At 47.7% G+C, this 144,179-nt stretch overlaps 2 protein-coding genes across 2 annotated transcripts; one reads left to right on the forward strand and one right to left on the reverse strand.

The window, feature by feature from the left end:
• The first annotated feature begins 47,507 nt into the window (after positions 1 to 47,507).
• LOC309523372 (tigger transposable element-derived protein 1-like) lies at positions 47,508 to 50,152 on the forward strand. Its single transcript, XM_082207151.1, has 2 exons — positions 47,508 to 48,116; positions 48,577 to 50,152. The coding sequence occupies exon 2, from the start codon at positions 48,979 to 48,981 to the stop codon at positions 50,026 to 50,028; it is 1,050 nt and encodes a 349-aa protein (XP_082063277.1). The 5' UTR covers positions 47,508 to 48,116; positions 48,577 to 48,978; the 3' UTR covers positions 50,029 to 50,152.
• Positions 50,153 to 55,152: 5,000 nt separating this feature from the next.
• On the reverse strand, positions 55,153 to 107,511 carry LOC309523275 (inositol polyphosphate 5-phosphatase OCRL-like; the record flags this gene model as incomplete). The annotated part of the gene is made up of 11 exons (XM_082207060.1): positions 55,153 to 55,384; positions 55,862 to 56,047; positions 58,778 to 58,931; positions 60,498 to 60,663; positions 63,476 to 63,586; positions 64,087 to 64,222; positions 96,403 to 96,512; positions 104,039 to 104,092; positions 105,905 to 105,994; positions 106,704 to 106,811; positions 107,479 to 107,511. The coding sequence occupies 11 exons, from the start codon at positions 107,509 to 107,511 to the stop codon at positions 55,153 to 55,155; spliced, it is 1,380 nt and encodes a 459-aa protein (XP_082063186.1).
• Positions 107,512 to 144,179: the final 36,668 nt, after the last annotated feature.

Raw genomic sequence — 144,179 nt, forward strand, 5'->3', positions numbered from 1 at the left:
CCAAACACTCCACCAGTTGTAACCCCAAGGCAAGAAAGTGGAATGAATAATGGGGCTGGAGTCACAGAACTTGATTCCTTGATAGATTATGATAAATATCTTCAGGAGGCATTGGAGGCCTATAATAAAGCCCAAGCAGAAGTGGTTATTCCACCTGTGAGTCCCAGTAGAACTCCATCTACAGTCTCTTTTAGTGGAATAACTGATTGCCTACCCCAAACTCCTGTACATCCAAGTCCTAGAGAATTATTACAGAAGTTACAGGGAGACCTTAATCGGTCAGCAAGCAATACAGCCAGGCGTATAAGGCTGCTAAAAGAACGCCTTGGGACAAATACCATCCCCTATGATTTGAGGCCCCTAGAGCAAAGCGAAGAGAAAGATCACGTGCTAGCCCCTCTCAGAAGAGTATTTGATGCACTTGAGGAGCCTGTGCTGGTTAACGGGCAACCCGGACCACGGCCACCTCGAACTTCGACCCTCCAGTACATTCCATTCACAACTACGGATCTGATGAACTGGAAAACACACACCCCATCTTTTGCAGAAAAACCTCAGGCTATGATGGACTTGGTGACTTCAATAATAAACACTCATAGTCCTACTTGGACAGATTGCCGCCAGCTCCTGAATAGTCTGTTCACCACTGAGGAAAGGAGAGACATAATTGAAAAGGCACAGATATATTTGCGTGAGCAGGCCAGAGTGGGAAATATTTATAATATTGACCGTCATCTCCAAGACCACTTTCCCTTGGAAGATCCTAATTGGGATCCAAACAATGCAATTCATCTGGCCAGGCTTACCACCTACCGCCAGACGCTTGTGCAAGGTATCCGCAGGGCATGCCAGAAGCCCACTAATATGTCTAAAGTCTCAGAAGTAGAACAGAAATCAAATGAGAGTCCAGGAGACTTTTTAGAGAGGCTGCAAGAAGCCTATCGTATATGGACTCCTTTTGACCCTGAAGCCCCTGAAAACAGTAGAATGATTACTGCTACATTTGTGGCCCAGTGCGCTTCCGACATTCGTAAGAAAATTCAGAAATCAGAAGGATGGGAAGGGATGCTGATGAGCCAAATTATGGCCATTGCACGCCGAGTTTATCGGAATAGGGATGAGGCTGAGAAGCAAGAGAAGAAGAAGTGGCAGAAGGAAAAGATGGTAATGCTGGCCACAGCAGTGAAGCAAGACTACCGCCCCTTAAATGGAGGAAGAGGGCGGGGAAGGAATCCACCACTGGGAAGGAATCAATGTGCGAATTGCAAGAAGGAGGGTCATTGGAAGCGGGAATGTCCTGAACCTCTGAGGTTGGAAGAAGTACACCCAGGCCCAGGCCCAGGCCCAGGCTCCGGCCCAAGAAACCAGGGACGGGGACGGGGAATGATCCGAAATGGAAGATATCAGAGACCTGGACAAGGACAGAGTAGAGACAATTTCATTGGACTGGCAGAGGAGGATTTTACCCAAGACTAGGAAAGACCGGACTCCATAAAGTTAGGCTTCCAGGAGCCCACGGTCACGATTCAATTAGGAAGCCATTTAATAGACTTTATGATTGATACTGGGGCTGAATACTCAGTACTCCCAGAACTATTGCAGAAAAAGGCATCCAAAAGTGTAGTCATTAAAAGTGCCACTGGTCAGTCAGCTAAGAGGTCTTTCCTCCAACCTTTGGAATGCCAGATTGGGGGACATCGTTTAACCCATCAGTTTTTGTATATACCTGAGTGTCCAATACCTCTCTTAGGTAGAGATATGCTGTCCAAATTGCAGGCCCAAATCACCTTCACTCCTCGAGGTCCAGAAATGAAACTGCCATCAAAGGCAGCAGGAATAATTTCCCTCTTAGTACCTAAGGAACAATCATGGCGCCTAATGTCAGCCCTGCAAGTCCAACCCACATTGGATACAGAGTTAAACAAGCTCCTCCGAACCCTACAGGTGCCACCAGGAGTATGGGCCGAAAATAGCCCACCAGGAATGGCCAAGAATATAGCTCCAATTGTAGTAACCTTAAAACCTATGGCTACCCCTGTATCTGTAAAGCAATATCCTTTACCCCGGCGAGCAGCAGAGGGCATCCAGAAACATTTGGACCGCCTATTAAAATATGGTCTGCTTAAGCCCTGCCAATCAGAATGGAACACACCCCTTTTGCCTGTTCGAAAACCTGGGACAGATGAATACAGGCCAGTGCAGGACTTGAGGCTCGTAAACCAGGCTATCGAGACCTTGCACCCAAATGTACCAAACCCATATACCTTGCTGAGTTTGATCCCACCAGAAGCAACATTTTTTACTGTATTGGACTTGAAAGATGCATTCTTCTGTTGCCGGCTGGCACCACAGAGCCAACCTATATTTGCCTTCCAGTGGGAAGACCCTTTGACAGGAACAAAAGGCCAGCTAACCTGGACAAGATTGCCCCAGGGATTCAAAAATTCCCCAACTTTATTTGGCACTGCCTTGGCGAAGGATCTAACAAGTTACCCCTCAATACCTGGAGAAAAGGTGGTTCTGCAATATGTAGATGACCTTATACTAGCAGCAAAGGATTTTGATACCTGTAAAGAAGGTACAGAGGAACTGCTCCACTTGCTCTGGCAAGCTGGCTATCGAGTTTCCCAGAAAAAGGCACAGTTATGTTTAGAAAAGGTCAAATATTTGGGCTTTGACATCTCACACCAACAACGAGCATTGAGACCAGAGAGGAAAGAAGCTATTTGCCTTATCAAGGAACCTACCACAAGGAAACAACTCAGAGGATTCTTGGGAACAGCAGGGTTTTGTAGACTATGGATACCTGATTTCAGCAGTCTGGCCAAGCCCTTACATGAAAGCACTCGAGGTGCAGAAAAGGACCCATTCGTATGGGGACCTGAGCAGCAACAAGCCTTTTTAGTTATCAAACAACGACTTATGGAGGCCCCAGCCCTTGGACTGCCTAATTCAGAAAAACCCTTTCAGCTGTATGTACATGAACAGAATGGGATTGCAGCGGCAGTCCTGACCCAGAGATTAGGAAGTTGGAACCGTCCAGTAGCTTATTTGTCAAAACAATTGGACTCAGTAGCAAAAGGATGGCCTCCATGCCTAAGGGCAGTAGCGGCCACTGCAAGCCTTGTCAAAGAAGCTGATAAATTTACCTTCGGCCAGACGATGTACGTGAATGTACCTCATGCTGTTCTGACACTCATGGAATATAAGGGTAGTTATTGGCTAACGAACCCGAGGATGGCTAGGTACCAAGGCCTATTGTGTGAAAATCCCAGGATTCATCTACGAGTAGTGAATATGCTCAATCCAGCGACTTTGCTGCCCCTACCAGAGGTAGATGATGAAGAATCACATGATTGTCTCCAAATAATGGATGAAGTTTATTCCAGTAGACCTGATCTGAAAGATGAACCATTGAAAAATCCAGATGTTGTATATTATACTGATGGTAGCAGTTACCTGCATGAAGGTGCCAGACGAGCAGGATATGCTGTGGTCACCAATGAGGAAGTTGTGGAAGCTGAAGCTTTGCCTGCTGGCACCTCAGCACAAAAAGCTGAACTTATAGGTTTAACTAGAGCTCTGCAATTGGCAGCCGGATGTAAGGCAAACATCTATACTGATTCTAAATATGCCTTCTTAACCCTGCATGCACATGGTGCTCTATGGAAAGAAAGAGGTCTAATAGGAGCCCACGGGAAGGCCTTGAAATATGGACCTGAAGTAGAAATCCTGTTAGAAGCAGTATGGGCTCCAGAACAGATTGCTGTAATGCACTGCAAAGGTCATGGACGAGGAAGGGATCCAATAACCAGAGGAAATCATGCTGCTGACAAAGCAGCCCGAGAGGCAGCCCAAAAGCCTGTGGGAGGATTTATAGCAGCCCTCATACCAGAGGTAGTTCCAGAAGAAGTTAAACCTCACTATACCCCAGAAGAGAGGAAGTGGGCTGAACAGGAAGGAGCGGTTGTGAAGGACGGTTGGATGATCCTGCCAGACAATAGGATTTATGTACCTCATCATCTAGCAGGCACAATTGTAAGAAATTATCATGAATCTACTCACCTTGGCGGTACTGCAACCAGAGAGAGTCTCAGTCGGAAGTTGTATATTATTAATCTATCACAATTAGCAACTTGCATTTCACAGAAATGTGTTCTTTGTGCTAAAAACAATCCCAGGCAGGGACCGGTACAACCTCCTGGAATCCAACATGTGGGATATGTCCCCATGGAAAGCCTAATTGTGGACTTCACAGAGCTGGTCCCTTCTAAGGGATTCAAGTATCTCCTTGTGTTTGTGGATACTCTTACCGGATGGGTTGAAGCTTTTCCCACCCGAACTGAAAAGGCACGAGAGGTAACTAAGAGACTCCTCACTGAATTGATCCCGAGATTTGGGTTACCTAGATGCATTGGAAGTGACAATGGGCCGGCGTTCATTGATCAAGTAGTACAAGAAGTATGTCGAGTCCTACAAGTGAAATGGAGACTGCATGCAGCCTATAGGCCTCAGAGTTCAGGGAAAACTGAAAGAATGAATCGGACTCTGAAAACCCAATTGGCAAAATTAACCCAGGAAACGGGATTGGGATGGGTAGATGTGTTACCCATAACACTGTTTCGTGTTCGGTGTGCACCCACAAAAAGACTTAAGTTGTCACCTTTTGAGCTCCTGTATGGGAGACCGCCCTCCTTTGTTCAGGATATTTCAGTTGACCTTAAACAAATAGGAGACCATGTGACACAGGGACAAGTGCAATCTCTCTCCCGTGTTTTTGTTTCTCTTAACAGGTGGGCCCTCGAGCGCACGCCGTGCAGCATTGCCGAGCCGATTCATCAGTTCCAGGCTGGCGATAGCGTATGGGTGAAAGAGTGGAAACGTGATCCACTTGCACCTAAGTGGCGTGGACCTTACACCGTCTTGCTCTCTACTCCAACAGCGGTGAAGGTAGCTGAGGTGACCCCCTGGATTCATCACTCCCGTTTGAAGAAGTCCGAAGGCAGTTGGACGTGCAAAGGTGACCCCTCTAATCCTCTTAAACTGACTCTCTCCAAAAACCCCTGTATCTAGCCCTACCGGGAACGGGCTAGGTCACGGGCAACATTAGACGACCGGCCTGCTGCAGCCACAACCTGGAAGCTGGCTGACCTGCGCACGCCTGAAGCTTGAGGAGCATCTGAACCAGCGATTGTGAAAGGAAAGATTCTCTTATACAATTAATTGACTGCCCCCCCTTGTGGAACAATTATCAGAGATATTACTCATTGGGGATCCTCGGGATATATGTTTTGGTCTTGGTGGTTCCCCATTTCTGTCACTGGGGGAATTATATTGGGACTAATATTTATCTGCTATCACAATAAGGTAATCTTTTGTGGAAGGAATGCATATGCTAGACATCAACATGATTTTATTATTAATCCTGATCCCTTGGAAAGGGGAAGGGTCCTTGAATCTGACCAAATTGACTAAATATGGATTCCGCCATGACCACAATATGTGGGTAGGTTTAGCTGAAATGGTAGCCAATGTTGCAAATAGGACCAATTGCCTTGTTTGCTCTCTTGGGCCAGATGATTCAGAGGGAGGTATGCCCTTATTACCGATACCATTAGATGCCATTGGTATGGTAAGCGAAATACCACACCAAACAGAAATACAGAATTTCCCCGGATGGAACTCAACTAAACCAATACGAGTTATACCTGTACAAGGGGAATTCTGTGTACATAAATCATCAGATGCAGCTGATTCTATCATGATAGGCTCTTCTCATTGTCGCTATACTTGGGATAATATTAAGAATACCTGGGCACACGGTACTACCTATCGAACTCGGAATGCCTTGCCCTGTGCACCTCCTTTTATTCATGCATGGAAAGTGGTATGGAACATAACTGTGACAGAAAAAGGCAATCTAACATACTGCACTGTGAACTCTCTACCTCTTTTGCTATTTCGCCTTCTGTACTCCACGTACCAAAAACCTCAGACCCGATGGTTGTGGTGGATATGTGGAGAATGGGCATACAAGAAACTCCCCTCCAAATGGAGTGGGACTTGTTTCCTGGGATGGGTATTACCACCAATGTGGATTATGCCCACTAATTTGGCCAAGCGTACACGAAGAAACGCTGATATTTCTCATATAGCAGGAGGAAGTACCCAAAGTTGGAGCGGTACTGATGATTGGCCACCAGAGCGCATTATAGCCTATTATGATCCTGCCTCCTGGAATCCTGGTGAGCTCATACAAGGGGCACGGGATCCTATTTATAATCTAAACAGAATAATTCGATTGCAAGCAGTAGTGGAACTTGTAACCAATGCAACGGCCCAGAGTTTGAGACTTATTGCACAACAGTTGGATGAAAGTAGAGCCGCCATTTTGCAGCTGAAAATGGGAATGGATTATGTACTTGCCAAGCAGGGAGGCCTATGTGGAGTCTTGAACTTGACAGGGAATGCCTGTTGCTTTAACATTTCAGATAATGGTGAGGCAATCCGTGTGTTGGCCACAAAGATGGAGAATATAGCACATGTCCCAGTACAAACATGGGAAGGATGGGATATGGGATGGCTCACCAATTGGTTACCTAATGTCACAGGACTCAAAGGGATACTATAGTCTTGCTTGTTTTTCTTGACAGTAGTGGTAATGGTTTTATGTATGATGCCATGTATCATTTCATGTTTTAGAAGTACAATTAGCAAGATGGTTTCAAATGAAACTCTACCTCATATCATGGCCCTATACAGAGCTTTACCTCAGGAACATGATGAAGGTCAAGCTATCAAGGACACTTGGGATGAAGGTCCTTGAGCTTGAAAGGGGGGAATGAGGCATCAGGCATAAGCCTGCATTTTATTAATGTTTGATCAGGACTTGTATATTAAAGAGAGAGCTTAGATTTTCAAAAGTTTCAAGCCAGCAGTTTACAACCTTGGTAATGTTTATTCTCCTAGACAAGGGCCCCTTTGATTGATAGCAGAAAACAATTCTCAAAGTCGTAAAAGCTGAAATTACAGACTGAATGAGGACACTGACCCTACATGTTACAGAAGATAAAAAAAGGCAGAAATAAATATAATTAGGAATGAGTAAATAGTAAAATAATGCCAATGTGCCTCCCAGTAAAATGAGCCAGATCTTCTTTCTAAGGTTAAAAGGCCAAGACCAAATGGGGAAGCATCTAGCTGGCAAGTCTTTTTTTCTAATGGGAAAAGCAGCTGGCTGAAGGAGGGGTTGTAAACTGGAGAGGCTTCTTTTGAAGCTGTTTTTTTACTGAGTTCCTTTTTACTTTACAAAGGCCTTATTCCTTTTAAAAGGCTACCTATGTTATGTATTAAATATATTGTCTTAAATGTAATTATGCAAAGGATTTAAGAAATGCTAGATTTCATATAGTTCTAAGAGTTGTATTTTGAAATTAAGTCAGCCACCAGCCTAGCCCTGCCAGACAAGAAGACGCCATCCGAGCAGTCCTGATTTATTAGTTGTCAAACATTTGTTTAGAAACCTTCAAATGAGGGAGATCTTTCAATGTTGATGTGAAACTCAAGATCCTTGACATATGTTTAAGATAAAAATTTAAGATTAACCATTTGTTTTAGAAGGCAATAGGGCAAGGAGGGCAAGAGGTGAGCTGGTAATTAAGATGCCTTGTTGAGACACATGTAAGATATATTACTACTTATTTGTCATTTATAGATGTAACAATATATAGCTCTTTGTGTTCCATATAAGGACAGGAGGATATGGGTGTATCTTCTAGGATTGGTTCTAGCAATCAGCCAATAGGAAATTCAACCAGGCTGATTGGACAGAGGTAGCCACAGGAGGAGCAAAGGGGGCTGGATTAAGGGAATATAAGTGCTGGCCATAATGGCAGGAGGCCAGGCCAGAGCTTGGTAACCATATACCACTGTGCCTCTCATTTATTTGTCTGACAAATAAATAATTATTTTAATTTCTCTATTGCTGCGTTGAATATTTCATTCCAGCTAAGCGTTAACCACAAGCAGGGTGCTACAAAAGGACATGGGGGCAGGTTAGTTCATTTCTACTTATTTTCCACAGTTGAGTATTAGAGTATTAAGGCCAGCCCTCCTTACACTCCAAAATGAAAAGGAAGCATTTGCTCACGTGGGCCCACAGCAACCCTGGACTTCTTGGGGACTTTGCGGGTCCCCTTCTTCTTGCGGGCTGCCATGTCCCTCAGTCGCCTGAACCTAGAAGAGAAGGAGAGGGGCAGACCTTGTTGTTGTTGTTATACCGCCCTATACCCACAGGTCTCAGTTACAACCAGTGCTTTTTTCTGGGGGGATGCAGGGGTACGCACACCCCAAAACATTTTGTGAATCTTTGCATTTTTGTCCATTTACTGTACTGCATTTATTTTCTCCGATTTGAACTATAAAATGGTGATTTTCTTGAGTCAAAATGAGAGTACCCCAAACATTTTTTTAATAGGAAAAAGCACTGGTTACAACATAAAAATCGCAATATAAAAACACAAAATGCATAATAAAGGTGAAAAACAACCCAGTAAAGCCCCCTCCCCAACACATTTCAAAACCTGAGACAGAAGCCTACAACCAAAATGGGGTGTGTGTGTGTAAGAGAAGGCAGGGAGTCTTTGCAGCATAGCCATAACACAAATACGGGTGGCCTAACAGTTGCAGGCAGACCCATATCATTTCACACACTACTTCGGCTGCGGGACATCGTATCAACAAGGAAAGGAGCATGTGGTGTTGTTGCATCTCCTCGGGTATTTGTTGATTTGTCGCCACGAGGGGTTGTAGTTGTGGAGGTATAGTTTGATGAGGTTTCTGGTTATTTGTACCCTAGGTGCCCACTCACACACAAAAACAAATCTCCCTGCAGCCAACCAAAGACCACCAACCACACCCTAGGTCACCCCCAACCTCTCTCACCACCAAGGAAATGCAACAAGGGAATAGTAAGTGAACCCACGCAAGTGATGCTGACACAAAACCCCACACATACAGGGGAAACTCGGGAAATTAGAATATCGTGGAAAAGTTCATTTATTTCAGTAATTCAACTTTAAAAAGGTGAAACTAATATATGAGATAGACTCATGACATGCAAAGCAAGATATGTCAAGCCTTTATTTGTTATAAACGTGATGAATATGGGGTACAGCTGATAAAAAACCCAAATTAACAATCCCATAAAATTAGAATATTGTGAAAAGGTGCAGTAGCTATTCAATCCATAACACCTGCAATGGGTTCAGTAGGAAGCACAATCATGGGGAAGGCTGCTGACCTGACAGTTGTGCAGAAAGCCATCATTGAGACCCTCCATAAGGAGGGAAAGCCTCAAAGGGTAATTGCAGAAGAAGTTGGATGTTCCCAAAGTGCTGTATCAAAGCACATTAATGGAAAGTTATGCGGAAGGGGAAAGTGTGGAAGAAAAAGGTGCACAAGCAGCAGGGATGACCACAGCCTGGACAGGATTGTCAGGAAAAGACCATTCAAACGTGTTGGGGACTGAGGCTGGAGTTAGTGCATCAAGAGCCACCACACACAGAAGGATCCTGGAGCTGGGCTTCAAATGTCATATTCCTCTTGTCAAGCTGCTCCTGAACAAGAAACAACGTCAGAAGCATCTTGCCTGGGCTAAAGGAAAAAAAAAAAAGAACTGGTCTGTTGCTCAGTGGTCCCAAGTCCTCTTTTCTGATGAGAGCAACTTTTGCATCTCATTTGGAAACCAAGGACCCAGAGTCTGGAGGAAGAATGGGGAGGCACACAATGCCAGATGCTGGAAGTTCAGTGTGAAGTGTTGATTTGGGGAGCCATGCCATCAGCTGCTGTTGGTCCACTGTGCTTCATTAAGTCCAGGGTCAACGCAGCAGTCTACCAGGAGATTTTGGAGCACTTCATGCTTCCTTCTGCAGACAAGCTTTATGGGGATGGATTGGATTGATCTTTATTACGGCCATTGGCCCGTTACACGACAGTTTCCCATACCGACTGTGATGGGATGATGAGCTGCTTGTGCGTAAAATCGTAGTCCCTCAGAGTTTGTGCAACTCCACAAACCTCTGTCTGTGACAGAGCTCCTCAGACATGTCTGCTCTAATCACTTGCAGATTCCGACAGTGGTTGTTTTCGGAAGCGCTTCCAGCATAAAAGCTCCTTAACGGAAACACGTCTTCGGGACTCGCGGCGTGACAGCTTCCTGCGAGGAATGGGTCTCCCTATGGGAGCTTCTGACACCTCCCCACTGTTCTCGCTGGACGTGTCCCTGAGCCCTCCCTCTTGCTCGCTTTCCCTCAGAGATCCTCCTCTCACCCTGCTAGTTTCTGCTTTAGCTGCTGCGTCTCTCTCAGCCTCCGTGAGACTTTCCTCCAGAGACCCATCTCTCCCCCTGCTGGTCCCTGCTTCAGTTGTTGAGTCCCTCCCAGCCTCCGTGAGCCCCCTCCCCACCTGTTCCTCCGATGGCAGTTCCCTGACATCCACCTCCCCTCCAGGGCCCCCTTCACCCCCTCCCGTTCCCTCTCCTCTGGGTGGTGAGGAGATAAAACCCCGAAAAGAATCCTCTTCATCTTCAGACGTCTCGAACATTTCCCTCCATCGGTCGCCGTTCCAGCTCGCTGAATCCTCCTCCTCCTCGGAATCTGTGAACCCCTCCAACTCCTCTTCTTCGTCGGTGGTGGCAAAGTATTCCCTCCGGAACCTCGCTACAGGCTGAGGTTTACGTGGGAACCTCTGATGAAAAGCTTCTATTAAAACCTCGTCATTGACATCCTCTGCCATGACCCAGGTGTTTTCCGACTCCGGTTCCCCTTCCCACATTACCAAATACTCTACTTGATCTCCCTTCCACCTGGAATCGAGGATCTCCGCTACATGGTAGCTGTGTTCCCTTTCCTCCATTGCTGGTCCCCGAGTGACCCTCCCTTCTCTGTCCCCTTTATACGGTGACAGCAATGACCTGTGGAAAACTGGGTGCAGCTTCATGTGGTTCGGTAACCGGAGTCTGAAAGCCACTGGGTTGACCTGTTGCGTGACTTCAAATGGGCCCAGTCTTTTGGGTCTTAACTTCTTACAACCCCCTTTGAATGGTAACCCTTGGGTTGACAGCCACACCTGGTCCCCCACCCTAATGGTTTCACCTTCTCTTCTGTTTTTGTCTGCCTGCCTCTTATATTCCTCCTTGGCCCTGTCTAAGTTAAGTTGGAGCTGGCGATGGATCGCTTCCATTTCTTCTACGAACTGTTCGGCAGCTGGAACGCTCCAGTTCTCCCCTTCCCCCCCTGGGAAAGCCCGGGGATGGCACCCGTAATTAGCCAAAAAGGGGCTCATCCTCGTGGACACGTTCTCCGCATTGTTGTAGGCAAATTCCGCCAACGCCAGCTTCTCCACCCAATCATTCTCTCTGTCATTGACATAACACCTCAAATATTGCTGGAGGATGCCATTGGCTCTTTCCGCCTGCCTGTTGGTTTCAGGATGCCGGGCAGTCGAAAAATTGACCTCTACATCCAGTAAGCTCATGAGCTTCCTCCAGAACCTGGAAGTAAATTGTTTCCCTCGGTCTGAAACCACCCTCAAGGGGGCGCCATGCAACCTAAACACATTTTCTACAAACAATTTAGCGGTTTCTTCTGCCGTGACAGCATGTGAGCAGGCTATAAAGTGGGCCATTTTGGTTAACAGGTCTACCACAACCATGATGGCTGTTTTCCCTCTGGACTTTGGCAGATCAGTCATGAAATCTATTGCCACTGCTTCCCATGGTCTTTCAGGTGTGGGTAGCGGTTCTAATAACCCTGCTGGTGCCCACCTCTCCCCCTTGGCTCGCTGGCGTTGGTCACACCCTCTCACATACTCCCGCACATCTTCCCTGACCTTGGGCCACCAAAATTCCCTGGTAACCAGCCACATGGTTTTGTGTTGCCCAAAATGCCCTGCTGTGGGGCTATCGTGCAGTTGCTTGAGTACCTTCTCCCTCAAATCACCTTCAGGTATATATAACGCTCCCTTGTAATACAACGCCCCGTTTCTCTCCTCAAAACCCCCGGGTTTATCTCCCTCCCTCCTGAGACCCCTGAGTTTGTCCTGGGCGTATTCATCATGCACCGTTCCCTCTACCAGTTCCCTTTGCCCCACCAATGCCGCCCCACACACCCAGCGGTCCTCTGGAATGACATGTCTTTCTTCGGGTGCTCCCTCCCCCTCCAAATATTCAGGTTTGCGTGAGAGAGCGTCCGCCCTAACGTTCTCTGGGCCTGGCACGTAACAAATCTCAAAGTTAAATTTGGAGAACTCCTGGGCCCATCTCAACTGCCGTTGGTTGAGCACTCGTGCCGTTCTCCAATACTCTAGGTTCTTGTGGTCAGTGCACACTTGCACCTTATGTTGTGCGCCAATTAGCAGGTGCCTCCATCTCCGGAAAGCCTCATGAATAGCAAGAAGTTCTCAGTCGTACACTGTGTAGTTCCTCTCGGATTTGTTCAGCTTTCGCGAAAAAAAGGCACACGGTCTCCACTCTGACTCCTCCTTCCCTGGCTGCAGAAGAAGCACCGCCCCTATGGCTCTGTCTGATGCGTCTGTTTTGACTCTCATCTTTTTTTGTAAATCCACATGCAGAAGTTGTCCTTCAGAGGCGAAGGCCCTTTTCAGTTCCTCAAAAGCTCGCTCCGCCTCCTCAGTCCAAACAAATTTCTTCTTACTGCTGAGACAGTCCGTAATGGGCGCCGTCAGGTGTGCAAAGTTTCGGATGAACTTACGATAAAAGTTCCCAAACCCTAGGAACCTCTGCACATCCTTCTTGGTTTTGGGTGTTTTCCATTCCAGCACTGCCTGGACCTTGCCGGGATCCATGGCCAATCCCTTGTCTGACAGGCGGTACCCCAGGAATTCCACCTCCTTGGTATGAAACTGACACTTCTCCAGTTTCACCCACAGCCTGTTGGCTTGCAGCCTGCTCAACACTTCTCTGACGTCTCTCACATGCTGCTCCTCATTCTCAGAATACACCAACACGTCATCTAGGAAGGCCACACAATTCTTGTAAAGCAAAGGCCCCAGTACGTGGTTCATAAACGATTGGAAGCACGCCGAGCCTGCTTGTAAGCCAAATGGCATAACGAGATATTCAAATGCCCCCAAAGGGGTGAACATGGTGGTTTTCCATTCATCCCCTTTCCTTATACGTATCAGGTTTGTAAAAATCTTTCCCTTCCGCACCCTGGTCAAAATGTCGTCAATCCTGGGCATAGGGAAAGCCAAGGGTTCTGACACTGCGTTTAAGGCCCTGAAGTCACACACAAGTCTCGGCTTGTCCGTGTTTTTTTTATCCACAAAAACCACTGGGCTACCCCCCACTGCTTTGGACTCTCTGATGAAGCCTCTCTTCAGGTTCTTGTCAATAAACTCTCTTAGCTCCTGCATTTCTCTGTCTGACATGGCATACAACTTGCCTACAGGAAGCTGTGCCCCAGGGAGTAAATTGATTTGACAGTCAAAGGGCCTATGCGGGGGTAGTTGGTCAGCTTCCTTCTCGCTGAACACGTCGCTGAGATCTGCGTATTGTGGTGGTACCTTCACTTTCTCCATTACTTCCGTCCCTGCTAGGGTGGCTTGGGCCCCTGCTGAACCCTTTTCCCCTTTGCAGTGTTCTAAGCAATGTGCTGAACCAAAGGAAACCACTCTCTGATGCCAGCCCACCAGCGGATCATGTAACGCTAGCCAGCTCATCCCCAAAATAATAGGAGCTCCTCCCAAGGTGGCCACATTAAACGCTATCAGTTCTGTGTGCCTTGCCACCTTCATTATCATTGGGACGGTCTGCAAGCTGACTTCTCCTCCCAACAACTCCCTGCCATCGATCGTGGTCACCTGCAGGGGGTTGCTTAAAGGGATAGTCTGTATCTGGTGTTCAGCTGCAAACTCTTTGCTCATGAAATTGCAGGAGCTGCCTGAGTCCAACAGCGCCTTTATCTTTAGGGGGTGTCCATTTTGCAGCTGTAGCGACACTTCTATCACTAGGGCAGGTTTAGGAGCTTCTGGCACAGGCACTTTCACTGCTCTTTGGCCTGGCTGCTGTGCCCCGACTGTGGCAACCAGGCGTTGGCTTTTACCTGCTCCGGTTTTCCCTCCTCTCTTCCCTCAACAGCTCCCACCATCCCTTGCCATTCCTTCCTCTGGGGGCAGACTCTGGCAAAGTGACCTGGCTGTTGGCAGAGATAGCATTTCCGGGCGCCTTTTCCCTCCTTCTTTCCCCCCTCACTGGGCTTTGAAACTGCGCGTGCGCGCGCTGTTCCGATTTCCATCGGCTCTGCCGGCGGGAAAGTTGTCTCTGGAATGTCAGGAATGCGGAACTCCTTCCAACGTTCCCCCTTCCCTTCCCGCCTCTCCAAAGCTCTCGCCTCCTGGCGCGCTCCTATGGTCAGCGCAGATTTAGTCAGCTGATCCATAGAATCCGCCCTAGGACCCCGGGAAAGTTCGTCTTTCACAGCCGAAGCAAGCCCTTCTTCAAATAGCATTTGAATGGGTGCCGCCGATAAGTCCCACCCCAATCTGTGAACCAGCATGGTGAACTCAGTCCAGTACTCACGGACAGATCGGCTTCCCTGCTTGCAAGCCATTAGCTGTCTGCACACCACTCCCTCCTCAATATCGCTGGAAAACATGAGATCCATTGCACGAAAGAACTTCATGGTGTTCTTTAGGACGTCATTATGCGTTGCCATCAGGGGTCTAACCCAGTCCCTCGCCCCTTTTTCAAGATGCCCAATCACAAAAGCCACTCGCGATTCCTCGTCAGGGAATTCATCAAACTGCACATTGAGGGCATATTGCATCTCTGTTCTAAAGGCATGGTAGTCCTTGGGGTCCCCCCCAAACTTCTGCACCAATCCTGGTACCTTTCTGGTGAACTGACTTTCCTCCAGAGACCCATCTCTCCCCCTGCTGGTCCCTGCTTCAGCTGTTGAGTCCCTCCCAGCCTCCGTGAGCCCCCTCCCCACCTGTTCCTCCGATGGCAGTTCCCTGACACCGACATATTATACTTAAACCTCCAAATTTAAAATCGCCAAAACTTACAAAAGACAAACAGTAACCGAAGCAAAACAAAAACAAAAACCACCATCATACAAACAGAAACCGCCATCATACATTACAATAATTTTGTAACCTATACATCGCCCTCTGCTCATAAATTAATCAGGGATATCAATGGTGATATCACCTAAAACATAGATCATGGTTTAAAACAATGGTGGTGATATCACCTAAAACACAGGTCATGGTTTAAAGGGGTTGTCCGAATCACACAGGAGACCGTTTCTCTTCTTTAGGGATAGGACGCTGATCAGGAATCTGGCAACCATGAGTGATTTTAGGGGGTCATCATCAATTAGTAAGTATCTCAGTTTGGCTTCAATCGTATCATCGGCAATTCCCTTAAGATATTGAGCAAGAAACTTGCTCCTGGCCGGTAAGTGAAAGGCACAGTCAAAAATTATGTGATGCAACGATTCGGGTGCCCCACTATTACAATCACATAAGAGTGATATCTGTCCATTGGAGAATCTATTTCTCAGCACGTTCGATGGGAAGGTGTTGAATCTTGCCTTTACAAAGGCATATCTATGAGCTGAGGAAGTTAAGGAATTCAAATAGTTTGGGAGCCTTAAGAGGGGTAATAAACCAAGATTTAGAGGTGAGCAGGTACCATTGCCCAAGATCATTTTCTGCTGTAAGTCCATCTCCTCTAGCTTACAGGTTACTGTTCTTTTAGCTGGGACTATATCCTGCTCTAGTAATTTGGATGGGAAGATTCCCATTGCCGTTATTTTCAGCTGTAATTTTTTTACCCATGGGCTCTGGAAATCATCTCTCCACATACATTGTATCAAGTACAAGTTTGGGAGATTGTGCCATAGAGATAACCAGTGACAAAGTATGTGCTTCCACAGAGCATTTTCCAGGGATACAATATTAAGTTCCATGCGTAACGCTGTATTACTTACACAGTTGGGCAGTTTCAGTATCCCTCTTAAAAACTGACTTTGAATGACCTCCAGGTGCGATAGGTTGACAAAGATCCCCCAGATTGAGATGGCATAAGCAATTGTCGGGATCACCTTGGCCTTGAAGACTTTCAACGCTGATGGGATATGAAGGGCCCCATCGGTGAAGAAGAATTGCAAGATCGCCAAGGAGCTAGCTTTGGCTCTATTTGTAACATAGGCTACATGGGCCTTCCATCTGAGGTTATGTTGTAACCAAACTCCCAAATATTGGAATCTATAGACTTGTTCAATGACTCTCCCATCAATTCTCCAATTATGGAGTTTCCGGCTCTTTGAGAAAATCAGGATCTTAGATTTTCCATAATTAATTGTAAGGGAATTTGTGTTACAGTATGATCCAAATTTTTTTAGGGCCCTCCTGAGACCTACTCTAGAAAAAGAAAGAATGACTGCGTCATCCACATATAATAACAAGGGGCAGCGATAAAGTGCTAGGCGGGGTGCATGAATCCTTTCTTGGGCCTCTATTAGGGAAGTCCTCATGTCACTTATAAACAGATTGAACAGGAGTGGAGCCAATATACAGCCCTGTCGGACACCTCCGTTAATGGGAATTGAATTCGTGGGATCACCCTCCGGGGTGAATCTCACTCTGGCCGCTGAGTTCTCGTGGAGTTTGATTATTAGCCAGAGAAGCCTTCTGTCAATGCCCCAACGGGTGAGTTTTTCCCAGAGGGTGCTCCTGGGGATACTATCGAATGCTGCCTTTAGGTCAATGAATGCCACACAGAGTTGGCCACCCTTTGGGGTGGAATATTTCCAGGCAAGGTGCTGTAAAATTAGAATATGATTAATTGTTGACTGTTTTGGGCGGAATCCAGCTTGTTCGGGCCCAATTAATTTTCTCTCTTCGGCCCATTGAATAAGTCTATTCAACAGGGAGCGGGCATACAGTTTACCCACTATTGAGAGCAGGCTGATGTTCCTGTAGTTCCCCGGATCATCTGGTGAGCCCTTTTTGTGGATTGGAACGATAACAGCGTCCTTCCATACTTCCGGAATCATTCCAGAGTTGTTAACTGCATCGAAGATGTTCGCCAGGACCTTGGCCCACCAGTCCGCGTGGTATTTTATAGCTTCTGCCGGGATCAGGTCTGGCCCAGGCGCTTTCCCTGTTTTGAGATTGACGATCAAGTCATGGATGTCTTCCAGATCGGTAGGGGGCCAGAGGGGAAGCTGATCTTGAAATTCGTCTCTTGTGTTAACGATACAGTCAGTTGTGGCAAAGTAATTTTTTTAATAGGATTCCCAAACCGGGACGGGAATAATAGTTAAAGGGTATCTTTTAGTTCTTTTATTTACCAGGAGCCAAAATTGTCTGGTGTTCCGTGATGATGAAGCTTCTATAATTGCCCACCATTGATTCACTTGCCATTCAAGTCTGGCACCCTTTTGAATTTGCTTGTAGGCCGATTTTGCTTGGAAATATTCTTTTGGCAAGACCGTTGCCCCAGAGGCTTTATACTCTTTGTAGATGTTACCAAGAAGTTGTCTAGCCTGTTTACAAGCACTGTTGAACCACAATGCACCTGTCTTCCTTTGTGCTCGATTTATTTTATGCGACGGGACAGAGAAAAAAGACGTTAGATCTTCCGACATATTCGAGAATAGTCTTAGGGTTTGGTCATAATCATGATAATCCTCAATTAAGCCTGAATATGCTTGTTTTAGTCCTAGTTGTAAATATGCTGAGAATTTTTGAGCCTGTAGTTCGGACCATTTTACACTTTTGACTTGCAGTACCGAGTTCGTACTCAAATGTGTTGGATGTCTGTCTCCATCTGGGGTCCAGTCTATAGTCATTGTGGCGACCAACGGTAGGTGGTCGCTCAGTTGAATATTTTCAACTTTAAAATGGGAAAATTTGGGGAATATATCATGAGATACCAGCATATAATCCAGGACACTGTTTGCAGAGGAGCTTATGTGTGTGAACTCACCCGGTATGTCAGGTGGGCAGTTCCCATTTAGAATCACTAGGTTTAGACGTAGTACCAGTTGGTAAAGAAGGGTTCCTGCTTCATTTACCCTTTTGTCTTTGGAGAGTCTTTGATTATGGAGGGAGAGGTCATTAATGAATTCAGGGGTTATCCACCATTTGGCTTTGATTAAGGACTCCCAGTTTGTTGCAATGCGAGCATTGAAATCCCCTGCTATAACATTGGGTATATTGGGGTGTTTGGAGTGACAAAGAATAAAATGTTCCTCCAATATTCCGCTTTATGGGGATGCTGATTTCATTTTCCAGCAGGACTTGGCACCTGCCCAGACTGCCAAAAGTACCAAAACCTGGTTCAATGCCCATGGGATTACTGTGCTTGATTGGCCAGAAGACTCGCCTGACCTGAACCCCATAGAGAATCATAGAATCATAGAGTTGGAATAGACCACAAGGGCCATCGAGTCCAACCCCCTGCCAAGCAGGAAACACCACCAGAGCACTCCTGACATATGGTTGTCAAGCCTATGGGGCATTGCCAAGAGAAAGATGAGACACATGAGACCGAGCAATGCAGAAGAGCTGAAGGCTGCTGTTGAAGCATCCTGGTCTTTCATAACACCTCAGCAGTGCCACAGGCTGATAGCATCCATGCCACGCCGCATTGAGGCAGTAATTGATGCAAAAAGGGCCCAAACCAAGTAGTGAGTACATATGCATGCTTCTACTTCTCAGAGGTCAAATATTGCTCTATTTGCAATCCTTGTTTTGCTGATGTCATTTCATATTCTAATTTTCTGAGATTGTTAATTTGGGGTTTTCATCAGCTGTATGCCATAATATCACAATCATAACAAATAAAGGCTTGACATATCTCGCTTTGCATGTCATGAGTCTATCTTGTATATTAGTTTCACCTTTTAAGTTGAATTACTTGAATAAATGAACTTTTCCACGATATTCTCATTTCCCGAGTTTCCCCTGTACACTAAGTAGAAGAGAAGCATTGCCACCCGACCCCACCCTCCCCCTCTTCCCCCCTCTGTTCTTCCTAACCCAACACTGCATGCAACACTAATGTCTCACAACAAATGAAACTGATCTGTAGAAAACACAACTACTGATATGGAAGGGGGGGCATGCCTTTCTTCACCCTTCCGCCGGTCACCAGAGGGTCCGAGGCGATGACCTCAAGGGTACCCAGCCCCAGGTGGACCCCTCAGCCCCCACACCGATGCACAAGCACCACACTCTACCCCAAGCCCCATAAGTAAAGTGCCATTTCCCCTTTCCTACACCGATCCGCTATTATGGGCGAAATAAGCCCAAAATCTTATGCCTTCCCTCCCGCTCTATCTTTACTATGGGTTGACCGTACGAAGCTGTATTCCCTATTCCTTTCAATGGCTGTGTTCTACCCAATCAGAACCATGCATTCGCTTTGCAGAGCTAGCTCAGCGAGCTCCTGCACGCCTCATTTAACCTCTTGACAAGCTGCTGACGGCTCCCGGCTGAGAGAACAATGGAACCGAAACTCATGAACCCATAAAAGTGTCAAATATTGCAACAATGTATCTATTTTGTTTCCGACCTCAATTATCAATATAAAATGGACTAAAATCTTTAAAAATTCGTATAAAATCAACCACAACTCCGATTTTCTTGCTTTTGGTGCCAATCGGCTCAGTCTCTCCAGGACTCCATGACACCTCCCCTGCCCTCCATGATCCCTCAAGCGAAGTGTCACGTACTCAGGAAGACCCTAATCCTGTCAAATCGCTCTGCCAAGCCTTTCCTCCGGGCAATGCCAGGTGGCAGACTATGAATACATGGACCATTGTCCCCCAAGGTGGTTGTCACCGATGGAGGCAAAGGCCCAGAAAAAGCTCAATATGGAGGCCAAGTGACCAAAATATTGGGAAATTTTGGAGCAGGAAGGAGATAATCTGAAATTGCAGAGTTTTGAGAAACTAAAAGATAAAGCGCGAGATTGGCTTCACTATTACCAAATAAGAGAGGCCTATAATTTAGACAAAAAAATTGGCTTCCAGGTGGAAAAATCAAAGTTGGAAACAGAATTGTTAGATCCTAAAACAAAGATACTTTCAAGAATGTATAACCTGCTGTTAAAATGGAACACTCAGGACGAGATGGTTAAATCTGCTATGATTAAATGGGCACAGGATGTTGGACATAATATTATGTTTGCTGACTGGGAACAGTTGTGGACCACAGGTATAAAATTTACGGCATGTAATGCCTTGAGAGAGAATATTATGAAAATGATTTACAGGTGGTACATGACCCCAGTCAAGCTTGCAAAAATCTATCATTTGCCCGATAATAAATGTTGGAAATGTAAAGAAACTGAAGGTACATTCTTTCACCTTTGGTGGACGTGCCCAAGGATTAAGGCTTTCTGGGAAATGATCTATAATGAAATGAAAAAGGTATTTAAATATACTTTCCTGAAGAAACCAGAGGCCTTTCTTCTAGGCATTGTCAGCCAATTGGTGCCAAAGAAGGATAGAACTTTTTTTATGTATGCCACAACAGCAGCAAGATTACTTATTGCAAAGTATTGGAAGACACAAGATTTACCCACTCTGGAAGAATGGCAAATGAAGATGATGGATTATATGGAATTGGCAGAAATGTCTGGCAGAATCCGAGACCAGGGAGAAGAAATGGTGGAAGAAGACTGGAAGAAATTTAAAGACTATCTGCAGAAATACTGTAAAATTAATGAATGTTAAAGTGATGTTGGACTGAAAATAAGTGGTTTTGGTATTAAGGCTTATAAGAATATGTAAATATAGATAGTTATTTGGATGAGAATTTATAGTTATAATAGGTTAAGAATATAGAGTAAAGATAAATGAAAGAGGGTAAGGATTTGCTGAAAGGACTTTGTAAACGGGAATACAAAAAGGGGAGGTGTGAGGAGGTCAAGGAAATAAGCAAAAGAACCTAAAGATATTGAAAAATGGATTATTATTATTTTTTAAGATATTTTTTCTTTTTTCTTCTTTTTCTACTTTTTTGAATGTCTTTTTTTTGTATTGTTTGTCACATTGTTTTTCTTTTGTGTAAAATCTCAATAAATATTTTATTTAAAAAAATACAAAGGAGGTGGAGTTGCGGGCGACTGAGGGAATCCCCGGCCGCGTCAGCCCCTGGACAGCCAATCGGCTGGCTCAGGGGGCGTGACCAGCCCTATTTATCGCTGGCGCGGCTGGTTTTTCGCCTACCTCGTAGCAAATCGTCACAACTTTCTGGGTATTGGCGGTTAGGCATTGGTATTGGTATTGTTCTGTAGATGGAAGAGGGGAGGAAGCGCCATCACCTGCCCCGCATATTGAAAGGTAGTCCGATAAAGGGTTCCGGGAGGCTTGGCCCTGTCCAAAGCCTATGGAGGTGAGCGTCTAAGGCACGCCCCTGAGCGGTGACCCCCGGGGGGGGGTGTTCCGAGTTGATGTGCATCAGCAGGACTCCCCCTACTGGTGGTTAACCCTTCCCGGACTTCAAGCGGACGGGCTGAAGCCGGATAGTCAGTTAGGACCAATGCCTAAGCCAATACCAATACCACTCATCACCTGTAACCAATAAAGTTGTGGCCATATTTAGCCCATTAACCTGAAATAATTGTGTCATGTGTCTTTATTTCCACTTGGGGGGTGGGGGCGGGAACTCGCCACGCAATAGGGCTCTTTTTGTTTTTTTATGCACCCACAGACCCCAAACTGCTCTCCACAGGAACACAGTGGTGCATCTCATGTATGGGGGGGGGATTCCAACACTCCCCCCACCCCCAGCAAAGCAAAGATAAGGAAAGCATAAATGCCACCTTGAACTGCTTGGATGAAAAGTGGGCTATGAATCGGGCCTGCAACCTTGGTGCTATCTGCAGCTCCCTCTAACCAGCTGAGCTGCAATGAGATTTGAGGGAGAATGGGAAGGCGGGTGGGAAGAGAAGTTAAGCTGTTCAGGAAGGGGTTGAATCCCATGGGGATGCTGGCCGTGTGGGGGACCCCAAGCTCTCGCCCCAGAAGATTACAAAAAAGAAGCAGACGAAATCCTACTTACAGATTCACGATGCTGGCCATCTCTTCAGGTGAAATCCGCTCCTGTTTAAACTCAACTGCTTTAAAATGCTCACACAACACTAACTCTGAACCTTGCCTCTAACCCTATTGCTACTCCTCTCTGTCTAAAATATACAGGAGAATATGTGCACAAAATATACAGATGAAAATGAAATGATAAAGTGAAAGCATTTGTTGAAATACAGTAGAGAACTCACGCCTCCCGAGTTGAGGGAGGCCTTGCTTTGCATGCAGGAGATCCCAGGTTCAGTCCAGGATCTCCACCAGACAGGGCTGGGACTGTCCCCTGTTTGAAAACCCTGCAGCGCTGCTGCCAGTCAGTGTAGGCAGTGCTAGGCTAGATTGACTCTGTCAAGTGCAACTTCCTATGAATGCTCCTCTTATACGATTTCTCGAAACACAAGCAAGCTACCTTATCAACGAGTTGTGAGAGTTCATTCATGACTTTTAACAAACAGCAGAAACCATTTTATTATTTCTATGAGAGTACAGAAATCCTGAATATGAAAGGAAGGGAACTTCCTGCCTCTGCACTAAAGGCAGCTGCACTGCTAGGTGAGCTGTCCCGATGCCTCACTGAAACAGACTCTCCAAAGATTCAAAGGTGAAAAGGGAATTTTGAGCATCTGAGCACAACTGGGCCGTCTTCTGCGTTAACGTGAAGTGCAGGAAGTGATTGCCTTGAGCAGGGGTAGGCAACCGAAGGCCCGGGGGCCGGATGCGGCCCAATCGTCTTCTCAATCCGGCCCACGGAGAGTCTGGGAATCAATGTGTTTTTCCATGAGCAGAATGTGTCCTTTCATTTAAAATGCACCTCTGGGTTCTTGGTGGGGCATAGGAATTCGTTAATTTTCTCTCTCCAAAATATAGTCCGGCCCCCCAAATGCTGTGAGGGACGGTGGACCAGCCCACGGCTGAAAAAGGTTGCTGACCCCTGGCCTTGAGCCTCCTCAGGACTGGCGCAGGGGCCGTGCATTGCAGGGTGCCAGCCAAGGCCCCTGCCCCAGTACTGATTGCTGATTCTACTGAGTCCATCAGTATATTGTTGTGAAGTGACCTGGCATTTTAAATGAAGTGCAATATAGGCTTGTCTTACATCTTTAACAACAACACAGTAAATTGCACAGAAGAATTCCATGTTGCCTGTGGGAGCGGCTGGGTAGACCTCTTTGCAGCTGCATGATTCATGCATTTGATCTATAAGCAACTGGTCAATCTTCATAATTGGCTCTGGCTTCGTGTAGGAGATTGAACGCATTCTTCTATTTCTCAGCCCTGTATTCCACCCCCACCCCCTCCTCCTATGCTCAGAGTGAAATGTTTATGAGTCCTGCAGATCTAGTCTCAGAAGTCAAACCTCTACCCCAAAGATGGGGGAGCCTGTGACCTTCTAGAGCATACATTTCTTTGGACTGCTATATGCTGAAGTGAACAAATGTTTTGTCTGAAACCCTTGAGAGCTTCTGTGAGCCGCCCTAGAGAACACTGGGCTAAAGGGATCATGGGGATGACTTGTTCCACAACAGCAGATGGCATGCAGAAATTTAAACTGTAGCAAAGGGATGTAAACTGTCTAGCTAGCTAGCTATGTCTTGCTGAAAGTGCATGCACTCCTCTTAGCCAAAGCCCCAATAATTGCAAGCGTGGAGCCACACAAACAGGCCTGATCTCGACACTGTCTTGGGGGAAACTCCCGATGCTGGAAAATTCATGTGTTCAATTTCTGCACATTGAGACAGGAGCCAAAGAAAGCACACGCAGAGTAGGGGGGCTCATAAAAAAGGTTTCTTTGGGAGGGGGTGGGTTGAGGTTTGCTCCGATGTGAAAGCTAAAGAGCAGCCTTTCACAGAGAAAGGAGCAGAGTAAGGCGGAAACTACTGGGACCCGTGCTTTCCAGGCACGCTGACGGGAGGGATGAGTCCAGCATTGCATTGTTGGGTCGTATTTTCAGTGACAACTATTTATGACAGAGGTTTACAGAAAATTGATCTAAAACCTCTGCTTGTAAGAGGCTATGGGCATTTGAAGAAGCCCATCATAATCTTTACATGAAATGTATCTTTAGAACACCGGTGGCGTCATGTCCCCATTTGTTGCCTTAGTTTCTCCATCAATGCACCACCCACAATTTGCCATCATATTGGCATCAGGTGTTTTCCAGGCCAGTGAATGTCAGCAACCCCTTCTTCTAAAGCTGCTTCCCCAGTTTCATCCCAAATAGAAAGAAATGCCATTTGGTAGCCCATTGAGAAGCTTTGGGAAGCAATGAAATACATTTCTGAAAGTTATTTATGGATGCACAAGGTCACCACAACTTTGCTTAAGGTGAATGGAAAGGAACATTTCCCCAGGCGGCACACCACTGTCCCTGAATCTCGTCCGCTGCTTGGTCATTTCAACAGATTGTGTGTCTTAGTAAGATTTTGTACATTTCAGAAAGCTTTCCCTTGCCTACAAATGAAGTGCATGATTTTTCAAAAACTTATTAATGCCCCGTGCTTTTACTTCTGGTGTGGTAAAAAATTGCAGACTCTGGCTATCATTTGAAGCAGTGTAAGACGCTGGTTTACGTTTCCCCTCACATTTGGTGACTAGGTAGGGATATGCAGTTTTGTGTTTTGTTTTTTGAAGAGTTCCTAAGGAGTCCTGCTGCTTCCGAGTTTTATTTTGGGGGTTGTTGTTGTTGTTGTTTACAAAAAGGTAATCCAGTTGTAACCTTTTTCTAGGTACAATTCTGTACATTCTGGTACTACCTGTTCACTCATGGTCCCTCCAAATCCCTTTGTTTCTTTTAGCAACGTGTCCTTGTGTATCTGCTACCTTTGCTTACAGAATTTCTCCTGAGGGGTGCTTTGAACATGTCCCGTAATACATGTGGATAAAAGGAATCGCCTTTGTTAATTTCAAAAGCCATTTTATTTCTTCCATGATTTTCCTCTGTTGCTAATTTATTTTGTAAAAGCAAGTGGGGTTTAGTCACCAGAGAGGTGGATTCTGTGGTTTTGCTCAATAGGTCATGGTCATTTCAAGAGCCATAGGGCCTGAGATGGTTCCAGCTCTAACTTACGTGTAAGATTAGGAGTCCAAGAATGTGGAATCAGTACTGCAGAAGGTCAGTTCTGACATACTTCCCCCCTAAATAGTGGGTGAAGTCCTTTTGGAAAGGACTCAAAGCTTTCAAAGTGTCAAGTTTTGCTGTACTGAAGGACTGTCCATATCTAATCTATTAGAACACTGAACCCTCCTCCCCACTCCAGGAATTTTGCTATCCAGTTGCTCATCTCATTTCCATGGAGGACATTCCAAGAAAGAAAAGAGGGTTTGTATTTGGATAATAAAAGTTTCCTGTCGAGTAGATTTATATATTTTAGAGAAGGTAAGCAACTTAAAATGACCACAGACCCAGTAAAACGCATTACAAAGAGAAGAGAAACAACATTTAAAAGCAGATACAAATAATGAGGCATTATTCTTTTCTCGAGAAGCCAGCAAAATTTCATTTTTCCTGTTTTGTTTTAAGCATGCTTTTTATTCAAGTTTTTAACAAACAACAAGGTGGTAAGCTGCTGAATATAGGCAGACCATCATTTCTCAAGGGCCATTCCAAATGTGTACAATTGATGGCCTCCAAGTAAGCTGCACCCTGTGAGTTCAGAGGTCCACTGGTGCCATTGTCCCTGTTAGCATTTTGAAAGAAAGGGCGCCAAGATTTCATCAAGCTGTCTGCCTTGATGAGACTTGCAGTGAGGATCCCTTTGATAAGCCATCCGCAATGCATAAAGGAGGGCAGGTGGCTTGGTGAGCAGGGAAAGTCTTTCAAAGATTTGGACCAGCGATGTGCCTTTGCTTCGGGCAAAGGGTGATGGTGGATGGATCCTCGCTACCTAACTCAGCACTGTCTGTACTGATTGGCAGTGGCTCTACAAGGTTCCAGGCAGGTGATGTTTTCAGTTTCACCTGGAGATGCTGGAGACTGTTCTGGGACCTGCATCACCAGCGAGCTCTGGTCCTCCCTTAAGGAGTTAGGCGGCTCAATGGGCTGACTCTGTGGAAGGCACCATGCTATTCCCACCATGCTATTCCCGATGTGCCTTTGCTTCGGGCAAAGGGTGATGGTGGATGGATCCTCGCTACCTAACTCAGCACTGTCTGTACTGATTGGCAGTGGCTCTACAAGGTTCCAGGCAGGTGATGTTTTCAGTTTCACCTGGAGATGCTGGAGACTGTTCTGGGACCTGCATCACCAGCGAGCTCTGGTCCTCCCTTAAGGAGTTAGGCGGCTCAATGGGCTGACTCTGTGGAAGGCACCATGCTATTCCCACCATGCTATTCCCGATGTGCCTTTGCTTCGGGCAAAGGGTGATGGTGGATGGATCCTCGCTACCTAACTCAGCACTGTCTGTACTGATTGGCAGTGGCTCTACAAGGTTCCAGGCAGGTGATGTTTTCAGTTTCACCTGGAGATGCTGGAGACTGTTCTGGGACCTGCATCACCAGCGAGCTCTGGTCCTCCCTTAAGGAGTTAGGCGGCTCAATGGGCTGACTCTGTGGAAGGCACCATGCTATTCCCACCATGCTATTCCCGATGTGCCTTTGCTTCGGGCAAAGGGTGATGGTGGATGGATCCTCGCTACCTAACTCAGCACTGTCTGTACTGATTGGCAGTGGCTCTACAAGGTTCCAGGCAGGTGATGTTTTCAGTTTCACCTGGAGATGCTGGAGACTGTTCTGGGACCTGCATCACCAGCGAGCTCTGGTCCTCCCTTAAGGAGTTAGGCGGCTCGATGGGCTGACTCTGTGGAAGGCACCATGCTATTCCCACCATGCTATTCCCGATGTGCCTTTGCTTCGGGCAAAGGGTGATGGTGGATGGATCCTCGCTACCTAACTCAGCACTGTCTGTACTGATTGGCAGTGGCTCTACAAGGTTCCAGGCAGGTGATGTTTTCAGTTTCACCTGGAGATGCTGGAGACTGTTCTGGGACCTGCATCACCAGCGAGCTCTGGTCCTCCCTTAAGGAGTTAGGCGGCTCGATGGGCTGACTCTGTGGAAGGCACCATGCTATTCCCCTTTAAATTAGCCATTTCGACAGAAAACACGAGAACTGGAATTTTGGGCTTGAATGGATTTTTGGATCGCCTGCATGCCAAGCACATACTTCTCCCACGGGCCAGCACCCTTCCTCAGTGACTGAGCTCTCATTGCACACAGCCATCCAGCAAGCAAAAAAATGTTCTTGTTAGAAGGGCAGAGTGGGGAGCAAGAGATTCAGGGGCCGGTTTTAGACCCACAGTGCTCGGGTTTATTCTGTTGCCTGCTTGACATTGTGCCTCCTTCCCCCCTACCTTTTATTCCTATGAAAGTTTCACAATGTCGCTGCTTGGGATTCTGGATAATCTATGGTGTTTTTCTTTTCAGATTTTTAAATTAATTTTCCAAAAAATATTTGAGACAAGCAAACAAACAAACATCCTAATTGTAATTAAACCAATCTTGATAACATTGTTAAGTGACTTCCTCAAATCCCCCTGGTTGAATTTCATTGTATTTCATTTTAACAGTTTTCCAAAATCAATCTTCTTAAAAAAAAAATAAAAAATTAACTTGATCACTTCACATCTTTCATTCTTTCTAATCTAGCTTGAAACATCTCAATTCCTATCCTTACATATTTAAATCCTAAGCCTATCTCATCTTTGCAAGCTTTTCCAGTTAGGTTATCTTGACATATTCAGCTAAAGAATCTTTGAATTTTGTCCATTCTTCCTGGTACTCCTCCTCCTTCTGGTCGCGGACTCTTCCCGTCAGGTGGGCTAGCCCCGGGATTCTGGAGAATCTATGTGACTAGATGCTTGTAATGTATGCCAGGCAATCTGGCACAAGTGGGCAGGGTTGGCTATTTGCAGTATGGTAGTGATGCATAGAGCGCGCTGGGGAGACCATGCATTAAAAAGGGACTCAAAAATAACTTAAACAAGGTTTTAATAAGAAAAACAAAAACTCCATTTACACTAAATACATCAACAAACAAACATGACCCAACCACCAACCCATCCCCCAGGGTAATGGGAGAGCTAGGTGCTGCTCCTTATATACTACACCCAATTGCTGACACAGACTCTGGGGTTTGTGCGCCCATCTCACATCTATTGGCCGGGGGCCAGCGCTGTCCGAAGACACTTCCGGGTCACGTGGCCAGCGTGACAACGCTGCTCTGGCGAGCCAGAGCCACACACGGAACGCCGTTTACCTTCCCGCTGGTAAGCGGTACCTATTTATCTACTTGCCCCCGGGGGTGCTTTCGAACTGCTAGGTTGGCAGGCGCTGGGACCGAGCAGCGGGAGCGCACCCCGCCGCGGGGATTCGAACCGCCGACCTTTCGATCGGCAAGCCCTAGGCGCTGAGGCTTTAGCCCACAGCGCCACCCGCGTCCCTTATAATTCTTAGCTATGCCTAATTCCACCACATCAAATTTCTTCTGTAACTGATACTACCTGTTCATATTCTTGTATAGTTTTGGTAGAAATTAACACGTCATCTACATACACACATATTTTTGTTACAGAGTTTGCCCTTTCCTTTATAAACACACAAATGTCTGCCTTTCCTTGCGAAAAACCAATATCCAGCAATTCTTTTGCTAAAGTTTGGTGCCAATTCCTTCCACTTTGGTGCAGACCATAAAGGGATTTATTTAATTTGCATACCAAACCTTCAGCGGCATCTATGCCTTCAGGAACACGCGTAAAAATTTGTTCTTTTAAATCTGCAAACAAATATGCAGTTTTTATATCTAGGTGATAAACAGAATGTCCACATTGTGATGCATCTTTTAACAAAAGCTTAACTGTTTCATATTTTACACTTGGTGAATAACACAAATCACAATCTTCGCCTGGAATTTGTTGAAAACCCCTAGCAATTAATCTAGCCTTGTACCTTACAACTTCATTTTTGTCATTCATTTTAACTCTATAAACCCATTTTGAATCAATAAGTCTCATATCTGGGGTTTGTGGTACAAGAGACCAAGTGTTGTGCTCTTTTAAAGAAGCTATCTCAGAGTTCATAGCTTTATACCAATTTGCAGCTTGGTGCTTAGGTAAGTTCTGAACATCATTGTAGCTTTTTGGCTCAAAAACCGCCTTATTGGCATACACAGTATTAAAATGTTCATCTGCAAATCGTTGTGGCTTCTGTCTCTTTCTGTCTGAACGTCTCAGTCCGGAAGGAGAGTCAGACTCCTCAGACTTAATGGGACTAAGTAAACTACTAGTTTCAGGTTGTAAATAATCACTGTCAGATTGAAGAGATGCCTGTTGGCTAAGCTCACGGTCAGAAAACTCAAGAGAATCTAACCTCCCCTCGGGTGCCTGTGACTTTAAATCCTCAAGCAAATTATCAGATTCAACAGGCTTTTCGTCTCTTTCCATTAATTCAGAGGCACCATTTCCTGCTGCTGCTGCTTCTTCCTCTTCTTCATCAGTATCATTTATACCGTTAGTATCTTGGGAAACAGCAACCCCATTCCAATTTACAGTTTGTATCATGCTTCTGGTAATATGAAATTTGCCAGTTGCTGGTATGTAAATTCTGTACGCCCCCTGCTGGTAGCCCATTAATTTTCCCTGAACACTATGCTCACCCAATTTCTGCTTAGCGGGATAATGCATAATTACATCTGAACCCCAAATGCGTAGGTATTTCAGATTAGGGCGTTTTTTAAACAACTTCTCATAGGGGGTGACATCTAAACCAGAATGATAACTGCGATTTCTAACATAACAAAACGCATTAAGCGCTTCAGCCCAAAAGTCTTTGGGCAGATTAGCATCGTGCAGATAAGTTTTAACCCCTGCCTGCAGGTCACGCTGCACAACTTCAACAAGCCCATTTTGCCAGGGACTTCGGGGGCAAGATAACTCATGAGTAGTCCCCTGCGCTTCCAGGAAATTCTCAAAATCCTCAGAAACAAATTCCCCGCCCCGGTCAGAAAACAGGTTCTTAATTGGTTTGTTAAAGTGCATTTTTACCCAGCTACAAAAAACTTTGTACTTCTCAAATGCTTGGGACTTCTCAGCTATTGCATAAGTCCAACAATATCTACTATACTGGTCTATCAGATTGAGCCAGTACTTAGAACCTCCTAATGATGGTGGGAGTGGCCCAACTAAATCACAATGTACATGCTCAAATGGCTCAGTTACTTTCCTATCTGAGCACCTACCCTTGCGTGCAACCTTAATCTTATTCTTGCAACAAGATAGACATTGCATAAAGAATTTGCATGGTTTTAAGTTGAGGCCATTAACAATATTCTTTGTCTTAATTACATCAGCAAAATTCAGGTGTCCTAGAACTCTGTGTGCCTCATGGACACACCCGGAATGTGGCCTTACATTCCTCAACCCCTGGCTTGACTGTGCTGCTGTGCAATTTATAGGCGATTGTGAGTAGGTGCGAAAATACAGTCTATATAAACCATCAGAGTTCCGAAATACCTTTTGGATCTTAGGTCCAACTACGGTGACTTGGTCGCCCTGTTGAGAAGCAACAGAATCATTTTCAGGTGGGAATTCCCCCAAGGTCTATCCTTTAGCCTTAAAGGAAGAAAGATAAAAATAAGATCAGTGGACGACAAAGAATGATTTTTGAAAGACCACAGAGAAGACTTGCAGAAAGAATCTGGAGAAGAGCTAAGTGCATTGGACAGAGAACCGACAGACAGAAGACCAAAACAAAAAGCATCGGACAAAGGACTATTAAAAAGAGGAATACTAGATATAGCTACATTACCCTTTGGATTGGACTGCTCAGAGAAAGTGACAATAACACCACTGACAGAACAAGAACAAACACTTGGTGCAGTTGGAGGAAAAGCAGAGTAATTACATCATGGCTTTGCAACTTTTAAGCTGGAATACTAATGGTTTGAACTCCCCCCCCCCCAAAAAAAGGAAAAGAGTCTTTCATTTATTAAAAAAGGAACCATTGGACTTGATTTGTTTACAGGAAACACATGTTGTAAGGCTGCACAGAAAAGTATTGATTAATAAAAGACTGGGTCAAGAGTTTATTTCATCGGACAAAGTCAAAAAAAGGGGAGTAGTGATCTACGCAAAGGAAAGTCTATCACCGAAATTTATATTTAAAGATGACCAAGGAAGATTCGTGGCAATCGAAATTCAACTACAAGGAGAGAAATTCTTGATAGTAGGAGTTTACGCACCAAATGAGGGGAAATCAGATTTGTTTAAAAAAGTTGCATGAGACTCTGATGGACTATTTGGATTACAATGTGATTATGATGGGGGATATGAATGGAGTGGTATCCACAAATATGGACAAGGCACAGAGACAGGTAGTTACTAAGGACAGTAGGCTACCGAAAACCTTCTTTGAGATGACTGACAATTTGGATCTAGTTGATATTTGGAGAACAAAGAACCCCTTGGGCAGAGAGGGAACTTTCTTTTCTGAAGCCAAAATGACATGGACAAGAATTGACCAAATTTGGGTAACTAGAGGACTGGCTCCAAAGACAAGAAAAGTGGAAATTTGCCCTAGAAGAAGAAGAAGAAGAGTTTGGATTTGATATCCCGCCTTTCACTCCCCTTCAGGAGTCTCAAAGCGGCTAACAATCTCCTTTCCCTTCCTCCCCCACAACAAACACTCTGTGAGGTGAGTGGGGCTGAGAGACTTCACAGAAGTGTGACTGGCCCAAGGTCGCCCAGCAGCTGCATGTGGAGGAGCGGAGACGCGAACCTGCTCCGACCATAATGCTGTAAAGATGGAGATGAAACTAACACCAATTGGCTCTTTCAGATGGAGGATGAATGACACCTTGTTTAGGGATGAAGAAGTGATCAAGAAGGCCCAAAAAACCTTGAGAGATTATCATGAATACTGTTGGGATACTGCCAGGGAGATATAGTCCATCATGGCCCCAAGCCGGCTGCCGGACGATCCATCGACCTCTGTAGTCATGCAGCTTCTAGCGACACGAGTTTCCTGCCACATTCCAGGGCTCGTGCACACTCTTTATCAGCAGATAAAGCACAGCCAAAAGTTGCACTGCAGAAGAGCATTATTTACAAGCTTTATTCAGTGTTGATCAGAACAAAGAGAGACTGACTGTCCTGCGTCAGAGTCTCCGACAGACTGAGAAACGAAAGCAATAGCAAAACATAAACATCCTGTGAACAGGAAATACGCAGGCTGTGACACAAACATCCTGCTCCCTTTTAAGGTGGAACGGAAATATCCTAACATCCTCCCCCTTTCTGTGTAACCTGTAGTACCTGTGGTTCAACCCAATTGCAACATCTGTACGTAAACCTTTAGTTGTTCTCTGTTAACAACCTTAGACAACAGATCAGCAGGAATTTCATTTCCTGGCATGTAGGACACCTGAATGAGTCCTTTCTGAATACACTCCCTTGCACGATGTAGCTTAATCGGCAAGTACTTGGTTCTTTGCTTGCACCTCTCTGAGTTCAGCAAAGCCAAACAGGATCTATTGTCTTGATACACTTGTATAGGACATTTCACAGAAACTCTGATGTCCTTAAACAGTTGCATCAACCATTCACAATCCATGAGTGAAAATGACAGAGCATTGAGTTCTGCTTCACAGGAACTTAGGCTCACTGTCGTCTGCTTCTTGCACAGCCAGTCAAACAGACAGTGGTTGTACATGTAGCATACTCCAGAAGTGCTTGTACCATCCGTGGTGTCACTTCCAAAACTTGCATCTGCAAAGATTTCAAGACCTCCAGTCTTCTGACTGGTGAACCTCAGCCTGTAGTGCATAGTCCCTTTCAAATAGCGGGCTATGCGCTTCAGAGCTTTCCAATCCTGAACCGTAGGATTGTTGGCATGTCTGCTAAGCAGATTACAGCTTACAGCTATGTCAGGTCTTGAGCATCTGGCAATGAAATTCAACTTGCCTAGAATGCATCTGTACAGCGTTGTGTCAGAAAACGCTTCAGCAGTACTGTCTACCTGGTAACCTGTCACCATCGGTGTGTCTGCTGGGTTTGCATCAACCAAATTCAACCTGGTTAACACATCAGCAATTTTCTGTGTTTGGTGTACCAGAAAATTACCTGCTTGGTCCCTCTCCACCTGCAGAGAAAGATAGTTGGATACCTCACCAAGATCCTTCATGTCAAAGTGCTCCTTCAGCTGAGCTAGGGTGCTTTGATAAAAAGCCTGATTCTTCCAAAACGTCAGAAGATCATCAACAAAACATAAACAATACAGTTTGTTTTGCCCCTCCTCCTTGACAAACACACATGGATCAGCTTTGCCCTGGTGAAAACCTAGAGAAAGCAATGTCTCAGTGAGTTTCGTGTTCCAACACCTGGCACTCTGCTTGAGACCATATAAGTATTTCCGCAGTTTACAGACCATTCCCTTCTGTATCTGCATCCCATCAGGTGGAAGCATGTACAGCTCCTCCCCCAAAATCCCGTACAAAAAAGCTGTATTAATGTCATGGTGGGAAACATGCAGTTTCTCCTCCGCAGCGATCTTGAGCATCAGCTGAATGGTCTCATATTTAACAGTGGGTGAGTAGGTCTCGTGGTAATCCTGTCCTGGTACCTGTGAGAAACCTCTGGCAACCAATCGGGCTTTGTGTCTGACTACCTTGCCATTCTGGTCTGTCTTGGCCTTGAAGACCCATTTGCTGCCAACCAGTCTCATTCCTGGGACTACCGGTACCAGTTCCCAAGTTTGGTTCCTGTTCAAGGAATCAACTTCAGCCTTCATGGCATTAAGCCAAGGCTCAGCATCTTTAGAGGTTAACTCCTGAACCTCTTTGAAGCTTGAAGGTTCCCACACCTTCTCTGAGCTACTAAGAACAGCAGTTGCCGTCTTAGCAAACTCATCAGCATATCTCTTTGGAGGTCTGCCCTTCGTGGCTCTCTCAGATCTGCGTACTAGACGCAAGTCTTCTGGACTCATCTCCTCTTTCTTAGGAGAAAAGTGACCAATGGTGAACAGTGGTTCTTCCAGTTCATTGTCAGATGCATCAGATGGTCTGACTGAGGCCTTTGCGCTCTTGTAGTCTGCTGTGTCATCACTGTTACTGACACCAGCAGCAGCGCTGCCCACTGAACTGGAATCCAAACTCTGATCATCATCATCAGCAGCAGCATCATCATCATCCTCAGCAGCAGCTTCCTCAGCTTTAGCTGCTTGCTTGACATCACCTTCATCCTCCTCTGGGTAACTCTGGAAAATTCCCACATTTTCCCCCCACTTAGGATTGTACTCAACACTCCTTGTGAACTTAATGGACTTAGAGTTAGTCATCCATACCCTGTATGCACCTTTTTCGTACCCCATGAACAAACCATGTGCCCCACGCTTCCCAAGCTTGTTGATTTGTGGGGTGTGTACCCACATGTCAGAACCAAAGATTCTCATGTGCTTGATGTTGGGTTTCTTACCAAACATCTTCTCATAGGGGGTACAGCCAATGGGTGATGACAATCTGCGATTAAAAGTGTAAACAAAATTCCTCAGAGCTTCCCCCCAAAACTTATCAGGGAGATTGGCATCATGCAACAAGGTTTTCATTCCTTGCAGCAATGTTTGATTTGCTCGCTCCGCAAGCCCATTCATCCATGGCGATCTGGGCGTTGACATGTCATGCTGGATTCCCTTCTCAGTCAGGAAAGCTTCAAACTGCTGAGAAGTGAACTCCCCGCCACGATCAGTAAACAGACAGCCAATACGTTTACCATGAACATTCTCCAACCAAACACAGAATGCCTTAAACTTCGGAAACGCTTGCGATTTCTGCTCGAGCATAAACACATGAATGTACCTGGAAAAAGAATCAGTTAGAACCATGAAGTACCTTGCTCCCCCCAAAGAGGGCGCAAGTGGACCAACCAGGTCCGCATGCACTAGCTGGTAGGGTTTGGAAGCCTGCCTGCTAGACTCCTTGCCTTTTGGAGCAACCTTCACCTTGTTCTCTGCACAAGATACACATTTCATGTGAAATTTACAGGGTTTGATGGTCAAACCTTCAACCACCTCTGGCATCTTGGCCAATGCCTTCCAAGAGAGGTGACAAAATCTTCGATGTGCATCGTGAATGCAACCTGCATGAAGAACTTTGTTAGTTTGTGCAACACAACAAGAATCAGCATTAGACACAAAAGCACTAGAGTCGTCATAATTTATATGGAACAAACCATCCATGAACTTTGCGTGCAAATAGTCCTCTTTGCCTTTTCTGATGACACAGACGCTCCTCTTGAAGGAAATCTGAAAACCACGCCCAGTAAGCTGTGGGACACTGAGCAAGTTGCTTGCAGCTCCCGGAACATAAAGTACACCTTTGATGGTAATGTGCAGACTTGCCAGTTTCACAGTCCCTTCTCCTGCGATTTGCAACGTCTTTCCGTCAGCCAGGTGGATCTCACCTTCTTGAGGTGTGAAGGAGATAAACAGGTGGCGGTCCTTCGTGAGGTGGCGGCTCGCACCTGAATCCACAATAAACCTGCCTTTGGCTTTTGGAGCAGTGTTTACAGCAAGCAAACCCTTGTTTTCCACTGGCGTGGGCTTTTGCAGCTTGCCCCCCTGCTTCTGGTCAGCAGACGTGCCTTTAGCCTCTGGTGAAGCTGTGCCAGCAAACAAAACCTTGTTTTCCACTGGCGTGGGCTCTTCACCCTCCCTCTGCTTCTGGCCATCTGCAGGCGTCTGCCTCTGTTTACCTTTGCCTTTCCGGCATCTGCAAAGGGGATGACCTTCGTTCCCACGGGAAACAGAGCTCTCAGCTGCCGACTCCTTGGCTCCCCCTGGAGGCTGGAATGCTGCCTGGGATGACGTGACGGTCAGCTCCCCCTGCAGCCTGCAACCGGTGCCCTCAGCATCCCTGCATTCACTCGCATTCTGGGAAACAGCCAGGACCTCCGATGCAGTCAAACTCTGGGCTGGGATGACTGGCTGGTGAGCTTTTTTCAAAGCATTCCACATCTTACGTGCAGTGGTGTTGCCAGCAAGCGTCTTAATTTCCTCAAGAGAGACGGACAGGACTATTACGTCAATGGCCTTCAAATTCTGGCGTTTCCATTTCTCTGTCAGAGGAACCGGAGGGGCCTCACTCACAGTATGCCACACTCCATACTGACGCAGCAAACTTTCACACCCCTTTGCCCAGGTTTTATAGTTTTGCCCATTTAACTTTGGGCACTCAGCAGCTTGGAAAAACTGTTGAAAAAAAGTTGAACTGTTGAAAAAAAGAGTAATCTGGGACGCAAGTAAAGCGATCATGAGAGGGTTCCTGATACAACAGAATGCAATAAAGAAGAGAACCCAAAATGAGAAGAAAGATAAATTTCTGGAGATAATAAAGGAAGGTGAGAAGAAATTGAGAGCAAAACTAAATTCGCAATAGATTTTGAGAGAAATAAAGTTACATCAAGTACAATATATGAAAATGATGAATCAGGAAATAGAATGGAAAATTAAACAGGTGAGACAAAAGACTTTTGAATCGGCTAATAAATGTGGGAAATTGCTGGCCTGGCAAATGAAAAAAAGACAAAAACTTAATACTGTTACAAATTTGGAAGTGGAAGGAAAGAATATACAGAACCCAGTGGAGATTAGAAATTGTTTCCAGAGGTACTTTAAACAATTATATACACAAAGGCCACAGAAAGAAATTGACATAGATCGATTTTTGAAAATAAATGGACTACAAAAAATCTCTCAAGAAAACAAGCTAATGTTGAATTACAAAATAGCTGAACAGGAGGTAGAAGGTGCCATCCAGAATATGCAATTGGGTAAATCTCCAGGACCGGATGGCTTAACTTCAAGATACTATAGATCTCTGAAAAGTTGGATAATACAACCACTAAAGGAAGTTTGTAATGAAATTTTGGAAGGGAAAAAGCACCAGAGTCGTGGAAGCAGGCGTACATCGCACTTATACCGAAAATTGAGTCTGAGAAGACACAGCTTAAGAACTACCGCCCCATATCTCTCCTTAATGTGGATTATAAAATTTTTGCAGACATTTTGGCTAAAAGATTTAAAAAAGTATTAGTGGAAGAGATACATAAAGATCAAGCAGGCTTTCTCCCGGGCAGAAACTTGTCTGATAATACGAGAAAAATAATTAACATTTTGGAGAAATTACAAGTGAACATTAATACCAAGGCAGTTTTTATATTTGTGGACGCGGAGAAAGCTTTTGACAACATTTCGGTTGCCATCAATTTGATTTTAACTAATTTTTATAATGAAAATTTTTAGAATGTGTGATTATTTGATTGTTTATTTGATTGTTGTTAGCCACCCTGAGCCCGGCTCAGCTGGGGAGGGCGGGATATAAATAAAATTTATTATTATTATTATTATTTCTTGGAGTTTTATGAAGAAGAACCTACAGGGGATGGGGGTTGGTCAAGGTTTTGAAAATGGTATAAGTGCAATATATTCTGAACAAAAGGCCAAACTAATTGTTAACAATGTGGTGACGGAGGAATTTAAGATAGAGAAAGGGACACGACAAGGTTGCCCAATTTCCCCATTGCTTTTTATATCAGTCCTGGAGGTCCTTTTAAATATGATTAGAAGGGACCAATTGGTTAAGGGTATACAAGTCGAAGCAAAACAGTATAAATTGAAAGCATTTGCAGATGACTTAGTATTGACATTACAGGAGCCAGAATCTAGTACTAAAAGAGTAATAGAACTGATTCAAGAATTTGGTCAGGTTGCAGGATTTAAGTTGAATAAGTTAAAAACTAAGGTTTTAGAGAAAAATTTAAAACCAATTGAGAGAGAGAGGTTTCAGAAGGAGACAGGATTAGCATTGGTTAAGAAAGTGAAATATTTGGGGGTTAACATGACTGCTAAAAATGTGAATCTATTTAAGGATAACTATGAAAAATGTTGGACTGAAGTGAAAAAAGACTTAGAAATATGGTCAAATTTGAAGCTTTCACTGCTAGGCCGTATCGCTGTGATAAAGATAAATGTATTGCCAAGAATGTTGTTTTTGTTTCAAACACTGCAAATTTTGGACAAAATGGACTGTTTCAAGAAGTGGCAGAGAGATATTTCCAGATTTGTCTGGCAGGGCAAGAAGCCCAGAATAAAATTCAAAATACAGTGGTACCTCGCAAGACGAATGCCTCGCAAGACAAAAAACTCGCTAGACGAAAGGCTTTTTTGTTTTCGATTTGCCTCGCAAGACGAATTCCCCTATGGGCTTGCTTCGCAAGACGAAAACGTCTCGCGACTTTGTTTCCTTTGTCTAAAAACCGTTAAAACCAAGGGTGCTTAGCTTGAAGAGCTGCAGTTGCGACTTGACTTCGAGGAGCAACTGTTAGCACGTGGTTTGGTAGCCTTTTCTCAGACTTTGCTCACCTTTGAAGCTTTTCCAAAACTTTTCCAGAACTTCTCTTTCATCCATTTGGTAAGTTAAACTTTTAAAACTTTTTGGGGGGGTTTGGATTTTGGGTTGGGGTGTTTGGGATTCAAGGACTTGGTGTTGTGGGGGGGGGTTGCGATAATCTGTGGGCTTGTGGGCCTTTTTTTGGAATTTTTATGATTTTCTGTGACCACTGGGCAAGATTGTTTATTTTCAAAAATTTTTCTGAGTTTGAATTTCTGAGTGCTGGCTGGCTGGGGGAACAGTTGGGGAGGTTTCTGCAGGAATCTGGGACCATTTGCGGGTTTTTTTTGGAATTTTTATGATTTTCTGTGACCATTGGGCAAGATTGTTTATTTTCAATTTTTTTTTCTGAGTTTGAATTTCTGAGTGCTGGCTGGCTGGGGGAACGGTTGGGGAGGTTTCTGCAGGAATCTGTGGGCTTGTGGGCCTTTTTTGGAATTTTTATGATTTTCTGTGACCATTGGGCAAGATTGTTTTTTTTTGAAATTTTTTCTGAGTTTGAATTTCTGAGTGCTGGCTGGCTGGGGGAACAGTTGGGGAGGTTTCTGCAGGAATCTGGGACCATTTGCGGGGTTTTTTGGGAATTTTTATGATTTTCTGTGACCATTGGGCAAGATTGTTTATTTTCAATTTTTTTTTCTGAGTTTGAATTTCTGAGTGCTGGCTGGCTGGGGGAACGGTTGGGGAGGTTTCTGCAGGAATCTGTGGGCTTGTGGACCTTTTTGGGGAATTTTTATGATTTTCTGTGACCATTGGGCAAGATTGTTTATTTTCAATTTTTTTTTCTTAGTTTGAATTTCTGAGTGCTGGCTGGCTGGGGGAACAGTTGGGGAGGTTTCTGCAGGAATCTGGGACCATTTGCGGGGTTTTTTTTGGAATTTTTATGATTTTCTGTGACCATTGGGCAAGATTGTTTATTTTCAATTTTTTTTTCTGAGTTTGAATTTCTGAGTGCTGGCTGGCTGGGGGAACGGTTGGGGAGGTTTCTGCAGGAATCTGTGGGCTTGTGGGCCTTTTTTGGGAATTTTTATGATTTTCTGTGACCATTGGGCAAGATTGTTTATTTTCAATTTTTTTTTTCTTAGTTTGAATTTCTGAGTGCTGGCTGGCTGGGGGAACAGTTGGGGAGGTTTCTGCAGGAATCTGGGACCATTTGCGGGTTTTTTTGGAATTTTTATGATTTTCTGTGACCATTGGGCAAGATTGTTTATTTTCAATTTTTTTTTTTCTGAGTTTGAATTTCTGAGTGCTGGCTGGCTGGGGGAACGGTTGGGGAGGTTTCTGCAGGAATCTGTGGGCTTGTGGGCCTTTTTTGGGAATTTTTATGATTTTCTGTGACCACTGGGCGAGATGGTTTTTTTTTGAAATTTTTTCTGAGTTTGAATTTCTGAGTGCTGGCTGGCTGGGGGAACAGTTGGGGAGGTTTCTGAAGGAATCTGGGACCATTTGCGGGGTTTTTTTTGGAATTTTTATGATTTTCTGTGATCATTGGGCAAGATTGTTTATTTTCATATTTTTTTTCTGAGTTTGAATTTCTGAGTGCTGGCTGGCTGGGGGAACGGTTGGGGAGGTTTCTGCAGGAATCTGGGACCATTTGCGGGGTTTTTTTGGGGAATTTTTATGATTTTCTGTGACCATTGGGCATGGTTGTTTATTTTCAAAATTTTTTTTCTGAGTTTGAATTTCTGAGTGCTGGCTGGCTGGGGGAACGGTTGGGGAGGTTTCTGCAGGAATATGTGGGCTTGTAGGCCTTTTTTGGAATTTTTATGATTTTCTGTGACCATTGGGCAAGATTGTTTATTTTCAATTTTTTTTTCTGAGTTTGAATTTCTGAGTGCTGGCTGGCTGGGGGAACGGTTGGGGAGGTTTCTGCAGGAATCTGGGACCATTTGTGGGTTTTTTTTGGAATTTTTATGATTTTCTGTGACCATTGGGCAAGATTGTTTATTTTCAATTTTTTTTCTGAGTTTGAATTTCTGAATGCTGGCTGGCTGGGGGAACGGTTGGGGAGGTTTCTGCAGGAATCTGTGGGCTTGTGGGCCTTTTTTGGAATTTTTATGATTTTCTGTGACCATTGGGCAAGATTGTTTATTTTCAAATTTTTTTTCTGAGTTTGAATTTCTGAGTGCTGGCTGGCTGGGGGAACGGTTGGGGAGGTTTCTGCAGGAATCTGTGGGCTTGTGGGCCTTTTTTGGAATTTTTATGATTTTCTGTGACCATTGGGCAAGATTTTTTTTTTTTTTGAAAATTTTTCTGAGTTTGAATTTCTTTTTTTTTTCTTTTTTTTCTGGTAGTCCTGGATTATATGTTTATTTTTTTTATAATATTTTTTATTGCATTTTTTCAGATAGAAATAAACAGCACAGAAGAAATCAACAAGAAAAGAGAAGATAGAAAAAAAAAAAGAACAGACCATTTCCAAATCTTTTTTCAATCCACCAACGGACTTCCCCACATCTCCCGCACAGTGCATTCTCAACAATAAATTTGACAGCAAATTATAACCTTATTTCGTGTGTTTCTTTTGTAACTTCAAATACATTTTAGGTTTAAATTACTTATTATCCAAATTACTCATCCTTTTTTTTAAAAAAAAAAACCTTTAAACCTTGGTTCTTTCATAATTATTATCTAATTTCATATATATTCCACTCTCGTTGCTGGGGCTAACCTTTCGGATCGTGCAAATTCCTATAGTTCATATAACTTATAAAATTTTTGCAAATAATCCTTAAATTTTTTCCAGTCCTCCTCCATTGCTTCTTCTCCCAGATCTCGAATCCTGACAGTCATCTCGGCCAATTCCATGTAGTCCATCAATTGCGTTTGCCACTCTTCCAGTGTGGGCAAATCTTGAGTCTTCCAATGTTTAGCGATAAGAATTCTTGCTGCAGTGGTTGCATACATAAAAAATGTTCTATCCTTCTTTAACACCTTTTGGCCCACAATGCCCAAGAGGAAGGCCTCCGGTTTCTTGGGAAAGGTGTACTTAAACACCTTTTTTAACTCATTATAGATCATTTCCCAGAAGGCCTTCACTCTTGGACAAGTCCACCATAGGTGAAAGAATGTCCCTTCAGCCTCCTTGCACTTCCAACATTTATTATCAGACAGATGGTATATCTTTGCAAGCTTGACTGGTGTCATGTACCACCTATATATCATTTTCATAATATTTTCTTTCAAGGCATTACATGCCGTAAATTTAATACCAGTGGTACATAACTTTTCCCAGTCATCAGACATAATGTTGTACCCAATGTCTTGAGCCCACTTTATCATGGCTGACTTAACTGTCTCATCCTGAGTGTTCCATTTAAGCAGCAAGTTATACATTCTCGATAAAACCTTGGTCTTTGGTTCTAACAACTCTGTCTCAAGTTTCGATTTTTCCACCTGGAAACCTGTTTTTTTGTCCAGCTTAACCACCTCATTAATTTGGGCATAGTGAAACCAATCTTGCACCTTATCCTTTAATTTTTCAAAGCTCTGCAACCTCCAATTATCTCCAATTTTTTCTATTATTTCCCAATATTTCGGCCATCCGGCCTCCATATTGGGTTTTTTCCGAGCCTTGGCCTCTATTGGTGACAGCCACCTCGGGGTCTTACTTTCCAATAAGTCTTTGTATTTCATCCAGACCATGAAAATTGCTTTCCTGACAATATGGTTTTTGAACATTCCATGTGTTTTTACCTTGCCATACCACAAATACGCATGCCAGCCTAACGAGTTATTAAAACCTTCCAGATCTAGGACATCTGTGTTCTCTAATAAAATCCAATCTTTCATCCAGCAGAAGGCTGCAGCTTCGTAGTATAACCTTAAGTCTGGCAGGGCAAACCCCCCTCTTTCTTTTGCATCAGTTAGTATTTTAAACTTAATTCGGGGCTTTTTGCCCTGCCAAACAAACTTTGAAATATCCTTCTGCCACTTTCTAAAACATTCCACTCTGTCCACGATCTGCAAGGTTTGAAACAAAAACAACATCTTTGGCAAAACGTTCATTTTTACAGCCGCAATTCGGCCCAGCAAGGAAAGCTTCAATCGTGACCAAGTTTCTAAATCTTTCTTAATTTCTAACCAACATTTTTCAAAGTTATCTTTAAACAGATTCAAATTTTTAGACGTCAGGTTTACCCCCAGGTACTTCACTTTTTTAACCACAGTTAACTCTGTTTCCTTCTGAAACCCCTCTGTTTCTGAAGGTGTCAAGTTTTTCCCCAAAACTTTAGTTTTTTGTTTATTCAATTTAAATCCTGCCACCCGACCAAAATCTTGAATCAGTTCTAAAACTCTTTTTGTACTAGATTCTGGCTCCTGTAATGTCAAAACCAAGTCATCTGCAAATGCTTTCAGTTTGTATTGTTTCACTCCGACCTGTATCCCTTGTATTTGCCGGTCCCTCCTGATCATGTTCAACAGCACCTCCAGGACTGATATAAATAATAGAGGGGATAGAGGGCACCCCTGGCGTGTTCCTTTTTCAATGTGGATCTCCTCTGTCACCACATTGTTCACTATCAACTTAGCTTTTTGTTCTGAATAAATTGCTTCTATGCCATTTTCAAACCCCCGTCCCACTCCCATCCCTTCCAGGTTTTTCTTCATAAATTTCCAAGAAATGTTGTCAAAGGCCTTCTCTGCATCAATAAAAATTAAGACTGCTTTGGTGTTAATATTTGTTTGCAAAAGTTCTAGAATATCTATAATATTCCTAGTGTTGTCAAACAAATGTCTACCAGGGAGAAAGCCTGCTTGGTCCTTATGAATTACTTCATTTAAAATCTTTTTAAATCTATTTGCCAAAATGTCTGCAAATATTTTGTAATCCACATTTAGGAGTGAGATGGGACGGTAGTTTCTTAGTTGAGTCTTTTCAGTTTCCACTTTGGGTATCAATGTGATGAAGGCTTCTTTCCACGTTTCCGGTGCCCTTCCTCCCCCCATAATCTGGTTACACACCTCCATTAGTGGTTGTATCAAATAGTCTTTCAATGTCTTATAGTACTTGGAGGTAAGTCCATCTGGGCCTGGAGACTTGCCCAACTGCATATTCTGAATGGCATCCTCAATTTCCTGTTGTGTTATCTTACAGTTCAAGATTGATCTCTTCTCCTGAGATAGTTTAGGTAGGCCATTAAGTTTCAAAAACTGGTCTATCTCAGATATTTCCTCAGGCCCTTGAGCAAACAACTTTTTAAAATACTTCTGGAAACACCTTCTAATTTCAACTGGTTTCTGGATATTTTTCCCTTCCACCTCTAGATTGGTAACATAGTTCATTTTTTGTCTTTTTTTCAACTGCCATGCCAGCAGTTTCCCGCACTTGTTCGCTGACTCAAAAGATCTTTGTTTCATTTGTTTAATTTTCCATTCCACTTCTTGATTTATCAATTTCATATATTGTGACTGGTGGAATTTAATTTCTCGCAGAATCTCTTTTGATTTTGGGTTGGATCTCAGTCTTTTCTCTCCCTCTCTTATCTTCTCTAATATTTTATCCTTTTTTCCATTCCAGAGTTTTTTCTTAATCGTGTTTTGTTGTATCAGAAACCCTCTCATTACAGCTTTGCTTGCGTCCCAGATCGTTCTTTTTTCCACCGAGGTGTTCAAATTAATTTCAAAATAATCCTTTAAAGTTTTTTGGGCCTTCTTTACCAACTCTTGATCTCTAAATAGGCTGTCATTCATTTTCCATCTAAAGGAGCCGGCTGGAGTAAATCTCACTTCCATTTTCAGGGCATTGTGGTCGGAGCAAGTCTTTGGGCAGATCTCCACTCTTATAGTCTTTGGTGCCAGCCCTCTAGTTGTCCAAATTTGGTCGATTCTTGTCCATGACAGGTGGGCCTCAGAAAAGAAAGTTCCTTCTTTACCTAGGGGGTTCCTTGTCCGCCAAATATCGATCAAATCCATATTGTCTGTTAGTTCAAAAAAGGTTTTTGGTAGTCTGCCATCCTTAGTCAAATTTTGATTTTGCGACTTATCCATAAGGGTAGAAACCACCCCATTCATATCTCCCATCATAATGATGTTCGAATAGTCCATATAGTCCAGCAAGGTCTCATGCAGCTTTTTGTAGAATTCCGATTTCCCCTCGTTTGGTGCATAAATTCCTAATATCAAAACTTTTTCTCCTTGCGTTTGTATTTCAATTGCCAGAATTCTTCCTTGTTCATCTTTGAACAAAAATTCCGGTGACAAGTTCTCCTTTGCATAGATCACCACGCCTCTCTTTTTGACTCTGTCTGATGAGATAAATTCTTGGCCTAGTCTTTTATTGATTAGCACTTTCCTGTGGAGTCTTGTCACGTGTGTTTCCTGCAAGCAAATTAAGTCCAAATGTTCTTTTTTTAAAATATGAAAGATCCTTTTCCTTTTCTCCGGGGAATTTGCTCCATTAATGTTCCAACTGTATAGCTGCAGAGACATCCTGGATTAATCTCGTGTTTCTATTCTGGGGTGTCCTTCTTTTCTTCCGAACCCGAGGGTGTAGGTGTTGGTACTATTCCAGGCAGTGCCGGTGGCCAAGAAGCTACTGCTCCCTTCTGAAGATCTTCTCCGTGGTCGTGTAGGAACTTCTGGTTGTCTTCTGTAGTTTTAATTTTAACTTTCTTTCCTTTGTAGTTAAATGATAAACCTTGTGGAAACTCCCACCTGTATGATATCCCGTTGCTTCTCAAAAGTCTAGCTAGGTCAGTGTAAATAGCTCTGAGATCCAAGAGTTGTTTTGGTATATCCTTGTAGATCTCTGCTCTTCTGTCCTGGATCTCAAGTGCTTTCTTGAAATGGAGGTCAAGTATTTTGTCTCTCTCCTGTTTAGTCCTCAAAATAATCAGACAATCTCTGGGTCTGTCCCTCTTTGCTACTCTTCCCAGTCTAAACGCAGTTGTAATTTTGAAATCCTTATCTTCTTCTATACCCCAGAACTTAGCAAATTCTGTTGTCAGATAGCCTGTCAGGTCTTCCTTTTCAAGCTCTGGGATAGATCGTAATCTTAAGTTATTTTCCCGATTTCTCAATTCCGCCAATGACAGGTAGGCCTGCTGGTCACTGATGTGCTTATGAAATGGCTTTACCTCTCCTTTCAATTCGTCCACTTTCTGATTCGCTTGGTCCGCCTTCAAACTAGCAGCCTCGGCCAGTTTCAGATTCTCAGAAGTGGCGTCTTTTAAATCCGCAATTGCTTGAGAATGTTGTGCCACTTGTTCAGATAGTTTAGTAATAGAGGATGTGGCTAAATCAATTTTTGCTGTCTGATCATCCACCTTCTTGTTTAGAATTGCAAATTGTTGTAGCATTTCCTTTAGAAGGGTATCAGATCCCCCTGCAGCCATATCCTCTGTTGTTGGCTGTTCAGTTTCCTTCAGCACATCTGTTGTTGTTAAAGATTCAAGGACCGCAGGGACTGATGATCTGCGCGACTGAGAAGTCAATGTTGTTTGCACAAGCTGGCCTTTCCCTGCTTTCGCTTTTGCAGCTCTTGTTTTCGGAGGACCACTCATTCCACACCTGTCAAAGCGCCAAGGTCAACTTGTCTATTGTTCCATGAGAGGGACAGTTCCTCAGATTAGATATCAAAACAGCAGAGAGTCAAAACAAAGTTAGTTCCCAGGAATTAATAAATCCCAAGTTCCACTAGAGGGAGTATTGTTGCAGTTCAGGAAAGAAAGAAAGAAATTTAGCCGCCATTGAAGTCCCTGCGTTTAAATAATAACTCTGCAATAGTTCTTAAAACTTTTTCCACAGGCTTTTCCACTTACAGAGCCTTCCAAGTTGCAGTTTATTTGCTTCTCACGGGTGCAAGTTACAGTTACTTAATTATCTCTTCCAGCATTGCCCAAATGTAACAGTGTAGCAAATCCGAATATATACTGTATCCGCAAAGACAGCTCTTTTCCCCTCCGTCAGCCCGAGGTCTGGACTCTTAAGGTTACAAAGTCCACAAAGGGAGGAAAGTTCCCAGCTTAAGTTATCCCAAAAGCAAAAGAAAAAAGACTTGCCTTTCCTTTCAAATACCAACTCTTCAAATGCACGATATTCCCTTTTTTTTAAAAGTCCCTTCCGCTGCCTCCAGCTTGTCAGCTCTTTGCCTTTGATCTGTAAGCCTTGCCGGGAGACGGACTTCCTTTTTCTCGTCTCCCGCTTTCAGCCAAATTCATAAATTTGTAATCCAATTTCAAGTAACTCTTACTCACGAGTAGTTGATTTGTAATCCAATATTAAGGAAGAAAGGTCGGCGCTCAGCAGCAACAGCCGCGCGGCTTCACTCCCGCAGAAAGAGCGATGAACCCACAGCACCGCTTCCCCTCCGCGCTTCCGGAGCCCCTTACGGGGTCCCTTCTTCGTTTTGGGGGTCGCTTTAGGTGCCCGCCGAGTCCCACGGCCACGAGCTCACTCTGCTCGTGGTTTATCTTAATGGGTCGTCGCTTTGCCGCAGCGAACGACCCTTTTCTGCGGAGCCCCTCTTCGCAGCGCAAAGAGGACCGCCATTGCTTATTTCGCGCCGCCTCCGGAACCTGAGTTTGAATTTCTGAGTGCTGGCTGGCTGGGGGAACAGTTGGGGAGGTTTCTGCAGGAATCTGGGACCATTTGCGGGTTTTTTTTGGAATTTTTATGATTTTCTGTGACCATTGGGCAAGATTGTTTATTTTCAATTTTTTTTCCTGAGTTTGAATTTCTGAGTGCTGGCTGGCTGGGGGAACAGTTGGGGAGGTTTCTGCAGGAATCTGGGACCATTTGCGGGGTTTTTTTGGAATTTTTATGATTTTCTGTGACCATTGGGCAAGGTTGTTTATTTTCAATTTTTTTTTCTGAGTTTGAATTTCTGAGTGCTGGCCATGTTGTTATTTTTTGATTTTTTTTTGTCTGGATGGGGGAACAGTTGGGGAGGGGTTTGCAGCAGTTGGGGAAGGGCTGGGGGAGCAGTTGGGGAGGGGTTTGCAATTTCTCTGTTGTGGGTGGGTGGGTGTCTGTGGGAGCAGTTGAGGTTTTTGAAGACATTGGTGATTTTTGAAGCTTTTCCAAAACTTATTTTGCAGCCATTTGAGGTTTCTGAAGACCTCGGTGATTGATTGTTGAAGCTTTTCCAGAACTTCTCTTTCATCCATTTGGTAAGCTAAACTTTTAAAACTTTTTTGGGGGTTTTTGGATTTTGGATTTTGGGTTTGGGTGCTTGGGATTCAAGGCCTTGGTTCTGGGTTTTAATTTCTGTGTGGTGGGTGGCTGGGTGCTTTTGTATTTTTTGGATTTGAAGCACATCACTGATTTTTTTTTCCTGTTTCTGAGTTTACGAAGGTAAGAGCTGTGCTGCTATGGGATCTAAGAAGACTGCTGCTGCGGTGGCCGGTGAGAGAAGAAGGAGACGGTGACGCTGGAAATGAAGAAGGAGATCATCCGGAAGCACGACGGCAGAATGTGTGTGACGGACATCGCCAGGGAGTACGGGAGGAATCCATCAACCATCGGGACCATCCTGAAGATGAGGGAGAAGATCCTGGCGACTGATGCAGCCAAGGGAGTCACCAGGATCGTGAAGAACCGCCCAGTTGTTCTCAGTGGCGTAGCGTGGGGGGTGCCAGGGGTGCCAGCTGCACCGGGCGCAACTTCTGGGGGGGCGCGCTCGCTGCCTCCGGAGTCGCCGAAGAGCCTCGGGCGCAGGCTGTAGCAGAGCCCCATGTCTCGTGGAACCGACGAGCTGGCAGCGGCTCTCAGCGCTCGCCGCGGTCCCCGCGCGTCAGGGCCACGGAGGGCGCGCCAGGCAGCCCCTCCTCACCCACGGGCAGCGTTCGCCTGCGGGGCTCGGCCAGCGCGCTGGGCTGGCCGCGTGGAGTCGCCGAGGAGCCGCCGCCGCCTGCCATGCCGCCCTGGCTGCTTCAACGCGCGTCTTGGCGTATTAATGACCATGGTTAGGTGTTAGGGGGCGCAAATTACTTGCCTTGCCCCGGGTTTGGGGGCGCAGATTACTTGCCTTGCCCCGGGTGCTGATAACCCACGCTACGCCACTGGCTGTTCTGGAGGAGGTCGAGAAGTTGCTGCTCATCTGGATAGAAGAGAAGCAGCGTGCAGGGGACACAGTGTCTGAGGCTGTCATTTGTGAGAAGGCCAAGGCCTTGCACGCTGACCTCATCCGGGAGCAGCCAGGAACATCAGCCGAGCCAGAAGACTTCAAGGCAAGCAGAGGTTGGTTTGAACGGTTCAAGACAAGATCTGGCATCCACAGAGTGGTCAGGCATGGAGAGGCTGCCAGTTCTGATGTTCCTGCGGCTGAAGACTTTGCAGCGGAGTTCCTGGAGGTTGTGAAGACGGAGGGCTACGTTCCACAGCAGGTCTTCAACTGCGACGAGACCGGGCTGTTTTGGAAGAGGATGCCCAAAAGGACTTTCATCACATAGGAGGAGGCCAAGTTGCCTGGCCACAAGCCCATGAAGGACCGTCTGACCCTGCTCTTCTGTGCCAACGCAAGCGGCGACCTGAAGATCAAGCCCCTGCTGGTGTACCACTCGGAGAACCCACGGGCCTTCAAGAGACACAAGATCAACAAGGAGTGGCTGAGTGTCATGTGGCGATCCAACAGCAAGGCTTGGGTCACACGTGTGCTGTTTGTGGACTGGGTCAATCTTGCTTTTGGCTTTGCTGTCAAGCAGTACCTGCTGGACAACGACCTGCCGCTGAAGGCTTTGCTTCTGATGGACAATGCTCCTGCCCATCCTAAAGGCCTTGAGGTGGACTTGTTGGAGGAGTTCAGCTTCATCAACATCATGTTCCTGCCGCCTAACACCACACCACTGCTCCAGCCGATGGATCAGCAGGTCATCGCCAATTTCAAAAAACTCTACACCAAGGAGCTTTTCAGGCGATGCTTCGAGGTGACTGACTGCACCACCATCACCCTGCAGGAATTCTGGAAGGACCACTTCGACATCGTCACCTGTTTGAAGATGATCACCACGGCCTGGAACGGGATCAGCCAGAGAAATTTGAATTGCGCTTGGCGCAGCCTGTGGCCGGACTGTGTGGCACCAAGTGACTCTGATGCACCAGAGTCAACAGTGGTGCAGGACATTGTTGCCTTGGGGAGGACCATGGGCCTGGAGGTCACGGAGAAGGACGTCTGCGAGCTGGTGGAGGAGCACGACGACGAGCTGACCACCGTGGAGCTGGTCGAACTGCAGACAGAGGCTGCGCAGGAGCAGGCCTCACTGGAAGAGGAGGAAGCAACTGAGGAACGGCTGTCCTCCGAAAAACTGAGGGACATTTGCCTGAAGTGGAAGGAGGTGCAGACTTTTGCAGATCTACACCACCCTGAGAAGCACGTGGCACATGACGCTGGGAACTTTTATGATACGAGGGTCATGTCGCCTTTCAGGGAGCTGCTGAAAAGGCGGATGAAGCAGCAGACTATGGACAGGTTTTTGACCAAGAAGCAAAGAGTGGAAGAGGAGCCTTCTTCGAGTGGTCCCCCAGAGTCTTAGAAAATGTATGTACTGTACTGTGCACTTTGTTGATTTTTAAATGTTTTTCTGTCATGTTTATAAAGTTAATTTATTTTCCCTTCAATTTTTGAACTGCTCTTTACAGTATGTGTGACTTTAAAGAGCAGTTACCGTATTTTTCGCCCTATAGGACGCACTTTTTCCCCTCCAAAAATGAAGGGGAAATCTGGGTGCGTCCTATCGGGCGAATGCAGGCTTTCGCTGAAGCCTGGAGAGCGAGAGGGGTCCGTGCGCACCGACCCCTCTCGCTCTCCAGGCTTCAGGAAGCTATCCCAAGTCTTGCAAGCCCGGCGGGATGTCCCGCGGGCTCGCAAGGCTTGCGGGCAGCAGCCTGCACCCAAAAGCTGGGGACAGCGGGAGGCGCAGCGCCGCCATCCCGCTATTCCCCGACCTGATCTGGAGGCTGGGGGTGGGAGAAGCAAGCCTGCTTCTCCCCCCTCCAGCCCCACAAGCTCGGGGGATAGGGGGATGGTGGAGCGCCGCCATCCCGCTATTCCCTGACCTGATCTGGAGGCTGGGGGTGGGAGAAGCAAGCCTGCTTCTCCCCCCTCCAGCCCCACAAGCTCGCGGGATAGCGGGCCAAGCTGTCCCTGAAGGCAGAAGAGGGAGACAGAGCGCTCCGTCTCCTTCTTCTAGCTTGGGGATGGTTGCGCAAAGCCTCTGCAGGGCAGCACAGTGTGCTGCCCCACAGAGGCTTGGGAGGCTGTCCCTGAAGGCAGAAGAGGGAGACGAAGTGCTCCCTCTCCCTCTTCTAGCTTGGGGATGGCTGCGCAAACCTGGGGGGAAATCAATTTTTTTCCCTTGATTCCCCCCCCCCCAAAAAAATAGGTGCGTCCTATGGGCCGGAGCGTCCTATAGGGCGAAAAATACGGTAATAAACTGTTGTTGTACCAAATTTGGCTTTGTTTGGACTTTTTTTGAACATAGGAACGCATTAATTGATTTTCAATGCATTCCTATGGGATTTCGTGATTTGCAAGACGAAAAATTCGCTAGACGACAAAACTTGCGGAACGAATTAATTGCGTCTTGCGAGGCACCACTGTACTAACGGATGCAAAAGAAAGAGGTGGATTTGCCCTGCCAGACCTTAAACTTTACTATGAATCAGCCGCATTTTGTTGGCTGAGAGAATGGCTGCTTCTTGAAAACACAGACATTTTGGATTTAGAAGGTTTTAATAATGTATTTGGATGGCATGCATACTTGTGGTATGATAAGGTCAAAGCACATAAAGCATTTAAAAACCATATTGTCAGGAAAGCATTGTTTAATGTCTGGACAAGATATAAGGATCTACTTGAAAATAAAACTCCAAGGTGGCTGTCACTGATGGAAGCGAAGGCTCAGAAAAAGCTCAATATGGAGGCCAAATGGCCGAAATATTGGGAAATTCTGGAACAAGAGGGAGATAAATTGAAATTGCAGAGCTTTGAAAAATTAAAAAACAAAGTGTGAGATTGGCTTCACTATTATCAGATAATGGAGGCATACAATTTGGATAAGAAAATTGGCTTCCAGGTGGAAAAATCAAAACTGGAAACAGAAGTGTTAGATCCTAAAGTTAAGAATTTGTCAAGAATGTATAACTTGCTGTTGAAATGGAATACTCAAGATGAAACAGTGAAATCTGTTATGATTAAATGGGCACAAGATGTTGGACATAACATTATGATGGCTGACTGGGAACAGTTATGGACCACAGGTATGAAGTTCATGGCATGTAATGCCTTAAGAGAGAATATTATGAAAATGATTTACAGGTGGCACATGACCCCAGTCAAGCTTGCAAAAATTTATCATTTGCCCGATAATAAATGTTGGAAATGCAAAGAAACTGAAGGTACATTCTTTCACCTTTGGTGGACGTGCCCAAGGATTAAGGCTTTCTGGGAGATGATCTATAACGAAATGAAAAAGGTATTTAAATATACCTTCCTGAAGAAACCAGAGGCCTTTCTCCTGGGCATTGTCAGCCAATTGGTGTCAAAGAAGGATAGAATTTTCTTTATGTATGCCACAACAGCAGCAAGAATTCTCATTGCAAAGTACTGGAAGACACAGGAGCTACCCACACTGGAAGAATGGCAGATGAAAGTGATGGACTATATGGAACTGGCGGAAATGACTGGCAGAATCCGAGACCAGGGAGAAGAGTCAGTGGAAGAAGATTGGAAGAAATTTAAAGACTATCTACAGAAATACTGTAAAATTAATGAATGTTAGAATGATGTTGGAATGAAGTTAAGGGGTTTTTAGCAGCAATGTTATAAGGAGTATGTAAAAATGGACTGTTAACAGATGAGAATATACAGTTATTACACATTAAGACAAAGGTTTAAGATAAAAACAAAGAGGGAAAGGATTTGCTGAATTAACTTACTGAACTGGAATACAAAAAAGGGGAGGTGTGAAGAGGTCAGGGAAACAAATGAATGAAAGACAAGATATGGAAAGATTGATTTGTTTTTAATTGTTTTTACTTTTTTGTATTTTGTACTCTTCTTTTTTATTCTTCCTTTTTCTTTTTCTTTTACTTATTATTACTATTGTAACTTTTTATTTCTGAAACTTTAATAAATATCTTATTAAAAAAAAAATAAACCATCAGAGTTCTGGGCATACAATAAACGTTTGTTCCCATCGAAAAACTCACACATTGACTTTAAGAAACGCACAGTTATGCCTTGACGAGCAAAGCACCTTACTGACAATAAATTGTCCACTGATGGGCAGTAAATGCAGTTCGCTATCGTAATGTTTAAAGAGTCAAGTTTAACTGTGCCCCTGCCAAGCGACTGCAAGACTTGTGAATTGGCTAAATGTACATTACCAATTTCCTCTTTGAAAGAAATAAACAAACTTCGATCGTTGCAAATATGCTGAGATGCTCCAGAGTCCACAATAAGAGACTTCCACTTGGCATCTTTAATTCTTTTACGATCTGTTGTCTGAGCATGAAAAGCTCGCAGCTCGTTTCTGTCTTTACGGTACGATGTCAGCTGCTGGGCTGATGACCATGATTGACGAACAGAAACTGACTTGGGAGTACTTTGCTTTCTTTTGGATCTGCAGTCCTTTGCAAAATGTCCTTGCTTATTGCAGAACCAACAACGCTTGGCAGCTTTAAATGCAGTTGTATCACCACAGGTTTGCATGTGGTGTTCCTCATTCTTTCTGGAAATACGAGGGCTTATGGCACAAGCCTCCCTTCTATCCAACTCACCCATTAATCTTGCCGTTACCCCTTCCACAGTTAATTGTGCTGGTGGAATGGCAGATATCTGGCTAGCTATACCATCAAAGTCCTCATTAAGGGAACAAAGAATGATAAAAACATACTGAATATCAGGTATCTCCATGTCCCTTCGAATTAATTCCCCGTGTATTGCCTCCAGACGTCTCAAGTGTGCTGCCAAATCACCACCAGGCTGCAACTTCATCTGGTGCAGCTGCTTGAAAAACGTCAATACAGACGCTGACGCTTTTCTAACATGCACTGCTGCAAGACTGTCCCACATTTCTTTGGCAGTTTTCTTATTTCTTATATAGACTTCTTGCTGGTCGCTGACTGCCAAATTAATTATCGCCCTGGCTTTTGCATCTCCTTTTGACCAAGCATTAGTCACAAGGTCAGGAGGGTCATCAGTTACATAGGTCAAAAACGCCTCCACCTGAAAAGACCATAAACTATAGTTCTCATCTGTCAGCTGTGCGAAGACCAGAGCCTTCTCAGCTTCAGGAACCCGGTCAACCATTCTGGAACTCTTCCAGACCCACAGAACTACGCTAACAGGAGGAGGAGTTTTCAAACCTTTCTCAGAGTCCAAAAATATGCAGTCATCCACTCAGCAGCTGGGCCCATAACCAAAGGTGTTGGCTATTTGCAGTATGGTAGCGCTGCATAGAGCGCGCTGGGGAGACCATGCATTAAAAAGGGACTCAAAAATAACTTAAACAAGGTTTTAATAAGAAAAACAAAAACTCCATTTACACTAAATACATCAACAAACAAACATGACCCAACCACCAACCCATCCCCCAGGGTAATGGGAGAGCTAGGTGCTGCTCCTTATATACTACACCCAATTGCTGACACAGCTTAATTAACACAACTCAGCAGCACCTGCTATGTTTCACAGCTATAAAGCTGGGTCTCGTTATTTTGCTCTGGCCCTTGCTCTGGCTCCTTAAAGACATACACATCGAGTGGAACAATGATGAACCTTTACATTTAAAGAAAGCATTCAACAGGTAGGGTTGCCATCCGCCGGGATTTGGCCGTTGGAAACAAGTGTCCATGCGGGAAATGCTTGAATGTCCAGGAAAATCCAAAGGTATAGCAATTCTACACGTGGGGAGTAGGGACGCAAGCGCAAATCAGAATAAAGCAAAGGCTGGGAAGGTTCAAACAGAAACACACACACACTATTCCTCAAGATTTGTCTTTAAGACACAGGATCATAGAATTGTGGAGTTGGAAGGGACACCGAGGACCATCTAGTTCCCTTATTCCCAATCAGGGGTCCGTGGCCCCATCCCTTGCCTCCCTCCAACTAATTTCCTCTCATATTGGCATGGCAATAGCATACATTTTATGGGCGGTCTTGTTGTTTTTAGTATACCTAAAATCCTTTGCTTATTACCCCACATCTTGAACCCGCAGCCCTGAGATTAAGAGTGTCACGCTCTACCAACTGAGCCATCCCACTGTAATGATCCTACACCTCCCCTCTTGACAAAGCTGCCTGCTGATCTGCCGAGGAAATGTCCTTCTGCAGGCATGGTTTCAATCCAAACAGCAAATACTAGTGGTCAACTCCAAAAGTGCGGTGAAGAAACCCTGCTTGCCAAAGAACAATTGAACGCACCCTTGAAGCTCCTTTGCAGCCATGTCTTTACCTGTCTCCACACCTGACATATGATGCTAGATGTGGGGCCTGTGGGCCTGTCAAGATTCCCCACCTCTGCTCTATCTAGCCAGGCTGATGTTTTCAAATGGGGGTTAAAGCTGTGAAGCTGTTTGGATGCATGACTGGACTTGACTGTGGGCATTTCATTGTGCTGTGTCCCAGAGCCTTAAGGATGGGCTGGCCTAGGAACCTAAGCCACCAGGTATATAAAAGTGAGGTCCACTCCAGCCAAGAGCGAAAGAAAACCACCAAGCAGCCCTGCTCCCCAACAATGCCCCCCAAAGAGGATACGGATCGTCTCGGGAATGCTGGTGTCCAGGCACTCAGTTATCTCCTGCAGCTCGCCCTGCGTGCCTGGGGTCTGGGAGAGGTCCTCCTGAAGCAGAGTATCACCCATGCGTTCGGAAGGGATGAGATACATCCTGGATAGCATGCAGAACAATCCAGCCCTGGGGTGCATAATGTGAGGTCGAGGAATGCCACAATGGAGAGAAGCCCATCACCAAGAGAGCTGGCACAAGGGCTGAGAATTGTATCCCGCCTGCTTTCCACAGTAGCATTCCTACTCCCCTTCTCATGATTTGGGGCAATGGGAGAGTGAAATCATTCCTCGCTTCTTCTAGTGGCGAGTATCAGAGAGCCGCTTTGCTAGGGAGAGGCAGACAATGGTTGGGAACACTTGGGTTCTTCTGAGCCGCTCTAAGGAAGACCGTATGCTGAATGTCCCACCCGCTGCCGCTCCACCAAGGTGCCACTATACTCACAGCAGGAGTTTGTAAGAGCGAGTCGGTAGCTAAGATATAAATCAATTGGGATGTTTGGAACCTGCACACCCCAAAACTGGTACTGGATTCCAGCCCACACCCATCCTTTCAATGGTGCAGTCCCCCTCAGCTCACCTGGTGGCAGGCATTCTTGAAGAGGTGGTCCACCAAAAGCCAGATCTCCTTGGCCGCTCAGTGGAGTCATCACCATCCTGGGGTACGATATCCAGAAACTGTTTCTCCTGGAGGTCCAATGACAAGCGGGACTGGCACGAGAGCCTGACAGAATGTGTGCCTGTATGCATTCTTTCCTTGCTCCAGCTGGGTGGACAAGTCTTGCCCTCTGAGGCCACAACTAGGGCTGGGCGATAGCTGGCTTTCAACACGGTGATATATCACTAGCTAAACATTGCAATACACCAATATAGCACGATGTCTGAAATAAGATGGAGCTATGTAGAGGCATTGGCTGGCTTCACGGTTTCCCCCGCATTGTGATTTTTGCTGCCCCCTGCAGGAGGGCAGGGGAAAGCTGAACCGGCAGAGTCCACAGGGGCTGCAGGAATCTCGAGAAGCATTGTCTGGCTTCACAGTTTCCCCCCACATGGTGTTTTTTGCATAGTACACACACACACATCATGATTCACAATATATTGCCAGGTCAGAAATTATGAAACCAGTCTCACTATCTAGACTTCAAGCTGATTTGAAAATATATCTATATTGACATATCGCCTGGCCCTAGCCACAGCAAGCATCTCAAGGGGGAAAACAAAAAACAAATTGCTTGCACCCCAAATCCAAGCTCCCCCTCCCCTATTAATATGCAGCTAGTAATCCTTCCACTCCGGATGTGCAGTTCACCCAAAAGCTTACTGAATATGCAGCTGTGGACATGAGGTTTGGCTAACATTTTATTTAAATTGCTGGAACCTGCCCTGGGACCTTAGGGTGAAGGGCAGGAAATAAGTAAGAAAAACAGCAACAGAACATGGATGGGCCTTCATAGGTTGATGGGCTGCAGCCCCTGCCAGCATGATGAGATGATGGGGTCACATGTTCACCGCCCCTTGTCTAGAGCACGTTGCAGAGGCAGTGGTAGAAACTGAGCAACAGCTGGAGCCCCAGCCCACGACTTTGTCTGGGCAATGCAGCACACAGCAGCTGGTGAACCATGCCTCCTGCCTCCTTCCCATCTTCCTCTCCAGAAATGTTCAGGGTGGTTAGTTCTATCTCAAGCTACCACATTCAAGAGAAAGAGAAAGAGAAAGAGAGGAGGGGGGAGCAAGAGAGCTTTAGGTGCACAGCAGTGGCAAGCAGCCCATCACTAAAAGGAGTTGGCAAGGATGGAGAATTTGATCCCCTCATCCCCAGGGCAGCTGTTGATTAGGATCCAGTTCATCCCCCCTCCCCCCCTCCCGCCAATACTCCCCGCCCCTGTCTTGAGAGAGAGAGAGAGTGTATTGGTGTGGGGAATGACACATGCTGTATCAGAGTCTTAGTGCAAGAGTAGCTGGTGCCTGCTAAAGAACATAGGAGCCTTGCTGGGTTAGATCAGCATTTTGTTCCCACAATGGCCAACCACATGCCCTTGGGAGTCCATGGGGACACGGGGACAAGAGCACTCTGTCCATCATGTTCCCCAGAAACTGGTAATCAAAAGCATGTGGTTTGTGATAATAGTGGCAAGAAATAGCCACTGATAAACATATCCTCCATGGTTCTAAATGTCTACAGCTGTCCAAATTGACAGTCACCACTGTCTCCTTGTGGCTAGGATAATACACCCAAGTAGATCTGATTTCGAGAGGAGTGACATTTCCCTGAGCCACCCCAAAGCAGCCACTACCGCTTCCCAAATGCCAGTGCTCAGGTGGTAAGAGTAAGCCAGAGTGGCATAGCCTGTGCAGCAGTGGCTGCGCACAGAGACAAGGAGAAAACTGGCTCTTGGGGCCAGAGGGGGCTGGCGCCTGCATCATGAGACTGGGCTTTCTGCCTCCCGTGCTGCCAATCGCAAGCGGACCCAGAGTCAAGCAGCGCGAAATCAGTGACAAGCAGTGCTGGCAAATTCTGGTTTCGTCTCCGTTCTCCTCTGCCGAGTTCTACAAGGGCCACGTTGAGACTAGGGAAGAGACCAAAGCAGAGAGCTAGAGCCACCACCTGGACTGGATTTGAGTCAGAAGGCAGGCAGGTGCGGGTTGCCTGAGAGGAAAGTCAGGTTGGTGGGGTAGTGCCTGGTTTGCCCTAAGGGACCAGCTGCCACTGCATGGAGCAGCTGCTGATCGGTGACAAGGGCAACTCCATTTACGTGCCTTCGAGGCACATGCACACTGCCGCAAAGCTGGAAGGGGCACTTGAAGGGGCAAAAATGCCCCCCCCCAAGAGCACAAAAGCGGCAAAGTGGCATGGAAACAGCATCTCGACTCCCTCCCAGGAGCTTTGGCACCGACCTCTCAGGCCTGCGGAGAGTTGGAGCAAGGAGTTTTGCAGGGAGGCTGCTGGTTTTCAAAAGGCCTTTCAAAAGGGCTTCCAGAAGTTTAGAGGGTGTTTGCAGGCTTTTCCAATGCTGTCCCCAATATACGCAATTTCATTTAAACGCACGGTACCTCGGAATGCAACCCCCGTGTAAACCTGATTTGAGCCCGCTACAAGAACATCTAGAGGATAGCAAACCAACTGTGACCTTTTCTAGGAAGCTGTCTTCTCCCTGAGATCAGAGGAGGAAGGCAAGAGCAAAAGACAACCAAGGGTGTTAATGGCACAGGCCCTGAGAAGAGAAAGAAACAGCCCGTTGGCTGAACAGTATCTGGGCAGATGGCAGGGAAATGCACACGGTTCAGTGGCCCTGCGAAAGGGCAGGTGGGAGGACCAGAACCTGGGATGACTCAGTCAAGGCAAACAAAGGGCATGAACAGCACACAGGAAGCGGATGCACAGCTACAGAAGCTGAAGCTGAATGCAGCGGAGGACCCCCAGCCCCCACATTTCTGAGTGGAAGAGCAGCTGTTTTTCAAGCAGGCAAGCAGAGTGGGAAGGGTAGACATCCAGCACAAGGCTTCCAAGGAGGTCCCGAAGCAGCTTGGTAGGTAGCTCCCACTGATGGTGAGGAAATAGTCCTTGCCACGGTCAAGGTGAAGGACAAAGCTAGCCTCAATCTTCTCTTCCTTGCGGACGCACACATCCAGGGAAATGTCCCCCGTCTCACCTAAAACGGGAGGAGGTCAGGTAGATACACTCTTTGGCACAGCCAAGTTGGCTTGTCTGTAAATTAAAAGAGAAGACAGTGAGGAATTGAACAGAAGGACACAATAGGAGCCTGCTGGATCAGGCCAATGGCCCATCTAGTACAGCATCCTGTTCTCACAGGTGTATGGGGGAAACCTTAACTTCAAGAATTAGGAGAAGAAGCGACTCAGTTCCCACCCCCAGCCCACTTTCCTCTCTAGTCCTCCAAAGCAGCAGCTGCACAGAAGATGGTGACAGGATACTGGGGGGTGAGAGAAAGTGATCCTAACAAAAGAATATAAAAAGGGAAAGGATTTTTGCGCCCCCAATGTAACTTTCTTTTTTAGTTAGTTTACATTTCATTGAGTTTTTAAAAGTTTGGCTAGTTCTATATGATCCCCAAGATATTTCTGTGCCTCCACAACATAAAAATACGCATTGTTTTAAAAAAGTAATTTTTGGACGGAATGCTCTCACTGGTTCCCTGCGATGCCAAAAGGTGTTTTGGGACCCTCCAGCATTGTTTGGCTTCAATTCATTTGTGTGTGTGTCTTTGTTTAAAGCTGGTCACACACACTTTTACACTTTGGGCTCAGCTGCTTTGACGCGTGGCCCTTGGAGGCTTGAGCATGGGGCAATGCAGCCCACAAATGTTAAGCCTCCCCTGCTCTACCAAACTCCCAAGGTTTGAGGGAGGAGGGTTGGGAAGAGGAGGAGAAAAGGAAGGCCTTCCCTAGATAATAATAATAATAATAATAATAATAATAATAATAATAATAATAATAATTTATTTATATCCCGCCCTCCCCAGCCGAAGCCGGGCTCAGGGCGGCTAACAACAATCAAATAAACAAACAGTAAAATAGTTACACAATCTAAAAATATTTCATTATAAAAATTAATTAAATCAAATTGAAGGCAACCAATTAAGCAAAATTCTGTGCAGGTTGCCAGAGGAGGGAGTCAGGCTGCGCCCTGACCAAAGGCCTGGCGGAACAACTCTGTCTTGCAGGCCCTGCGGAAAGATGTCAGGTCCCGCAGGGCCCTAGTCTCTTGTGACAGAGCATTCCACCAGATTGGAGCCGCAGCCGAGAAGGCCCTGGCTCTAGTTGAGGCCAGCCTAACCTCTCTGAGGCCTGGGACCTTGAGGATGTTATTATTTGCAGACCGTAGGTTTCTCTGTGGGGCATACCAGGAGAGGCGGTCCCGTAGGTACGAGGGTCCTAGGCCGTATAGGGCTTTAAAGGTTAAAACCAGCACCTTAAACCTGATCCTGTACTCCACCGGGAGCCAGTGCAGCTGGTATAGTACCGGATGAATGTGATCTCACAGCGAAGACCCCATAAGGAGTCTCGCCACGGCATTCTGCACCCGCTGGAGTTTCTGGGTCAGTCTCAAGGGCAGCCCCACGTAGAGCGAGTTACAATAATCCAGTCTGGAGGTGACCGTCGCATGGATCACAGTGGCTAGGTCAGGGCGAGAGAGATAAGGGGCCTTGGGGTCCCTTTCCAACTCTACAGTTCTCTGATTCCAGAGAGAGACGCGCTGGGCTCCAAGTATCCCTTGCAGGGCTCAGCTAGAAGCCATTGCTTCCAATCCTGGCTGTCACTGAGCTTGGGGATAAAGGAGAAGTGGAGGGTGAGCTGCCCGTTGTTTGTGATCTGGAACTTCTCCTTCTGCAGCTGCCGGAACTTTACATTCTCAAACAGAAACTGCAGAGCAAAAAGGGGGGGGGGGAGGAAAGAGAGTGCTTGCCTTCAGCAGAGGCAAGGAAACGAGCTCCAGGGGGAAGTTTGTCCTTGGCCCCGGGCTCTCGTTTAGGGGACTGCACATGCAACAGGTCCACGTGGGGCTCTCCAGATATTGCTGCACTTGCCACTGGCCATGTTGGCTGGGGATGATGGGAGTTGCTTAGGTGGTGAGCCAATTTGGGCTCGCCCGCGGAGGCTGATGGACCCTGATAGATTCCGTCAAGCCTTGCGGGACCTTTCTCCCCCTGGCAACTCATTGACTGAGCTTGTTGAGGGCTGGAATACCCAGCTCCTGGCAGCCATCAATGAGATCGCACCTAAGCGCCCTCTGCGACCCCGCAGAAACCGGGCTCCCTGGTTTACTGAGGAGCTCCGGAAAATGAAGCGGGACCTCAGACGGCTAGAGCGAGTATGGCGGGGTGCCCGTGACGGAGCCTCAAGAACATCTTATAGGGTTTTTATGAAAACCTATGAGATGGCAGTGAAGGCCGCCAAGAAGTCCTACTTCTCGGCCTCCATTGCATCCGCTAGCTCTCGCCCGGCACAATTATTTAGTATAATTCGGTCTTTAACGTCCCTTGAAGGACAGCCAAATTTAAATAACAATTCGACACACAGCTGTGAGGCATTTGCGAGCTTTTTTGCGGAGAAGGTCCTGTCGCTCCGCCATGACCTCCCTGCCAATTTGGATACAATAAAGGAACTGGAGGCCCCTCGACTGTCCTCGGGTCCAGTATTGGACCACTTTGACCGGATATCCCCAGCCGATGTGGACAGACTCCTCCGAGCTGGAAAGCCCACCACTTGTCCTCTCGACCCGTGCCCGTCTTGGCTGATTAGAGCGTGTCCAGACGAGGTGCGGGCCCCGCTGGGGGATATCATCAATTTGTCCCTTGGCACCGGGACATTCCCAGGGGAACTGAAGGAGGCAGTGGTGCGTCCGCTCTTAAAGAAAACATCATTAGATCCCTTAGATCTATCCAATTACCGCCCAGTTTCGAATCTTCCATTCCTGGGTAAGGTGATTGAGAGAGCGGTTGCTGAACAGCTTGGTAGGTTTCTGGATGAAACATCAGCTCTGGATCCATTCCAGTCCGGCTTCCGCGCTGGTCATGGGACCGAGACGGCTCTGGTCGCCCTAACAGATGGTCTTCGTAGACAGCTGGATCGAGGCGGGTCGGGGCTGCTGATTCTTCTAGATCTGTCAGCAGCTTTCGACATGGTCGATCACGAACTTCTGGACCACCGCCTCGCCGACGTGGGGATCCAGGGCACAGTCCTTCAATGGCTGCGCTCGTTTCTCTCCGGTCGGGGACAGAGGGTGGCGCTTGGGGGGGAATTGTCATCGCGCCACTCCTTGGTGTGTCTCCCCGATGCTTTTTAACATCTTTATGCGCCCCCTCGCCCAGCTTGTCCGGAGTTTTGGGCTGGGTTGCCATCAGTATGCCGATGACACCCAACTCTATCTGTTGATGGATGGCCATCCTGACTCGGCCCCAGATACACTGACCAGATGTCTGGAAGCTGTGGCTGGATGGTTACGTGGGAGCCGGTTGAAGTTAAATCCTTTGAAGACAGAGGTCCTCTGGCTGGGACGGAGTGATATGGGATTGAGGGGGCAACTCCCGTCTCTTGTGGGGGTGCAATTAGTGCCAGCACCGTCCGTTAAGAGTTTGGGTGTAATCTTCGATACCTCCCTCTCCATGGAGGCGCAGATTGCAGCTATAACAAAGGCGGCATTTTTTCATCTCCGCCAAGCTAAGCAGTTGGCCCCTTACCTCTCTCGCCCTGACCTAGCCACTGTGATCCACGCGACGGTCACCTCCAGACTGGATTATTGTAACTCGCTCTACGTGGGGCTGCCCCTGAGACTGACCCAGAAACTCCAGCGGGTGCAGAATGCCGCAGCGAGACTCCTTACGGGGTCTTTGCTGCGGGATCACATTCATCCGGTGCTATACCAGCTGCACTGGCTCCCGGTGGAGTACAGGATCAGGTTTAAGGTGCTGGTTTTGACCTTTAAAGCCCTATACGGCCTAGGACCCTCGTACCTACGGGACCGCCTCTCCTGGTATGCCCCACAGAGAAACCTACGGTCTGCAAATAATAACATCCTCAAGGTCCCAGGCCTCAGAGAGGTTAGGCTGGCCTCAACTAGAGCCAGGGCCTTCTCGGCTGCGGCTCCAACCTGGTGGAACGCTCTGTCACAAGAGACAAGGGCCCTGCAGGACTTGACATCTTTCCGCAGGGCCTGCAAGACAGAGCTGTTCCACCAGGCCTTTGGTTAGGGCACAGCCTGACTCCCTCCTCTGGCAATCCTTACAATACTTTAGTTTATGGTTGCCATCAATTCTGATTTTAATTAATTCTTATGATGTTTTTATAATGTTGCACTATTTTAGTGTTGTTAGCCGCCCTGAGCCCGGCTTCGGCTGGGGAGGGCGGGATATAAATAAAATTTATTATTATTATTATTATTATTATTATTATTATTATTATTATTATTATTATTATTATTATTGTAGTCCAGCATCTGGAGGGCACCGCGCTGGCTACCCCTGGAGTCTTTGCCTGCGAGGAAGAGGAAGAGGCTGCCGCTCAGTGGAAGGGCATCTGCCTTGCCTGCAAAGGTCCCAGGTTCTATCCCCAGCATCTCCAGGTAGGGCTGGGAGAGATCCCCCGGAAATCAAGACTGAGCTAGAAGGGCCAAGGGCTTCTTTCCCCCCTGGTCTTTTTGCAGCAAACCCTCTTTAAGGGGTTGGAGAGGATCCTATTCGTCTTTACCTCCCTCCAGGGAGGGAAGGAATTCGTTCTCCATCCTGTCCATCAACTGAACAATATCCTCAAACACTTTCCGGTACCGTCGGTCAGCCATAACCTTCACCTATCGGGGGGGGGGGAACAGAGCACATTTGTTGGGGCTATGGACTAAAAGGGGGGGCATGAGTTAAGAGCAGAAAGGCCTGATGCACCCCCCTGTTCCCAGCCCTGAAAGAGGCAAGTACTGTAACTCTGAGAGCTTCCCCAGGATGGCAGCGGCTGTGACTTCCAGAGCCAATGGGCTGAAGCCAAATGCTCCAAGCCAAGTACCACAGCAGCTCCATTGCATGAATGGAGCCAACGGTTAAGGTATACAGTTCAGCCCATGTGGTCTGCCATGCCTGCAGGAGCAGCGTGTACTCAGAACAGTGGAGAATGGAAGCCTAGGGATTTAAGAGAGCCAAAACCTGCCCACTCCTTGCACCGGAAGTCATTGGCCAAGGAGGAGCTCTGTGGAAAGGGGCCTGGTTGTTGGTCAGGGCCTGCCCAGATTCGAGGAGGTGCCACATAGCAGGCAACTAAAAACCCTGAATAGACGATAGCCCTGGCCAGGGCAGGTGTTACCCCTGTGAGGAAGAGGGAGCCGACGGGCTTGTGGTCGCTCCTTTTCAATTCCATGTGGCTTCGGTAGCTGAGCTGATTCACGCTGCCTCCTCTCCAGAGGATTGGCTCACACCATGCTGGCACACGGCACTTCCCACTGCAAGGAGACAGGAGAGACACCAGGACTGTTGGACTGGCTGAGGCAACACACAAGGCTCACACAGTCAAACTTTGGCTCCACACACGGCCTGTGATCTTGACCACGGTCAACAGCTGGAGATGATGGGGCTTGGGAGTCCAACTTCTGAAGGGGCGGACCTTGCAGGTGTGCAGGCATTTTGCTTCATGGAGAGAGTTGTCAGGAAATCAAAAGCTGCCTTCTACCAGGTCAGAATGAATTTCTGACCTCCCCCAGTTTGGATTCCTACATTGCAGGGGATTGGACTAGATGACCCTCGTGATCCCTTCCAACCCCACAATTCATTAATTAAGTCTCCTCTGGCTGGCAGCAGCTCTCTGTGGCCCAATCCTTTTTCAGGTGGAGGTGCCTTTCAACTTGAGACTCTGCATACAAAGCATATGGCACACCACCAAATGATGATCCTTCCCCAAAGCAAGGGGCCCCGTTATTCTTGTTCAGACACTATTTTTTCAGTGACCCAAAAGACCCTTTCTGGCACCTGAAATGCTGCCCAAAGGAGCCTGCCGTTTTCCGGCTTCGTCACTACATGTTCCGTCTGTCCTTTTGATTTCCCCATTACCACAGCAAGAGCAATGAAACTAGCAGGCCTAGGTGGCTTCTGACAGTTGTCGAGAACCACAAGAATATGCCAAATCCTGGATGGTGAGGCTCAGTGCCTACTAGCCATAATGGCCACAGAACATACTCCACCAAGAGAAGCAGTATGGCTTGGAGGAGGGGAGCGTGCTGTTGCACTCAGGTCCTGATTGTGGGCTCCCCGAGAGGCATCTCATTGGCCAATGTGAGAACAGGATGCTGGGCCAGATGGACCAATGGCCTGATCCAGCAGGGCTGCTCTCATGCTCTTATGCCCTGGCAGACTCATCTTGAGAGAGCACCAAGTCTCATTCCCAGACTTCCTTGACACAAAGAGGATTCTCATTCAGCCTGCTGCACCTTTCAAGGAACTGCAACACCGCTTATACACACCACGAAACAGAGGATGCTGGTTATCAGGACAAATGTGGGGGAAAGGAGCCAAAACATTTCCAGAGCAGGGATGGCTTGAGGAAGACAACATATCACAGCCTTGCATTTCACAACTCGCCTAGCAGCCTTTTGTGGGAATGTTCTGGGGTGCAGGAGAGGATATATTGTGAGATTATATCCTAATCCAACTTGTGCTAACAAGTTCCCAAAATATCAGCAGAGTTTATGACATTCCCCTTTTAGTTCGCAACGCTAACGTCTGCACAGGTTCGCTAGAACCTCTATAATAATTACTCTAGTAATTTCCCCTTTTGTTCCCTCTTAAAATACAAGACACGGCACAGTCTTTATAAAAGTATAAAAGAGTTTACTCACGTTCTGTTCACAATATGATCCCAGAAGGCAGACAGCTTAAAAAAGGGAAAATACACTCATAATCTATCTTATAGGAAGATAGTACTGTCCTCTCTTGGCTGAGAGCCAAGAGGGCATGTTGCTCCTTCAAAAGATGAAGATGAGAGAGAGAGATATGGCTGCCTGCCCTGTGCTTTTATCATTTACCTGCACAGGTGAGGCCACACCCACCTCTGGTCACATGCGGAGGAAGTCCGTCCCCAGGAAGTTTACCTGCTTGCTGGACAGACATCCCTCCCCATGTTCTAACATGTACACTCTAGGAATGTTGTCTTTGACTGCTCCTGTGTTTACATCCCACATGCCCCTTCTCAGGCAATACAAGATACACAAAATATAAACACCTTTATTCAACCACCCAGAGTCCCAGCTTGACACGTAGATTCTGGAAACTCTCTCTCGGTAGGGGTTTCGTCAGTATGTCAGCAGTCATCTCTTGGGTGCTGCAGTAGGATAGTTCCACAAGTCCATCCTGGATCCTCTGGCGTATGTAGTGGTATTTAACCCCAATGTGTTTTGTTCTGGCCAGGAACTTCTCACTCTGCGTCAGCTTCAGGCAACTTTGATTTTCCTCTAGCAAGCTGACAGGCCCTTTTCTCACCAACCCAAAGTCCTTCATGAGTTGATCAAGCCAGGCGATCTCTCTGCAGGCTTCTGTTGCTGCAACGTATTCTGATTCTGTGGAAGATAATGCTACACAGCTCTGTTTATAACTGCCCCATGCAACAGGTCCATCCCCAAACATGAAAACATGTCCACTTGTTGATTTATAATCAGCATTATCCCCAGCCCAATCTGCATCAGTATACCCAACCAACTTAGGGTCTCTGACGGCTGGTAACCTTAATTTACAATTCATGGTACCCTTCAAATACCGCACCACCCTCTTTACACCTGCCCAATTATGCTCAGTGGGAGAAGTCACCTTTCTGCTAAGAATCCCCTCAGCATTAGCTAAGGCAGGTCTACATGTGGTAACTAAATACAAAAGTTTACCAATCGCCGACCTGTAGTCATTGTTGTCTGGCAACTGCTTCAAATCCTGCTGATTCTTCAGGAAGTCAGTAGCCATTGGTGTAGCAACTGGATGTGCGTCTTGCATCTGCATGTGCTCAATTAGCTCGTGGATCTTCTGTCTTTGGCTGAGAAGAAATGAACCGTCCTCTTCTCTTTCCACCTGGATCCCAAGGTAGTACTGGACATCTCCTAGCTCCTTGACCTCCACCTCTTTGCTAAGGTGTTTTACTATTTGTGTATAGTCTTTCTCACTTGCTGTGGCAATAATCAGGTCATCAACAAAAGCTAAGATATATGAGAATTGTCCATTATTTGACTTACTGTACAAGCACTTGTCAGCATCGCCTTCCTTGTACCCAAGTTGCGTCAGCATTTTATGCAACTTCTGGTTCCAGGCTCTAGCAGCCTGTTGAAGTCCATAAAGTCCTTTCTGGAGTTTCCACACTAAATGTGCCTCATGTGGTTTCACAAAACCCTTGGGCTGTTTCATGTAAATTTCTTCTGAAATCTGCCCATGTAGAAAAGCGGTAGCAATGTCTATGTGTTTCACTCTCATTTTCTTGGAGGCTGCAATGCTCAAAAGCATTCTTACGCTGCTGTACCTCACGGTTGGTGCAAAAACTTCATCATAGTCTTCACCACAATGCAGTGAAAATCCCTGTGCTACAAGTCTAGCTTTGTAGCGCTGCAACTCTCCTTCTGACCCCTTCTTAACCTTGAAAACCCATTTACTGCCAATGGCCTTCTTACCGGGAGGCAGCTCAGTGAGTGTCCAGGTCTTGTTCTGATGCAGTGCATCCATCTCCTCCTGCGCGGCCTTCCTCCAGAGACTGGCTTCTGCAGCTGGCATCTCCTGTATCTCTTCCCAAGTGGAAGGTTCCTGTGGAAACGCTGACCCTGCAAAGTAGAACAGCCGTAATGGTGGGACACCTCTATTGGTTCTGGATGAGCGCCTGACCTCTGGTTCTGTGACCGCATCGGCTTCCTCATCCTCCTCCAACGCAGGCATGTCCCCATCTGAGTCCTCCTCTTCGTCTCTGGTGCCGCCAGGGTTCTGGTCCTCTGCGTCTTCTGGTGTGTCGCCTGTAGGGGACGCTGTAACATTCGAAGGTAGATTAGTACTTTGTGGGGTCTCAAAAGGGAACTATACAAATTCTTCAGTCCTTTCTGACTCATCAGAAGAATCCACAACAGTGTTCTTAGTGTCTACTTTTCCATATTCATCAACAGAAACCGCATGGTATGCATTTGTCTTACCAGTTTGTAAGTCCATAATTCTATATCCTTTGCCTCCAGAGGCGTATCCCACCAGGATACCTGCTTTTGCCCTGGAGTCAAGCTTGTGTCTGTGTTCTTTAGGGACGTGAAAGTAACACGGACTTCCAAACACACGTATGTGCGACAGATTGGGAGCTTTCCCATGCCAAAGTTCAAATGGTGTGCGCTCTGCTCCTTTAGTTGGCAGTCTATTCTGCAAATAGACCGACGTGTACACTCCTTCGGCCCACAGCTTCTGTGGCAAACATGCATCCTTCAGCATGCACCTTGTCATGTCCATAATGGACCTAAACTTTGACTCAGCTATGGCATTCTGCTGTGGTGTGTAAGAAATTGTGCTTACGTGTGCAATTCCTTCCTTGGCCAGGAGAGACTGCATTTCATTTGAGCAGTACTCACCTCCATTGTCGCTCACAAACACAGCTGGAGCTCTCTGGAATTTATTCTTGACCATGGCAATGTATTCCTGGAGCTTGTCCACTGTCTCACTCTTCTCTTTGAGGAAATACACAACACAAAATCTTGAAAAGCCATCCAGAAATATTAAAATATATCTATTTTTTTCCAGTGAGGGAACATTCATGGGTCCACATATGTCAGTGTGCACTATGTCAAGCACTTTGTTGCTTCTTTGTTCTGCACAACGTGGAAATGAAGGTTTTACAGCCTTCTCAGTAATACAGCTTATGCACTTTGCTGGAGCTTTGTTGCTCTGCTTTACCTCCAAACCTCTTACAAGATCTCTTTTCTGTAGATCCAGAATGACGTTGGTATCTCTATGTCCAAGCCTTCTGTGCCATAGGTCCAGATCTGCCTCATCTTTCTGGCTGGAATGTGCCACTTTTGCAGACTGGTTCTCTGAAAGATCAAGCTCATATACACCATTTATCAGCTTTGCTTGAGCAACCACTTTGCCATTTTTAGTCACCTTGCATTCTCCATTTCCAAATGTGATCTGGAAACCTTTCTTGTCCAACGTGGACATGCTGATTAAATTGCAGCTCAGCTCTGGAACATACAAAACTCTAGAGATTTTGTTCTCAATGCATTCATTGTTTATATTGCATTTAAGACTCATGGAACCTGCACCTTTTGCTTTGACAATGTTGCCATCTGCAATTTCAATTTCAGATCCTTCTTCATCATTTATCTCATTAAAATATTCCTTCTTGTATGAAAAATGCAAGCTCGCTCCTGAATCAATTATCCATTTATTACGTCTATTCTCACAATTCTGGACAGCTAAATTCCTTTCTTGCAGTAGCCATGTGCATTCACATTATCCCTTCTTTTCCCCTTTTGGCTGAAAGGGGTGGGGTTTCTTTGCTTTAGGAGCCCTGCAGTTCTTTGCAATGTGTCCTTCTTTGTTACAATTGAAACAAATCACTTTCTTAGGCATCTCTTTGGACTTTGTAAATTGCCTAGATGCATAACTGCTGTCCTTGATTTTAGCATTTCTCACTGGAGATTCAGCTCTATCTATGCATTCTTCTTTTAAATAACCAATCAAGTCTTTAAAAGTCAGACCTTGTCTATGGTCCATCTAACTTACAAAAGGGCTAAAGCGTGGTCCAAGTGATGATAACAAAAATGCTATCTTTGTATCTTCATCAAAAGCTTTGGGAGTCAGATCAATTCTTTGAATAATCTCAGTAAACTTGTTGATGTGCTCTGTGAATTCCTCTTTTGAATTCATCCTCAATCTGGTTAATTTACACACCAAGTTTCTGAAGCAGTTTGTGCTAGATTCTCCATACACGCGCTCAATATCTCTTAAGATTTGAGACGCATCATCTATACTATTTATTAATGATAGCTGCTCATCACGAAGTCCACTCAAAATTATGTGTCTAGCTTCGCTGTTCATGCGTCTCCAAGCACTTATCTTGGCTAAAGCTCAAAATTTTAAAATCAAAATCTCAAAAATCTCAAAATGCAAAACAATTCTTCACTGCCTTGGGTCACTGTGAACTCTGAGGGAAGGGGGGGGTGTTGCTTAATCCCCACTGCACAATGGAACGAAGGACCATGTGCTTACCAGGAAGTTAACTCAGAAAAATACTACTCAACTCAAAATCACAATCCAACGCAATCCTTCAGAAATACGCAAAAATATGCAATACTGGGGCCAATAACCCTTTGTGGGAATGTTCAGGGGTGCAGGATGTCGGGAATCAAACCTTTATCAGGAGAAACTGGCAACTCTCTCGGGCACCCGACTTGATCTCCTGTTGACCTCCCTGTCTGCATTCCTGAAATATACTCAGAGTCGCAAAGTGATTTCATGCTCTTTATTCAGCTCATAGTGGTGAGGAGGAATGAATAAAAGTCCCCTCACAGTATCTGCTTTATATACACTATTTACACAATGGGCTGCACATGATTGGCTAATTCTGGAATTCTACTGTAAGCCAATCAGGTTGTGGATTCACTTCTATCTGGAGCATGATTGGGTGGTTCCTGCCAACCAATCATACTGCTGCATTGTTCTAGGACCAATCAGACTGCTGCATTCTGAATCCTATTGTTCTAGGACTAATCAGACTGCTGCAGTTTGGATCCTATTCAACTCGGTACATAACACCCATCCCCTCTAAGTTCCAGTCCTGCCCGGGAGGTCGCATTCATAGTCCTCAAGGTATGCCGGCGGCCTACGTGTGCGTTGCGGCCTGGGGTGTTCTCTGGTCCGGGCTCCAGGTTCTGGCTCATGTTCCAAGGATGCTGGCTGTGATGGGGCTGTTTGGTCTGGTGCAACCGGCTCGCTCAGTCGTGGTTCTGGTGTCCTTTCGGCCTCACGGGTCCTCTCTGTATTTACTGATTCTGCCTCTCCTGCTGGCCCCTCCTGCTTTATGGGCCTCACTGCCCCTCTGTTCCTTTGGGACTCCTCTGACCTTTCCTCCTCCTGGTTTTCTCCTGGGAATCGTCGCCGTATCTGGTCGCAGTGGCGGCGCCAGCATTGCCCCCCATCCGTTAGCACCTCGTACGACACGGGGCCAGTGACCCTGGTGACTGTGGCGGGTACCCATGCTGGGCCTGCCCCCAAATTCTTTGCGTACACTGGGTCCTGGGCCTCGAAGGTCCGGGGGTTCCTGCCTTCCCCCACCACTACCTCATCCTGAGCTCTATCGGGGTGAAGGCGGTCCAATCTGATTGCAAGGCGCCGACCCATTAGTAGTTCAGCGGGGCTCCGGCCAGTCGTTGAGCTGGGGGTGCTGTGCTGTGCTAGAAGGAATGTGGCAAGGCGGTACTCCCAGTCCCCTTGCGTCATGCGGCGAAGGGTGTCCTTGGTGGTCCGCACCAAGCGTTCTGCTTGGCCATTGGTGGCAGGGTGGAACGGCGCCGAACGGATGTGGCGGATGGTGTTCTGTGCTGTGAAGGTTTGGAATTCTCCTGACGTAAATGCAGTCCCGTTGTCTGAGACAAGAGTGTCAGGGAGCCCGTGGGTTGCAAACAGCCTGCGTAGTACCCGGATGGCTGCGGACGTGGAAGTGGACGGTACCAGTGCGACTTCCAGCCATTTGGTGTAGGAGTCTACCACTATGAAGAATGTTTCCCCCTGAAAGGGGCCAGCGAAATCCACATGCAGGCGTGACCATGGTGCTCGGGCGGACTCCCAGGACTGGACTGGGGCCCTTGGGGGATCTGGGCGGGATTCTTGGCAGGCCTGGCAGTGTTTGACCCAGGCCTCTATCTCTCCATCGATCCCCGGCCACCACACATAACTCCTGGCAAGGGCCTTCATTCTTACTACCCCTGGATGTGTCTCGTGTAGGGCTGTGAGGACCCTTTTGTGGAGGGGCTGGGGAACAACGACCCTGCTTCCCCATAACAGGCACCCCTTGTGGGCCGACAGTTCATGTTTGCGGGTTGTGTAGCTGGCGAATTCTGGCCCGGGGCTGCTGCTGGGCCATCCCCTCCACACCCAGTCCAGGACCCGGGAGATGACCCTATCTTTCTTGGAATGGTGTGCAACTTCTGGTGCCTGGATTGGGCGGTCGGGAAGCAGCTCCAGGCTCATAACCTCTTGTGCAGGTGCTGGGTCAGGGCCTGTTTCCGGTAGTGGTAGCCTGCTGAGGGCGTCCGCATGGCCCATCGCCTTCCCAGGTCGGTGAATCAGTGCATACTGGTAGCTGGCAAGGAAAATTGACCACCTGAGGACGTGAGGAGACAGCACTTGGGGGGTCTGCTTTTCGGGGGCAAACAAGCCAAGCAACGGCTTGTGGTCAGTCACCACGGTGAAGGGCCGCCCGTACAAGAAATCATGGAATTTTTTTACTCCCTTCACGATTGCCAGACCCTCCTTGTCGATTTGCGAGTAGTTCCGCTCGGTTGCGTTGAGTGTCTGGGAAAAGTACGCCACCGGTACCTCTCTTCCATCTGGGAGTTGGTGCCCCAGGACAGCGCCAATGCCATAGGGTGAGGCGTCGCATGCTAGCACCACCGGCAGCCTCTCGTCGAAGTGTGCCAAGACAGAGTTTGAGACAAGCAAGTCCTTGACTGCCTGGAATGCGGCCTCCTGGCGCTAGCCCCACACCCAAGGGGCCTGCTTGTCCAGGAGTCTGTGTAGGGGCTCCGCTACCACCGCCGCCTTGTGGGGAAGGAAGGAATGGTAAAAGTTCAATAGTCCCAAGAAGGCCTGAAGTTCAGTCTTGCTCTTGGGCGCTGGGGCATCACAAATGGCCCGTACCTTGTCCCCAGTCGGGTGGACCCCTTCTGCGTCCACCACAAATCCCAGAAAGTCCACCTGAGGCACTCCTAGTAGACATTTTTCCCGCTTCACCTTGAGACCCGCCGTCTGGAAACGGTGCAGAACGGTGCGGAGGCGGTCCTCGAACTCCTCTGGTGTGGGCCCGGCAATCAACACATCATCGAAGAAGGGGGTGACGCCAGGAATCCCTTTAAGGAGAGAGTCCATTAGATTCTGGAATATGCCTGGTGCCACGCTTACCCCGAATTGCAGCCGCTTTACCCTGAACGCTCCTCTGTGCGTCACAATCGTCTGTGCCTCTGCTGTGGCCTCATCTACTGGCAGCTGTTGATATGCTTGGGCCAAGTCCAGCTTGCCAAAAATTTTCGACTCAGCCAGGGTGGAAAGGACATGGCTGACCACTGGCACTGGGTATGCATGGGCCGTGAGGGCCTTGTTTATGGTACATTTGTAGTCTGCACAGATGCGGACCGAACCATTAGGCTTGACGGGTGTGACGATTGGGGTTTCCCAGGGGGCATTAGGCACTGGCTCCAGCACTCCTTGCTCCACGAGTCATGTCCAATTCCTCGTCTATACGGGGTTTCAAGGCGAACGGGACCCGGCGGGCCTTGAGCCTGACCGGTCGTACTGCGGGGTCAAGCTGTAGCGCAATGGGGGGGCCCGTATACTGTCCCAATTTCCCGTCGAAAACCCCTGGAAATTCCTTGCATATGGCGTCCAAGTCCACTTGTAAGCTAGTGTGGTTCACCCCAGTGACAGCTAGCCCCAGTGGTCCAAACCATGCCAATCCCAGTAAGCTAATGTAGGGGCCCTTGACCACAAGCAAGTCCAGTTGCCGCGTCCGCCGTCGGTATTGCACCCTGAAGGTCCCCACCCCCATTGTGGGGACCTTACATTTCTGGAAGTCCCGTAGGGTGAATGGGGCCGGCCTGAGTTTGGGACCCCCAGTAGGACACAGTTTCCTTAAGGTCCTTGTCGAGATTATGGATAGAGTTGAACCCGTGTCAAGCTCCATGCGGCATGGGGCCCCCTCTATCTGCACCTCTACATAAATTTTCTCTACGTTGGGGTGGGGCAACTGGTATACCTGGCAGTCCGTGAGCTCCGTCGAGTTGCCTTGGTGCGTTGGGCCCCGGGACCTGGGGCTCTTGGGTTGGTCATCTGATGTCTGGTGTCGGGTGGGCCGAGCCCGACACACCCGGGCGATGTGTCCCGATTTTCTGCACTGCCTGCACTCTGCGTTGTGGAAACGGCAGGTCCTCCTCTCGTGACTCTCCCCGCAGCTTGCGCAGTTCCCTCCTTCTCGTCGAGGCAGCTGTGGTTTGTGCGCTGCTTGAGTGCGCTGCTGTACTCGGTGCACTTCCTCCCTGTCGGATCCTGAGTCGTCGGTGAGGTCTTCGTGGTAGACCCTCGGTTGGGATGGCAGGCTCGGCCGTGCCTCTTGCGTCGACCTCTCGGCAGCTTCCGTTGCCAGGGCCTCCTCCAGAGCGACATGGAACGTTAGGTCCTTCTTAGCGTAGAGGCGTCGTTGCAGCTTCTCATCCTTCAGGCCACCGACGAGGCGGTCACGAAGCATGTTCTCCAGCTCTGAGAAGTTGCAGAACCGGGCGGCTTGGCGGAGAGAGGTCACAAACCCAGTTATGGTTTCCCCAGGGGCTTGTCGCTTTGCGTAGAAGGCATTTCGACGAGCCACCACTGAGGGCTGCGGCGAAAAGTGCCCCTTCAGCTGTTCTATTATTGTCTTGTATGGAACAGTAGCGACGTCTTCAGGCACAAGGAGAGCCCGGGCGATTTCAAATGTCTCCTCTCCGCAGACGCTGAAGAATACCGCCCTCTTCTTGGCGTCTTCTTCGTCGGTGACCCCTTTGGCTTCTAGGAGGAAGGTGAAACGGGAGGCGTACGCTTCCCAGTCTCCAGATGCTGGGTTGAATGGCGAGAAGCTGCTGTTGGCTGCCATTCTGGGTTCCTTGTGTCCCGGAGCTGAAGCCTGGATACACGGTGCGAGGCAGCGGTGCGGCAGGTGGCGGTGCTGCGGTGCTGTGTGTGGCAGTCAGCTCAGCGGGATCCCACCTTCGTCGCCAGTGAAATATACTCAGAGTCGCAAAGTGATTTCATGCTCTTTATTCAGCTCATAGTGGTGAGGAGGAATGAATGAAAGCTTTATACACATTATTTACACAATGGGCTGCACATGATTGGCTAATTCCGGAATTCTACTGTAAGCCAATCAGGTTGTGGATTCACTTCTATCTGGAGCATGATTGGGTGGTTCCTGCCAACCAATCATACTGCTGCATTGTTCTAGGACCAATCAGACTGCTGCATTCTGAATCCTATTGTTCTAGGACTAATCAGACTGCTGCAATTTGGATCCTATTCAACTCAGTACATAACAATTCCCCAGCAAGATCCAGGCTAGGTCGCAATAGGCGATCCTTCTCAGCGTGAGAAGAACACCCCCCCTCTTTCCTGCCCCCCCCCCCAGCAGGGGGAAGAGATAGACAGAAACTTATTTACATGCCTTTATTTCTGTCTTTGCAGCGTTACGGAAAACATGACTGCTCTCTTCAAACTCCAGCAGTCGAGAGAAGAATACCTCCTGTACTTCCTGTACAGCTCATATTACACTCTGAGCTAATTCCGGTGCTTCGCACTGTGAATTGACTGTCCCTCTTTTTCCCACGGACAGTCCCAACATTCCCATTATGTTTTGCTTTCAAGCTACCAGCAGCTCGCGGGTGCATTGCTTCTATATGGTAACATACTCCCCCATATGAATCAATGTGCGCTGCGAGCAAAGCGTGATCTAGAGAAGAAAGCAAACAGTTGTTATACATAAAACACTCCCCTCTTGTTTCAGTTCCACCCTTGGAACTACCTGCCACTGGTTTCCCCAGTGTACCTCTCTGGTTGTCTGACTTCCAAGGAATGAGTGCATCTGCATTACCTTGGCTAGGGAATGCATCACTGAAACCTGGTGGGATAAGTCCCACGATTGGAATGTAATAATGGGGGGATACAATCTATTTCAGAGAAACAGACCAGACAAGAAAGGAGGAGGAGTGGCGTTATATGTCAGGGATGTGTATACCTGTGAAGAGATCCAAGATTTAGAACCTCAAAGCCAAAGTGAGAGCATTTGGGTCAAAATTAAGGGAGAGAAGAATAACAGAGACCTCATTGTGGGAGTTTACTATAGATCCCCAAGCCAAACGGAGGACATAGATGATGCCTTCCTGGAACAGATGGCCAAGCATGCAAAAGGAAGGGAGATAGTAGTAATGGGGGACTTCAATTACCCGGATATTTGTTGGATGTCAAACTCAGCCAAGAGCATAAGGTCAAACAGATTCCTCACTGGCCTTGCAGACAACTTCATTGTCCAGAAAGTGGGAGAAGCAACAAGAGGAACAGCCATTTTAGATCTGGTCCTAACCAATGTTGATGACCTGGTTAGTGGGGTAGAAGTGGAAGGATCATTAGGCGCGAGTGATCATGCTCTTCTGAAGTTTACTATACAGCGGAAAGGAGCAGCCAAGCATACTAGGACTCAATTTCGTGATTTTAAGAAAGCCGACTTCATAAAACTTAGGGAAGTGCTGGGTGAGATCCCATGGACAGTAATACTAAAAGGAAAGGGAGTTCATGATGGCTGGGAGTTTGTTAAGAGGGAGATAGTAAAAGCACAACTTCAGGCAATACCAATGAGACGGAAACATGGAAGGTGCCTAAAGAAGCCAGGGTGGCTATCTGTCAGGGAACTGCCATCAGAGGCACGGGAGAAGGAGAGGGTCTCTGATTCTGCAGGGGAAGGTCCAAGCGCTAGAGGGAGACTCAGCCGGGAGGAAAGGGAAGAGAATGAGTGTAACACCAGGGATCCAGGAGAGCAACGGGACAGGGAGGTGCAGGGGCTCCAGGACTCTTTGTTGGAGGTTAGCGAGGAGAGCCCAAGCACCCCGCTGCCCACGCCCACCCTGCGCAGGAGACTCCCGCGCAGTGAGAGGGGGAAACGATTGGGCATCAAACAACTCTTATGTTGGCAACGCTTTAAGAAACGCCCACAGACAGATTCTACAAGTGACTAAGGGCAGCCACGCTAATATGGGCTGCGTAGTCCAGAGGGTTTAACCAGGCAATCCGATGCTCAAACGGAGCAGGATTACGCACGAGTAACTCCCAACCGCTACAGCAATCTGTCTGTCCCTGAAGGTTGCTCGTGCGCGACAAGCAGAAGGGGGCATCATGAGTCAGACCGGAGGAGCAGGAGCCACGAGAGGGGCGGCTGGAGGCCAATCGCTGGAGGAGAGAAACCGCGATTTGGAAGAGCACATAGCCATCCTGACGGCGAGGCTGGACGAACGACGGTCGCTGGATGCTCAGGGGAAACCCACCCCCATAGCGAGGAAGGTACCGGGACTGGTGCACAAGTTTGGGGAAAAGCCTCAAGAGTATGGGGCGTTTAGAACAGAAATAGAATATGCATTGATGCTGCAGAAAAATGATTTTGAAAATGACGCAGCCAAAGTTGCTTATATTGTGGGGCACTTGCAGGACGGGGCGAGAGAGTGGATTCGACCGCTTATGGCGACGCAGAATGACGCCATGGAGGATCTATCGAAATTCTTTCAGGCGATGGATGCTATGTTCAGTAGCGATGTGCAACAGAGTGTGACCAAACGGGAACTGCTGAACTGTAAGCAGGGAGAAGGGTCAGTTAGAGACTATTGGTCACGTTTTGCCATGATTGTTCATCGTTTGGGGTGGCAGCTGGACTCGGAACCCATACAAATGCTATTTGAGGAGAGGTTGTCACCAACGGTCAAAGATGAGCTTTCGCGCGCACGCCGCCCACAGTCTATGGATCAGCTGACCAAGGCAGCCCTTGCGATTGGAGTAAGACAGGAAGCGCGGGCTCAAGAGAGGCGGGAAGGGAGAGAGCAGCGTTGTCATGACTACCGCATTCCTAGAATTCCTAGGCAGCCTTCCCCGCCGGCAGAGCCAATGGAAATAGGCGGTGCGCGCGCCCAGGAAGTTTCAAACGCCAGCGAGAGTCGCAAAAAGGAGGGAAAGGATGTAAAAACGACCAAGAAATGTTTCCTTTGCCAAAGACCAGGACATTTTGCCAGAGTCTGCCCACAAAGAAAGGCCTGGCAAGGAATGGTGGGGGCCATGGGGGGCAAGGAGGAGGAACCCCAGACTCCGGAGCAGGGAAACGGGAACGCTTGGCTGCCAATCAGCGGGCACAGCAGCCGAGCCAACAACCAATGAATGTGCCCAAACCAGATTCTCCAAGAGCAGCTGTCAGGGGTTCAGGGGCAGAGGCACATGGGAGGCAGGAGAGGGAGGACGATTGGGCGGAGTCCGAGGACAGCGCGGAGGAGGAGGACTGTGGCCCAAGGGACTCCATGAGCTTTTCCAGCGAATCGGGGGATTCCCAGGAGGGGGCGCCTGTAGCCAGGGCAAGAGGAGCCCCAGGGGGGACTCATCAGGGGGAGAAGGCCAACAGGGAATCCCGAAGCAGCAGCTGGAGATCAGGGCCGGCTTCCCCTCCAGAGCGTAGCGAAGGGGGGGGGAGTTCCAGTGTATCAGGGGAAGCAGCTCCATCGGCTGGAACGGAGGAGAGGTCAGAACAAGCTATCCTCCCGGAAGGGGAGGGGAGCAGTGAGAGGAGTGACGTAACGATCAGGAGAAAGGTTGGAAGCTGGGCGCGCGCGCCAAGTTCAAATGTGCAAGCGCGCGGGGAAACGGAGAGCCCGGGGGAGGAGCCAGGTCCCAAAGCCCGCAGGAGGGAGGGAGAGCCATCGGGAGATTCAGCGTCAGAGGAATCCAGGAGGGGCGGAACTCCAGCGGGCAGAAAGACCCTGCGGAAAAGGAAAGACAGGAGGAGGTGGAGCAAAGCAAGCATCTTAAACTGGTGCAGGGGAGGGACTGATTCAGAGGGGACTTCTACGGTCTAAGCGTAACAGACGTGGGGCTACGCGCCTCGGCTGTGAAGCGGAAAATGAACTGCAATAAACTTCTTTGTATATAAAGGAAACCTGGCGTTGGTCCTTTGTGAGCTGGGACCTGAGGTAGCCCCAACAGTAAGTCCCCTCTCAAAAAACGCAGAATTTTTTTTGCAAGCTCACGAACGTTGGCAGACATGACTACTGAGGAGCAACTGACAGCCCTGCGAAACGCAGTATCAGAGCTTTCCACTGCAGTAGTGGTCTCCAAGCAGAAAGGAGAAGAAGCAGAAGCGCGATGCCAGGATCTGCAAGCCAGGTGGGAGCGTGCGTGCACAGAAGGGTTCCCGGGGCCCTGGTCGCAGGGAATTGGACTCGGCCGGCGGGGGGGGGGGGCAGTTTAGTAGCCCACTTCGATGGGAACCTGAAGCATTATCCCAGTTTCAGAGCTGACGTCGTATATGCGCTGCATTTGCTTCGGAAGGATTTTAGAGATGAGGAGGAGAGAGTAGGCTTCATTGTGTCCCACTTGCAAGGGGAAGCTAAAGCCTGGCTGCGCAATTTGTGGCGCGAAGATGGTCCTGCCCGCAGGAATTCTGACGCATTTATCGCGGCCATGGACGCTTGCTTCCAATCTACCGTGGACGTGGATATGGCGCGGCGGGAAATGCATGGATTGCGGCAGAGCAAAGCTACAGTACGACAGTACCATTCTCGCTTTTTTGCATTGCTGAATGTGCTGGGCTGGGAAAAGGACTCCCTGGCAGTGAGAGACTTGTTCTGGGAGGGACTCAATGGCTCCATAAAAGATGAGTTGGCAAGGGGGGACAGACCTCAAACCCTTGCAGACGTCGTGCAGAGGGCGCTTACGATAGGAGTGCGCCACGAAGAACGCCCTTGGAACAGTGATGAGGGTCGCCAGGTGCGCGCACAGGCTAGAGCGTCTTCTTTTCTTCCCAGGGACCTGGGACGTATGCATCCCTCGCCTCCGCTGAGGGAGGGGGAGGAACCAATGGAGCTTGGTGGTGCCAAGGCTCAGACAGCAGCCGGAGCCACAGCACCCGGAGCAGTCAAGACTAAGCCTCCTAGAGGGAGCAGGAAGTGTTACATCTGTGACAGTGCGCAGCACATGGCCAAAGAGTGTCCCCAGAGGCTCCAGAAGCACACTGCAGCCTTAGCAACAGTAACAGAGGCAGCTCGCCATGGAGAGCAGTTTCAGGGAAACGGCAATGCCTGGCTGGAAGCAGAGATGCTGGGGCTCAGCCAGGCAAGTCAGTAAAGCAGTCCCCAGCGATTTTGCAGCCTACAGACCCCCTGCCACCCAAGCCTGTGGTGCAGCTCACTGCAACTCTCCAGTTACCCAATGGACTCACCCTGGAAGTCCCCATTACAATTGACTCTGGTAGCAATGCAGACTTCGTGGGGGTGCAGTTCATCAAGCAGCATCGCATAGCACTTCTACCAGCAGGTGGTGCAACAGACGCCACCCATGATGATGCAGATTGGGAATCACCGCGAGATCATCAGTTTCAACGTCACCCGCCTGTCAGACACGCCTATAGTGTTAGGCATGAGCTGGCTGGATAGACACAGCCCGTCATTAGCGTGGTACCAGCGGCAGCTCACCTTTGGCTCATCCTACTGCGCACAGCATTGCATCCAGACCGGTCAGGAGGAGGAGGGTCAGGAAGAAGGGCAGCAGCTGCACCTAGGCATGGTGCAGGCGGTCCCGCACAAGTACAAGGGGTTTTTGGAGGTCTTCTGCGAAAAGGAGGCTGACCAGTTGCCACCCCACCGGCCCTACGACTGCGCAATTGACCTCTTGCCAGGGGCAACGCTGCCGACTGCGAAGCTGTATTCCATGTCCGAGGATGAGATGCAGGAACTCAGGGAGTTCATAGATCACAACCTGAAGCGGGGATTCATCCGAGAATCCAAGGCAGTAGGGGGCAGTCCTGTGTTTTTCGTGAAGAAGAAGGACACGCCCCAAAAAAGACTCATTGTGGACTATAGGGCCGTGAACTCGATGACAAAGCCCAAGGCCTTTCCCATGCCCAAGATTGACGACCTGCTCGCGACAGTGAGGAAGGGGACGATCTTCACCAAGTTGGATTTACGCGGCGCATACAATCTCATACACATGCGGGAGGGGGATGAGCGGAAGACAGCCATGTTCACACCGTTGGGCACCTATGAGTACAGAGTTATGCCGTTTGGTCTCCAAAATGGCTCCCACTGTTTCCAGGCGTTCATGCACCACGTGCTGGCGGGACTCCTCTACAAGAAGTGCGTATGCTTCCTCGACGACATCCTGATCTTCTCAGAATCGCAGGAGGCTCACGACAGAGACGTAAAGGAGGTCCTGCAGAGGCTACGGGAGCACAGACTCTACGCCAAACTGGAGAAGTGCCAGTTCGACGTGACGGAGGTGGATTTCCTGGGCTACCGGCTGTCCGACAAGGGACTAGCCATGGACAGCGCCAAGGTCCGCGCGGTGTTGGACTGGAAGAGCCCGCGCAATCGGAAGGAAGTCCAGAGGTTCGTTGGCTTCGCCAACTTTTACCGCAAGTTCATCAGGGGTTTCGCGAAAGAGACGGCAGCTATCACGGACACACTCAGTTCCAAGAAGAAGAAGTTCACCTGGATGGACCAGGCGGAGCAGTCCTTTCGGAAACTTAAGAGCCTCTTCGCGTCCGAAGAACAGCTGCTACACGTGAATCCCAGCAGGCCCCTGAGGGTTGAGACTGATGCGTCAGACAGAGCAGTGGGGGCCGTCCTCCTGCAGGAAGATCCGCAAGGGAACTGGAGGCCCTGCGCGTTCTATTCCAGGAAGCTCAGCAAGTCGGAACAGAACTACACCATATGGGACAGGGAGTTGTTGGCCATTCACGCGGCTTTCAAGGCGTGGAGGCACTTCCTCATCGGGGCAAAACACACCGTGCAGGTCCGCACGGACCACAAGAACCTGGAGTATTGGCGCACAGCGAAGCTCCAGAGCCAGAGGCACATACGCTGGGCGGAGTTCTTTGCGGATTTCGACTTCAGGATAGAGTACATCCCGGGAGACAACAATGTCATCGCAGATGCGCTCTCCAGGAAACCGCAGTATCTCGAGGAAGCGGAGCCAGTGGCAGCCAGGCACATTTTCGCACCGCAGGCATGGGCATGCGCTTCAGCAGCCGTGGACCTGGACGCGGTGCGTCGCGCGCTGCAGACGGATCCCTTCGCGCAATCCAAGATGGAGGAACTGCGGAGAGGCACAGCGAAGGACACCGATTTTCAGATACGAGACGGCCTGCTAACCCGCAAAGGTGCTCTCTACGTGCCAGGGGACGATCTCCGCGCGAAGGTCCTGCAGCAGTTACATGACGCACCCAGCGCGGGTCACTTCGGCAAGGAAAAGACGGCGGACTTAGTGGCCAGGGACTTTTGGTGGCCCCAAATGCGAGGAGAGGTCGCGGATTACGTCGCCAGGTGTGACACTTGCCAGAGGTCCAAACCAGTGCACAAGAAGCCAGCGGGACTGCTGGAACCGCTGCAGACGCCACTAGAGCCGTGGGAGAAGGTGGCGCTGGACTTTATTACTGATCTACCCAGTTCGCGAGGCAAGACAGCGGTCCTTGTGGTTGTAGACCTGTTCACCAAGATGGCGCATTTCATTCCTTGCGCGAAGGTGGCCACAGCGGAACAGACCGCCAAGCTGTTCATAGACCACGTGTTCAGAGTTCACGGCTTGCCATGGTCCATCCTGTCCGACTGGGGTCGCCAATTTATTTCCAGTTTCTGGCAGAAGCTGCTGGGTATCCTGAACGTCAAGATCAACTTAACGTCGGCGAGGCATCCGCAAACCAATGGACAAGCGGAGAGGGTCAACGCCATCATGCAGCAGTACCTGCGCTGTTACACCAATCAAAAGCCTGCGACCTGGGTGGACTATTTGCCGCTAGCCAAGTTTGCCTACAACAACACGAAGCACGCGTCCACGGGGGTGACGCCGTTCTTCGCCAACAATGGGCGGCATCCTAGGACCTTCCCGGGGTTGGAGATGCCGACGGAGGGGGAGCCGCAGGGAGCTGAGCACTTGGCCGCCGAATTGCAGGAGGTCCACGAAGAGCTCCGACGCCACTTGGAGCTAGCCAAACACGCCTACAAAGTGCAGGCAGACAGGCACAGGAGAGCAAGGGAAGACATCCAGGTGGGGGACTGGGTGTGGTTAGCGGCCCAGGCGGGCCCGGCCAAATCGCTAGCTAAGAAGAAGCTAGCTAGGCCACAAGCAGCTAGGGCCATACCAGGTAGAAGCCCAGATCAATCCTGTAGCCTTTCGGTTGACCCTCCCGGAAGGGTCCAGAATGCACCCGGTCTTTCATAGGTCGGTGCTCACACCCTACAAGGCCCCGCACAGGTTTCAGGAGCCAGGGACAGCACCAGACCCACGCAGAAGGTCACCAGAGGGGGGGAAGTCACCGAGAGCCACAACACTCAACGAGGTCACGGAAATTCTGGACTCGAGATGGGGGGAGGAGGGAGTAGAATACCTCCTCGCCAGGGAAGGTACCCCGGCCAGCGACAACTGTTGGGTGCCGGACTATGCTTTGGAGGAACCTCTGCTCAAGGACGAGTTTCATGCACTCTTCCCACACAGACCCATGCCAGCGGATTATTTCGACGACTGGCTTTTTACACCCACACTTTCAGCCAGCACGTTCCGGGGGTTCTCCTCCGCAGAGGAGACGACGCCGGAATCGAGCCCTCCAAGGGGATCGTGTTCGGGGGTGGACACGGACCGCTCGTACTGGTGGGTCGATCAACCAGAAGTGGAGTGGGGCAGGAGGTGGCTGAGGGGGCCTTGGGAAACAGCATCGCCCGAAGTACCAGGGGGAGAGGCAGGCTTGGACGGGTTGGGGGAGGAGCCCGGTTTCGAGCACACATACACTGAACTGGAAGCAGAGGAGATCGGCATCGATGAGGTCGTTATGGACTGGCCAGAGCCAAATGGACTGCGGCAAACCGGGGGAGATGAACTGTTTCCAGCATTACCCCCCACGGCAATGGAGCACCCGGAACCAGCTCTCGAGCAGTGGGAGGGGGGAAGGGGGGGCTTCGAGGGGGGATGGATGTCAGGGGTTCAGGGGCAGAGGCACATGGGAGGCAGGAGAGGGAGGACGATTGGGCGGAGTCCGAGGACAGCGAGGAGGAGGAGGACTGTGGCCCAAGGGACTCCATGAGCTTTTCCAGCGAATCGGGGGATTCCCAGGAGGGGGCGCCTGTAGCCAGGGCAAGAGGAGCCCCAGGGGGGACTCATCAGGGGGAGAAGGCCAACAGGGAATCCCAAAGCAGCAGCTGGAGATCAGGGACGGCTTCACCTCCAGAGCGTAGTGAGGGGGGGGGGGAGTTCCAGTGTATCAGGGGAAGCAGCTCCGTCGGCTGGAAGGGAGGAGAGGTCAGAACAAGCTATCCTCCCGGATGGGGAGGGAAGCAGTGAGAGGAGTGACGTAACGATCAGGAGAAAGGTTAGAAGCTGGGCGCGCGCGCCAAGTTCAAATGTGCAAGCGCGCGGGGAAACGGAGAGCCCGGGGGAGGAGCCAGGTCCCAAAGCCCGCAGGAGGGAGGGAGAGCCATTGGGAGATTCAGCGTCAGAGGAATCCAGGAGGGGCGGAACTCCAGCGGGCAGAAAGACCCTGCGGAAAAGGAAAGTCAGGAGGAGGTGGAGCAAAGCAAGCATCTTAAACTGGTGCAGGGGAGGGACTGATTCAGAGGGGACTTCTACGGTCTAAGCGTAACAGACGTGGGGCTACGCACCTCGGCTGTGAAGCGGAAAATAACTGCAATAAGCTTCTTTGTATATAAAGGAAACCTGGCGTTGGTCCTTTGTGAGCTGGGACCTGAGGTAGCCCTGACAGCAGCAATTGCCATTGAGGTGGTGCTTGAACTCCCAAATGGGCACCCAGTGAAGGTGCAAGGTATGCTGGACTCAGGAAGCTCATGCAATTTCTTTAGCAGGGACTTTGCCTTAGAGCATCAGCTTCACCTGCTACCACTGGATGCACCTCTGCAAGTCACCACCATTGATGGGAGGGAACTGATTGGGGGGGGGAGTTACCCACCAGACCCCACCGATGAGAATGAGAGTTTCTAGGCACTCAGAGACCATCGCCTGTCACGTTGCCTCATTAGTGGGTCCCCCAATAATATTAGAGATGAGCTGGTTAGCGCAACATGATCCAGTGGTGGCGTGGCATCAGAGGACTGTCAGCTTTGGGTCTGACTATTGCCTGCAGCACTGCCTAGGAGGGGAAACGCCAAGGATAAGCATAGCCAGAGTGGCAAGCACTGCAGTGGAGGGGAAAGGGAAGGTGCCACCGCAATATGCTGATCTGAAGGAGGTTTTTAGTGAAAAGGAGGCAGATAGACTGCCCCCCCACAGGCCGTTCGATTGCCAGATCAATTTGCTCCCTGGGGCGCAGCTGCCGGTGGGTAAGCTGTATGCCATGTCAGACAGACAGATGAAGGAGTTACGGGACTTTATCGACAAGAACCTAAAGAGAGGGTTTATAAGAGGGTCAAAGGCAGTGGGGGGCAGTCCAGTATTTTTTGTGGACAAAAAGGACACGGATAAACCGAGACTGGTCGTGGACTTTTGGGGGGTAAATTTGGTGTCAGAACCTGTGACTTTCCCGATGCCCAGAATTGATGACATTCTGACGAGGGTGAGGAAAGGAAAGATTTTCACCAAGCTAGATCTGAGGGGGGCTTATAACTTAATCCGGATGAGAGAGGGGGATGAATGGAAGACCACCATGTTCACACCCCTGGGGGCCTTTGAATATCTCGTTATGCCTTTCGGATTACAGTCAGGCTCCGCCTGTTTTCAAGCGTTCATGCACCACGTGTTGGGGTCTCTGCTTTACAAGAACTGTGTAGCATTCCTGGACGACGTCTTGATTTATTCAGAAAATGAGGAGCAACATTTGAGAGATGTCAGGGAAGTGCTACAACGTCTGCAGAAACACCAGCTGTGGGTCAAGCTAGAGAAATGTCAGTTTCATGCCCGAGAGGTGGAGTTCCTGGGGTACAAGTTATCTGACAAAGGCTTAGCGATGGACCCAAGCAAGGTGCAAGCAGTATTGGAGTGGAAAACCCCAAAAACACGGAAGGATGTGCAGAGGTTCCTAGGTTTTGGCAATTTCTACAGGAAGTTCATCAAGAACTTTGCACACTTGACAGCCCCAATCACGGACTGTCTCAGTAGTAAAAGAAAGTTTGTGTGGACGGAGGAAGCCCAGCAATCCTTTGAAAGATTGAAGAAGGCATTCGCGTCGGAGGAACAATTACTACATGTGGATTTGGAGAAACCAATGAGGGTAGAGACGGACGCGTCAGACCGAGCCATCGGGGCGGTTCTGTTGCAGCCAGGACTGAACCAGCAAGAATGGAAACCATGCGCCTTTTTCTCGAGGAAGCTGAGCAAGTCGGAACAAAACTACACCGTGTACGACCGAGAACTGCTAGCAATTTACGCAGCCTTTCGTCGGTGGCGCCATCTGCTGATAGGGGCGCAGCATAAGATCCAGGTCTGCACAGATCACAAGAACTTGGAATATTGGCGGACAGCACGGGTGCTCAACCAGAGACAGATTCGCTGGGCGCAGGAGTTTTCCAAGTTCTCCTTCGAAATCCAGTATGTGCCAGGCGAGCAAAACATGAGAGCAGACGCTCTCTCGCGGAAACCAGAGTACTTCGAAGGAGAGGGGCCGCCGGAGACCCGCCACATCATACCTGAGGACCGATGGGTGTGTGGGGGTACTTTAGTGGGCACGAGAGAACTGGCAGGACTTACGAGGGACAATGAATTCGCCCGGACCAAAATCAGGGAACTCCAAGAGGGGAGGGGAGGACCAGAGGGGTTCGAAGAGAAGGAAGGGGTGTTGTACTACAGGGGGGCGATGTACGTACCGGGGGAGGCTCTAAGAAGAAGGGTACTCAAGCAACTACATGACACCCCCACAGCGGGGCATTTTGGGCAACACAAAACCATGATGCTGGTGACCCGACAATTTTGGTGGCCACGGGTGAGGGAGGATGTACGCGAATATGTAAGAGGGTGTGACCGATGCCAGAGGGCCAAAGGGGAACGCACGATGCCAGCAGGTTTGCTGGAACCCTTACCCACGCCAAACAAACCCTGGGAGGTGGTGTCAATTGATTTCATGACGGATTTGCCCAAATCGAGGGGAAAAACAGCAGTGATGGTAGTAGTCGACTTGCTAACCAAAATGTGCCACTTTATCGCCTGCTCCCATGCGGTGACGGCAGAAGAAACGGCACGGTTGTTTGTAGAACACATTTTTAGGCTGCATGGCGCCCCCTTGAGGGTTTTATCTGACCGCGGAAAACAATTTACTTCCTGGTTCTGGAGGAAGCTCATGAGCCTACTGCAAGTCGAAGTCAGCTTCTCGACAGTGAGACACCCAGAAACCAATGGGCAGGCGGAAAGGGCAAACAGTGTACTCCAGCAATACTTACGCTGTTACGTTAGCGAAAGGCAGAATGATTGGGTAGAGAAACTAGCGCTAGCAGAATTTGCGTACAATAATGCTGAACATGTGTCCACCGGTATGAGCCCCTTCTTGGCCAATTATGGGTGTCATCCCAGGGCATTCCCGGGCAATGAGGAACAGAGCTGGAGTATGCCTGCAGCTGAACAGTTTGTGGAAGAAATGGAAGCGTTACATCAACAGCTCAAGATGAACCTAGAAAGGGCAAAGGCCAGTTACAAGAAGCAAGCAGATAAACACCGGAGGGAAGGGGAAACCATTAGGGTGGGGGATCGCGTGTGGTTGTCCACTCAAGGGTTACCCTTTAAGGGAGGGTGCAAGAAGTTGCAGCCCAGAAGACTGGGTCCGTTTGAAGTTATACAACAGATAAACCCAGTGGCGTTCAAGCTCAGGTTGCCCAACAACATGAAAATACATCCCGTATTCCACAGGTCCTTGCTCTCACCACACAGAGGGGGGCGGGAATCCGAGGGGGGGGAAGGTAGAAGTCTTGCCACAGCCACAGGTAGAAGAGAGGGAACACCAGAGCTCGGCCGCAGAGATAGTGGATTCAAGGTGGCGAGGGCAGCAGGTGCAGTACTTGGTGGCGTGGGATGGAGAGCCCTGGTCAGAAAACACGTGGGTGCCAGCAGAGGCAGTTGACGACGAGCATATGCTGGAAGTGTTCCACCGACGGTTCCCAGATAAACCCAAGCCCTTAGGGCGATTCTGGGAAGAACAGTTCGGCACCACAGAGGAGGAAGAGAGTTTCGAGGGATTTGCAGAATCCGAAGAAGAATCGGATTGGGAGAGTCATTCCTTGGGTGGGAACCTTAGCAGGTGGGAAGAGGTGTTCACACCCACAGATGAGGAGGACAGCTCCTTCAGGGGTTTCCTTGGCTCGCCGACCAGAGAAGAGGCTGCAATAGAGCCCCCTGGTCGGAGGGGGAGTGAAGGGGGCCCTGGGAGGGAGGTGGATGTCAGGGAACTGCCATCAGAGGCACGGGAGAAGGAGAGGGTCTCTGATTCTGCAGGGGAAGGTCCAAGCGCTAGAGGGAGACTCAGCCGGGAGGAAGGGGAAGAGAATGAGTGTAACACCAGGGATCCAGGAGAGCAACGGGACAGGGAGGTGCAGGGGCTCCAGGACTCTTCGTTGGAGGTTAGCGAGGAGAGCCCAAGCACCCCGCTGCCCACGCCCACCCTGCGCAGGAGACTCCCGCACAGTGAGAGGGGGAAACGATTGGGCGTCAAACAACTCTTATGTTGGCAACGCTTTAAGAAACGCCCACAGACAGATTCTACAAGTGACTAAGGGCAGCCACGCTAATATGGGCTGCGTAGTCTAGAGGGTTTAACCAGGCAATCCGATGCTCAAACGGAGCAGGATTACGCACAAGTAACTCCCAACCACTACACTATCTAAAGAACTTTTAACTGAGTTAAGATTAAAAAAGGATGTGTACAAAAAATGGAAAAGGGGGGAAACCACCAAAGAGGAATTCAAACAAATAGCCAGCACGTGTAGACACAAAGTCAGAAAAGCTAAAGCACAGAATGAACTCAGGCTTGCTAGAGAGGTTAAAAGCAACAAAAAAGGCTTTATGGGTATGTTCGTAGCAAAAGGAAGAACAAAGAAACAGTGGGGTCACTCGGGGGAGAAGATGGTGAAATGCAAACAGGGGACACAGAAAGGGCTGAACTCCTCAATGCCTTCTTTGCCTCAGTCTTCTCCGATAAAGAAAACAATGCCTGACCTGAAGAATTTGGAGCAAATGATTCAGCAAAGGAAACACAGCCCAGAATAACTAAGGAGAAGAATACTTGGCTAGTTTAGATGTATTCAAGTCTCCAGGGCCAGATGAACTGCATCCAAGAGTATTAAAAGAACTGGCAGATGTGATCTCAGAACCACTGGCAGTCATCTTTGAGAATTCCTGGAGAACAGGCGAAGTCCCGGCAGACTGGAGGAGGGCAAATGTTGTCCCTATTTTCAAAAAGGGGAAAAGAGAGGACCCAAATAATTACCGCGCAGTCAGTCTGACATCAATACCAAGGAAGATTCTGGAGCAGATCATTAAGCAAACAGTCTGTGAGCACCTAGAAAGGAATGCTGTGATCACCAATAGTCAGCATGGATTTCTGAAAAATAAGTCATGTCAGACTAACCTGATCTCGTTTTTTGACAAAATTACAAGCCTGGTAGATGAAGGGAACGCAGTGGATGTAGCCTACCTTGATTTCAGCAAGGCATTTGACAAGGTGCTCATGATATTCTTGTAAAGAAGCTGGTAAAATGCGGTCTTGACTATGCTACCACTCAGTGGATTTGTAACTGGCTGACTGACCAAACCCAAAGGGTGCTCATTAATGGTTCCTCTTCATCCTGGAGAAGAGTGACTAGTGGGTTGCCACAGGGTTCTGTCTTCGGCCCGGTCTTATTCAACATCTTTATCAACGACTTGGATGATGGACTCAAGGGCATCCTGATCAAATTTGCAGATGACACCAAACTGGGAGGGGTGGCTAACACCCCAGAGGACAGGATCACACTTCAAAACGACCTTGACAGATTAGAGAACTGGGCAAAAACAAACAAGATGAATTTTAACAGGGAGAAATGTAAAGTATTGCACTTGGACAAAAAAAAAAATGAGAGGCACAAATACAAGATGGGTGACACCTGGCTTGAGAGCAGTACATGTGAAAAGGATCTAGGAGTCTTGGTTGACCACAAACTTGACATGAGCCAACAGTGTGACGCGGCAGCTAAAAAAGCCAATGCAATTCTGGGCTGCATCAATAGGAGTATAGCACCTAGATCAAGGGAAGTAATAGTGCCACTGTATTCTGCTCTGGTCAGACCTCACCTGGAGTACTGTGTCCAGTTCTGGGCACCACAATTCAAGAAGGACACTGACAAACTGGAACGTGTCCAGAGGAGGGCATCCAAAATGGTCAAAGGCCTGGAAACGATGCCTTATGAGGAACGGCTAAGGGAGCTGGGCATGTTTAGCCTGGAGAAGAGGAGGTTAAGGGGTGATATGATAGCCATGTTCAAATATATAAAAGGATGTCACATAGAGGAGGGAGAAAGGTTGTTTTCTGGTGCTCCAGAGAAGCGGACACGGAGCAATGGATCCAAACTACAAGAAAGAAGATTCCACCTAAACATTAGGAAGAACTTCCTGACAGTAAGAGCTGTTCGACAGTGGAATTTGCTGCCAAGGAGTGTGGTGGAGTCTCCTACTTTGGAGGTCTTTAAGCAGAGGCTTGACAACCATATGTCAGGAGTGCTCTGATGGTGTTTCCTGCTTGGCAGGGGGTTGGACTCGATGGCCCTTGTGGTCTCTTCCAACTCTATGATTCTATGATTCTATGAATGTAGTGTTACGCTTAGCAACTCTCTGTTGTGTCTTTGTCTCTGACTTAGACACAGCTTCAACCTGTCTTGAGTTGTCAACAATAGTAACACATGCAACAGCTGAGTTAGCAAACTCTCTTTTATATATATATAAGATATTTATTAAAGTTTCCAATTTTAGCAAACTCTTTTGAATACTTCTTGGGTGGTACACCCTTTGTAACTCTCTCAGACCTATGTATGAGGTGCTGTTCCTCTCTGCTCACTGGTTCAGTCTCAGGACTCTTTGGAGAACCAGTTCTGATAGTAAACAGTGGTTCATCCTTCACCTGTGAAGGTCTAGCCATTGTGTGAGATTTTCTCTCAATGACTGTGTCAACTGAGCTCTCCGAGCTATCACTGTTACTCTCAGTACCACTGTAATCAGTAAAATCATCATCATCGTCTGAATTGTCCTCAGTGGGAAATGTTTGAACAATTACTCTCTGCTGTTCAGGAGCACTCTCTAGAAATTTCGTGAGAATCACCTGACCAGATTCAGACAAAATTACTCTGTAGAGACCCTTTTCATAACCCACAAAAATACCTCTGGCATTCTTTACTCCACCTGGAGCATCAGATTTCACATGAGACCCAAAAATCTTAAAATGGGCAACAGAAGGTTTTCTATGGAACAGCTTCTCAAAAGGAGAACATCTCAAATCTTTTGAAACCTTTCTCATCCAAGTGTAACAATAACACAATATCGATTCCGCCCAGTACTCATGTGGCAAATGTGAACTCAGCAATTGCGCCTTCATCCCATTTTGCAATTCTTTGTTCACTTGCACACAGATACTTTTGTTCCATGCTTCTGCAGAAACAGCAGTCTTGTGCCTTATCCCTTTCTTATCCAGGAAATCCTGAAAAACCTGTGAAAGAAAAACTAGCTTTTCATCTGTGAAAAGACAATCAATGTTAGCATCATGAACATTCTTAACCTTGTCACAAAACTCTTTAAACCTTTCTAAGGCTTCTTGTGGTTTCTGCAATATATATATCCACACATAATGAGAGAAATAATCCACACACACAAGATAATATCTTGCATTGCCTCTAGATGGTGCTAGAGGACCAATCACATCAGCATACACTCGCTGAAATGCACTGTTAACTTTGGTCGCCTTCTGGACGTCCTTCATCATACCTGCAAGAGAAATCATGTTAGACTCAGATGCATTACAATTTATGCAATCACTTTGTTCAAAAGTCAACAAATACAGTCCATCTTTCTCTCTGGTAGAAAGATACAGCTCTCCATCTTTGAAGATTTTGCAGCTTTCTCTATCATAGGACAAAGTCAGTCCTTTCTTTGTGATCTGCGAAACACTCAGCAGATTGAACTTTAAATCAGGAACCAAATACACATTTTTTATAGTCAAGTTCAGACTCTCAAGATACACAGTTCCAAACCCGGTCGCTTCCAGCTCCTGGCCGTTGGCCTGTTTCACAGCGAAGCTTTGCTTCTTAAACGTAGAAAACAGTTCTCGGCGTGACGTCATGTGTTGTGTCGCTCCAGTGTCCAAAATAAAAGCGTTTTCCACTTCTGGTGTGGCTTTTAGTGACATCAAAGCCATAGCTGGTTCCACTTGGGACTTGGTACGACTTTTGCCTGACGCCTCAGGCTTTGCAGAGCTTCCCCTAGCTCCTTTCTGCTGATGTGGCCTCTTACAGTTCCGCTGAAGATGCCCAGGTTGGCCACAATTGCGACAACAAACAACGTTCAGAGCTTCAGCTTGCTCTTCTCTTGCAATAGTAGTGGGGGCGCTACAACTCCGAGCCTCACTCCCCCTGTCAGCAACATCCGTTGCAGCAAGAACAGGAACATCAACAGCAACAGTTCCTTCACTCCCCCTTTTGGGGTCAAAGCTCTCCCCAGCTTTCGATGAGCTTTTAGGAATTTGGCCAGCGCCATCTTGGCTCTCCCCTTCTGGGGTAGTCAACTTTCGGCTCTTGCTTCTCACTCCAGCTTCACAAGCTTTTCGGAGCTTCTGAGAGAACAAAGCCATCTCAATCTCAAGCCTCAGCTTTCTGCTGTGAGCTTGTATTTTCCAAGAGTCTACTGGCTTTTCACTGCGTTGCACTTGGCAGCTAAACGCAGGCTGTTTTGAAAGTCCCTCCAAGAGCAGTGAGATAGCATACAAAACAAACGCTGGAATTTTTACCGGTGTTTTTCCAGCCTCTTACAGTCCCAGCCTCTCTTCCGTTGGCTAGTAAATTTCCACTTCCTTTTCAAGCTAACTATCTCCGAAGTAGCTGAAAAAACTGACGTCTCGTTGCTTAGCAACTGGACATTCCAGGCTTGAAAAGCCAACATCATCAGTCCCAGGAATGCGAAGAATGTGGCTCTCTCTCAGTGCTGTTTTTTTATCCAAAAAGCAGCTTTTGTGAACCAGAGAAGAATCAATCTACGTTCACACTTTTAGCCCATAATTCAGCATACCTTAGGGGTTCCGTTGCTCCTGGCTTATCAGCAAAAACATCTGCTTCGGTAGCTTCCATCCGCACGCTACCATATCTTCCTTTATCTCCTTGCAGAGGATGAAGTACGATCCATCAACCTCTTCTGCTGCTTTCATGGATCGAAACCATCGGCTCCGTGCTACCAGATGTCGGGAATCAAGCCTTTATCAGGAGAAACTGGCAACTCTCCCAGGCACCCGGCTTGATCTCCTGTTGACCTCCCTGTCTGCATTCCCCAGCAAGATCCAGGCTAGGTCGCAATAGGCGATCCTTCTCAGCGTGAGAAGAATACATCTCTCTTTCCTGCCCCCCCGGCAGGGGAAAGAGATAGACAGAAACGTATTTACATGCCTTTATTTCTGTCTTTGCAGCGTTACAGAAAACATGACTGCTCTCTTCAAACTCCAGCAGTCGAGAGAAAAACACCTCCTGTACTTCCTGTACAGCTCATATTACACTCTGAGCTAATTCCGGTGCTTCGCACTGTGAATTTACTGTCCCTCTTTTTCCCACGGACAGTCCCAACATTCCCATTATGTTTTGCTTTCAAGCTACCAGCAGCTCGCGGGTGCATTGCTTCTACGCAATACTGGGGCCAATAACCCTTTGTGGGAATGTTCAGGGGTGCAGGAGAGGATATATTGTGAGATTATATCCTAATCCAACTTGTGCTAACAAGTTCCCAAAATATCAGCAGAGTTTATGACATTCCTCTTTTAGTTCGCAACGCTAACGTCTGCACAGGTTCGCTAGAACCACTATAATAATTACTCTGGTAATTTCCCCTTTTGTTCCCTCTTAAAATACAAGACACGGCACAGTCTTTATAAAAGTATAAAAGAGTTTACTCGCGTTCTGTTCACAATATGATCCCAGAAGGCAGGCAGCTTTAAAAGGGTAAAATACACTCAGAATCTATCTTATAGGAAGATAGTACTGTCCTCTCTTGGCTGAGAGCCAAGAGGGCATGTTGCTCCTTCAAAAGATGAAGATGAGAGAGAGAGATATGGCTGCCTGCCCTGTGCTTTTATCATTTACCTGCACAGGTGAGGCCACACCCACCTCTGGTCACATGCAGAGGAATTCCATCCCCAGGAAGTTTACCTGCTTGCTGGACAGACATCCCTCCCCATGTTCTAACATGTACACTCTAGGAATGTTGTCATTGACTGCTCCTGTGTTTACATCCCACACCTTTGGCAACCAGGAGTTCCATGCAAGCAAAGTGAGCAGGTGAAGGAGAGCTGGATCTCTCTCTTCCTCCTTTGCTTGATGTCCATTCTGTTTTTTTGTTTTTTGTTTTAATAAATTTTTATTGGGTTTTCACAATTTACACAAACAATACACAACACAGACATACAAACACAAAAACAAACACATGTAATTTCAAATCCCTAATTTCTTAACCACTTTCCCTGACTTCCCCACACCTCCCCTTCCTGCACCCCAACTCCAATAATTAACTCAGCAAGTTCTTATCTCCAACTTTTACCTTATTACTATTTTACTTACTTCTTCTTAATTAACCAAATTTAACTTATACACCTCAATTAAACCAAAATACACACCCTTTACATATTTTTCTAAGGTCGGCCCCATTTCCCTTCCACGAATTTCCCAATTTTTATCATATTTACAAAACAAAATAACAAAAAACAACATATAATTATAGACCCTTTGGGTTCCAAAACTCTCGCCCCCCCTTTTTCGGTTTCGATCCCCAAAAAATATCCATCAATCCATCGGCTCTCAGCCCGGATCCCTCACGTCCGAGGCCCTTAAATATCTTTCAGTCCCTCTCTGCCGGTTTTGTTGGTAGTCCTTTATGGTAAACATCAAATCTTGGAGAAGCTCTGTCCCGATGGGGTCTACGTTTCTTCCAACCAGACCTCCGTATTCAAAAGTGGAGCCCAAGTCATATTTCTTATTCCTTTTAAGTCCAAATGTCCCAAATGTCCCAAAAGCTCCAACTTTCACCTTGATCAAATTTGTAATCCATAGATCTTCCGATCTCCCCGTAGGGGGATCTCTCCAGTCATTCTCAAATTCAAGCCAAATTTTCATCATCCAGGTCTTGTTTCCTTTGTAATCCATTTTTTCAGGCCTCTGGTTGTCTTTTTTCACCTGCAACGTTTCAGCTTCTCCTTCCCACTCCTCTGAGTCTGCCCATATCTCTTCTTGTTCCGCTGCAAGATTTTCTTGAGTAAAGTCCTTGGCACCATCAACAAGATTATTTACTTCGGAATTCAAGGTCATAACATCTGTGGTCAGAGCTTCACTCTGATCTTGTAATTTTCCCAAGAGAAAAAACATTCTTTCCAGCTCAGCCTGTAATTTTCCATCTGCAGCCATTGTAATGTCTCAGAACCCCCTCTAGAGGGGTTCTGGTTACTTAGTATTCTTTTTCCAACAGTCTGATTACTTTGTTTTTATTTTTTCTTTATTTTCAAGCGACTTAAAGTCAATTGTATCAAAAATAACCAGCAGAAATAACAAAAGCAGATTTTTCTAACTTTGACAGCTCTTTTGACAGCTGTCAAAGTCTTTGTATCTCCTCAACAGGCTCTCTCACGGATCGCTCCCGGATCCCGGGGGGTTGCACATCAGCTCCTTAAAATCAGATTTTATCCTCCAGCAAAATGCTTATAGTGCCAAATCGTGGAATTAGAAACTTTTGTCTCACAAAGAGAAAGATGGTCTTTCGACCTTAGTTATCCGGTTCTTGCTTTAAATTGTCTACAAGACGGGGGGCGGACTTCCTTTTAACGCATCCCCCGGTCGTGCCGAATTTAAAAATAGGATTTTTAAGTCCAATTTCCGTACTACTCACGGGTTGTTACTTTTGCAGTCCAAATGTTCAAAGGAAGAAGTCAGCGCTCTCCGGCCATGGCTCGCGGCTTCACTCCGTAGAAGAAGCGGTCTACTCACAGCACCACGCCACTCTCCGTCACCCACTCCGAAGCCTTTAAAAAGGATTCTTCGTGGGTCGGGGAGGGCGCAAATGGTGCCCACCGAGTCACCAAGTCCACAGGCTTCCGCGCCTGTGGTTTCTGAGGGTCCCCGCGCCGCCGCCGCGGCAGGACCCGTCTTCCACGAAGCCGATTCCCTCCGGAGCTCAGAGGGAATCCGCCATTGGCCGATCGCGCTAACCCGGAAGTCTCGCTTGATGTCCATTCTGGCTGCAGAGGAAAGGAAGTCCATCCAGCTCTCAACTCTAGCCCTCCTCCAACAGCTTGCTTAGCACAAAGCCATTTTTAAAATATATGTTTTACTAGCCTGCTCAGGAGGATGGAAAGGCAGGACACTACTAGCATCTCAGCAGACTAGGAAAAACAAACAAGCCTTGCAGAAGAATGATTGAGAGGACTTACTTACAAAGGCTCAACTATCAAGCAGGGGCTTACCTGGAGTCCCAGCGATCTGTTTTAGAGTCAAATTTGTACGTCGGGATGAACTTGATCTCTCCCTCTGTGAAATCAGCAAAAGCTGTCTTTTGGGTACGCTGAATGTTTAGCTAAAGCCAAAAAGAAATCGCTTATCAGCAGAGAAGCAAAAGACCCCCTGTTGCCTGACAATGGAGTCTATTAACAGCCACTGTTGTGCTGGAAGACCAAGGTGAAGTACTAGTAGGGTAAAGGTAAAGGTAAAGGGACCCCTGACCATTAGGTCCAGTCGTGACCGACTCTGGGGTTGCGGCGCTCATCTCACTTTATTGGCCAAGGGAGCCAGCGTACAGCTTCCGGGTCATGTGGCCAGCATGACTAAGCCGCTTCTGGTGAACCAGAGCAGCACACAGAAACGGCATTTACCTTCCCGCCGTAGCGGTACCTATTTATCTACTTGCACTTTCGAACTGCTAGATTGGCAGGAGCAGGGACCGAGCAACGGAAGCTCACCCCGTCGCGGGGATTCAAACCACCGACCTTCTGATCATCAAGCCCTAGGCTCTGTGGTTTAACCCACAGCGCCACCCGCGTCCCTACTAGTAGGTTAGCCAAGTGCAAAAAAAGGGGTATACCTGCTGAAATCCTATCTTATACCCAATTATTAAAGGTACAGGATGCTTGTGCATTTTTGCCCCATGTCATCTTAAATTACTTTGCTGCATCACACAACAGGAAAATCCTCTAACTCAGGAGCAGCAGACACGTGGCCCTCACAATGCTGCAGAACTACAATTCCCATCATCCCTGATTACTGGCCATGATGGCTGGAGCCAACAGGAACTGCAGCTCAGTAACATCTGGCAGACCACAGGTTAGCCATACCTACAATATGCATTGTTATATGTACCAATAATCCATACAAACTGTTAACAACCACCAGAATACACCCTGACACTATGAGCAACTGCAAAACCATCCTCTTGCATCCTACGTTGGCTCCCGGGACGTTTCTGAGCACAATTCTGAGTGTTGGTGCCAACCTTTAAAGCCCTAAATGGCCTCAGCCCTGAAAGAGTGTCTCCATCCCCATTGTTCAGCCCAGGCATCAGGGTCCAGCACCGAGGGCCTTCTGGCGGTTTCCTCACTGTGAGAAGCGAAGTTACAGGGAACCAGGCAGAGGGCCTTCTGAGTAGTGGCACCTGCCCTGTGGGACACCCTCCCGTCAGATGTCAAGGAGATAAGTAACTATACAGCCTTTAGGGAAGTTTTTAATGTTTTATGATGGTTTTGCGTATGTTGGAAGTCTGAGGCTGCCCCCCCCCCTTGCCTTCCTTGCAGCATCCTTCTCAAAGGGCTAAGGCATGACTACGCTCACAGAGTTTAAATCCACCATAAGGTACAGCAATCAGGCCTCTGTTTCAACACAAAATACCAATGATCCTTATGCCAAGTGGGAGAAAGGTCATCAACATGATGAACACATAAACCTTGGAGAGAAAAATGTAAAACAAAAAGCATCAGCAATTTAATTGGACTAAATGGAAGTATCTGCTGATAAGAACATGTGAGCAACGCAGATTTTCCAGATCGATGCAAAACCTAGAGCAGGAAACCTTAGACCTTTAGATATTGCTGGACAGCAGCTATGCTGGGGCTGATGGGAGTCCAACAACATCTGGAGCGTGTGCTGAGCTAGGAAAGCCCTCTAACTGGGAAATTGCAGAGCAGTCCTACTTATTCCAAGGCAACCCTCCAACTTAATTGGGACTTGCTTCTAATTCAGGTTGCACAAACCTGCAACCTTAAAAAGCATTTGTAGAAGTCGCAGTCATCCTATGTTATAGCTACACTTTGCTCCTAACTGTCTGAAAGAGAGAAATTTTATTGCGGCCATAGGCCCATACAGATAAAAACAAGACATAAATAACAGTTTTTGCACGTGGGGAAAAACAGCCGCTAAAACACCACTATAACAATAAAATACTGTAGTATGGAATGGAAGGAAGGGATGACATGCTGCGCCTTAATTAACTTGTAGTGCTCCTTGGCAGCGCTTTTGGGTAAGGACAGCGACCAGGAACCTAGCCACTTTCAGTGTCGTATGGATATCCTTATCCTGCAAGATTTGGGCAAGGTGGAATTTTGGTGGGGTACCCTCTAGCTTCTGTATAATTAATCCCAACAAATTTGCCCGTGGCACATTGAACAAGGGGCAAGTGAACATAATGTGCTGAAGCGACTCCGGCGTCTCCTTATCACATTCGCACATGGCGGAGGCTTGGCCCTTTGAGAATCTATGTCTCAGGACATTTGAGGGAAAAACGTTAAACCTTGCCTTGGTGAAGGCCAGCCTATGGGCAACAGACGAAAGGGAGGAGAGGTATGATGGAACGCAGTAAGTTAAAGTGATACCGATGTTCTGGGGCGAACAAACACCTCCCCCCAGCGTATAATTTCGCTGTAAATCGATGTCGTCCAGTCTTTGGCGGATCAGTCTTTGAGCAGTGATTTGATCTAGTTTTAGGGAATCTAAGGGAGAGATTCCGTAGCTCAGGAGTTTGGCATGAATTCTACTAGTCCAAAGGCTGGAGAATTCATCTCGCCATAAGCATTGGACAAGGTAATGGTCTGGTAATCTGTGCCACAATGATAACCAATAATTGAAGACTTGCTTCCACAGGCAAGTTTCTAAGGATGCGATCTTCAATTCTAATCGGATGGCTGCGTTGCTTACGCACAGGGGGAGCATTAGGAGCCGACGTAGGAATTGGTTTTGCAAAGTCTCAAGAGGAGTAAGATCTGTCATCACGGCCCAGAGCGGGGCAGCATAAGCAAGCACGGGTACCACTTTTGCCTTGAACACCTTTAGGGCCGAGGGAACATGCAAAGCTCCATCCGAAAAGAAAAATCGGAGGAGCGCATATGACAGAGTTTTGGCCTTGTTAAGGAGGTGTTGAATTTGTGCTTTCCACCCCAAATTGTACTGAAAAATAACTCCTAGGTATTGAAATTTTAGGACTTGCTCTATTTTTGCTCCACCAAGCTTCCATTCGTATAATCTCCGACTTCTGGCGAAAATCAGAATCTTAGATTTAACATGGTTGATGGTTAATTGGTTGAGTTGATAATACGTGGCAAAGATCTTCAGAGCTCTGGTTAGTCCAACACGTGTATAAGATAGAATTACCGCGTCGTCCGCATATAAAAGGAGTGGACAGCGGGAGTCCACTAGTCTAGGCGCATGTGTACTTGGAGATGAGTTGACTAGGGGTGCTCGCATGTCGCTGATGAATAGATTGAATAGGCAGGGAGCCAATATACATCCTTGGCGCACTCCCTTGTTTATTGGTATCGAATTTGTGAGGTCGCCCGCAGGAGTAAGTCTCACTCTGGCAAGGGTACCTTCGTGGAGCTGACTTATAAGCCATAAGAGTCTTCTATCAATGCCCTGTTTCGCAAGTTTCTCCCAAAGAATATTTCTAGGAACGCTGTCAAAGGCTGCCTTTAGATCTAAGAAGGCAGCACAAAGGTAGCCCCGGGGGGGGGGGGGAGGAGTACTTCCGTGCCAGATGGTAAAGAACTATCGCATGATCAGTTGTAGAACGTTTAATTCTGAACCCTGCTTGTTTGTGGCCAATCTGATTAGTCTCATCTGCCAATCGCAATAGTTTAGTCAGCAAAAAGCTGGCATAAATTTTCCCTATAATCGAAAGGAGGCTGATGTTACGGTAGTTTTCCGGCTCCATTGGAGAACCTTTTTTATGAATTGGTACTATAATGGCCTCCTTCCATATTTTGGGGATGAGACCAGAGGCGTTGATTGCGTCGAAGGTTTTGGCCAAGATGTCAGCCCACCATTTTGGATGTAGTTTGATGGCTTCAGCAGGGATCAGGTCGGGCCCTGGGGCTTTGCCCGATTTCAGCTGGGCTATTAGCTTGGCTATTTCGTCCGGATCGGTGGGAGGCCAAATAGGTAGGTGGGAAAACAGATGCATCAGATGGTCGGAGGGAGCATCTGCCTGTGAGAAACATTTCTTCAGGAACAATTCCCATGTCGGTGCAGGGATGACTGCCCTTGGGTATTTCTTCGCCCTTCTGTTAATCAAAGACCAGAATTCCCTGGATCTATGTGATTTTGAAGCAGTAATCAAGGCCTGCCAGCGATTGTGTTGCCACTCGCGTTTGGCAGTTTTCTGCGTGCGTTTGTAAACTTGCTTGGCTTGTGCATAACTAGCTGGCAGAGTAGATGCTTCGGAGGTCTTGTATACATTATATATAGCACGGAGGCGCTGTCTTGCTTGTTTACACTGAGAATTATACCAGGGGGCACCGTAATTATACTCATTTCGATTTAATATTTTGGGTGGTAACCTGAAGAAGGACGTAAGATCAGTCGTATAGTGGTGGAAGCGTTTCAACACTATACTATACTCGTCTGAGGCAGAGTCTATGTAGGGATGGGGCCCGAGGATTTCTTTTTGAAAGAATTCCTGATACCTTTGAGCCTGGGTCTCCGACCATTTGATTCCTCTTACTTGGAGAGATTCGTTGGTTACCATCTGGGTCGCATGTCTATGAGCCTCCGACTGCCAGTTCAGGGAGAGCTTGGCTACAAGGGGAAGATGGTCACTAGATTGTACATTCTCGATCTTAAAGGTGGAGATACACTTAAGTAGATCACTGGAAACCAGCAGGTAATCGAGAACGCTGTTTGATTTAACGCTCAGATGAGTGAGATCCCCTGGAATATCAGGGTGGCATGTTCCATTTAGGGGGACCAGATTTAAACGGATGGCCATTTGGTAGAGGAATACTCCAGCCTCGTTAACTCGTTGGTCTTTAGAAGTTCTCCTCATGATATGTTCCAGCTCATAATTATCAAGGTTTGGGGTAACCCACCATTTGGCTTTGGTTAGCGAGTCCCAATTTGCTGCTGTGCGGGCATTAAAATCGCCACCTATTATGGCCGGGGTGTTAGGAAACTTAACATAGCATGAGAGCAAATGCTCTTCTAGCGAGCCCCATTTAGAGCCCAGTTCGGAGGAAGAACCCCCGGGTGGCAAGTAAACATTTGTAACTAGAAGTGAGATCTTTTCCCCCGCAATCAGCCCGGTAAGGGCGTAAGGAGGCAAGGCCTGTACTAGAGTAAGTTTAGAGTGTAGGTTGAGGGAGATGCCTATTATTAGGCCCCCTTTGGGGCGGCCTCCTTTCAGGGAGGGGCAGGCAGGGAGTTCTAGAAGCTCAAAGCCATTTAGGGCAATTCTCTCTACTTCCCACGATTCTTGGAACAAGATGATATGAAACAGGTTAATATACTCCAAGAATTCTGGGTCAAGTTTTTTCCCCCTCCAGCCCGCAATGTTCCAGCTGAGGACTGATAGGGGGGAGTTCCTGTTGTGACCAATTCGCTGTCATTTCAGGGAGAGATGTGGGTCCTTTGGAGGCAAGGCAGACCCCACGAAAAAGTCAGTTATTTTACTTTGCATGGCAGGCACCTGCTGAAGGTACCTGGTCTTGAAGTTGGTAGTGAAGTATTCTGACTGGGGCGACAAAACGGGTCTCCCGCTGGGTAACCCAAGGGCGGACACTTCAGTGGGAAACTCCACTGGATTTGCTGAGACTGCCCCACCGCGAGGGCTGAAGGTCGCCGATGAAACCATTTGATTTATATGACCGGCCGGGTCTTCAATCAAATCCGGGCCATTTTTTGATGTGGGTGGAGCACTCCCATGACCTGATGCTGGTGAAGGTACAGGGGATGCTTGGCGTACTGGTACCGTTCGTATGTCGGGTCTATGCCGCTCAGGGGAATAAGAGGACTCCAGTTCCGGCATTGATGGATCAGATGGTAAGGAATTGTTTTGGTGGAAGGAACTCTGAGCTACACTCCTCAGCGGGGGGCTCTTGGAGGGCGAGTCAAAATTTATCAAGAGTTGAGGTGAGAGACCAACTTGTGGGGCAAGACCTGGGTCTGCCAAGCGCCGGTGGGTTTTGCCCACAAATGGGGGAGGAATGGGTTTAGGAGCAGGACTAAGGTGAGGAAGACTTCCTGCTTCCTTAAAACACGACTCCGAAAAGCTGGCAGGGTAATCCTGAAAAGTGGGCAGGACTTTTCCGTTCTTCTGGACATGTATGAGCTGATGATTAAGTACTTCTAGTCTATCAATTATTTCTTGTTCTCTCGGTGGAAGGTCGCCAAAGGTGGCTAAAAGCTCTCTTTCCTCCGGCGGGGTCAGAGAATTACTTGCGCCAGTGGGTTTCTTTAGAGCTCGTGGGGACGTAGGGTGAGTCCAGTTTCGGTACGGATGGATATCCTCCGGGAGAGGAGGCTCGATGTCCCGAGGTACTCCCGACCTCTCCGACAGAGTCCACTCCGTGCCGTGACCGGCAAGTAGGAGGGGGTGGGTCATGCTATCCATAAAAACTCTTGTTGGGATGATATCGTACCTAGCCAAGAGTGGTTTCTGCCTGATGATAGCTGAAGGAATCCTTGGAGAGTAAAACGCAAGCATCACTTTCTGTTGCCCGAGGTGCTGGTTCAAAGGTAATACTGCAATGAGATCGCATTGTGAGATTTCTATGTTTAGGAGATTGCTTAGGTGCTTTTTAACCCCACTCAGAGTAAGCCACCTTGGTGACCCTGCCCCGATGTTTAGGCAGATTTTCTTAGGTTGCAGGGACAATGCTTGATGTTTCAGTGCAGGATTTGGTTTGTATTTAGGGATCACACTTCTTTTTTGGGTAGAAGGCAAGGACCTCTGGCACTTCAATTCCCCCGTATCTACAGTTGGTTTAAACTTTGACCAGAAGTTATCAATTTTCTGTTCGAGGTTACATAGCTGGGAGGATAGCACATCAATCTTCTTGAATATGCAATTAAGGGTTCTGACCACAAGATGGAGATGTTCATGTTGTTCTTGTCTTGCACAGTCCTCAGCTCCGGCGTCCTGCACCACCCCCAGTGGGACACACCCTCCTCCTCCAAGCTTGCCGTCCACAGATTTAATCCGAGGTAAAAATAATTCCTCTGGTGTTGACGTTGTTTCTGGAGATGTTAGAGGGTAGAAACGGTTCTGAGTTTTCACCCTATAGCAGCGTTCAATGGGGTCACTCCGTTTGCCAGGTACGGGGGGGGGGGTCGGTTTTTAATTGTTTGGCTCTTGGGGAGGGCAGAGCCTCGTCACAATCCCTTAGGCGTTTGCCTTGGCCCATCGTTATAAGTCTTTTAAAATAGCGGTGCTTAAAAGGTAGTAAAAGGTGGTAGAAATAAAAATAACAACTGAATGTGAGCTGGCGGAGAGCCAGTAAGTCGAGGGCTGCTACCAAGGCTGCCGGAGAATACAATTATCTGCTCATTAAAGCTGATTTACGATGCAGGCTTTACAGTTATCAACAATGTGAACTCCTGGCATGGGCTCCAACACCCTGATACAATCTTCAGCAAAAACTTGCAAGGCTGGGAGCCACAACACAGATTTTAAAGAGGATTCGAGATGAACTCCGGCAAATGCGTCTTACCTCATCGCCATCTTGACGCCGCCCGGAATACCTGTCTGAAAGTGGTTTCTCTAGCCTAGGCTGTGGTATCCCAGACAAAGGAAATAAACAGGGCAATATCCTAAACCACCACATATAACACAAAGATGTCTCTCACCTGGTCGTAGGTCAGAAGTCTCTGAAGCTCATTTTTAGTGATCAGATGACAGTGCTGGAAAAAAGCAAAGCAACCACAGCTACAGGCTAGCTCACGGGGGCGGGGAGCGGGGGGCAGCCTGCTGCCACTTCCTGCAATATGTAGTAAGACTGATAACTAGGATTGGGCAGTATGATCATATTAGGCTAGTGCTCTGTGAACTAGACTGGCTCTTGTACTGCTTCCAGGCCCAATTCAGAGCATCCCATTTGGCCTTTCAAGTGTTTCAAGGTTTGGGAAAAGGGTACCAGAAGAAGGCCCACTTATGTTTGCACTGCCTCTCCACTGACTAGAATCCCTTTCCCAGGGAACTCCTGCTCTTTCAAGTATGGCAGGGCCTTTTCAGTCATGGCACCCGACCTTTCAGAATAATCTCCCAAAGAGGTTCACCTGGCCCCTGATTTGATGTCCTTCCAGCAAAGACTTTTAGAATTTCCCCTGGTTCTTGAATTCATGGGCAGGGCGCTTGTGGCCCTCCAAACCCTGCTGTAGTACACAGGAACATAGGAAGCTACCTTATATTGAGGCAGACCATTGACCCATCAAGCTCAGGACTGACTACATGGACTGGCAGCAGCTTTCAGGCAGAGATCATGCCCAGCCCGATCTGCACACACTGGTGACTGAGCCTGGAACCTTCTCCATGTAAAATGGCCGCTCTGCTTTTGCGTTACTGCCCTTAACAAACTGCAACTCCCACCCCGGTCACTGGAGAAGTTGCCTACATTTGCTATAATCTAATCTAATACATCTCTGCCACTCGGTTTATCTTGCTCTCTACTGGCTGCTCTAGAAGAAACCTTAGTGTTGCAGCTGCAGCAGCAGGGATCGCCGACACTGCACCCTCCTGGTGTTGCTGAAGTGGAACTCTCATGAGCCCCAGTCAGCAAGGCCAATTCTTAGCAATTATGGTAATTTTGGTCTATCAACATTTGGAGAGCACTATGCTGCCTGCCATAAAGAAGGCTGATCACCGAAGAATTGATGCTTTTGAATTCTGGTGCTAGAGGAGACTCTTGAGAGTCCCAAGGACTGCAAGAAGATCAAACCTATCCATTCTGAAGGAAATCAGCCCTGAGTGCTCACTGGAAGGACAGATCCTGAAGCTGAGGCTCCAATACTTTGGCCACCTCATGAGAAGAGAAGACTCCCTGGAAAAGACTCTGATGTTGGGAAAGACACAAGGAGAAGGGGACGACAGAGGACGAGATGGTGGGACAGTGTTCTCGAAGCTACCAGCATGAGTTTGACCAAACTGCGGGAGGCAGTGGAAGACAGGAGGGCCTGGCGTGCTCTGGTCCAGGGGGTCACACAGAGGCGGACACGACTAAACGACTAAACAACAACAAATGCTGCCTACCCTGAGCTACACACAGGCAGGAAAGTTACAGAAACATGACTCAATTTGCTTCTCCAGATAGCGGAGACCAGCAAGTTACATCAGCCAAGGCTCTCTCCCTCCAAGCCCTCGAAACGCACTCGTTTTCATGATTGTCAGCTGCGGCAGACCCTGGTCAGGGGGCAGGAAGCTCATCTGGGCACAGATATCCTTGTAATCCTGGTTTCAGCGCCCGAAGTCTTCCACGTGGGCAGCAAGGTGGGAATTGACCATGCAGAAGCTGGTATTGTTGAAGACAAACCTCACGGCCACACACCCCTTGTTACCCTGCAGGGGCGGAGCAAAGATGCCTGTTAGTGAGCAAGCAGGAAAGAGGGGGAAACTGGTTGGCAGAGATTAGAAAAACAGATAGACAGACAGAAAGATAGACGTAGGGAATTCCGCTCTCAGGGTCTACTCCCCATCTTCCCCATGATGCCTGTGCCCACTGTCTCCCTCATCACTTCCTTGATGCGGCTGAGCTGGTCCTTCCGGACAAAGATGAGCAACATCATTCCGACTAGACGGACCAGCTGCACCTAGAAGATGCAAGGTACTGGGATGTCTACCAGCTCTGTTCATTGCTTGCTGTCCTGGGCCGGCTGGATGCAGATAGGAGTGGCAGGTGGCACCAACTGGGGATCCCCCAAGGGAAGAAGGCTCAGAGCCAGGGAACTGGTGGGGGGTCGTCCGAGGGAGAAGAGGGAGCAGACTGTGAGCAAGAGGAGGTGTTGGAAACTGAAGAGGCAGGAGGGCAGGAAGATTCTGTGGCAAACAGCAGCCCAGAATCCGAGGCAGAAGTGGAGGCTGGAGGCGGGGGTCAAGAGGCAGAGATCAGGCAGGCTGCTGAAGAAGCCAGGGGGTCTCCCCATCCTGCTGCGATCAGCTCCCCTCCCTGCTGGTCTCCCAGAACACAGAGAAATTAAGAGGAGGGAGCAAAGACAGGCAAGGTGTCAGAGTCTCAGGTTGCTTGGGAAGGACCAGGGGGAGGAGGAGACTTCAGAGAGTGGTGGGAGGGTAGCAACCTTCAGCCTTCACAACTACCTCACTGGGGCAAGAGCTGTTGGGAAAGGTTTCTGTGATCACGAGGCCTGCACGGTTTGGGTTTCTTTGAATGAAGAATGTTGGCTTCTTTTGAATAAAACACCACTGACACCAGGTGTTTTTTCTTGCTGACCTCCTCCTCCTCCTCACTCCAGCTCCTGACAGCTGTCTGGCTGCTGAAGAAATGGGTGGGGTTGGACTTACTTTTTTGTACTTGGATTTGGAACGCAAAGCCTTTTCCACAGCTGTCAGCCACTCTTGCTCCTTTGTCGAGTCCAAGTAGAAGAAAGCCTCTGTGCTCAGGTCCAGCTCCTGGAACCGAATGCCCAAGTGCCAAAGAGAAGGATGTGGAACTGCAGGAATAGGACTCCAATCGGAACAGACGTGCTGCTTAAATATGGAAAGACAACAGGAGTGTGTGGCAGGTAGGATTACAAGGGCAGGCAAGATCAGGACCAAGAACAAACAAGTAAGACCAGCCACTTCTTCCTCAGCTTAGCTATTCGGGGCCCCAAAGGAGCTTTGCTAATGAAAGAAAAAAAGCTTTTCCCTTGTATTTTTTAAGATGTGTCAGCCAGCCTGATATCTAAGCACTATCCCAGTAGCCACAGGCAACCAGAAATTCTTTGAAGGCAAGTGAGTTGGTTGGTCTCTCCATTCTTCCTTCACCTGGCAACCTGGTTTCCAGGCTGGCTTTCCGGGAGCAGAAAACCACCTCTCAGATCTGCTGTGCCAAGCTTGTTTGCTAGAAGATTACCCCGTAACACCCTTGTCCTCTTTGCAAACCTCCTAAATGGCTAGCTTTCTGGGTTTCCATGCTGGCCATGAAGGAATGGGCATTCCCGACTCTGAAAACAGCACAGAAATACAGCCTGTCTAGTAAAGGGGTAAAAAGAGCAAGCTAAACAGCCTCTGTAAAACAGATTGTTTCTATTCATGACAGTAGGAGGGCAGTTATATGCAAGACTGTATTCAGTACTGTTCGTGCCTGCAAAGCTTTCGGGACAGACATACTCCGACCCTTCCAACCAGTGCCCCCTAACTTCCAGCTGAAACCAGGTACCTTTTTCATACCACAAACGTTCTTCAGTGGTGAACCATGGCATCTCAAATTCCAGGGGAGCCCTGTACGATGCCAAAATTCAGTGCCCCCACACCTCTCAACGTCTATTCAACATCATAGTTGCGGTGTCCCCTGTGGGGCCCGCAAGACTTCACGCCAGGGTGACCAAACCAGTTGCACTCCCCTAAATCCATCTAAATGTTATGGGGGGGGGATTTGTCCCACTTAAGTTGCACTTTATAGCTCAAGAGGGCCCCTCTGGCTGATAATAATATAGTTGCACAGGGGACGCATCACAGAACAAAATGATATGTAGTTGGTCCACCACAATTGCAAGATTATTGCATCCTTCAGGAATGGTGTGTCCAGCTCCATCTGAGTCATCATCCAGGCACGCTGAGAGATGGGCATCTTCGGCCAGTCAGGGGTGAAGAGCTGGCAAGATCCCCTGTACTGAGCAGAAAAGCAAACTCTTTGGCCTCCGAGATCTCTCCCAACTCTCAGCAGCCCTCACTGTGAGCCTTACTAGAGGAATTTTGTCCTGCTTTTGCTGAGCTACAACACAGGAGCGCACCCCCAGGGGGCCATGATGTGGTAACCCTGGCGAAGCATTGCAGAGCAACTGAGAAAGCAGAATGATGTTTGCGTGGACAGTCCATTAGAAAGCTGCACTATTATTGCATTGATAGCACATTGCAGAATACGGCCCCCCTCCAGGCAAAAACATCCGTCTGGAGGCACAGTAGCTTTCATTTCGGAGGTTGTGGTTTTACAGCTTCCTATTTGTTTGTTTGTTTGTTTATTTATTCAAAATTATTGATTTATTTCATAAAATTTATACACACCAGATGGTAAGAAACATCAAAGCCGTTTACAGAAAGATAAAACCATAAAATCAGGAAAAACCTACAGTACATTAAACGCTGAAGAAGTGAATACCAGAATAGATCAGAACTGACTCCCAAGGTAAGGGGAAGAGACAGCTTACTCTATGATGTTAACCCCTTCATGCACTAATTAGACTGAAGCATGTTGGTTATATGAGACTGGTTATCCCACATAATATGCTCTCACGCAACCCATTCCCTCCAACTGAAAACCCATTTCCTGGACAATATCAACATTGTGTTTCCTGCCTGTGAACTGCACAGTGAATATTTTTATTAGAAAAGAAAACAGCCCGGTATTTCAGCTTCTCAAATTTGTTTTATTCAGTGCGCTGCTACAGCTTGTCACACCCAAATCCTCCAAAGGAATCTGCCAAAGTGCTTTTCCAGGCAAAAGGGGGCAGAGGGAGAGAAACCAAGAACCTCAAATTCACTAGACCAGGGATGGGGAATTGTGTGGCCCTCTAGATGTTGTTGGATTACATCACCCCTGACTGTCGGCCATGCTGGCTGAGGCAGAAGGCCATTAGATCTGGCAATATCTGGGAGCCCACAAGATTTCCAAGCCTCCGCCCTACACAAACAACCAGGCACTCAGCTGTGAGGCATGCCTCTTACCGGAGGGAGGGTCACTCCAGAGGCAGCTGTGGCATGAGGGTGCTGGCTCATGCCTTTGTGGGCACATTTGGGGATTAAAGAGGACCCCCTAGGAAGCGTGCTTGGAGATCTTCCTTACCACGTGGCTCTCTGGCAAAAGCACAACAGTACTAACGGCCATATGGAACCACACCTCAAAGCTGGATCAGACTTCCCAGATCCTGTAGCCTGCATCAGGAGGAAGACTGGGGCAGAGGGGCCTAGAGTGGGAGTCAGAGCTGCTCTTAGGGCTGCATGTCTGAAGCATGGGCAGAAATCTTTGGGTGTGAGGTTGCATGGGGCTGTCTCTTTGTGTTTTGCTGGTGCCAAGCCGCCAGCCAGCCAGAGGCAGGCAACCAACTGGCTTCAGGGGCAAGCTCCTTTGCAAAGCCAGTCTGACTTCACCAGATGCAATGACAGAGTGACCATTTGGCCCGTGTTCTGCTTCGCTGTGAAATTGCTTGTGTTCCTCAACGCAGAGAACCTCTTTTTCAACTTCAAGCTGGTCTAAGGAAGAAAAGCATAAGAGTTAGTCTTGAATCCCCCCACACATGCGCTGGGAGATGCCTGCACACCGCACATGTAAAGCACAATTCCTCCCACCCACACCCAAAAAGTCCTGGGAACAATGGTTTGTTAAGGGTGCTGGGAATCGTAGCACTGTGAAAGGAAAAGTAAGGTTCTTAGGATTCTTTGGAGGGGGTGGAATGTGGAATACACAGCGGCCACATGGACGGACAGACACACACACACACACACACACACACACACCCCAGCATAGCTTCAACTTTTAGCACAAAAAGTCTTCAGCCAGATGTCATGCAACCCTTTGGCAGGGGCAACTTATCATTTTATTGATTTTCCATAACAAAGAATTAAAAAGGCGGCCAATCTTGCAAAGGAGTGTTGCCATTTAAACTGCTGGTGTGACGTAGGAACCCGAACAAAGAGAAGGAACCAACTACCCAGAGTCTGCTTCCGGTTGCCCTTGTTCTCCACCTCCCTCTATCCTAATCAGCCGCAAACAAGAGTTCAGATTCGAAAGCCTTGTTATCACCTCATTCCCTTCAATTGGCCAGCTGCTCTGGCAGATGACATCAGTTCCTTCCCGCTCCCAATATTCCTGCTCCTAACCTGGTTAGCCATAGCCCGGAAGCTGAATCTCAGGGGAACGCCTTTGGGCTGGGAAGGGCTCATCTTTTCTGGGCCTCTTCTCCCCCTCAGGAATCGGTGCTTGGCTCCTGGCCTGTGAAATGCGCTCAAAATGTAAAGATGCCTTCTTTCCACAGAGCCAAGGGAGAAGGGTGGAATTTGTTTTACCCCCAAACCTTCCCACGACAGAGATGCAGGAGTTGCGTCACCTCCAACTTCCTCAGGGATGAAGCAGCTATGAAAAACGAAACATCCCACCTGGGCACGGTTTCTGAGAGAGCAACAGCAGAAGACCCAGACTCTGGCAAGATGAGCATTTGCCCAGTGGATTCTTTTTTTAAAAAAAGATATTTATTGAGAAATATTTTTAAATATAAGAAAAAATGAAAAATAAACATGCAAAATAATAAGCAGTTAAAAACACACATTAATTTTCAATAACATAACTTCCATACCCTTATTTCCTCCAACCTCCTCATACTTCCCTTCTTTGTATTCCAGTTCAGTTTGTTAGTACAGCAAATCCTTACCATAAAATTTTTACCCATTTATAATCCTTTTTTTTTCATATCTCCTAAAGCATTACAGCTGGAAACCGCTTAATTTCTATCCAACATCTTTCTAACATTCATTAACTTTACAATATTTCTTTAAATAGTCTTTAAATTTCTTCCAGTCTTCTTTCACCGACTCTTCTCCCTGGTCTCGGATTCTGCCGGTTATCTCAGCCCAGTGGATTCCAGCCACTCCATGAGGGCAGACAGGGGATGGCTGTGGTGGCCGCCAGCCCCTTCCCACTCCATCTCAGATACAGAATGCATTTGCTCTGCCACTCCTTGGCTCTGGCGCCACCTACTGTTGGCCTCCTTGCCTTCCACCCTCCCAGTCCCAATGAGCACCATCCACCCCTGGTCCAGAGGCGCAGAGCAGTAGTTAGGTGATCTTGCGCCCCGACAGAACCGTCCAGATTGCGCCCCCTAGCCACGGACAAGTTAGCTCTTCTTTCTGCCTCTCCTCCACCCCCCCTCCACCCATTCAATTCACCCTGGAAGTACAAGTATTGAAAAGTAAAATGTTAGAGGTTCCCCCCACCCCATAGCAATATAATTGGATTCAGCTAGCTGGTCAGTCTACTTTCGGTTTCACTCCTGGCTCCTTGTTAAATTAATACTGCAACAGAAAGTTCCCAAGCAGATATCCAAAGTTCTTTGGCATTTCTCCAGTTGTTAATGAGATGTCTCTTCTAGTCCAGGGGAGTCTTTTGATCTTCTTCCAGGAAACCAAGAGTAGAAAGCCTTGATTTTCCTTTTTTTCTTTTTCCAGTCATTTCCACAGAGTTAGTCATTATTAGAGTTATTAAAACCTTATTATATTAACAAATGCAATTTTTTTAGTCTCCCTTGCTTTCCTGGTGACCTTCAGCTTAAACACAAACTGCTCTGGAGTGAGAAAAACCCATCACACTCAAAAAGCCCCGCTGGAGGGACCTGGAAGTGTGAGGGAAAGAGCAGTTTTGTAGTGGGTTTGTTGCACAGGAGCACCAAGTTCACTAACTGGCTGATTCAGAGTGAATCCCATCCAAAAAGAGTGCAATGGTGTGTGTTTCAGCCAGCCATCCGGCTGCTGCAACTATTCCCTGGGTGCCACCACACTGTCCTGTCTGTGTGTTTGGAAGGGAATGGGAGCTATGCTCCCCCCGGAGACACTCCACTCCTTCTTCCTTAGCTGTGCTGCTCAACAGTTGAGGCAACCTTCACAGTTCTGGGATGCCGAGGAAGCGAACCAATAGTCATGTTCATCTGTACTGGCTCAGTATGCCCTATTCTGAAAGGTGCTGCCTTTCATATTCACGCCCAAGAGCCTTTCCGCTCCAGAGATCTGGGGCTGAACCCGGGATCTGCACGCCAAGGCTGGAGTAAGAAAGAGCCCCAGTTGACGCGCCGGGCATCCCTGGTTCCCCCTCGGCAGTGGCAGCGGTAGCGGCAGTCTCAGTAGCCCGGAGCCAGCCTGGTAGTGCACTTGGCTCTGGCTGGCTTCAGGAGCTGCTCATTGCCCTGGCACCCGCCATTTTGCCTCGCCGGAAGTCCCCATATGATGTGTCTTGTGCCGTTGAACCAATCACGCAACATTCATTCCCTACTAATAAATCTACAACACTTAAAATATAAATCTGGGGGCCTTATATGAAATCCGGGGACATTCCGGGGACGGATTTTGTTGGGGACAGATTTGTAAATCCGGGGACTGTCCCCGGGAGACGGGGACATCTGGTAATCATTCCGTAATAGGGCTTCTCCTGCCTTTGCCAGTATGTCATCCTTCTTAGCCTCCTTAAAGAGGGCGTTCAGAAGCACTTGTACGTCTGGCCATATGGGATTGTGAGTGGAGAAGGTGGCGCAGTCTGGATGAGTCCCTCTGTCTTGCTCTTTGGTCACTGTGACCGAGCACCATTTTGGGTCGATCAGGATCCATGGGGAAGGGGATCAACCCAGAAGTTGTGGAGGGAACGGGAAGAGAAGCTTGGTCAAGAGACTGGCTCATGTCAGAAGGAGGTCTGACTGCATCCTTGGCGAAGCCCAGGGCAGGGCAGGAAGGCAGCATTGCCCAGCGGGAAGGCATTCGGAGGCAAATCATCAGCAAGGAGCAGAAAATCCCCTCCCCTTCCCTCAAGAAGACTGAAGAATCTCTAGTCGGCCTTCAGGTGAGTTCAGCATCCCAGGTCTCTGGGGTGTTCCTGTCCATTACAAAGCTGACTCGAGGCTCCGTCAACTGAGCCCCTACACTCCTTGCGTACATGAAAGGGCCACAGAAAGGATGGGAGGCAGCCTTTTCCTGGAGCCGTCTTACCTGCAGCAGTTCACTCACTGGCTGCTGACCCTTTTCCTCCATCACCTGGATGATCCTCTCAAGAGAGGAGAGTTTCCTGCAGAGTCTGACCAGCTGCTCATCCCTTCTCCCTGCAATCTCCTTCCCCACCTCTTCCACATGATTCAGCAGACGCTTTTCTTCTTCTTTTTCTTCCAGGAACTGGCACAGTTGTCTCAACTTCTCCACAGTCTTCAGCCTCTCCGGTTCTGAGGAGGTCGGAGTGAGGAAGATGGTCCGCCTTCAAAACATCAGCAAGAGAATTAGGATTTGAATTGAACTGCTTCCACCCTCTCAGCTCACAAGTCCTCAGGCTTCTCCTTGACTGCTTTTCACATAATAAACAACAATGGGAAATAAACTCCATTTAGCTGCATTCAAAGGCAAACTTACCTAATTCACAATTCTTGGGAAAATATGGAGACCAAAACAGCAATCTTTTGAAATTCACACCTCTGAATTTCTCAAGGTTGACCCAGCCAGGTAATGTTCACAAAAAAATGTATTCATGAGGGCAAAGCACGTATCAAAATATTTATACGAGAAGGTAGCCACCCTTGCATTTGATTCATTTTCAGAATAATAAATACCGGTAAATAACAAACCGATATGGAAAAAGGAGAGAGAAGTTGAAATGGGCAGATTTCCCCATCCCTCCTCAGTCCGGACTTGCTTCTTGAAGTGCTTGTTCCCTCACTAGTAACAAGAGTGACACTTCCAAGGAGGTCTTTGCTTTCTTTGTCTAGGTCTGCTTGATAGGCTAGAATTTCCCCTCTTTCTTTCCTCCGAATCTCCAGGCGGCGACAGATCTCTCCCCGACAAGAAAAGGGAAAACTCAGCTTTGATTGAGACACAAAGAGAGGAGATGAATGTTATACTGGCTTCTTGGGTCCAGTGGCCTTGCTATAATAGCAAAGTAATTGACTGGAGGAAAGAAAAGTACAGAACACATACATAAATACCGTAAGTAGTTCTCATCACAAAAGAATATGCAGGTAAACCCATGAACAGCCAGGTAAACCCATCAAGAGGTTTCCTGGCAGACAGGAGTCTGTTGTAGGCCGCCCCTTCTGTGATGTATGTATGATGTATGGAGGAGTGGTCTTGGGCTCCAGGGTGGGCAATTTCAAATGTCTATATAAGGACTTGGTTCGGGTCTCCTCCTCCCTCCTGCGTGGGGGTGGGGGGGTGAGCACCAGTTAATAAAGATCTGGCTTACTAGCTGCTTTGCTTCTCAGTATTCTCTGGTTGGCCTCTGTTATTTTCTCCTACCGATAGAGAAGCTACGAAAGGACTCTATATGGGCTCTGAGGTACCCCAGAAGGGAAAAGGAGCCTTTTTTCCCTTAGAACACTGGCCCCCAGTCCCCACCCCCTTGCAGCTGACCCCTTGCTGCTCTCTGCTTGGCAGGGTATTGAGGAGGCATCCTGCTAGCCCAAGGAGACATGTGCAATTCACATTTGTAGTGTTCTAAATATGTTCAAAGCAACCTTGCTGGGGGATGTGGATGAGGTTAACCCTTTCTCTCCCTGCCATGGTCCCATGAAGCTGCTGTATTTCAAGGGAAGATCCCTTGACCCCCCTGGCAGAGAGAAAGACTTCGACTCCCTCCTCCCAGCCATCCCAGCAGCCCTCAGGCTTCCCCTTGGCTGCTTCTAAGGTAATAAACAACCACCAATGAATACCATGCCTACTTTGGATCTGAGAATTAAAAAGATAACCTGCCAAGAAGAATACACAGCTATTTCTCCCCCTCAAGGTACCTTGTATTCCTCGACAGCCTCTTCCAGAGGAATCACCTCGTGGTGTTGGTGCTTCTTGGATCTGCCCCAAACCACACAGATGGGGGCTTCATCCTCCTTGCAAAAGAGTTTCAGGGGCTCCTGGTGCTTCTCACAGACTCCTCCTTTCCCTCTGGAAGACTGAGAGTCTTGGCTACTTCGACAAAGGTAGCCAATTGCCGATTGCGGACAAGGCTCCTTCTCTGGACTCCAACTCGGCCTTGAGGACAGGAAGCCAGCCTCCTTTTTGCCCCGCTGCACTGGATCAGGCCGGACTGGCAGAAGTTGTGCCCACACTCTGGGATGGTCCCTGTGTCGTAAGAGAGTCAGGATCAGAGAGGGAAATGAAGGAGAAGGACCCTACCAATATCAAATAGATCGTATTCTGCCTTCACACCCTACAAGAAGGTCAACTGTGCCTTTTTGCTGTATCTTTCTCATTGACTTTAAGGATGGATATGAATGTATTTTTCGACTGAAATGTATTTTTCCTCAAAATGCTGTACTTTTCTAAATGTATCTAAATGGGTTTTTGTATTTCCCCCCAATCTCATCGCCTAGAGAATGTTCCGTAAGTGTAACAATCACTTGTTCCAAATGTATTTGATACAAATGTATTCAAGTGTATACTTTTATGGGGAAACGTAGCTAGGAAAATGTGGAGCTATATATATATATATATATTGCTTATAGTGCCTTTGAACGGTCAGCGTTCCACCCTCTATCCTTTCACGAGCTGCCAAAAACACTCTCCACACCACACTGCCATCTACTGGGTCTACAAATGATACCACGAATACACACAAATACAAGCTCTAAAATAAATTAGTTTTATTTTCCCATAAGTATGCAAACATAAGACTATCACACCCGAATTGATAGCTATGCAGAACAGGATTCCCCCCCCCCTCCCTCCAACGGATAGCTCCCTGTGCGGCTGTCTTTGAGGGGGGTGGAGGGAGGAACGGGTGGGATCGACATCCGATAGCTGCCTGCCTGCCTGCCTGCCTGCCTGAACATGCCGTGCACCTGGGGGGCGCTGCGAGCGGCGCCCATTGGGAAGGAACAAGACAGGAAAAGGAAGGAAATGGGAGAGGTTTTTGTAAGGCCCCACTTTTCACATGGTGTCCTGTTGTGTGGTCGGAAAGTACTCTTTATTTTTTGATTTGGGTTAATGTCAGAATAAAAGCGAGTTCCTTCAAAATAACAAATTCCTTTTTATCTTACCAATTTCTCATATTGTAAGAAGCGGAAGAAGAAACCATAGAGAGCATTCATATTTTCCTTCTCATCAATGAAGTCAAACGTTACAATTATCCATTTTAGAATGAGCATCTATAGGGAGAAGACAGATCTCAGTAAGCCAAAGCAAGGCCAAGACAACAAACCCCTTCTGGAATATGGTCAGCGTGTACAACATCTAGCTGAATCATCACCAGGATAACGAAGTCAGACTGGGGAAAATATCATTCTTCAGAACCAAGACATCATTACCATGCTTTCCAAGTTACCTGAAAGTCACTAGAACACTTGTGAGCACAGAGCCAAGACACAGCGGAAATAAGAGAATCCTCTGTTATTACGGAAATGGGAATCAGAGTCTTCAGTAGCCTAGTGCTTATCACTGTGCCTGCAAGACCTTGAAAGACACTGCTTAACATTCTGAACATCTTCACTCTTGATAATTTCTCACAAGCTCAAAGCAGCCCCGGTTCTTGTTAAGGGAGAAGGCAGGGCAATGCAGCTCCGTTGACATACTTTGCTGCCAAAGGGAAAGAGAAGAAGCCAAAACATGTTTTGTTTACCAAGCTTGGCACTGAGTGCGATGTTCAGCAAGTTCTGAATTTCTTCTGGTGCCAAGCCTCTCTCTTGCGCAATCTTTTCCACAGTCTCCAAAGGACTCTGCAAAGCTCCCTGCTTCCGTGAGGCACTATCCTGAATTAGGAAAAAGTCCAAGTGTGATTCAAATCCATTCGAAAAATCGTCCTCATGCATGATGGCCTGTCCAATGGCTTGCTTTACCATCAATTGGCAAGGGAGCCCCATTGAGATGCCATGGCATTTGTGTGGGAATGTTCAGGGGTGCAGGAGAGGATATATTGTGAGATTATATCCTAATCCAACTTGTGCTAACAAGTTTCCAAAATATCAGCAGAGTTTATAAACATTCCCCCTTTAAGTTCGCAACGGTAACGTGTGCACAGGTTCGCTAGAACCTCTATAATAATTACTCTGGTAATTTCCCCCTTTTGATCCCTCTTAAAATACAAGACACAACACAGTCTTTATAAAAGCATAAAAGAGTTTACTCACGTTCTGTTCACAATATGATCCCAGAAGGCAGACAGCCTTAAAAAGGTTACATACATTCAGAATCTATCTTATAGCAAGATAGTCCTTTCCTCCTCTCTTGGCTGAGAGTCAAGAGAGCATCTTTAGATGCTTCTTCTTCGAAAGAAAAATGGCAGAGAGAGAGAGATGGCTGCCTGCCCTGTGCTTTTGTCATTACCTGCACAGGTGAGGCCACACCCACCTCTGGTCACATGCGGAGGAAGTCCGTCCCCAGGAAGTTTACCTGCTTGCTGGACAGACATCCCTCCCCATATTCTAACATGTACACTCTAGGAATGTTGTCATTGACTGCTCCTGTGTTTACATCCCACAGATGGTACCTGCAGGAAGCCGTCATCTGCAGAGCAGAGCCATCCATTGGGTATATAAGGGGTGATATGATTTTTCAGGTGCCTTAGCCTCAACCAATACCTCAAACTATCAATCAACCTTCTCAGTCTCCTTTATGCTTCTGATGAAATAGGCTATGCCTGCATAAGTTATTGTTATGTTGTCCTAAAATGCCACTACTCTTTTGTCTCTTCCTTCTGTGTTTTTTTTATAAAATATTTATTAAAGTTTCAAAAAAAGGAATTACATAAAAACAAAAAATACAAAGGTAAAAGACAAAAATAAAAATACAAGAAAGATACAGAATAAAAAAGTAAATACACTTACAGAAAAAAAGGGGAAAAAATAAAAAAAATCAATCTTTCCATATCTTACATTCATATCCTTGTTTCCCTGACCTCCTCATACCTCCCTTTTTTGTGTTCCAATTCAATTAATTAATTCAGCAATTTCTTTCCCTCCTTATTATCCTAATCTTTAATCTTAATATATTGTAACATTAAATTTTTACCTATTTAGAAATCCAATTTTCCATATTCTTTTATATCATTACAGCTAGAAACCACTTAACTTCAATCAAACATCATTCTAACATTCATTAATTTTGCAATATTTCTGTAAATAATCTTTAAATTTCTTCCAATCTTCTTCCACCGACTCTTCTCCCTGGTCTCGGATTCTACCAGTCATTTCCGCCAATTCCATGTAGTCCATCACTTTCATCTGCCATTCTTCCAAAGTGGGTAGATCTTGTGTCTTCCAATACTTTGCGATGAGTATTCTTGCTGCTGTTGTAGCATACATAAAGAAAATTCTGTCCTTCTTTAACACCGATTGGCCGACTATGCCCAGGAGAAAGGCCTCTGGTTTCTTCAAGAAGGTATATTTAAATACCTTTTTCAGTTCATTTTATATCATTTCCCAGAAAGCCTTAATCCTTGGGCACGTCCACCAAAGGTGAAAGAATGTACCTTCAGTTTCTTTACATTTCCAACATTTATTATCGGGCAAATGATAGATTTTTGCAACTTTTGTCTCTTCCTTCTGAAGGATCCCGGTGAACAAGCAATAAGCCCTTGAAACACACACACACACACACACACACGAGGACAAGACAAGACAGGGCTGTGCTCACAAACCATCCCAAAATAAGCCTCCATTCCCCATCAATCAATATTGGGCTAAAAGCTATAGAAAACAAAGCTACATGCACCTAAAAACTGGTTTTGAAACAGCCTTGGTCTTGCCTAGTCCCTCAGCCTTGTGAGTTTGGGAGCTAGTCTGCAAGGGTGAAAATCTAATGGAGGATTCCATTGTTGAATTCCATTGTTGAATTAACCAAGCAAGGGCCATAGTTGCCATGCCTGATTTCTTCTTCATTCGAAGGCTGTAACTGGAAGAAGCAAGACCTTCTGGGGCATTAATGCTGTGAGCCTCTCCATCTTCAGTTCAGGTTGTATATGTGTGTGAATAAACCATATATCATAAAGACACCACAGTCTCCGCTGAGCCTCATTCCAAGGAAACTTGCTCTAACAACCTCACTAATGCAGCCCCTTCAGTCCTTTATTCTAGTTCCCCTTTCCATGCCGTACCATACAAGGCTTTGCCAGTATTTTCAGGGTCATCTTCCACCACAATTTAGGGTTGCCATATGTCTGGGGAAACCCGGACATGCCCGCTTTTTGGGGACCAACATGCCTATCTGGGCGATTTTTTACATTTTAAAGGAAATGTCCAGGTTGAGGGGGAGGTGTTGGGGTCTCGGGCTCAGGTGGCTCAGGATTGGGCTGCTCTGCCCGTCATGGCCCCTGCCAGCCCGAGCTGGGGAAAGGGGCATAGCAGTGGCGACCCCGCACACCTCTTTTCCCAGCTCGGTCTGGCAGTGCCTCAGGCTGTCCTCTTTTTTTGCTCTTGTACCTTCGTTTTCAAACAGCTTAGTTCGTGAACGTTTTGGCTCCCGGAACTGATTCCATTCAACTTCCAAGGTACGACTGTAATCAAAATAAAAACAACAACCACCCAGTAACCCATAATTGGATGGCCCCATTGGGTTCTGGAATTATGGAGGGATGAAAAACTGATCGCATTCCACTTTCATAACACTATGCGTATACCCCTGACCGTGTCCTCCCTTACTCATTTCCCCCCTAAACTAGAAAGCCCCAAATGTTTTAGCTTCTCATCTGGGAGTTGCTCCAGCCCCTTGATAATTTTGGTTGTGACGGACTTCCGGGTTGGTGCCTCCGACAATGGCGGAATTCCTCTGATCGGGAGGAATTTGCCCCGTGGGAATTTGGGTCTGTACTGCCACGGCGAAGGCGGAGACCCGTAAAAATCACAGGCGGGAGAAACCTGTGAACGTGGGATTCGGTGGGCACCTTTTGCGCCTCCCCTACTTGCGGGGAAACCCAGTTTCGGGGATCCGGAGCGATGTGGGGTGAGTGGCGCGGTGCTTCGAATCGTCTGCTTCTTCCACGGAGTGAAGCCACATAGCTGTTGTCGGAGAGCACTGACTTTTTCCTGTGGACAATTTGACTCTAAAGTAATTACCCGTGAGTAGAGCTGAATTGGGAAGAATTGGATTTTTAAACGTTTAATCTGGCATCGAAACGGGGAGGAAGTCCGCCTCCCCCTTTTGTAGATAAACTGAAGCAAGGAGGCTGCAAGCTAAAGTCTTGGAAAGCCTTTTGTAAAAGACTAAATTTCCATCAGTAAAGAACTAAACCCCCCATTTTTGGAGACAGGAGAAGAGGGGGGAAGTGGTGGACTGAATATGCCTGTAGGAGAGAGTTAAGAGAGTTAAAATACCGCCACTCTGACCCTGGAAACGGGTTGCTAGCAGGATTGATGTTTTTTAGAACGTCCATTGACAGCGTTTAGAACGTTCATTGACAGGTAGCTAAACAAGAGAATACATTGTTTCTACTGTCCCCCGTTGTTTTCAAAAAAAGGAGGAAAGTAACTGAAAATTGAAACTAACTTTGGATTATTGAAACTGTGTTTAAAAGAGGACATACCGACCGATACAAATAGAAACTGTTTTCCCCTAGTGGAAGCTTTTGAAATTGGTTACTTTACAGGAGCTGGGCTAGGGGAATTTCCAGCTGCAAGTTAAAAAAGTGTGAGACTTCGGAATTGACCTTGAATCTCTTAAGTGTTATGGCAAATGGAAAGGAAAAAACAGTCGGGAGATCGACAGAAGAGGCCTTAGTGGCTGCATTATTGAAAATAAACGATTCGCTGGAACAACTTCACAAGAAAACAGACGTGATAAATGTGAAAATGGATGCTGCAAATATTGAAATTGACTTAATCGTAGAAAGTTTAAGTAACTTGGGACAAAAGGTGAATACCAATTTAGAAACCACCCAGAAACACAGGACACAGGAATCTACTCTGATACGGCAAACTGCAGATGAAGTCAGGGGAAAAACCCTTGCTGCTGAATCTAAAGCAATACAACTGGAGAGGAGAGTCCCATCCATACAAAGATGAACATAAGCTGACATTCGTTATGATTGAACTTAAAGAACAACAGATGAATTTGAGGACCAGAGCCCTATCTGAACTGGAAAAGGGGAAAGCTTGACAGAGTTTCAGGAGGCGACAGGACTAACATTGGTTGAGAAAGAGAGGTATTTTGGGGTTAGTATGACCACCAAAAATGTGAATCTGTTTAAGGATAACTGTGAAGGATGTTGGATTGAAGAGAAGGGGAATTTGGAAATATGGACAAATCAGAAGTTGTTACTGTTGGGCCGAGTTGTTGTGGTGGGGATGAGGGCTGCTGTGTTGCTGGGGATGTTGCTTTTGTTTCAAACATTGCAAGCTTTGGATGGGATGGAGTGTTTCAGGAGGTGGCAGAGGGATGCTCCTAGAGTTGTTTGGCAGGGCAGGAAGCCGCGAGTAAAACTTAAGATATTGATGGATGCCAAAGAAGAAGGTGGACCTGCCCTGCCAGACCTGTAAATTTCGTTGTGAACCATCTGCTTTTTGCTGGTTGAGAGAATGGTTGCTTCTTGAAAGCACTGAAGTGTTGGACAATGGCAGACGAAGTTGATGGACTATATGGAATTGGCGGAAATGACTGGCAAGATCCGAGACCAGGGAGAAGAGTCGGTGGAAGAAGATTGGAAAAAGTTTAAAGACTATTTATAGAAATATTGTAAAATTAAGGAATGTTAGAAAAATGTTGGAATGAAGTTATATGGCTTTAGTAGAAATGTCATAAGGAATTAAGTATAAATAGATTAATAGAAAATTAAAGGAAAAATAAGGCAAGAATGTGTTAAGATAATTATAGGATAGAAAACAGAGTAAGATGGAAAGGAATTGCTGAAACAATTAATACAAGTGGAATACAAAAAGGGAGGTGTGAGGAGGTCACTGGAAATAAGTGAATAAAATATAAGATATTGAAAATGTTTGAGGTGTTTTTAAATTGTTTTTGTTGGTTTTTGCTTTGTTTTGTTAGCCCATGTAGCGTTTTTGTATTGTATTTGTATTGTTTTTTCTCTTTTCTTTTTTGTTTGTAGTGTTGTGTTGGAAATGTTGAAAAAGTAATAAATATCATTTAAAAAAAACAACATAATTTTGGTTGCCCTCTGCTGAACATTCCTGCCCCCCCAAGCTCTGCCTTCAACTGCAAACGTGGCAGACAATGCCTTCCCTGCAGTTGCACTGCCAAAAAAAGTTCAGTTTTACTTTTAAGGACAGGAAATTCTCCTGCAGGCCATCTGTGCTAAAGAGAGGGTGCAGATATAAGTCTCCTTCTTTTGGACCACCCAATTTGCATAAAAATAAGACAAGATTAAAAGTGTTGAGTTTTCCCTGAGCTGTGGCTGCTACTTCCTGAGCATGAGAGATGAAAAGGGCCTGTATGGATTTGGCAAAGTCAGCATTCAGAGTTCGAGAATCACACTTGGCTCATGACCAAGGGTGTCCAAAAATAGCAAAAACCATCCGTTCAATCACCTTGCCCAGGAATGGAAAGTTTGAGACTGGACGATAATTGGACATAATGGCCAGGTCCAAATATGTCTTTTTAATAAGCAGTTGAACAATCACTTCTTCAGGTGGTAGGTTTCACTCGTTCAAGTCTGTCCACATCCTCAGAGGCAACAGGTTGTAATGGATCCCATCCAACTTGACTAGACCCAGTGTTGTAGTGGGCTGCGGGGGCACAGGGGCAGTTGCCCCAGGCACAAAATTGTTAGAGGTGCCTCAATACAGCTGCACGCTTCCATCACTGGGGTCCGATGACAACGGCTTGTCCATGCGCTCAGGTAAGTGACCTCTCCAGACAATGGGATGGCTCTTCTTTTCTTATCTCTGGGGCTGTGATCCCCTGGGTGATGTGGACGCCATTAGGCAGTCGAATGCGCATGCATACTCCGTCTGCTTCCCTCCCTCCTACCCCCTCCTCCACGTGGCCCCGGGAACTGGCAAGCCATCCTATGTCTCTGACTAGGCAGAGCTCTGGCACCCTCCTACCTTGGTGGAGTCTACCTCTCTTTATCTGCAGAAAAACTCATGACAGGAGTCATTACAGGAGATCTTGGACTCTGTATCAGACCCTGATGGCAAAGGTGGTTCTGTTAGACTATGAGCCACCTGAAAGAGTCTCCTGGTACTGGTTTCACCAACAGATCCAGCAACAACGGTCCTCCTCACCGTCGCTATCGCCACTTGGTAGGCTCGACGTTGAGCTCTAACCCGTGTTTGGTCTCATTTGAAGTGGGTTTTTCACCACCAGCACTTTAGCTGTCTCAGGAATTGTTTCATCACCCTCAGCCCCAGGGGTAGAACCACAGGGTCATCCAAGTGCCATGCCATTGGAGAGGGTGCTTTTTAAGGTTTGTGGAGCAGCACCCTCTTATTCCCCACCACCAAATGTACTTTCCATGTGTTTGGCCGCCGTCTATCGGGTCTCCCCAGATGAATTTGCTATTAGAAGGAGGCATGTGAAGCCATAATCCTGGAAAGAGATTCTGGAGAGAAGCACTCGACCCAATTTTAGCGTTTGATTCTGTGAGAGGCGCCCAGTGCTTGGTCTTACTAGCTGCAGCTCAACTTTAACTATGTTTACAGCAGAGGAGCAAGTCCTGGAGGGCTGGCTTCCTCTTCTGCCTCTATGGGTGAGTTGGCATTGATGAGGAAAATTCCGGGGTGTGAGGCTACTCAACAGCCCAACTCGTCGGGCAGAGCCCGCGGGTACTTGTGGTCAGAAATGAAGGAGATCCCAGCCACAAATTGGAGCAAAACAGCGGTCAGGAGACCAAGATCTTTTTTTGTTGCGCAACAGGTTCCCACAGGAGTAAGAACCCCGAACATGGGGTGACATTGACTTTTAAAACTTCCCACATTGCGTACAGACCCAATCGCCTTCTCAATCCAGCCCACGGATGGTCCAGGAATCAGCGTGTTTTAACATGAGTAGAATGTATCCTCTTGCTCAAAATGCATCTCTGGGTTATTTGTGGGGCATAGGAATCCGTTCATTATTTTTTTCAAAATATAGTCTGGCCCACCACATGCTCTTGTGGGATGTGAAGCACAAGAGCAGTCAAGTACAACATTCCTAGAGTGCACATGTTTACACATGGGGAGGAATGTTTGTCCAGCCAGCAGGTAAACTTCCTGTTTCCTTCTGGGCTGGGACAAACTTCCTTTACATGTGACTAAAGGTGGTTGTGGCCTCACCTGTGCAGGTAACGACAAAAACACAGGGCAGGGCAGCCATCTCTCTCTCTCTTTCACCACATGCATCGAAGAAGCAACATCTGCTTAGCCAAAGATGCCCTCTTGGCCTCCAGCCAAGAGAGGACAAAGGGACTGTCTTCTTATGGAATAGTTTTCAAGTGTATGTTACTTTTCTAAGCTAAGTCTGCCTTCTGGGATCCAATTGTGAACAGAATGCGAGCAAACTCTTTTTATACTTTTATAGAAGACTGTGTCATGTCTTATCTTTTATGAGGGAAAAAGGGGGAAATACCAGAACAGTTATTATAGAGGCTTTAGCGAGCCTGAGCAAACGCATCCACTGCCAATTTTAGAAGAGGGGAATGTTACTCTGCTAAATTGTGGAACTTGTTAAGACAAGTTGGATAAGGATATAATCAGACAATATATCCTCTCCTGCATCCCTGAACATTCCCACAGGTCTGAGGGACGGTGGACAGGCCATAGGCAAACATGTCCAGACTTCTCACTCAGTACAAGCTTAACACAGGCAAACATGTCCAGGCACCTCTTAAGTAAAGCTAAAGGTAAAGGGAGCCCTGACCATTAGGTCCAGTCGTGACCGACTCGGGGTTGCAGCGCTCATCTCGCTTTACTGGCTGAGGGAGCCGGCGTACAGTTTCCGGGTCATGTGGCCAGCAGGACTAAGCCGCTTCTGGCGAACCAGAGCTGCGCACAGAAACGCCATTTACCTTCCCGCCGGAGCGGCACCTATTGATCTACTTGCACTTGGATGTGCTTTTGAACTGCTAGGTTGGCAGGAGCAGGGACCGAGCAACGGGAGCTCAGCCCGTCGCGGGGATTCAAACTGCCGACCTTCTGATCAGCAAGCCCTAGGCTCTGTGGTTTAGACCGCAGCGCCACCCGCGTCCCTCCTGCACATCCATACCCTGGTGCAAGTCTGGTGATGGGCTCTTGGTTTCTTTGGCCAAGTAACTGCTCAGTAATTGTCACCTTTGGGCACTTCCCTGGGTGGGGGGGGGAAGGGTGTACACGTGTCCTCACGTGTTATGTACTGAGTTGAATAGGATCCAAACTGAAGCAGTCTGATTGGTCCTAGAACAATAGGATCCAAATTGCAGCAGTCTGATTGGTCCTAGAACAATAGGATTCAGAATGCAGCAGTCTGATTGGTCCTAGAACAATGCAGTGGTATGATTGGTTGGCAGGAACCACCCAATCATGCTCCAGATATAAGTGAATCATCCACAACCTGATTGGCTTACAGTAGAATTACAGAATTAGCCAATCATGTGCAGCCCATTGTGTAAATAATGTGTATAAAGCAGATACTTTGAGGGGACTTTCATTCATTCCTCCTCACCACTATGAGCTGAATAAAGAGCATGAAATCACTTTGCGACTCTGAGTATATTTCACTGGCGACGAAGGTGGGATCCCGCTGAGCTGACTGCCACACAGAGCACCGCAGCACCGCCACCTGCCGCAACGCTGCCTCGCACCATGTATCCAGGCTTCAGCTCTGGGACACAAGGAACTCAGAATGGCAACCAACAGCAGCTTCTCGCCGTTCAACCCAGCATCCGGAAACTGGGAAGCGTACGTGTCAGGGGTTCAGGAGCAGAGACGCAGAGAAGGGAGGAGACAGAGAGCGAGGGGGAGGAATACGAAGGAAGGATGAGTGGGGATGACGACCCGAGATCACCGAGCCTGTCCAGTGAGTCCGAGGATTCCCAGAAGGGAGCGCCAGCGGTCAGAGCAAGGGGGGGAAGCAGGGGGACACCCCAGGAAGAAGGGTCCAGAGAGGGATCAGAGAGCAGCAGTTGGAGATCGGGACCCACGTGCCCAGCCGGGAGCAGCGGGCAGAAAGGGGACCAGACATCGGGTTCCGGAGGCTTTCAGCAGGAGGGAGGGCATGAGTCAGGAGTAGTCACGCCCACCTCCGGGAGCGACGAAACGATCAAGAGGAAGGTAGAGAGTTGGGCGCGCGCGCCAAGTTCAAATGCAGCGGAAGCTGGTGCAGTAAGCAGCCCGGAGAGTGAGCCAGGTCCCAAAGCCCGCCGCAAGGAGGCGGAAGGGTCAGGGGGGTCCGCGTCAGAAGAGAGTAGGAAAGAAGAGACCACGGGGGGCAGAAGGACCCAGAGACGGAAGGAAAGGCGCAGGAGGTGGAGCAAGGCTAGGGTATTAAGCTGGTGTGCTAGAGGCGGAGACTCAGACGGGTCTTCGCCGGTCTGACATAGAAGACGTGGGGCTGCACATTGCAGTTTGGAAATGGAACCTGTAACCCAATAAAGACTCTTTTAACGTGAACGCTGGCTAACGTGGTCCTATGTGAGCTGGGACTGGGTAGCAGCCCTGACAGTACGCCTCCCGTTTCACCTTCCTCCTAAAAGCCAAAGGGGTCACCAACGAAGAAGACGCCAAGAAGAGGGCGATATTCTTCAGCGTCTGCTGAGAAGAGACATTTGAAATCGCCCGGGCTCTCCTTGCGCCTGAAGACGTCGCTACTGTTCCATACAAAACAATAATGGAACAGCTGAAGGGGCACTTTTCGCCGCAGCCCTAAGTGGTGGCTCGTCAAAATGCCTTCTACGCAAAGCGGCAAGCCCCTGGGGAAACCATAACTGGGTTTGTGACCTCTCTCCGCCAAGCCGCCCGGTTCTGCAACTTCTCAGAGCTGGAGAACATGCTTCGCGACTGCCTCGTCAGTGGCCTGAAGGATGAGAAGCTGCAACGACGCCTCTACGCTAAGAAGGACCTAACGTTCCATGTCGCTCTGGAGGAGGCCCTGGCAACGGAAGCTGCCGAGAGGTCGACGCAAGAGGCACGGCCGAGCCTGCCATCCCAACCGAGGGTCCACCACGAAGACCTCACCGACGACTCAGGATCCGACAGGGAGGACAGGGAGGAGGTGCACCGAGTACAGCAGCGCACTCAAGCAGCGCACAGACCACAGCTGCCTCGACGAGAAGGAGGAAACTGCGCAAGCTGCGGGGAGAGTCACGAGAGGAGGACCTGCCGTTTCCGCAACGCAGAGTGCAGGCAGTGCAGAAAATCGGGACACATCGCCCGGGTGTGTCGGGCTCGGCCCACCCGACACCAGACATCAGATGACCAACCCAAGAGCCCCAGGTCCCGGGGCCCAACGCACCAAGGCAACTCGACGGAGCTCACGGACTGCCAGGTATACCAGTTGCCCCACCCCAACGTAGAGAAAATTTATGTAGAGGTACAGATAGAGGGGGGCCCGTGCCGCATGGAGCTTGACACGGGTTCAACTCTATCCATAATCTCAGCAAGGACCTTAAGGAAACTGTGTCCTACTGGGGGTCCCAAACTCAGGCTGGCCCCATTCACCCTACGGGACTTCCAGATACGTAAGGTCCCCACAATGGGGGTGGAGACCTTTAGGGTGCAATACAGAGGGCGGACACGACAACTGGACTTGCTTGTGGTCAAGGGCCCCTACATTAGCTTACTGGGATTGGCATGTGTCAGGGCCTCAGGAACAGAGGCACAGGGGAGAGAGGAAATGGAGAGCGAAGGGGAAGAATCGGAGGGCAGCGTAGGGGGGTATAGCAGTGACCCGAGAGATTCCATGAGCTCCTCCAGCGAATCAGAAGATTCCCAGAAGGAGGCGCCGATGGTCAGGGCAAGGGGGGCCAGCGGGGACTCCCAAAGCAGCAGCTGGAGATCAGGGCCAGCTTCCCCACCAGAGCGTAGTGGGGGGGAGGAGTCCCAGGTGTCAGAGCCAGCGTCTCCTCCAGCAGGGAGAGAAGAGGAGTCGAGACTGACCACACCTCCACTGGGGAGTGGGGGAACGGAGGGGAGGTCAAGTACAGCCAGCCTCCCCGAAGGGGGAAGCAGTGACAGGAGCAGTGTAGCGGTCAGGAGGAAGGTTGCCGGCTGGGCACGTGCGCCAAGTTCAAATGTACAGGCGCGCGGGACAGCAGAAAGCCCGGATTGGGAACCAGGTCCTAAAGCCCGCCGGAGGCAGGGGGAAGACTCAGGGGACTCAGCGTCAGAAGAGTCTAGGAAGGCCGAGACCCCAGCTGACAGGAGGACCCAGAGGAGGAAAGAGCAGAGGAAGAGGTGGAGCAAGGCTAGGGTCTTAAACTGGTGTATGGGGGGAGGAGACTCAGACAGAGCTTCAGCGGTCTAGAGTTTCAGACGTAGAGCTGCACGCCGCGGCTGTAAAAACGAAAATGAACTTCAATAAAGACTTTTATATATAACAACGAACTGGCGTTGGTCCTTTGTGAGCTGGGACCTAGGGCAGCTCTGACAGCATGGTTTGGACCACTGGGGCTAGCCATCACCGGGGTGAACCACACTACCTTACAAGTGGACGTGGACGCCATATGCAAGGAATTTCCAGGGGTTTTCGATGGGAAATTGGGACAGTATACGGGCCCCCCCCCCATTGCTCTACAGCTTGACCCCGCAGTACGACCGGTCAGGCTCAAGGCCCGCCGGGTCCCGTTCGCCCTGAAACCCCGTATAGACGAGGAACTGGACTGGCTTGTGGAGCAAGGAGTGCTGGAGCCGGTGCCTAATGCCCCCTGGGAAACCCCAATCGTCACACCCGTCAAGCCTAATGGTTCGGTCCGCATCTGCGCAGACTACAAATGTACCATAAACAAGGCCCTCACGGCCCATGCATACCCAGTGCCAGTGGTCAGCCATGTCCTTGCCACCCTGGCTGGGTCGAAAATTTTTGGCAAGCTGGACTTGGCCCAAGCATATCAACAGCTGCCAGTAGATGAGGCCACAGCAGAGGCACAGACGATTGTGACGCACAGAGGAGCGTTCAGGGTAAAGCGGCTGCAATTCGGTGTCAGTGTGGCACCAGGCATATTCCAGAATCTAATGGACTCGCTCCTTAAAGGGATTCCTGGCGTCACCCCCTTCTTTGATGATGTGTTGATTGCCGGGCCCACACCAGAGGAGTTTGAGGACCGCCTCCGCACCGTTCTGCACCGTTTCCAGATGGCGGGTCTCAAGGTGAAGCGGAAAAAATGTCTACTAGGAGTGCCTCAGGTGGACTTTATGATTTATGGTGGACGCAGAAGGGGTCCACCTGACTGGGGACAAGGTACGGGCCATTTGTGATGCCCCAGCGCCCAAGAGCAAGACTGAACTTCAGGCCTTCTTGGGACTATTGAACTTTTACCATTCCTTCCTTCCCCATAAGGCGGCGGTAGCGGAGCCCCTACACAGACTCCTGGACAAGCGGGCCCCTTGGGTGTGGGGCCAGCGCCAGGAGGCCGCATTCCAGGCAGTCAAGGACTTGCTTGTCTCAAACTCTGTCTTGGCACACTTCGACGAGAGGCTGCCGGTGGTGCTAGCATGCGACGCCTCGCCCTATGGCATTGGCGCTGTCCTGGGACACCAACTCCCGGATGGAAGAGAGGTACCGGTAGCATACTTTTCCCAGACACTCAACGCAACCGAGTGGAACTACTCGAAAATCGACAAGGAGGGTCTGGCAATCGTGAAGGGAGTAAAAAAATTACATGATTTCTTGTACGGGCGGCCCTTCACCGTGGTGACTGACCACAAGCCGTTGCTTGGCTTGTTTGCCCCCGAAAAGCAGACCCCCCAAGTGCTGTCTCCTCGCATCCTCAGGTGGTCAATTTTCCTTGCCAGCTACCAGTATGCACTGATTCACCGCCCGGGGAAGGCGATGGGCCATGCGGACGCCCTCAGCAGGCTACCACTACCGGAAACAGGCCCCGACCCAGCACCTGCACAAGAGGTTATGAGCCTGGAGCTGCTTCCCGACCGCCCCATTCAGGCACAAGAAGTTGCACACCATTCCAAGAAAGATAGGGTCATCTCCCGGGTCCTGGACTGGGTGTGGAGGGGATGGCCCAGCAGCAGCCCCGGGCCAGAATTCGCCAGCTACACAACCCGCAAACATGAACTGTCGGCCCACAAAGGGTGCCTGTTATGGGGAAGCAGGGTCGTTGTTCCCCAGCCCCTCCGCAAAAGGGTCCTCACAGCCCTACACGAGACACACCCAGGGGTAGTAAGAATGAAGGCCCTGGCCAGGAGTTATGTGTGGTGGCCGGGGATCGACGGAGAGATAGAGGCCTGGGTCAAACACTGCCAGGCCTGCCAAGAATCCCGCCCAGATCCCCCAAGGGCCCCAGTCCAGTCCTGGGAGTCCGCCCGAGCACCATGGTCACGCTTGCATGTGGACTTCGCTGGCCCCTTTCAGGGGAAAACATTCTTCATAGTGGTGGACTCCTACACCAAATGGCTGGAAGTCGCACTGGTACCGTCCACTTCTACATCCGCAGCCATCCGGGTACTGCGCAGGCTGTTTGCAACCCACGGGCTCCCTGACACTCTTGTCTCAGACAACGGGACTGCATTTGCGTCAGGAGAATTCCAAACCTTCACAGCGCAGAATGCCATCCGCCACATCCGTTCGGCACCATTCCACCCTGCCACCAATGGCCAAGCAGAACGCATGGTGCGGACCACCAAGGACACCCTTCGCCGCATGACACAAGGGGATTGGGAGTAGAATCATAGAATCATAGAGTTGGAAGAGACCACAAGGGCCATCGAGTCCAACCCCCTGCCAAGCAGGAAACAGTACTGCCTTGCCACATTCCTCCTAGCACAGCACAGCACGCCACGCTCAACGACTGGCCGGAGCCCCGCTGAACTACTAATGGGTTGGCGCCTTGCAATCAGATTGGACCGCCTTCACCCCGATAGAGCTCAGGATGAGGTAGTGGTGGGGGAAGGCAGGAACCCCCGGACCTTCGAGGCCCAGGACCCAGTGTACGCAAAGAATTTTGGGGCAGGCCCAGCATGGGTACCCGCCACAGTCACCAGGGTCACTGGCCCCGTGTCGTACGAGGTGCTAACGGATGAGGGGCAATGCTGGCGCCGCCACTGCGACCAGATACTGCGACGATTCCCGGGAGAAAACCAGGAGGAGGAAAGGTCAGAGGAGTCCCAAAGGAACAGAGGGGCAGTGAGGCCCATAGAGCAGGAGGGGCCAGCAGGAGAGGCAGAATCAGTAAATACAGAGAGGACCCGCGAGGCCGAAAGGACACCGGAACCAGAACCACGACTGAGCGAGCCGGTTGCACCAGACCAAACAGCCCCATCACAGCCAGCATCCTTGGAACACGAGCCAGAACCTGAACCCCGGACCAGGGAACACCCCAGGCCGCAACGCACACGTAGGCCGCCGGCGTACCTCAAGGACTATGAATGCGACCTCCCGGGCAGGACTGGAACTTAGAGGGGAGGGGTGTTATGTACTGAGTTGAATAGGATCCAAACTGAAGCAGTCTGATTGGTCCTAGAACAATAGGATCCAAATTGCAGCAGTCTGATTGGTCCTAGAACAATAGGATTCAGAATGCAGCAGTCTGATTGGTCCTAGAACAATGCAGTGGTATGATTGGTTGGCAGGAACCACCCAATCATGCTCCAGATATAAGTGAATCATCCACAACCTGATTGGCTTACAGTAGAATTCCAGAATTAGCCAATCATGTGCAGCCCATTGTGTAAATAATGTATATAAAGCAGATACTTTGAGGGGACTTTCATTTCATTCCTCCTCACCACTATGAGCTGAATAAAGAGCATGAAATCACTTTGTGACTCTGAGTATATTTCATCACGCTTGAGGCATTATGGCGGGAGATAGAGGGGGAAAGAGTCCTTTCCTTAAAGGCAAGAATGGCGTTGGAATGGAGGAAATTGATGCAGGGGGTGGATTTTCTGAAGTGAGGGGCTTTTCCTAAGCCGGCAGTCCATGAGGGAAGTGTCTTGACAGATTTCTTGCAACAAAGGATCACTTTTGGCAATAGAAACCAGTTAATGGGCTTTTGATGGACTGAGTCCATTGTTCTCTCAGCCGGCGGCCACTCAGGAGCTCAGTCAAGCTGGCGAAGCTCCGCTGCTCCGCAGAACGGAAACAGGCAGTGGCACGAGAAAGATTCTGTCCACTAGAGGCCGCTATCCGCTAAGCCCTATTGGCTAGCTGTCCAAATCCGATGCTTTCGATTGGGCTATACGCAGCAGTATGTAAATACAGAGTTCATTCCCAAGTCCCCGTTCATATTGAAATGCTTTCATACCAGAAAGAGGGAAGCAGGGTCTTTCATTGATAAAAAAAGATGTGGTGCTTGGTGCGACAGGGGAAGGAAAGGGCTTTCTCGAGCTCATTGTCTCGCGCCCTAGCTATGTGGAGGGGTTTCTGGGGAAGGCGAGATCCCTAGCGAATTTCCCCCTCGGAAATTCCGTATAGCATATTCTTAGAAAAGAAAGGGAAAAGGGAAAAGGAGGGGGAGAGTAAAGACTGAAAGGGAAGAAAGGTTTTCTCTGTTCCCCTCCACTCTTCCAAAAGAATTCCGAGCTGAGGTGCAGAGCTCTTTCCTCCCTTGTGACCTCCCCACCCTCCTCCTCCTCCCTTCCACATAACTGGCTGTGTCACCTTGCCTGCCAATCATACCTCCCTTTGAACTGAAGCAGAGTTCCATCCCTGTTTGTGCCAGTTCTGGAGTCTAAAAGCCGAGGACCTAAATCAGCCAAAGGAAAATGACACCCTTCCTACCCACGCAAAAATGCAACTTTCATTGGTCTGTTTGCTACTGGACGTGGTCGCCAAGCTTGGCAAAAGGGGTTTGTTTTTTTCTTTTGGTTTAAGAAGTGAAGCAATAGCTCATTTGCTTGTGAGTGTGGGAGTCTGCAATTCTTGGTGTTCCAGGGCTTTTTGCAAGTTGGAGTTGCCTCCAGTCCAGCCCGGATGTCAGAACAGTCCTTCTGGATTAGACCAATGGATGATCTAGTCCAGCACCTTGTTCCCCATAGTTGCCCAGCAGAGGCTCACAACAAGCCCATAAGCAGGACCTGAGTGCAATGGCCCTCTCCCACTCATATTCCCAAGCAGGGCCGGACCTCTGATGAGCCAGAGTGAGGCAGCTGCCTCAGGCGGCCGATGCTGAGGTGAGGGGATTGAGCTGGGAGTGGCCTGTGGCCTGGCCGGTACCCCTACGTTAGCTGACTGCTCTCAAGTGCAGGGAAAGCTCCTGTCCTTTCCAAAGTACTTGGAAGAAGATTCAACAGTCAATCCAATTGGCTTCGGCACAGGAAAGATTTTGGGGTGTTTTACTGTTTTGGATGTTTCAATTTGCTGGCAGCGCCCAGAATGGCTGGGGCAACCCAGTCCGATGGACAGCATAGAAATCTCAACGTTGAATTTGTCTGATTTCCTTTCAGAGCCATTCAAGTTGGTACTTTTCAGCACCTAGGGGTGTGGTGGCATCTGGACCATGGACCTCTCAGCTGGTGACTTGTGGGAGTCAGTCTGCAGCTCACCACACCTCAGCCAGTGGGATGTATCACCAGAGATTACAGAACCCCAGCCGAGTCTTCAGAGATGTCCTGCTCTCAGCAGAGCAGCTTCTTCCAGAGCAGTGGTGGAGCAGGGTGGGGGCGGTCCGCACTGGGTGTCATCCTGCGGGGGGGGGGGAGGAACATTCACTGGTGGCTTGGGAAGCTGGGGGTCGTGGGTGGGCGCTCCCGGCTGGAGGAGGCAGGCAGGGGAGAGGACGGGAAGGAGGCAGGTGAGCAAAGAACGGAGGGGGGCAGGAAGGGGAGAGGAAGGAAGCGGGATCGGTGGGTGCGCCTTTCATTCTGCCTGGAAGACCAGCGCCTACAGCTGGACTATCAAGTGGATTGAAAGGGTCACTTTGGGGGCAGCGCTGCAAATGCAGAAGGGATCTTGGCCGGTTTCCAAAAAGGGAGAGTGAGTTTCCCTCTGACAAACGCTTTCTGCCTCCCCTCTGCAAAGCTCCACATGTTTCCGCCCCACCCTGTCCTCAGCCAACCCCCCACTTAGAAGCCACTCTTGGGTTATTGACTTCTGTGGGCTTGTGTATCTGTGTCTCCCGTGTGGGGTTCCTCTCTGCGTAAAGTCTTCAAGCTGTGCCTGTGTGCGCCTGACAAATCGGCCCCATTGCCTTTCCCTCGTCAAAATGTATCTTTCCCCCCACCTCCAGTCTCCGTTGTTGTGGGTCCTGGCTGAGAGGAAAAACAGAAGACGGGGGCCATCGGTCAGGGATAGTCTACTTGAGATTCCTGCATTGCCCCAGGGGGTTGGCTTGATGACCCTCAGGGGTCCCTTCCAGCTCCACTCTTCTCTGGTGCAGGCTTGTGCAGAGTACAAGTTGGGTGCAAGGGGTGCAGCCCATCTTATGCACCGCCGGCTCGGGAAGAAGTCACACTGATCATGATGAAGCTCGCAGGGGAGTAGATTGCTGCTGTGCAGGCCTGCTGTTGAAATCAATGTTTTTCTTTTCAGAGCATGGTGAAATCCCCATGACTAAAACCTCCCCTTCCGTAGTTTCTGTCAGGAGTTCAGCCTACACTCGAGTAGGACCCTGGCAGAGACACGTGCCCGACTGGCATGTTCCCTCCCTCCTGGTCGATCGTTTGGGAGCTTCATAAGCTTGCTTCAGCCCGAACATCACAGCGACCGATGCCAAGCGACACCGGCACACTTAGGGATCCGCAGAGTTTGTGCATCATGCGTGACAGACCTCAGCAACTCAGCATTTTGGCTAATCGACTTTATTTACATGTAAACACACACACGGAGCACTGCAACATGGCTCCCTCTCTCTCTAGCATCAGACAGCAAAGAGAAAAAGAACTAAGGACAATAGTCCCACTTCACGGAACACAGGAACACAAACATCCTGTCGCTGTCACTTCCCACTCTGTGGAGTCAAAACATAGACAACAGTCCCGTGACTGGAATCATGGAGCTGGAATTCTAACAGTTTCAAGCGCTACCACAGGTTCCGCAGAATATCTGTACTGCATGGTTTACTGTGGCAGCACCTGCCCTTTGGAACTCCCCGCCTCTTGCAACAAAGCACGTGCCTTTGCTAGACGCTTTTCAGGCACCTGCTAAAAGCATTCTTCTTGAGGCAAGCATACCTAGAAGCTTAGGAAGTTGAAGTAATCTTCATCTCTTTTAATATTTTAGCTTTGTGTGTTTTAAAGTAGGATTGTTGATTTTTCTTGATTTTACTGCTGTGGTGGTTTTTTTGTTTTTTGTTTTGGTAAACCACGTTGCAGGCTTTTAAAAATAAATTTTATTAAATAAAGAAGCAATAGTAAAGGTAAAGGGACCCCTGACCATTTGGTCCAGTCGTGACCAACTCTGGGGTTGCGGCGCTCATCTCGCTTTACTGGCCGAGGGAGCAAGTGTACAGCTCCCAGGTTATGTTGCTAGCTTGTCTAAGCCGCTTCTGGCGAACCAGAAGAGCAGCGCACGAAAACGCCATTTACCTTCCCGCCGGAGTGGTACCTATTTATCTACTTGCACTTTGACGTGCTTTCGAACAAAGAAGCAATACATAGAACTAATAATAGAAATATATAGGAAAATATGTACTCCCCCCCCCGTTTTCTTTATTTTTCCTTCTCCTCCTCCTCCTGCTGCTGCTCCTCCTCCTCCTCCTCGTGTTCCTCACCTGAAGGAAAAGCCAAAGAACCACCATTAACATTGGTGCCTGGTATGTGCAACCATATGCTGTATTTTTATTCTTTTTGGCAAGAAAATGGGCACACAAGGAGGCAGCAAAGCTTTGTGCCCTTCAGAGGCACATGCGCAGTCTGCTACTGGCCTCTGGTCTCCTGCGCATGGGGTGGGGGTGGGGGGGAGGCCACCCCTTCCACGCAGCGAAGGCGACCCTGGCATGGCTACCAGCTGCCCACAAAGGGGCACTGAACTGGGCTCCAGACTGTGGTGAGACTCCCCTAAGCCCCAGCCAACATGGCCAGCGCTCATCAGGGATGATGGGACTTGAAACCCATTGGGAGGGAGGGCCATGTGAAGACAGGATTCTCAAAAATACCTCTGGCTTGCGGCTCCTGGAGTGTTTCTGGCAACGCCTGGAGTTTCTCTTCAAGCTCCCGGAGCTTCACACGGAATACTTGAGTTTCCTTAAATACTGTTTCAGCTGCATGCCACACCTCAGCCAAAAGAGCTGCTATCACTGAGAAAAAGAAGGGAGCATCTGTGCATGTCATTCCGGTCAAGTTGCACCAAAGTGGGACTTGTTCATCTGAGCTCCACAGGCTGGTTTTTCTCATTGTTTGACTGGGGTTGTTTGTTGGTTTTTCTTTAATTTGGGGCAAGGCCTTTTTATGTGCCCTTTCAATCCCCAAGAGCCGGCACTGTAAATCAGTTTTAAGGGAGTCTTAGAAGCACAGCTGCCGCCACCCCGAACATCATCAGCAGTTACACATACAGGCTTTTAAAACTTATTTAATATATTTTTTAAAAAGTTAACCTTGTAATTCCTAAATCATTTTAAACACTTTGAAATACTTTCTAAAATTCTGCTGTTTAACATTTATGTAAATGATGTAATAAAGGAACCCAAATGGCCAGATATTTCCCTGTTTCAGTTTTATCCCAGAATGTATCCATTTTGCTACATGCTAACAATACGGTGTTGTTAGCACAAATGCAAGTGGCTATGAGGTGATTACTAAAGAACTTTAGGAGACTGTGTCGTAACAAAGATTTGAATACAAATTATTCCAAGACAAAAGCCGTAGTATTGGGGGCACAGCCCAGGAAGCAGAAATGGCTCCTAAATGGACAGGCCATTGAACAAGCCAGGCATTTCAACTACAGTGGTACCTCTGGTTGCAAACGGGATCCGTTCCGGAGCCCCGTTCGCATCATGAGCAGAACGCAACCCGCGTCTGCACGTGTGCGGGTCGCAATTTGCCGCTTCTGCGCATGCGCGTGACGTCATTCTGGGCATCTGCACATGCGCAAGCAGCGAAACCTGGAAGTAACCCGTTCCGTTACTTCCGGGTCGCCGCAGGACGCAACCTGAAAAGACGTAACCTGAGCCGAGCGGAACAAGAGGTATGACTGTATTTGAGGATTTGCTTCTCTGATAGGAGTACTGGGTCACATCAGATGCCTCGGCCTTGAGGGCATCAAGATCTGCACAAGCAATTCTTAGCTTTACCAGAACTGAAGGCGACAATGGGATTGCCCCTGCTCCAAGAAGATATACAGTGGTACCTCGGAAGTCAAACGGAATCCATGCCAGAAGTCCGTTTGGCTTCCAAAACATTCGGAAACCAAGGCGCGGCTTCCGATTGGCTGCAGGAGCTTCCTGTACTCAATCCGAAGCCGCGGAAGCCCCGTCGGACATTTGGGCTCCAAAGAACATTCACAAACCGGAACACTCACTTCCGGGTTTGTGGCGTTCGGGAGCCAAAACATTCGAGTCGCAAGGCGTTTGGGATCCAAGGTACGACTGTATTGGTAAGGATAGGAGGGGATCGGGATAGACAGGGAGCCCGGAGGGAACCCCCCACCTAGCCCAGCTCCAACCCCAAGCCTATATCACCAGCGGGTGGAGCAAAAGAGCAGAGGAACCGCGCACCGGGGACTGGCTGGGGGCTAGAAGAACGTGGACCCTCCCCAGTGCAGGGGGGCACAGCAAAAACCATGCTTTATGTTATTGAGTTTCTTTTCAGTCCATTTCTTATCCGAATTTTAAAGCCCTATGAACCCAGGTAGGCGGCCTGAACCACTGGAGCCCATTTCCTGGAACCGCCACCTCAGCCCTGATCTTGGGACCCGACACCAAGCCCTGGGGGTCCCACGGGAGAATTCAAACTGCCCCTTTTTCTTGTTCCCTTCTCTCTCTCTCTCTCTCTCTCTCTCCCCCTCCTCCTTCTTCTTTAGTTATACACACAACCCTCCTTTTTTATTAATACATTATTACTCATTATTCATCCATTTCTATTCACTTCTTTTTTTAAAAAAAGTTTTTTTAATTTCTCATTAAAGAATTCTATATATATATCTACTTTTCCATCCCCACTCCCCCCCTTTTCTATTTACTTATTACAATGGTTTTTTCCCCCTTCTCTTTTCTGAACAAACAAACCAACCATTTTCAGTAGGATTTTTTGTGTTTTCTTTTTCTTTCTTTCTTCTTTTTCTCTCTATCTCTTTTCTCTTTTCCTTATCTTTTCTTTTCCATCTTGTCTTTTGTCTCACACTATAACTTGAACCACCACAGCGACTTTTGATTTTTAAATAGAATTCCATTAGCCTTTACATTTTTAACTTTTGACTCTTATCTGCAACTCGCAGCCCCACCTCCCCACCTTAACACTGGGAGGGCCATGTCCCCGGAATTTGTGAAGACAGGATTCTCAAAAATACCTCTTGCTTGCGGCTCCTGGAGTATTGCTGGCAACGGCTGGAGTTTTTCTACAGGCTCCTGGACCTTCATAGGCAATGCTTGATCATCCTTAAGTACTGTTTCCGCCCCCGTCTTCGGGCTATTGGGCGCCTTCTTCAGTATTTCAACATCCTGGAGAGGACAGACACTTCCTGCTAGACATTTACTCCAGACATTTACAGAAGGCACAGAGGCACTGGTTGAAGAAGTTGGGAATGAGCAGACAGTGCTATTGCTGAGAAGGAGCTCCACCCCAGGGTGCTAAAGAGCTCTTTCCCTAGCCTGCAGGTGCCAGAAGGCCAAGCGCTGGTGTTGCAGTGGTGGTACTTCAGAGGAGTAGGAGAAAAGGCTGCTCTGGATTCTGGCTATATAAATGGCCTTGCCTGAAGCTGTGGATTGTGCTCTGCATTAGCAGAGAGGCTCTACTTAGTTGCAAATGAAGCACATTTCAGTTATGATAGAAACCGGTGTTTCCATGCAGGCTTGTTCAGGAACTCTGTGAACTAGACAGCCGCTGTTTTAAACTGGCCCTTTTTCTGGCAGGTTAAACCATTAAAGTTTACTTGATTCACTTCATCCGCCAACTACCCTTCTAAGCAACCAGAGCAATTACAAATAAAAGGATCTCTAACCGTGCGCTATCCCTATCTGCTAACAAGCTCTCCCACAAAGTGTTCTATGAGACACATGAGCCAAATAGCCGAGGAGACAGTTTTTTAGCTGCCTGTCATTCATACACTTTATACTGAAAGGATTTCAGGGGCAGATGCTCTTTTTCTGCATGGAGGGTGGGGGTTTCCAAAGGAGCACTATTCAGACCTGCATTCATGGCTTATGAGTCGTAGCCGTGTGACAACTGCACCTCATGCTGATGTGTTTAAGGGCTGATGTTGCACTTCCAGGTAGAAGAGCTCGTTGGCGAGACTTCCGGTCGGCACCAGCGTTAATGGCGGTCCTCTTTCCGAGCTCCGGAGGAGGACTGCTCTGCGAGTTCGGGTCTGACCCGCTACGGCAAGCGGGGGACCCCTAAAATCACAGGCGCTGAAGCCTGTGAACAAGGAGACTCGGCGGGCACCAGAAGCGCCCCCCTTTACTGCAGAAAGAGCCTTTTTAAAGGCTCTGGAACGGCATCGGGAGAGCGCGGTGCTGAGAGTCGTTACCCAGCCCGCAGAGTGAAGCCGCGTCGCCATTGACGGAGAGCGCCGATTCCTTCCTGTAAATCTAGGACTGAAAAACCTGTGAGTAAGACTGAAAGCTAATTTGGAACCCTTTAAAATTGAAAATTTGGCTGAAAACGGGGAAGGTAAAAATTAAGGAAGTCTGCCTTCCCCCGACTGTATGACAGCTAAAGCAACGGAAATTTAAAGCTGCATCTGTATGAAACATTCCTTGACTATTTAAACCTGACATTGGACTTAGATCTCCCCTCTAGCAAGCAGGACAGAGGGGAGGAAAAAGGGACAATAAGAACTGCATGACTTATCTAAAAGGGAAAAATCTTCTGCTGCCTTAATACCCTGAAACGGACTGCCAAACAAGATAATAGAGCACTGATTCTTGGGAAAGTTACAGTGTGGTGTAGTGGTTAAGAGCGGTAGTCACGTAATCTGGGTAACCGGGTTCGCGTCTCCGCTCCTCCACATGCAGCTGCTGGGTGACCTTGGGCCAGTCACACTTCTGTGAAGTCTCTCAGCCCCACTCACCTCACAGAGAGTTTGTTGTGGGGGAGGAAGGGAAAGGAGAATGTTAGCCGCCTTGAGACTCCTGAAGGGGAGTGAAAGGCGGGATATCAAATCCAAACTCTCTTTGCTACAAAGTTTTTAGACCTTGTTGCTACAGTATATTGGAGCATGCTGAAATAGTATCCACTGGAAAAAGTGCTGTAACATATATTTACAAGCCTCCTGATATACTTGTTTTTAACTTCTTTGTCTCCGTACTCGGACATTTTGCTTTGCTCCCCCTAGAGGGCTTAAGTAACGGTTGTAACAGTCTAGGACAGTGGAATTTTCCATCAGAGGACTGTTTTCGTGGGAACGTCCTTGGGACATGAGTGGCCCAGCAGAAGAGATAACCACCAGAGCCAAAGCTAAGCAGCAACAACACCAGCAACAGCAACAAAAGAAAAGAGGTTCAATTACAGGCATAACTCCTACAGGAACAACAGGACAAGAAAAAGTGACAGCTGCCTCTATGGAGTCAGTGACACAAGCGTTACTCAAGATAAATCAATCTTTGGAGACCTTAACAAAGCAGAGTACAGAAAATACACAGAAATTAACAGAACTAACAGCAAGACTGGACTTGAACACAGAATCTATAAACAGGCTGGTTCAAGAAAATTCTGCAACACGTAAGATTGCAGAGGAAGCTAGAACTATTGCTGAAGAGACACAAGAGAACTTAGAACCGATTGCTAAAAAGGTTCATGAACATGATGCAACTTTGGCTTTGTGGGAACTACAGAGAAAGGAAAGAAATCTGAAATTGAGATTGATTCCCGAGAGCGAAGGAGACAACCTCGTGGAGTTTTTAACACAAGAGTTTGCTGATTTCTGGGAAGACCTGGAGGAGGAAGAATTTAAGATAACAACAGCATTTAGACTGGGCAGAAGACTGAACAGAAAGACCCCGAGGGATTGCCTGATTACCCTTAGATCTAAGGAAGAAAGAGATAAAATATTAAAATTACACTACCAAAAGGCTTTGCAAATTGAAAATTCATCTATACAGATTTTTAAAGACATCCCTAAATATATCTTGGAGTTGAGAACCTTCTATAAGGATCTGGTCTACCTGCTGAAGAAGAACATCATTCCTTTCAGGTGGGAGTTCCCACAGGGGCTGTCCTTTGACTACAAGGGAAAGAAGGTGAAAATAAAGACAATACAAGACAAAGAGAGGTTCCTGGAAAGAAACCAAGAGGACCTACAGAAGGGAACTGTGGACCCAATCGCAGAACAAAGGAGAGCACTAGATATTTTGAACTTATCGTTTGGACTTAATCCACCACCATCAGAGGAAGAGCAACAACTGGGAGCAGTTGGAGGAACAACGGAAAAGTAACAAGATGGCCCTGCAATTCCTTAGTTGGAATTGTAATGGGCTCAATATGCCTTTGAAGAGACGTCAAGTTTTTCATATTTTGAAAAGAGAACAATTGGATTTGATATGTCTACAAGAAACCCATGTAACCAGAGCACACAAGAAACTACTCATAAATAAAAGATTAGGACAAGAATTCATTTCATCGGACAAAGTTAAGAAAAGAGGAGTTGTGATTTATGTAAAAGAGAAATGGGTTCCAAAAATGATGTTTAAAGATGAGCAAGGAAGATATTTGGCAGTTGAAATACAAGTGCAAGGAGAAAAATTTCTAATAGTTGGAGTTTATGCACCAAATGAAGGCAAGGCGGAATTCTTCAAGAAGCTCCATGAAACTTTGATGGACTATTTGGATTATAATGTGATAATTATGGGAGACATGAACGGTGTGGTTTCTACAAATATGGACAAAGCACAAAGACTGACAATCTCAAAGGAAGGGAGACTTCCGAAGACCTTCTTTGAAATGACTGAAAACATGGACTTAATAGATATATGGAGAACGAGGAACCCTCTTGAGAGAGAAGGAACATTCTTTTCTCAAGCAATGATGACCTGGACCAGAATTGATCAAATCTGGATCACTAGTGGGATGGCTCCAAAGATTAAGAAGATAGAAATCTGTCCAAAAACTTGCTCCGACCATAACGCCGTAAAGATGGAAATGAAACTTACAACAACTGGTCAATTTAGATGGAGGATGAATGACACCCTGTTTAGAGACAAGGAGATCCACATGAAGGCCCAAAAAACTTTAAAGGACTATTTTGAAATAAATCTAAAGGCCGACGTGGAAAAAAGAGTGATCTGGGACGCAAGTAAAGCTGTGATGCGAGGTTTTTTGATTCAACAAAACTCAATAAAAAAGAAAAAGCAGAATGAGAAGAAGGAAAAGATCCTGGAAAAGATAAAAGAAGGAGAGAAAAAATTAAGATCAAAACCAAAGTCCCAGGAGATTTTGAGAGAGATTAAGCTATACCAGACGCAATATATGGAATTGATGAATCAAGAGATTGAGTGGAAGTTAAAGCAAATGAAACAAAAGACATTCGAATCGGCAGACAAATGTGGCAAACTTTTGGCATGGCAATTGAAGAAAAGGCAGAAACTAAATACAGTTGCAAGCTTAGAAGTGGATGGGAAGAACATATCTAAACCCAATGAGATTAGAAACTGTTTTCTGAGCTACTTTAAAAAACTTTATTCTCAAGGACCACAAAATGAAGAGGACATAGATAAATTCCTTAATAAATATGGATTACAAAAAATCTCTCATCAAAGCAAGGTGGATTTAAACCAGAGAATAACAGAACAAGAGATAGAGGGTGCCATTCAGGACATGCAACTGGGCAAATCTCCAGGACCAGATGGACTGACTTCCAGATATTACAAATCTTTGAAGGAGTGGTTGGTTCAACCGTTAAAGGAAGTATGTAACGAAATCTTAGAGGGGAAAAAGGCACCAGAATCGTGGAAAGAAGCGTATATTTCACTCATACCAAAGACAGAGACTGAAAAGACTCAACTTAAGAACTACCGCCCAATATCATTACTTAATGTGGATTACAAAATCTTTGCAGACATTTTAGCAAAAAGATTTAAAAGAGTGTTGATGGAGAAGATTCATAAGGACCAAGCAGGCTTTCTCCCAAAAAGGCATTTATCAGACAATGTAAGGAATATAATAGACATTTTGGAATTGTTAGAGGTGAACATAAACACCAAAGCAGTGCTGATTTTTGTGGACGCGGAGAAAGCCTTTGACAATATTTCTTGGAGTTTTATGAAAAAGAATCTTCATGGGATGGGGGTAGGCCAAGGATTTGAGAACGGTATGGGTGCGATATATTCTGAACAAAAAGCCAAGCTGATTGTAAACAATGTGATAACTGAGGAACTTAAGATAGAAAAAGGAACACGACAGGGGTGCCCAATTTCCCCATTGCTTTTGATTTCTGTTCTGGAGGTGTTGCTGAATATGATTAGAAATGACCAGCAGGTTAAAGGCGTACAGGTCGGAGCTAAACATTACAAGTTGAGGGCTTTTGCAGATGACTTAGTATTGACTTTACAAGAGCCAAACACTAGTACGAAAAGGGTGTTGGAGATAATTCAACAATTTGGCCAGGTAGCCGGATTCAAACTGAACAAACAAAAAACTAAAGTCTTAGAAAAAAAATTAACAGTCATGGAGAAGGAGAAATTTCAAGAAGAGACAGGTTTGACAGTGGTTAAGAAGGTGAAATACCTAGGGGTTCATTTGACATCTAAAAATTTGAACTTGTATAAAGACAACTATGAAAAATGTTGGTCAGAAATTAAAAAAGATCTAGAAATATGGTCAAATTTGAAACTGTCAATGTTAGGCCAAATTGCAGTTATTAAGATGAATGTATTGCCTAGAATGCTATTTTTGTTTCAAACTTTACAGATTCTCGACAAGATGGACTGTTTCAAGAGGTGGCAGAAAGATATTGCAAAATTTGTCTGGCAGGGCAAAAAGCCCAGAATAAAATTTAAAGTACTTACAGATG

Source organism: Podarcis vaucheri (assembly GCF_965113315.1).
Source record: "Podarcis vaucheri genome assembly, chromosome: W".
Taxonomy (NCBI): Eukaryota; Metazoa; Chordata; class Lepidosauria; order Squamata; family Lacertidae; genus Podarcis; species Podarcis vaucheri.

What these genes read in the sequence shown, in the direction of transcription:
- LOC309523372 (XM_082207151.1), top strand. Translation starts at nt 48,979, where the DNA reads ATGAAGGACCGTCTGACCCTGCTCTTCTGTGCCAACGCAAGCGGCGAC.